Below are 141,935 nucleotides of genomic sequence, written 5' to 3' on the forward strand. Positions count from 1 at the left end.
AAGATGAAATAAGTAAAATCTAAAAATTCGTTGGGTAACATTAAATACTTAAGTAAAAACTAGGTTTTTGTGAGTGTCATAAATTGGATATTAAACCTGTAAAGCAGAGTAATCTTGCACCATAAACCATCGTCACAGATGGTAAAAGATGTCAGAGGAGGCTTCCTGCAGGGGGCTGGCCAGAGGCAGCCAGAGTGATCCCAAAGCCATGATTAAAACAGGGGAAGTCTAGTCAAGAAAAGACCTGATTTCTCCCCCAGAGTCACAATTTTTATCTATTGCTCTTCAGTTGTCATTATGAAGGCTCTCATTTCAAAATCCATCATGGATCTTGTTATTTAATAAATCTACTCTTCGGTTATTTGTATGGTTGGATAAGGCCTCTAGCAAGAGTGGGGGAGGATTTGCCACGAAGCAGGGAGGCCTCAGCTTCCAGGCCCTTCCGTGGCCCTGGGAGGGAGCCCTGGCCATAAGCATAGCTATGTGTTGTGTACGTTTTTCAAACTGCGAGTGTACAAATAATCATTTTAAATTTGCACTACTGAGACTCAGAGACCACTTTGCCAGTTTGTGGCAGAATCTAGCTTTGTGGTTAAGACAGGGGCCCGGGAGCTCCAAAGAACCGGGTGCAAATTCCAGTTCTGCCACTTTCTGAGTTTAATGTCATCTCCTGTGCCTCTGATTCTTATGCTGACAGTGGGCATTCCAGCAACTCTTCTGTGACAGAGCCGCTGTGGGCTAACCTACAAGTTTCAACCCAGGGGCTCCTGGCTGTTGTACAGCCAAGTTAAAGGGTGGAGGTCCTGCCCTTGCCTATGAATCAGCTTGGGCCGCTAACCAAACACGAGAGACAGTGTGGCGTAACCAGCATTTATGTCTCACAGCTCTGGAGGCTGGGAAGGCTAAGATCAAGGTGTTGGCAGTTTTGGTCCTTGGAGAGGGCTCTCTTCCTGGCTGTAGACAGCTGCCTTCTCTGTCCCCACATGGCAGAGAGAGAGGGAGCTCCGGGCTCTCTTCTTTTCTTCTAAGGATACGAAGCCCATCTTGGGGCCACGCCCTCATGACCTCAGCTAAACCTCGTTACTCCCAAAGCGCCCACTCCAAATGCCATCGCAGTGAGGGTTAGGTCTTCAACATACAAATTTTGGGAAAACACAATCCGTCAATGGCCCCTCGGCAGCTGAAGGCCTCATGGAGGGTGAGCATGGGGTGAAGGGACGTGGTAAGGGGCGAGATCTTTGCTGAGCAAAGGCAGGAAGAAGAGAAGGCGGAAGCAGGCCCGGAAGACACCCAAGCCATGAGAGAGACGCCACACGAGGCCTCCTTCAATCAGAAAATAGTCCTCTGTGACCCCACCCTGCTGCGTTTGGCTCCCACTGTGGGCAAAATAATGTCGCAAATAAGTGTGTCCAGGCTGTGCCCTGTGGCTCCTGCGGGCTAGAAGCTTCTTGCAGGAGCCGGCAGGAGCAGCAGGGTTTGGGGAGTGGAGAGGAAGCTGTCCTGGGCCTGGGGAAGGCAGGCTGTGCAGATTATAGAAAGCGGGGGGAGACGGGAAGTCTCTCCGGATCATAGCTAGGGCCCGAGGCTCTCCTTTAGTAGCCATTCATCTGAGATGGGCACAAGCCAGGAAAGACTTGTCCAATCCCTCAGCAACTCCGAGGGGAGGTACCGCGAGCCTACTTCACAGGTGAGGGGTCTGAGGCTTAGCAGAGTGCCATGACTTGCCACAGCTTCCAGGCCACAGCGTGGACTTGAACTCATGCTATGTGACCTCACAGTGCCCACTGAGGGCCAATTCTTAGCCCCCCAAGTCCCTGCCCCACAACCACCGCACACACTATCCAGTCCGGAGGCTGGCAGCTAGATCAGGCCTCATGAGCACTGCCTCTGGTGCTGCTAGAGTCTGGGGAGCTGCCAGGGTGGGGAGCCCGCCCTCCCCTGAGTCAGTCAGTCCTGCCGTGGGTTCCCTGGGCCCCGGGCCAACCAGTCTGGTGCAGACCGAGTATTAAATGCACCCGGTGACCAGCGGCCCGGCGCGGCATGGACCGGTGATGGCCAGTTCTGCTCCAGCTGAGGAGTGATGGAAACCCAGATCACATTCCAGGGTCTGTCGCCAGGCTACAAATGCTGGAGGCTGTGGGCAGCCCCACCCCTGTGTGTACACAGTTGCTCCAGCTGTCAGCATATCGGCGGCGGCGAGGCCAGAGGCCTTCTGCTTGGGCCTCGCGGTGGGGGAAACTAGATGTTGGAGTCATCTGTGATCGGCCGGAAGGCCTTGGGCCTGACTCCATGATGCCATCACCAGCTCGGCCTCCTCTTCTTCTTCTGATAAATGGAATGTTCAAAGAGGAAGTCTACCAGGAGGCAGGTCATGCAGTGGTCAAGGGCTGCCCTGTGTCAGACACCAGACACGTCCGTCTCAATTCCTATGAGCTGCACCACCCCCACTCTACAGATAGGGAGACTGAGGCTCAGGAGCCAGGTAATGATCCAGCCTGCCCTTGTCCCATGCTGGCCACTGCGACCACTGCCCAAGGCTTTGGGCACCAGGATGGTGGCCATGGGGCAAAGGGAGGTGGAGAGGGGGCTCTGCATTCTGGGTCAAACATAGACTTCAACCAGGCTCCACCACTTCCCTGGTGTGTGGACTTAGGGAGTCACTGGCCTCTCTGAACATCACTTTCTTTGTTTATAGGATGGTTGTGAAGATCAGTGATCATGGGTAGAAAGCCCTTGTGTCCCTAATATGTGCTCAATAAAGATCCACTTCCACCTTGTAATTCTCAGAAGGGGAGGTGGGAGATGGCTCTCGACACCAACTTCTTGTACCAACAACCTTGCCTCGAAGTCATGGGCCTCGAGGGAGTGCCCCACCACCAACCAGTACACAGGTGAGTTTTCTCTGGCCCTAGGAGAGGTTGCCAGGGCCTCACCTCTTATAAAACTCCCCTACTTCCTGGGTGCAGTGCCCCCTTGTGGCCCAGGGGTCAAGTCATTGGTGCTCAGGGCTTAGACCTTCTTGGGTCTTCAGGTCTCTACTGACAACAGAGAGGACATTCCCCTCTTCTATAGTTTCCTCTTGTCTGGTTAAGTGTGGGGACCGAGGCTGAGCTCCCCCACTGCTAGGATGGCCTGTGACCCACCTTAGTGCTGCTGACCTCCAAGTCCTGTCAGACAGGGGACATCCTTCCTAGAGGACCATGCCCGGGTTCTCCAGGGCTGGGTAGCCCCCCAATGGATTTCTTCCCCCCAGTACCCTCCAGTAAGACATTGGGGTTTGTTGGATTTTTTTTTTTTTTTTGTATAAATGACACCACAGACATACACAGAGACAGAGCGACCCACAACTGCTCTAAGTTCCTTGGTGTTGTAGAGTCAGGGCCCCTGAAATGCATAGAATCAAGCAGCATGAACACTGAATCAGGCTGCTTCTGAGTGCAAGGAATAGAATCCCCACCCCAAAATGGTTTATATTATAAGAAATTTAGTGCCATAGCTCACATAATAAAAAAACTGGAGCACCTCAGGGTTGATTAATTCTGTAGCTCAACCACAGCTGGGTCCTAGGTCAGCCTCGCTGTTGTTTCCATGGTTTTTCCCTTATTATCTCAGGGAGGCTGCCATAGCTCCAAGCATCGTATCTTCAATAATAAGGTCTGAAGACATAAAAAAGTCACACCATAGGAGCATCCCGTGTGGTGTAAGGCCTGAAACTAAGGCCTAATATCATGTGCCACCTCGGCATCTGGTGAAACTGGGAGGAACGTCAATGGCCTAACTGCTCACTCCCCCCTCTAGGTCCCTGCTAACCAAAAATCCCTCCCGAGGAAGACCCAGCTCCTGCTCACCCCCAGGGACCGGGTGTCAGTTCCAACAGAATGAATGGAGGGCCTCAAACACTCTCCCCCACCACGGGAGACCTCTCCCACTAGAGAGTGAGCTCCGTGAGGAAGGGACTTTGATCTGTCCAGTGCAAACTTCCCAGTGCCCACAATCAGGCCCGGGAAAGAGTAGGGGCTCAATAGTTGTTAGTGGCATAAATGCACGAATGAACTGAACAAATGAATTTTATAATTGACTTGGGTTGTGGCACCTGCCCAGGCCTGAACTAATAACTGGGAATCGCTTTACCATGATGGACCCAGACCAGAGCTTCCCATCCAGTGCGCTTCAGTGAGCAAGACACAGGGGTGCTGAGACAGTCGTCCCCTAGCCCTGGAAGAGGCCCGGGCCACCCGCGCCAGTTGTAACACAGTGTTTTGGGTTTTTTATTTTTTAATGCTGTCTGGAGCCAGTTTTGAGGCCCTGGCTCGAGGCCGGTCAGCTGCCCTCCTTGCCCCCACTTCCCCTCTGGGGCTTTCCCACTCCGGACCCTATGTACCAGCCCCAAACCCAGGGTCCGCATACTGGACAACTGCACACAGCCTCTCAGCGGTCTTTTAGGCTGACTTTCTCAGATCCCTGAGGGATAATTCAAATTAGCCAGTCCATGGGAGCCCGAAAAAGCTAGCTACCCCACCCCACCGGCCACCCACCAACGGCCCCTTCCACTCCAGCCACCGGTTACCTTGGCCCCGGCTACAAGCGCCCGTGCGGGCCTGCCCGGCAGCCTGCTCCTGTTTGAAGCTGTAAGTAACAGAGTCCGCCTTTCATCTGAGTGTCTTTGTGCTGTGTCCACCATCAAAGGAACCTTTACATCTTAGGGAACAATTGGTGCTGTGAGCAGGATGGCGTGGCCGGGACGGCTGGTCCGTGGAGAGTTTTGTCGGGACACTGCTCTCGGTGGATTCTTTGGTTCCAGACCACGGCCAGAGGAGGGGCTTGGGACGGAACTCGAGCTCGGGGGTGAGCCTGGCTGCGAGCTGCTGCGTCTGCCTGTGGCTGTCCCTCCGTCCTTCCCCAGACTTCCTCAGCATGAGAACGCTGCTAATGAGCGGCACTGAGCGACCGGACTCGGGCCCTGCCTCCCCGATCAGGCAATAGGTCACCTGAGCCACGCTTGCTGTTCCGGGCTGGGTGTTCAGTGTGTTTCCAGAAAGCCCGAGTGGAGTGGAGGCCCCTTCCAGGAGCTCGTCACTTACTCAGTGTCATTTTTCTGTATTAATATTTAGCATAGAACCCTGGTTTGTGTGTTTCGGGGACCCTCGTGGAAGAAGGTGTTGGTTGGACACCCAACAAAATGAAAGAGAAATGAGAATCGGTGCCAGGTCTCACTGTCCATGTGTTTCAGGGGTGGGGGTGGGGGTTGTGCAGTCTACCTGTCACCTCGCTGTCACCTGCACACTTCCTGCCCCCAGACCCTCAGGGGCATTGTGGCTCACACCCTCTCCCAACCCCCAACTCCTGCTGAAGTTACCTGATTGTTTAAATAATGCAAGACCACTGGCCAGTGTGCTGGAACCCCAGTAAGTGCCCCGGCCTACTAACATGCAGAGGGACTGAACCTCGCACAGGGGGGCTAACAGTGTTGTCCCCAGGACAGGCTGCTATCAGCTCTCCGAAGTGCAAACCCTGATCTCTGGTCTCCCCTCCTTTTCCTGTAACCTCCTAGAAGGTCCGAACTAGCAGTTATCAGGGACTGAAACTAAAAACCACACTTTAGGCTGCTAGAAATCTCTGCCCAACTCCCCTGCCAAAAAAAAGACAGACAGACAGACAGACAGAGAGAGAAAGAAAGAAAGAAAGAAAGAAAGAAAGAAAGAAAGAAAGAAATCTGGATCCAGGGAGAGGATATATATATATATATATATATATATAATTTTTAATATTTATATAATTTCATTATACATTTATATACACACATATGTATAATTAAGTCGAAACTAAGATCTATAATCTGACTCCATTGAAAATCCAAAGTTTACTTTAAAAATTATGTAACTCCTCTTGGGAACGGAGTACCAAACTGTCTTTTCAATGACTAGTCTGAAAACCTACCCGTGGGCCTCGCCGTAGCTGAATGGTAACAGAATCTACACTGTAAAACACGGCGAAGGGACACGGCGCCCCTTTGCTGGACAGCCCACGGGGAGCCGCAGCGGCTCTGCCATCGAGCACGGTTCAGAAACAAGATCTGAACTGCGTCCACCTTGGTCAGCTGTGACATCATGCGGACAACATCCTCCTCCAAGGAATTCTGTTTTCTTGGAGGACATATGAGTCCAACGGCGCTTAGTCCTTTTTGGGTCTGCAGGTAACATATCCCTCATTTACCAGTTCTACTGAATCTCACTGATGCTGCTACTTACACATCAGCCCCCCTTAAATGGGGCTTTCACCAACCAAAGACTCTAAAAGCTGAAAATCAGCAGGCACTCCTGTTAGTGCCCTCAGAAATCCCTTCATTCTAGATGTTTAGCAACCTCCCCATCTGTCTCCTGGGCTCTCTGGACGGCTCATGCTGTCAGAAGTTGTCCATGGGCTTCTGATGCAAAAAACACCTGCCCTTCTTAGCTCCATGCTCTCTGCCATTAATTGCTATTAGTAGGCCTTCTCCAGGTTGGAGGTGCAAGTAACAAAACATTCCGCTTTTCATCTCTCCAAGTGTGAGTGTTCTGTTTCACCATCAAAATAATCTTTAAATTTTTTTAAGAGACCAATACACCAAACGCTCTCTGACTCAGGAAAGGTTGGGAAGCACTGGCCCTGGGAAGGTGCCATGGAGCTTATGGGGGCCCAGGACCCGACCAAACTCAGTGTCTTGAACAAGGAAGAAGACAAGGTGGGGACGGGTGGGAGTAGGCTGCTGCCAAGGTCAGCCACAAAGGTCAAACGTAGCTGCCCATCCGTATCCATCCCCTGCAAGCCCCGTGTCAGAAGCACCGGGTACTTGCCGAGACAGTCACCTAAAGGCAGATCAGTCCCTCACTCATTCAGAGTCAGGCACTCGCTTGTTTATCAAACATGCATGCTCTACACCTTAAGGATAGAAAAACGACTAAGACTGTTCTTTCCTTGAAAAGTTCCCACGCCCTTTCCATGGGATAATAAATACTTATGGTAGGAGAGATACTGGGTGAATAAAGTGCCACGAGAGGTGTGGGAAGGAGCTGCCCCAGGGAGTACAGGAAGGAGAGATGGTGGGGGCCACACAGGTGTACCTGGAATCGAGGTGCATTAAGCAGAAGTGAGAGCAGAAGGCAAACGCGCCAACAGAGTAGGGCAAGGAAGGTGCTGGTCACTGTGCAAAGGACCTATGGATGTCACATTAGACATCTAGGGCAAAATGGGTGCAGACCGAGGGCATTCTGACTGGTCCTCGAGGGAGAGGAACTGTGTATTGTGCATCGATACAGAAAATGAGGGTGTGGATGGGGGAATGAAGAAAGTAGGGCAGCATCACGTAAGCAGCACAGATCACCAACCAGAGCTTCGACAGTCGGAAAGGCGTGCTTCCTGACCCCCCCACCGCCCTGCCAGTGTCCGTCCCAGGACGCAGCCGCAGTGCTGGCTCCAGCCGCTCAGCGTCAGGAGCCGACTGCAGATTCACTCTCATCCGTGGAAACCCGCAAGGACCAGCGATGCTTGATGACTTAGACCGGCTTCTTGTTTCTCCAAGGATCTCACTATATTACCTCATGGGATCCGTTCACTTGTTCAACAACGATTTTCGAGGACTTTCTCTGTGCCAGCGTTATTCCGGGCTCCGAGAACAAGGCAGGCATTCCAGAGGGCAAGCATTCATTAAACTAGTACGTGTTTGACAATTTTCTATTAAAGAAAGTGCCATGAGAAATGATTGGGGAGATACAATAAATGATGTGGGGAGGAAGAGGCTTCTGGGTTGGGGGGAACCTGTCAGGAAAGGTCTTGCTAAAAAGAGATCACGTGACTGAGCCCTCCAGGTGGAGAGAGTACGATGGCCCTGACATGGGATTGGTGCTTCCTCTGTTTGAGGAGTGGACAGGAGGGGCAGTGAGACCCTAAACTGCCCGAATAAACAAGTGGATGAGGTTGGGGTGGGCAAGGGCCAGCCGGGCGGTGCTTCGGGGGAGAGGCCATCAGATGGCTGTTAGCACAGGCTGGATGTGGTCTCAGCATAGCTCGAGGAGGTTCCCCCAGACCAGCAAGGAGGCTACAGAGTGGCCGTGGAGAAAGAGGCCTCCCGCTTGGACCAGGGTGGTGGGGGGAGGGGGAGAGGATGGGCAGATGGGTGAAATCTTCTGGAGAGTCCACGGGCTTCGGTGTGAGGTTGATGAGAGGAAAATCAAGCTGCCCTTTGGGTGTCTACGGGCCCGGGGCTCAGGCAGGAGAGGACCTCAGCCTTCACTGTTGCTTCTGATTCCTAGGACTCCATCTGCCCTCCTTTCCCACCATTCTTTTCCTTTCAGTCCCACCCACCCTACCCCTGCACAGAGCACAAGTTTCCACCCCCGCTATTCGAAAACTGGACTGTCTTCTCCACTCTGTCAACTCTGTCCATCAGGCCATGGCTGATGAAAACAAACCCAAGTCATTCTTTTCCTCTACCGGGTGCCCTGGCAGGCAGAACTCAGGACCAGGAGCTAAGAATACAGCTTCCCTTCTGGTCCCAACTTGTGGGCTTTTGAGCTAAGGGTTGCAAGGTTTTTGGTGACCAGTCACCTGGTTTGTTCCTGCTTTCCAGTGCAAGAAGAACTCGGTGACCACAAAGACCATAACAAAGTGGAAATATACCCTGACCCAGAAACAAAGCAATCAACAAAAGAAAGCAGTGAAATTGCTCCAAGGCTATAGCAATTAATATGAATGTAAGAGCAGTTAAAATGCATGAGAAACTCAGGACAATACTTGCAACATTGTGACCTTTCCCAAAATTGTAAAAATAGTAACCACTCACATGGTATTCAAATTGGAAAAAAAGAAGTAAAACTATCTCTGTTTGTAGACCACATGATCTTATATGTAGAAAACCCTGAAGATCCCCCCCCAAAAAGCTGTTAGAACTAATAAATGAATTCAGAAAAGCAGAGGAACACAAAGTCAACACACAAAAATCAGTTGCATTTCTACACACAAATAATGAACAATCTGCAAAGGAAATTACAAAGATAATTCCGTTTACAATAGCATCAAGAAGAATAAAATATTTAGATTAACTTGACCAAGGAGGTGAAAGACTTGTACAATGAAAACTATAAAACATTGCTGGGAGAAATGAAAGAAGACATAAATAAATGGAAACACATCCTATGTTTATAAATTGGAAAACTTGATGCTAAAATGTCAGTACTACCCAAAGTGATCTATGGATTCCATGCAATTCCTATCAAAATCCCAATGAGGTTTTTTGCAGATTTAGAAATACCTATCTTAAAATTCATATAGAATCTCAAGGATCCCGAAATAACCAACACACTCTTGAGAAAGAAGAACAAAACTGGAGGACTCATACTCCCTGATTTCAAACCTTATTACAAAGCTACAGTAATCAAAGTCATGTGATATTGGCAAAAATACAGACAGATAGACCAGTGGGATAAGAATAGAATTAAACCCCTGCTTTATGGTCCAATGATTTTTGACAAGGGTGCCAAGACCATTCAATGGGGAAAGGACAGTCTTTTCAATAAAAGGTGCTGGGAGAACTGGATATCCACATGCAAAAGAATTAAAGTGGATGCTTCCCTAATACCATATATAAAAATTAACTCACAATTGATCAAGGGTCTAAACATAAGGCCTGAAACTCTTGAAAGAAAACATAGGACAAAGCTTCACGACCTTGGATTTGGCAGTGATTTCTTGGCTAGAACACTAAAGGCACAGGCAATAAGAGAAAAAAATTGAGAAGTTGAACTTCATGAAAATTTTAAAATTGTGTGCGAGAGGCACTATCCACAGAGTAAAAAGGCAACCCACAAAATGAGACAGAATTTTTGCACGTTACATTTTTGATAAGGGGTTGGCATCCAGAATGTATAGAGAATTCCTAACACCCCAACAACGCTCAACAAACTCAGCAAACAACTCGATTCAAACATGTGCAAAGGACCTGAACAGACGTTTCTCCAAAGACGTACAAATGGTCAATAAGCAAATGAAAAGATGCTCGACATCACTAATCAGTAGGAAAATGCAAATCAAAACACCATGAGATACAATGCCGTCTCACACCTATCAGGATGACTACTATAAAAAAAGACCAAAACATAACAAGTGTTGGCAAGGATGTGGAGAAATTGGCACCCTCTTACACTGTAGGTGGGAATGCAAAATAGTTCAGCCACTATGGAAAATAGTATGGTGGGTTCCTCAAAAAATTAAAATGTAAACTACAGCAATTCCACTTCTGGGTGTATACCTGCAGGAATTAGAGGCAGGGTCTCAAAAATATATTTGCACACCCATGTTCACAGCAGCGTCATTCACAACAGCTAAAACGTGGAAGCAACCCAAGGGTCCATCAAAGGACAAATATAGAAACAAAATAAGGTAGATGCACACGTTGGAATAGTATTCAGCCTTAAATGGGAAGGAAAGTCTGACACATGCGATGACACGGGTGGACCTTAAGGGCATTATGCTCCATGAAATAAGCCGGTCACAAAAAGACAAATACCGCATGATTCCACTATATGAGTAGTCAGCATACAGACAGGCACCAGGGGCTGGGGAAGGAGGGACGGACAGTTGGTGCTTAATTACCCATTAAGTTTTGGTTTCACAAGATGAGAGTTCTGGGGATGGGTGATGGTGGCACCTGCACGGTGATGTGATTGTATTTATTACCATGGAGCTGTATGCTTAAAAACAGTTCAGATAGTAACTTTTATATTAAGTATATTTTACCACAATTGAAAAAATTTTTAAGTAGAATTGTTGGGCAATTATAACATATGTAAAAGAGTGAGCACAGGAAAACACTTGACAAAAGGGAGCCCGTTACTGGTCACAGCAGTAGCAACACACACTTCCACGCTGTATCACCGGTAGAAAGACGTAAACCTATTTTGTAACTACAAGAGATCTCCAGGGGCGCCTGGGTGGCTCAGCCAGTTAAGCAACTGACTCCTGATTTCCGCTCAGGTCAGGATCTCAGGGTGGTGAGATGGAGCCTTGCATCGGCTCTGTGCTCAGTGGGGAGTCTGCTGAAGAGTCTCTCTCCCTCTCCCTCTGTGCCGCCCCCCCCCCCCCAAGAAAAGAGAGAGATCTCCAGAGAAGGAGAGAGGCTTTCTGACTGAGCGGGTCCTAGACTGGCAGTCGAGGCACCTGGGGGCTGGGAGGGGCCCCCGTAGATGGTCATGGAAGGAGTGCAAAGGGCAGGGAAGTTATGAGCAGGATGGGGGAGCGGTGGGGGAGGAGCAGGGGCAGGAGCTGGCAAAGGCGATCACGCTAGTCCTCCACCTCCCGGGCGGGACTCAGAAGCCAGCCAGGTGCAATTGCACGGGGCGTGAGAGGACCCAGCCCCCTGAGCAGGTGGTACTAGAGCGGCAGGTGAGAGCTGCTCATGAAAGCACAATGGAGCCCTCTGGGCTGGGCGGCTGCTCGGGACCCCGAGGGGCTGCTGGAAAGGACCCCAACCACCCCCACAGACCCAAGAGGGTGAACCGTCCAGAGCAGACCAGCCGGGTGACTCAGACCAGGTGAGGCGGGACAGGATGCGTCCCACTGGCTCCCAGTGTCATCTGGTCCGGCAGCAGGTGATGGCGCAGTGGGAGCCATGGGGGCGAGCCACAGCTAGAAAGCAGATTCACCACGGGCTGGGTTTCTACGGGGCTGAGAGATTGCATTTGCTGATGAAAGTTCTGGGACCTTTTCTAATTTGTGGTCCTTCCTGAGCATTGCGAGGCCACGAGGACCCCTTGAAGAGCTCAAAGTCGGGCAGCAGTGACACTCACACGGGGTCATCCGCTGGTTTCGTTCTCACCTGCTGACGGTGGGGTTGGCTCTCAGTTCTGAGTTACAGGAATTCGCAGCTGGTGGCCCTGCAGTGACTAGAACAGAAACTTCCACTTACTGAAAGAATACGGAACAGAAACAGCCTCAGGCTCTGGCGGTGACTACCGAATGAGGCAGTGAGGCAGGTGTGTGAGCGAGAGCCAGAATGTTCTCTAATGGAATCCGCATCTAGGTCAGGGAGAAACGTGTAATAGTGAAGCTACGTGAAAGGCACATGCATGTCGGTGATGAATCCCAGCGGGATTTTTGAGCACCACTGAATACCAGCTCTCCCATCTCGAAGTTTACCTCACGGCAGGCACCGAAAGGGCCCTCGACACACTTTATCTACACTATCTCGTGTGATCCACAAACAGCGCTGTGAGAGAGGGGCTGCTATTGCCATTTTACAGACAAGGAAACCCAGGTACAGAAATCAAGTAATCTGTCTGACGTTATACAGCGGGTCCATAGCAAAAGGGAGAGTTTTAACCCAAGTCTCGAGTTCGCGGTCTGTGATCGAAGGATGCTCCAAGGTCTCTCATTTTATGTTGTATATTCAACATGGGACCATTGGGAGGGTGATGTTTGTGATAAAATTAGGGGCACAGCCCTGACCCTGGCTGTGGCCATCTTTGTGGGAGGCAATATGCAGAAGAGAAAGCCAGAGGTCAAAGTTCAGAAGGTCAGATGGCTGAACGCTCAGTTTCTTCTTGTGGGAAGGAAACCCCAAGGTGAGAGGGCTGTAACCACCGGATGACTTGAGGCAGCCCAAGCAAGCAAAGAACATGGGGTGTTTGTCAACCAGGGGCCTCCAGGGGCCAGGAGGCATGCCGCCCTATCCCTGACCTCGGATGTGCAACCATCTCTGTCCAGCCACACCTCTAGCCTGTTAGAGGTCGGGGCCATTTGGGTATAACAGAAGAAAAATAAAGTTTCTAGAAGTGGGGAGCTTTGAGATCCTGCCCCCCCCCGCCAGCTGGCTCTGTAGCAGACAGGAGTTCCCCACGCGGCAGAACAGAGACCTCCATAGGCCAGCAGGCCGGAGCCCGGATGGGCTTTCCTGGGATGCGCTTTCCAATGACAAGTTCATTTGCTATGTCCACTACTTAAGAAAAAAGTGACATCTCTTTTCTACCCTCAGCCCCACCTCGCCCTTACCCACCAATTCGGCCCCCAGAGGGTACCACTGTGAAAAGTGTGGCTTCTGTCCTTCCAGGTACTTACTTATCTATGCATTTTCAAACTTAAATTTTCTTAAAAGACATGAATTATGCTTCATGAATTGTTCTACAGTGTCCTCTTCTCACCTCCAAAAAATACTCGCCTGGCCATCATCCTCAGTTAGCACACGAATGCCCACTGTTTTCTGGCACTGGCGTGGCCTCCTACGGTAGGAACACAGACCTTGTGTGTCTGGGTGACTTCTCCTACGCGGAGTGGATGTGGTCACAAGGCCTCCTGGAGAATGGATCATCCTTTCCCACAGAGTTGCCCGCTCTGAGCAACTGATCCGGGGTGGGGGTGCGGGGGGGTGGCCGTGAAGAAGAAAACTTGTCTCAGAGAAACTGGTAATGCCTGGATCCTGGTATCTTTGATGTTTGGGGTTTTTTTTCTGTTTTGTTTTTAAGATTTTGTATCTATTTATTTATTTGAGAGAGAGAGAGAGAGAGTGGAGGGGGCGAGGAACAGAGAGAGAGGGACAAGCAGACACTGAGCCAAGCAGGGAGCCCCGTGCAGGGCTCAGTGTCACAACCCCAAGACCATGACCTGAGCCAAAATCAAGAGCTGGCCACTCGACTGATCAAGCCACCCAGGTGCCCCGGTCTCTTGGATGTTTATGGGGTTTAGGAGAGATGATGGATCTGAGAGATGATGGGGTCTGGGAAGTGATGGTTTGGGGAAATGGTGGGGTCTGCAGGGGTGATGGGTTTGTGAGGAGATGAGTCAGGGAGTTGATGCAGAAGTGATGGGGTCTGAACCATCTCCCATGATGCAATGGCCAGCTCTGCACAGCCAGAACTGCTCCCCAAACCAGCCGGGTTCGTGAGAGAGGAGTCCAGCCCTCCTCCCCATAGGCTATGGTTGCTGTCCACCTCTCCAGCCAGGCCCTTTCATGCACACCTCTGTCATGCACCTTTCTGGAGGCTCCTCCTCTGTCATCCAGGTGAGGAAGCAGGGGATCCCCACTCTTTCTTCCAAGGTCTTGGCTGCTCTGAGTCATAGACCAATACCCAAGGCAGTTAAGAGCTGGAAAAACGGGTCTGTTTGTCATGATAGGAATCAGTTTACCCAAAGGACATACATTATGTCACGGCTGGCAAGTTTAGGAAACCAATGGAACAACATAGGAAATTAGAAGAGGTTGGGAACAAACAAAAAAAAGATCAGTGGAGTCTGAGGGTCCATCAGCTTTCCAGAAGCTTTCCTACATACTTAATTTTCCCTCTCCCTTTCCTTCTCTCCCCTTCCCCCAACCCCTCTCCCTGTCTAACAAACACTCATTGCCCCTCCTATGCACCAGGCCCTGTGCTAAGCACTGGGTACCCAGAGATGAATTAGCAAGTTCCTACTCTTCTCCATAAGAATATTCCATTCTTCTTCTGCACCAAGTTTCATATTCTACTTGGTTGAGGTTTTATGGTTTTATTGTGTTTTCTGACCTCATGCTATTCCAGATCTCCAGGGTCCCTAGGCCAGTTCTGAGATCTCTGGGCTGGTCCCTGGACCCGTTTCTTTTGGCTCTGTTCTGAGCAGTGGGTACTAACCAAACATTCCCAAGACCAAAGAAACATGGGCACCTGCTGGATTCCCCTCTCTTCCTCCAGAGGTAAACTCCCACTGACCTTGGCAAAGGCCCTGATGGCTTGCAGGTACGCTGGCCTCACCTCCACTACCGAGGCTCCCACACCTACCTCCCTTTCCAGCCTAGTTACCTGCGCCCAGACTCTAGAACGTTTCACCAGGAAGGTGCATTTAAAGCTGAATGAATGAGTAAGTGACTAAATGAACATAGAAGCTCCAGGAGGTAACAAGTTGGCTCCTTCATGAGTTCTAAGAGATGATATGCAGAGATGAAAAGAGTTGCCTTGATTGGGGAGAATCAAGGGGCACTCATACAATGCTCTTTTTCTATGTTTCCTTATGGGTAAGTGGCTTTTTTGTGTGTGTGACAAAAAACAGAAATCCTGAGGAGAGATAGTAAGCCCGGGCACCCCAACATGGCCAGTGGGAGCTTAAAGGTTTCCTTCATTCTCTCAATGGCCGGAGGGTAAGGGCTTCTCTAGAAGGTGGGCTCCTGGTCATCCGTGAGGGGTCAGTTCCCATGGGGAGGCCTGTGGAGGAAGCCCCAGGTTACAGTGAGTTTGAGAGCGAAAGGCCCAAGGAACAAGGTGGCTCTGGGACGCATCTGCTAAATCCAGTATTTACTCCACAACGGCTTCCGAGTCTAAGAAACACGTTGTGTGGCAAAGGCTATCTGATGGGTGTTGTAAGCAGAACCTTGAAGGAAAGAGCTAAGCTGGGAGCAGGCCAGCCCCAAACCTGCTGAGACTACATTCCGAGGAGCCACTGGCCCAGCCCTGCTCTGTGCATCTGACATTTGCGATGTTTCAGGCAACTTGGGCCGAATTCCTGGTGCAGCTCCAGGTCAGGGGCTGAGCTCTCTGCAGACGGACAGAGTCCAGCCCCACTAAGGGGCAGAGACAATGAGCCCGATGACTCTCTAGGCTGAACAGGGGGAAAGGACTAAGCTTGATGTATGCTTTCTGCCTTTGAATTTTGCCTCTTTTCTCCTAAGCCCAGCCTGCCCTTGGCTTTCCAGATGGCCCCAAGAGCCACCTTGAGCCCCCACAGAGATCAAAGGACTCACCGGGCCTCACAAGACTCATCCATGCTGTTCCCTTCGCCTGCTTCCCCTTCTCCCTCTTGTCTGCACGGGCCCTCCTCTCACTCCCTGTCCGCAAAAGTCCTGCCTTCTTCTTCCAGAACTTGCTGCCCGTGCTGACTTCCTTCTCTCCTGGACTCCTATGGCTGTTCACCCTCTAACTTCTGCCCCTATCTGAGTGCCTCGGACCTGTGATGTGGATGTCCTTCTTTATACCTGCAGCCCTCTCCTTGTGCGGAACAGTGCCTGCCTCCTCCCAGAGAGGGCCAGGGGCCTGGCACATGCCCTTCCTCTGGAGAGCAGCTCTCTTCCCTCCCCCTGGGCAACCACTGCTCACTGCCTCCTTCACGAGCTCCCCTGACCCCTAGGCCATGCCAGGCTGCATTGGTACCTGCTCCTGGGGCTCCCTGCACTCTCCTTCCAGCACCAAACTTCATTACACATTTATTAGGCAGTGTCTGATGGACCTGTCTCCTGGGCCACATAAGCTTCAAAAAGGCAGGAGCGTGGCTGGCCTGCTCCCAGGCTGTCCCTGTCGCCCAGCGCTTACTGAAGTGATGGGACGATTGAGGGCAGGGGCCTTTATTCACTTGACCGCCACATCTTCAGTGCACCCAAGAGGCGCTCAGAAATAGGAGACTGTGCCCACCCCCTCCCCCCAGTCGCAGAGCAGCTGGCCAGGTACCATCTCTCCGAGGCCAGTCTGCAGAGACAGGGAAAGTGCCCAGGGCAGGCCCGGTCCCCGTGTCTATTGACTTTGAATAAAGCCCCTTTTGGATGGAACTCACCTAGAGAGCAGGAACTCTGTCTTCCTCTTTAAAGACCCTCCACCCTCCGTCCCCATGCTCGTGACACCCCTGTTCTGTGCCGAGAATCTCAAAACCTGGCGATGACTCTGTCTGGGAGTGGGGGATGGCCATGTCTCCCTGGCACCAGGAAACATGAATCTAGAAGTTGAGAACAAGGGAAAGAGATCACAGGCAGTGGTTTGTGGCCACTGGAGGCAACAGGGAGCAGGTGCCCATCTGTCCATGTCTCCACCTCTAGTTTCTAAATGTGTGGATTTGACGCAGCAGGCATGGAGGCAATGGGGGTAGTCTGCCTTCTAGAGTCAGGAGGCCCAGCTGCCTTTCATGGGGTCTGGGCACAGTTCCTCTCCACTCTGAGCCTGTGCAGCAGGGTGATACCTCCAGGAAGGGCTCTGTGCGGTTCAACTGAGGTCCTGTGGGCCAGGTGCTTATGGTGGTGCTGGGCACTTAGTAGGCCATCAGCAATGCTAACTCCCCTCTGCCGTCCTGGGGCCAAGGCAGCTGAGACTGTCATTAATCCATCCACCCAGCAGGTGCCCTCATGGCTTCATGCCATGCACGAAAATCTGGGGCTGTGGGGTGACTATGAAAGTAAAATCTCTTGAGATAAGTGCTGACCCAGGGTAGCTCTCTGAACTCGGGCCTCCATCCAGCTTCCCTGTCCATAAACAGGAATGATGACTTCCAACCTTGTGCACTCAGTCAGGGGAGGAAAAGTCCAGAGCCCTATCAGACAGGCAGAGATCCCTCAGAGGACGGGTGCCCACCGCCACGTTCAAGAGGACCGCTAAGACCGGATCGGGGCGGCTGCATGGAGCATGGTGTTTGGTTGGCAACTGCCCGTCTTCAGCATTGTCTCAACCAAGTGCTTGCAGCTTTGGAGACACGGCGTTATTCAGGTTCAAGGCTGAGTTCCACCACTCACCAGCTGTGTGGCCTTGAGAAGTTACTTAACCTCTCGGAGCCTCCATACCTCATGAGTAAAATGGGAATCATTCTACAGACCTCAAAAGCAAATCACATTATTTACTGGCCATTCCTGTTCTGTGAATCCTTCCCTGCAAACGTCCCTCTCCACCTTCCTGATTCCTTCCCCTAGCGTAAAAGCTGGAAGTGACCTCCTGTACCCTCAGGATGGCATAGCAATAGTCATTTTCCACTTTCTAGAAACTGCCCTAGGCCATTTTATTATTTTGACAAAAGCCCCAGATCTACCCAGACCGACCCTCACATTCATACGCACTGTGGTGCTAGGAAGACCAAGGACATTGTGATGAGTGATTATTGGCTAAGGTTATTTTTTCATATCCTGCTGGAAACCAAAGTATGGTCCTGGGCTTCTTATAAATATGAACCAAATAATCATCAGCAAGTAGCTCAGAGCACCCTCCAGAAGCTCTGCTGTGAAATCAAGACAGACCTGTCTCTACTGACTAATACTTTTTACGTTCACAGTCATTTAATTTTCTCCTTGGGCAGCCAGCTCAGACAAGGTTGGGTCCATCCTGGCATTGGATACACATTCTTTGGGCATTTACCATGAGCTGGGTTCTTAGCTAGACACCCAAGACGTGATATACAGAGACGATGACAGGCAGACAGAGGACGGACATGGAAGATGCCCTTGCAGGAGGGAGAGTATGGTGAGGAAAATGAACAAGAAGCAAAGGCCTGCAGGTGAGACAGGTGTTCACAGAGCAAGGGACAAGCCATCCCTTGACCTTGGCCAGGAGAGGTCCAGGCCCTGGGGACCTGGTAGGGGCCAATAGGCCTCGGCACAATGGCACCCTAGGTCTCAGGCCACCACAGCCAGCAGCGCCAAGAAGGCTCACAGAGGCATAGTGGGATTTTCTCATTTCAGTTGCCTGGTCCCTCTCCGTAAGTGGTCAGAACGGACAGCTAACGGGTGATGTACGAAAGATGTTACGGTTCGAACTCTACAGCCAAGAAGGAATTCTTGAGACATCTTTGGCTCAAAAAAGTGGTTTTATTAAAGCACGGGGACAGGACCTGTGAGTAGAAAGATCTGCACTGGGGTCGTGAGGAGCGACCGATCATACAGTGTCAAGTTTCTGAAACTGATTTATATAGTTTCAAGGAGGGGGTTAAGGAGAGCACAAGCTTCCCGGGTATTTTGGAAACCAGGTTCCAGGATCTGAATGGGGGCTAGCTATTGTTAGGAAAAGGTCATTTATTACTATTTGGTAAAAACTCAGTCATGAGGCTCTTCAGATGTATGTCAGTGGGCCATGTGCTTGGAGGATGATTGCCAACATGTATCTTGAAGGGTAGAGATAAAGGAAGTTGCCAAAGCAATTTTTGTATGTTAAAGTAGACTTACAGGAATCTGGGGGGTCAGGCTAAAATTGCCTTTTGCCCCCCCGGCAAAGCATTAACATCGAGGCAGCTGGGTTCTTTAGAGGAAGGTCACTCTGCCTGGTTCAAGGACATGTCAGGGGGTTATAGGTAGTAAGGAAATTTAAGCTTTCTTTTGCCTTTGTTTCCCACATTAATGGGCATGGATTTTTGCTTTGGGAAATGTGTCCAGGAATTTACTTCTCTTCATAGGGACTAGGAGAAAAAGAGCTGTGTAGAGGGGAAAGACTGAAGGTCCCACTGGAGGGAGGGGAACCCTATGTCCTGCTGCTTGCTGTGGGTGAAGCCAGCAGAAGCACTGGGGAGGGGCCTGGTGATTCAGTGGGTTAAGCGTCTGCCTTCTGCTCAGGTCATGATCCCAGTGTCCTAGGAGGGAATCCCACATCGGGCCTCCCTGCTCAGCAGGGAGCCTGCTTCTCCCTCTCCCTCTGCTGCTCCCCCTGCTTGTGCTCTCTCCCTCTCTGTCAAATAAATAAATAAATAAATAAATAAATAAATAAATAAAATCTTTGGGGAGGGGGGAGAAAAGCAGCACTGAGGAGTCTGAGTTGGGGGCATGTCCTGAACTGCCAGCAGATTTTAGGCTTTAGGATTTGTAGAAGAAAACTCAGTACTGTAATAGTATCTAAAAATAAATGGGCAACTACTGGAGTCTGATACTTATCTTAAAATAAAGGCAAAAAAGAATAAATAAATCGTGGTCCAGAAAAAAACAAACAAAACCAAAACAGGATCCAGGCAGTCAGAGCACATGGGGAGGAGTCATCCTACCTGCGGAGGCCCCAGGGTACCCCCTCTGAGAGGAGATAATTCTGCTCTAAAAGTGCCCCTCCCTGACCCTTGAATTCAACGCAGACTTGCCCCAGCACCGCCACCAGCAGCTCTCCTCCGGGGGTCACAGGGCTGAGAGCAAGCTCCTACCCTCAGACAGATTGGCAGCTCCAACGCACAGCGGAGTGGACCACGCGCTGGGCTCCGAAGGCGCTGGGAGAAGGGGTGGGGGCGCCAGAGCTGGTCTCAGCGCTGCCCCCGCAGACGCCCAGCCGAGCGCAGAACTCGTCCCACCTGCAGCCTGAACGCGGAGGTCGCATGTATCAGCGCACCCAGCGGAAAGATGAAGGAGAACCAACTTAAGAACAGTTAAAGCAATGGTGACCCTAGGGGTGTCACGGTGGGTAGTTTGGGGGGATCTAGTTATTGATGATTATTCTTAAGGGTTGGTGATCACGTGCAAAGCGTGCGAAGCGCCTCGCCGAAGGGGCTTGGTGCCGTTCCAGGTGGGAGGTGGCGTCGGAGGCGGGACCCAGGAGCCCATCTCCCGCCCGCAGCGCCCCAAGCCCGCAGCGCGCCCTCCGGGTGAGTCCGGGCGGCACCCGCGGCGCTCGGGCCGGATCCCCGGTGGCGCTCCTCTTGGACTTGGGCGGGGACAGGGCGGGCGGTGACCGCGGCTCCTCCCTCTTCGGCCCGGGGCTCCCCTACTCTTAACCCGCGCGCGGGGGCGCCCGGGCCACTGGGCTCCGCAGAGCAAGCGAGCGGTCAGCGCCAAGCCGGAGCCGCGCGCATCCAGTCCCGAGGCCGACGCCTGCACGCCGGCATGGCCCCCGCAGCGGCGTCGGGGGGCAGCACCCTGCCCAGCGGCTTCGCGGTCTTCACCACTTTCCCAGACCTGCTCTTCATCTTCGAGTTTGTGAGTGGCCGGCGCGTCGGTGCTGGGGAAGGGGCGGGATGGATGGTGGCGGCCGGATCCGCCTGCTGCACAGGTCCCCGGAGCATCGCGGTAGCAGGGCCAGACTGAGGAAAGTCTCTCTCCTCCTACCCACCCCCCGGTCGTTTGGCCCGCTTTAGACAAGGGCAACGGGGTAAACAGTCTCCAGGACCGAGGTGGAAAAACCAAATTCGCAGCGTGGGTCAAACGTTGGAAGCAGGCCTGAGTCCACTTGCTGTGAGCTGGTTTCAAAGCCGCGCTCCCAACTCGCTTCCCAGGAGCCGCGCAGAGTATGCCCTTGCAGGAGAGCGACGTCCTTGTAGAAGTGGCCAGCTTTTCCCAGGGTTAGGATTTCGTTTAAAAAAAAAAAAAAATCAGAAGAAACCTGAGTACGTATTGCCAACCGACGTCTGGAGATTGGGTTGATGTCGTAGGAGGAGCTGAATCTGGATTATTCTCTCTGGCCTTTGGAAGTTTCTGGCGAGTGAACGTACTTGCCACAACTTTGATCTGGAAATAGTAAATTAGGCCATCGTTTGCTGGCCACGGTCGTTTTGCCCTGTGCTGCGGGTGGGGGTAAGGGAGAGGGGCTGGCCTGAGCGGTCCTGCGCCCTGGCTGACCTTGAGCGGCAGGAACTCCACTGGTCCCTTCTCCAGCTGGAGCCGCGCTGTCTCCGCCGCGGGTGGCTACAGAAAGGGCTTCCCACGCCAGGCTCCTAGTAAGGGGACCACCGTGTAGGGACGGGTTCAGACCGCCCCCAGCCTAAACTCCGCAGGGGCCACAGACCCTTACCTGGGAGAGGGCGTGGTGTATTTACTCTGTGGGTGTGGTGCGTGCTGGCCACAGGGACTCCTTCCTGTCACCCCCGCTGCAGAAGTGGCTGCCTGGAGGGTTGGTTGGAAAAGAAACTGTCCAAACCTGACTGTTTAAAAACGGGACCCTGCTTCTTATTGTCTGACTGGAGGCAGGAGGGTGTGAACCGCAAAGCAAGCAGGTTCTGTTCTCCCTGGAGGGCTTGGGGGAAAAGGCTAAGAGGGCTGAGGCTGCGTGGGGGCACCCTGTCACTGAAGTTGTGTGAGTTGAATTGAGCCCAAACCTGGATGTATCCAGAGTGACTTCAAATCCTGGAGCTAGCCAGAATCAAGGAAGTGACATCTAGAAGAAACCCTGGACACCACTAAGCCCAGCCCCATCATTTGTGGATAGGGACACCCAGGTACAGAGGGGAGGGGCGTGCATTCACTGGAACGTTCTTTTCCCAAATGGCTCATCTGAGGTTCCATTCAGCAGTTAGCGTGTGCTTGCCCAAGGCTGGATTTCTGAAAAGAGCATAGAGACCCTATGACTTGGGAATGAGTACTCGGTGGTTCCTCCAGAGGCTGGAGCATTTACAAAAGCAGAGTTTCATAACCAAAAGAAATGATGGCTGATGGTGAGGTGTGATGGGGCAAGAGAGATTTTTAAGCAACAAAAGTCTTCCTCGTGTCTCTTAAATTGCCCTTGTGAGTGGCTTACTCTGCCTTTGTGGCTGTTTGAGGAGCACTAAAACAAGAATCAGGAGAGTGTGTTACTTGAGCTCCAGGCAGAAGATTCTGGCACACCATCTTCCTCTTGCTCTGATAAGAATGGGCTCAGGTGGCAGCAGGTGGTGGCAGGTGGTAGAGGTGGGGGGGAGGGGTGGCTTCACAGAAGGGATAAGCTCCTAGCACCCTCTGGTATCACAGCTTAGGGGGAGTGCCCCGGGGGGAGGAATAGCCCAACCAAGCAGGGCCATCTGCTGGGTGGGGACGATAGGATACATAGGATACCACCCCCAAAACCCAATAAATGAAAGTGGAAAGCTGGGTGTGGGAAATCTCAGAACCGTGGATTAGTGGAAATTTACTCCTCTGGGGGCACTTTTGTGACCTGAGATGGTAGGGGCTTCTAGAAGAAATCATTCTTTCTTGCTTGAAACACCTTCTCAGCTGTGTTAGAAGTGATTTTTTTTTCTCCTTAATGGCGCCTGGGTGGCTCAATTGGTTAAGCATCTGACTCTTGGTTTTGGCTTAGGTCATGATCTCTGTGTCCTGGGATCGAGCCCCGCCTGCGTTGGGCTCTGAGCTCAGCAGGGAGTCTGCTTGAGATTCTCTCTCTTTCTCTCCCTCTCCCTCTACTGCTCCCCTGCTCATGCCCTTGCATATGCATTCTCTCTCTCTCTCTCTCTCTCTCTCTCTTTCTCTCTCTCTCTCTCTCTCCCTCCCCGAGATGAATAAATAAATCTTTTTAAAAAGGGCGGGGCACCTGGGTGACTCAGTCTGTTAAGCATCTGACTCTTGATTTCGGCTCAGGTCATGATCTCAGGGTCATGAGATCAAGGCCGTGTCAGGCTCTGTGCTCAGCAGGGAGTCTGCTGGAGATTCTCTCTCCCTCTCCCTTTGCCTCTGCCCGGACTTCCGCTCCCTCTCTTAAAAATAAATAAATAAATCTTTAAAAAAAAAAGTGGTTTTTTTTTCTCCTTAACCTCGGCCCTACTCCCCGACCCCCCTTCCTTCCTCCCAACTTTCCAAGAGACCCCAGGTCTCTGAATCTCTTTCTTCCTCTCCAGAGTAGGGGTGCGCCGGCAGGGTGCCTGGGAGAGCAGAAAAGAAAGCAGACACTCCACATGGGTTGTAACATTGTAGAGAGTTAGGGGCATGTGTCTTGATGTGTGGAAAGAATAGTGAGTTAACGGACTCTGGGAGGGTTTTTTAAAATTACGCACTATTACAACTCAACAACAAAAAGACGCAACCCTGTTAGAAAATGTGCAGCAAACTTGAGTAGACATTTCTCCAAAGGAGCTGTACAAATGGCCCGTAAGCCATGAAAGAGACCCAGCGTCACTTGTCATTGGGAAAATGGAATAAAAACCGCAATGACGTACGATTTCACGTGAAATTACAGTGATTACTATTGAAAAAAAAAAAAACACAACAGAAAATAGCAAGTGTTGGCCAGGATGAAATTAGAAGCCTCATACACTGCTGGTGGAAACGTAACACGGTTCCTCTGCTTCTGGAAAACAGTTTGATGGTCCCTGAAAAAAGGAATTACCATACGACCCAGCAATTGCCTGGCTAGATTTTTAACCAAGAGAATTAAAAGCAGGGGCCTGAATAGGTGCGTGCACGTGCATGTTTGCAGCGGCGCTGTGCACAATAACAGGTGCAACAGCCCCAGTGCCGTGGGTGGACAGACGAACCGTGATCTCTCCGTACTGTGGAATATTCTGCAGCCACGGAAAGGAATACAGTACCGGTACGCGCTGCAGAGCTGATAAACGCTGAAAACACGGTGCTGAGTAAAAGAAGCCAGACACCAAAGGTCACGTATGGTACGATCCCATTCATGTAAAATACCCAGAACAGGCAAATCCATAGAGACAGGACACAACCCGGTGCTCTTCCAGGGACCGAGATGAGAGGGGGAACGGGGAGCAAGTGCTTCGTGGGAACGGGGTCTCCTTTTGGGGTGGTGAAAATGTTTTGAAGTTAGAGGGGGTGGTGCACAACATCGTGAATGTGTTAGATGCCATTGAAATGTCCATTTAGGATGGTTCGTTTTATGTAGACTTCCCTTAAGGTTTTTAAAGAACAGAAATTAAGAGATACTTCATAGTACAGAAACGTCACCCACATAATTGTCACTTCACTTTGTCAAATCTTAATATTTGTCCTGATTTACTTTTAGCATTTGGGAAATAAAGCTTTTCAGATGGCCTCTAAACCCTCTGGCCAGTCCACGATGATCTTGTCTTCCGCCCGTCCCCAAGACAATCCCTAGGCTGGCCGTGGTGTTCCTTACTCCCAAGCCGAGACTGCACACCTCCCCACGCGTGGGCTGTACGTGGCATTGTTTTATATGTTTTCACTTTATGAAAATACTAACGTCCCACAGGTTGACGCTGTTTCTCTGTTCTTCTCTGGATGGACATTTTGGTTGTTCTCAAGTGGTTGCTTTCTGCTAGTGGGGATAGCATGGCCAAGAACATTCTTGTATGTGCCCTGTTAGTTAGATGTGGGGAAGTCCTTCCCAGAACACACAGGGAAACTTCTGGTTCATAGGGAAGGCACATCTTCCTTTTCCCAGCTGATCCCACATCACTGTGCAAAAGGATGATTCCAGTGTATGTACTCCGGAAGCAGTTACCCAGAAGCTGATGAAGGATACTTAAGCTCAGGCCCCTTCCAAGACCCTGCCTTACTTTGTATTCTTTAATAAAAAAGGTCCCCAAATGGCACACGTTTCAAGCTAAACCTGGACCTTGCCAGCTCCCACTAGCAGGGTGTGAAAGTCCCCATTGTTCCTCATCCTTGCCACACGGGGTGGCATCAGAATTTGCAATTTTCTGCTAACCCAATGGGTGTGAAATGCTTGGTATGTTTTAAATCTGTAGTCCATTGAGTCGATTACTCACAATTCATACTCCCATTCCTGACCTCCCAATGGCCTGGGAGTCACAGATGCCAGCGTCCAAGGCCAACAGGGTGGAGCTCCCCTCCGCTCTCAAGGCAAGGAAACTGCTCACAGGGGCAGGGAAGGGTGGTGGCTCAGGGCAGGGGTGGGGGGGGCTGTATGGCAACCTCACCCTGGCCCAGCACCCCTATCGCAGACCTCTGAAACCTATAGGGCTGTGGCAGGAAGCGGAAGGCTGGCCCAGCCAGGTGCTGTGAGCCGCACAGGCGTATAGCTGTTGCAGGCAGTGCGGTCACAGGGGCACCCCATGTGGGCAGGCTCGCGGTGGAATGTCCTCTCCCAACAACTCCACCAGGGCCTTTGCTTCTGGCCTGTTCCCTTGTCCCCACCCAAGGAGGACTTCTCCTTTGGGGATCACAGTCTCTGCTTCCTCTTCCTCCTCTTCCCTTCTAAGCCAGGGGCTCTGTGACCCTTGGTCCACCATTCACAGAACAAGATGTGAACATAGGATGCTTTTTGTCTCAGCTCTGCCCAGGGCCAGAGGAAACATCTCTCACAAAGTGAGAGATGACCGAGGACTTTCAGAACTTGTGAAGGAAATGCCTGAAAACAGGTTATGAAACCATTAACTCAGCCCCCTCCTCCCCAGCCTGTCAGAGAGGAAAAGCCGCTGACAGAATGGCTGGGAGTGAAGAGAGACCCGGGGAATGCAGACAAGGAGAGGAAGAGCCAAGGCTCCTAGGGTGCACTTTTCGGGGTGCAAGTGGGGTGGGGGAGCCACCTGGGTGGGTTTGCATTCTCACAGTGAACTGGACACAGTAGTTACTCCCATGAGACTGTTTCTCTGACCCAAAGTGACTGGGGACTTTTATTATTTGAGAGTGACCAGACGAGTCCTGAGACCTGCCCTAGATTCTCACCAGCCTGGGGAACAGCCGCCCTACAGAGCCGGCACCAGGCGGAGAGGGTGGGGTGGGGGCAGGATGATGCAGCAGTTTTCTGGTGGGTGGTCCGCCTTCTGGTTACACTGAGAAGACAGCATGAGGACTCAGAGGAAAGTAATTTTTCAGAGCTGGGAGGGGGCAGGTGGTGGGGACTGGGAGGGGGAGGGAAGGGAGGTGGAGCGCAGCTTGCCCAGATAATTTGGTCTGAAGAGTGGCACTTCCTGCAGTGACAGCAAGTCCTGTCCAGGTTTTTTGCCTTTACCTAAACACCCACGATGAAGTTTTGCCCACAGCAGTAAGGATCGTGAACGGCCCTGTCCACTGAGCAGCCCTGGGCAAGGCCTGGTTCCCTTCTTCCCTTCTCTCCCCCAGGAAGTCAAGGGGCAGCTCAGAGCCACTGGGGAACTCCCAGCCCCTGGGTCTGCTTGTCAAAAACACACCCTGAGGGATCTGAGTCCCTAGGTTGAGGCTGGGCCCAAGAATCTGCATTTGCTAAGCCATTGATTCAGCAAGGTTTGGCGTGGCCATCAGTAGACCAGCCCACCTCCTTGACGTTTCCACTGGGGACAGGGTAGTGGAGATGGTTTTCAGTGAGAGGCTGGGGGAGAGAGCCAGATGCCCTAAAGGTTCTCCTGGGTTCAAGGCAGGCACCCTCTGTGCTCCTGACAAAATTTCCCTGCTGCCCCAGTCAGGGACCTCTTCTGTAGTCCCCAGGGAGTGCGGGCTGGCCCGGCTGGCTGGCCAGTGCAGGACGGTGGCTGAGCTTGGCCTTCACTGGCTGTGCCCGCTGACGGCTGTGCCCGCTGACTCCTGGCCCTGTGTCCTTGTCTTGTGTTGGGGGCCCCCCTCTGTAGCTGTTTAGAAGGGGGTAAAGACCCTGCCTGGCTTTTCTTCTTTCCTCCTCTCTAAAGGGGGGGGGGTGGGAAGAATTATACAGAGAGGTCTCTCAGGGGTTTGTTCTTGGAGTTGAGAAATGACTTTTCCGGTTTTTCAAGAACCAGAGGGCTGCTTTGATCAGGAGTCAGTGACTTGGAGCTGTTCTCTGGAAACTGCTGAGTGCGACGATGGGGCTCAACTCCCACGCGGTCACCCGGTCACCCGTATGTCATCACCACCACGCTACATCGAAAAAGGTTGCTTTTAAGCTTCCCATAGGTCACTCCCTGGCTTGATGCAGATGGGCTCATACCTAGGGCAGTAGGAGGCGTCCTCTCTGCCTGAGCCTGAGCCTTCGGGAGACAGGAGGAGGATTCCCTGGTGCCGCTACAGGGGAGGGGAGCGCTCACACTGGGCTAGGGGCCGAATTCATGGTTAAGCCCTGACCTCCACCCCCCACGCAAGCCTGTCGAGAGCTTCCTTTTTGAACTCTCAAGTATCAGTCCCCGGACAGACGTAGTGTTTTGGACCAAAGGCCACCAGGGGCAGACATAAGATCCTCCAGCAGGTGTTCTCGTCAGGGGCTGATGGACACGAGGACAGTGAGTGAGTGGCACCCCTTCCTCCAGAAGCACTAATGCCATGGGCAAGTGTAGGCTGACTCCTCACAGGCTTCAGACGGTTTCTGGGGGCCTAGAGTGGGTGCCTCGTACTCTCTGCATGCGCCCCCCCCCCACCTGCCTTCTACATCCTAGTGGAAAGGTCTAGCCCCTGGCTAGCTCCTGCTGGGCACCAGCAGCATGATTATTTCCCAGGGTAATGTCCTGGCGCTGACTTTGTGCCACGCCGAGCTCCAGGCTCTCTACCACTCCCACCTCATTAATAGCTAATGTTCTGCCCACACTGGGGCAAAACAACTCCCTAAGGCTCGAGAAAAATATGTAGGCACTAAAAGAAAAGCCTTGTCACCAGCCATCACACATTGATATGCACGGGCCCGGGCTGGGGAAGAGGCACAGCCAGTCTCAGCTGACCTGAAATTCCACACCAAAGCCCCGGATTCTTGTGAGAATCCAGTTGGGCTAGGAGGGAGGGGGCAGGAAGAGGAGGAGGGGGGAGAGGGCAGGAGGAGTACCCCCGAAACTCCTAGATCCAAGTTTGAAGAAGGCCCTCAGAAAACCAAGGGTGCAGGCTTTAAGGGGGTGGGGGAGTCCAGAAACCAAGCAGACAGGGAAGGACAGAAAGTGAAGCTGGCATCCTCACACCTGTTAGTAGGGGTCAGGGGTGGGGTGCAGCTCATGACAGATGTCCTGTTGATGGACCCAGGGATGAAAACCGCAGGCCTGTGCCTACAGAAGAGGGAGGGATGTCCTTCAGTGTTCTGATCTTTTGCTTGGTTTTTGGTCTTAAGCACAAACCTTGGTATTCTTTTCCTCTGAAAGAACAGAGCCTATTGAACAAGCGGAGGAGTGGGGGAGGGGAAGCCTGCTCCGGAAGCCACCTCCCTTGCAGTTCTCTTTAGACCCTGGGCGGCTGGGAGTTGGGGGAAGGGGGGTGCAGCTAATGGACTAGTCTCCTGTCATTCCACGTTGCTGTTGTCCTGGCCGTTTCCAAGGCGACCCTAGACAGGGGGCAGATTTCATGGTGAGCTGCTTGGGGGTTGCCTCGGGTAACTGCCTGACGCACGAGGATCTGGCCGAGGCTCCGCAACAAGCCTACGGGGCTGCTGCTCAGCGGCTGTGGGCATGGGAGCGGGCGACTGCGCCTCAGTTTCTGCATCAGTAAAATGGGGCTATAATAGCACCTACCTCAAGGATTGCTGTGAGGAAGAAGTGAATGAGTGTCGTATGCACAAAGCTCTTCAAACGACATGATGCATATAGTCACTTCTCACAGCTATTAAGTACAACTGTTATTAATTTACTAATGACTCAAACCCCTGCTCTGAGATCAACCGGCCAAGCCCTGCTGAAAGGGGGCAACTGCAGGATGGGGGCCGTAAGACCCCTCCTGTACCACCTTTTGCCTTAGATGCCCTTCTCAGGCAGGGGGTGAGGGAGATTTGGGAGTGGGTGGGGCTGTTGAGGGCACACTTGACTTGTCTCTGAGGTTGCCAAGTGCGGCACAGACACCAGCGTCTGCAGGGCCTCCCCAGAGCTGCTGGCCAGGGGCAGGGGATGTCTTCAGCCTCTCTCATGCACCACCCCGCCAGCTTGGTGCCGGGGTGGGTGGGGAGAGCTTTGTGAATTCTCAGTGCCCTGCAAACGGTTGTGTCTGCCCCAAGGGGAAGGAACCAGTTACCCGTGGACCTGGGAGTAAGCTTTCCAAAACTGGTTTGTCTTCGGTGTCAGTGTATTGCCATCTGGGAAGAGCATTGGTTCAGGAAGAGAGTGGCCTCTGGCACAAAAGAGTGCCCCCACCCCTCCCAGCCTCCATCCTGCCCTGTGGCCGGTGATAAGCCAAACAGGGCTGTATTGAGGGGCCTGACAGGAAGGGTTCCACCTCGCTTTTGTGTCTTAGGACTCTTTCCAGAACCAGCCCATAGTCCTCCGCTGGTCTCTATGTGAGGTGTTCCTTCAGTGCAGGTGGCATGGTGGGACTAAGTCCTCTCTCCTTGAGGCCTAGACTTCCCCAGTGCCTCCACCAGGAAGCCCACCCTGAGAGCACCCCTTTCCTGGCACTTGGCACCTGTACGGCAGGCCCTTGCTCGGCTTTGCCTCTTGCCTGGACCCTAAGTCTGTCTGTGTTCCTGGCACAGACCGTGCCCTCTGAAGCATTTTCTTAGCATGCCTCGGTGGGACAGGGGCTAACTGCTCTCCTCCCACCTGGCTGACATGAATCTCAAGAGGAGTCCCTGACTCCAGGGGCAGATGGAGGATGAAGCTGAGAGGCACCAGCGGCTCCCAAGAAAGAACCCCTAGGACCCTGGAAAGAAGCCCCGGACCTGTATGGCCTTCTCACTGCAGAGGGCACACACCTGTTTGTCTGTTCGCTCACCACGTTGTCACCATCGTGGTGACTCCCGTTAGTACCTCTTGTTTTTCTGGCACTGCAGCCACGCCCATCGGGTCTAACATTTCCCCGGATTTGCCCTCTTTCACAGGTGGCTTACTGGTATTCTTCATGGAACCTCCCGGTTTCTGTTTATCCTGCTGGGTAAAGCCCGTGGGTATAGGCGTGGTTAGGAAACTTTTCCAGCCAGACGAGGACACGCTTGTCTGAATGCCCCTCGCTCTGTGGACCCGAGAGAACTCTTCATACATTCAGGGTGGGTGACCGTCCTCTGCACAGGGAGGGAGTGATCGGTGGCCGGAGCTTAAAGCCAAGGTCTAGTGCGTACTGTGGGAGAGGTTTCCCCGGGACTTGGGGGAAGTGAGACCACAGGCTTGGACAGGGACCTCTTCTCAGTCCACCCCAACCCTGTTAATGTCTACTGCAGACCTGAACTCACCCCCTATCCCTTTGAATCTCAAGTCTCTATACTCCTCTTCACAAACAGACTCAAGGACCCCCGAGTCCTGGCCTTAGCTCCAGAGTAGATAAAGGGACACTATCTAAGCCTGCTTTGGGAGGAATAATGGCATGATGGGTCCCCCTGGAAGGATGAATCTGTTGATGAAGGGGCAGGGAAGGCAGAGCAACTTGCATAGGTAAACTGAGTCAGGTAACCTCAACACCACTCCTGGTGTTTGCCTTAAGAGTAACCTCAGAGGTCAGGCTCCCAATCGGCTGCCTTGTCAGTTAACAGAAGGGGCGGGGGTCTACACACGGAGAATCTTCAGACCCCTCCCCGCCCCAGACACCTCCTTAGGGCGTCTGTGCAAAGTGCTGGGCTCTGTCCCTGTCCTGGGCAGAGGTATTTAGCTGGTCACCCTCACTGGGGTCCCGACACTTTTACCAGGACCTGGTTCTGCCCTTAGTGGAGCCATGCTGCTCCAGTGGGGCCTGGCAGCAGGCCTGAAAGAGAGAGATGGACTCCCTACGTTAGTGGATGTCTTTGGATGAGGTCTGCCCCTGTGGGTGCACCTGCCTCAGTGCCGGCCATGGTCAGGAGCTCTCTCAGCGTCTGCTAAATGCGCGGATGACCAAATAAATGAGGGAGGGGGTGAGCAAGGGAGCAAGTGGAGGAAGCCTCTCCTTTGACTCACGGGGGGCTGATCTCCTCCACGCCAGGGAGGTGGGGCTCACACAAGAACCAGAGACGTTGGTGTAAATCCCACATCACCATCCCTCAGAACAGAAAGAGTCCTCAGCCTCCCTCTCAGACCTGTTTTCTGAAGAGAAGAGCCAAGGGATGTTTGGAGAAGGCTCCCACGTTGGGGGTCTTGTCTTGGTCTTTCCCTCCGAGCTCCCTCTGCACCTTCTCCTACCGCCTGGTGCTTATGTCCTCTTGACTTGACTTTGGTGCATTTCCCTCGTCTGCAATAGCACATCCAGAACCAGCCTCTACACACACACACACACACACACACACACACGCTCTCTAACTCACAGAATGATGAATCTGTTTAGCCACCCAGCACCTAGAGCTGGTCAAGCTTCTCGTAGAGCACACAGTTACTATGCTGGTCAGATCCCTACACAACTTGTCTTTCTGGCATTGCAATAACCCCTGACTGCTAAAATAGTCCAGCGAGTATAGACATTTCCCTCAACACAAATTGAGGTTGCCATTCCTGGTGGCCTCAAGAGAGCACCAAAGGGCTTGGAGCTCACAGCAGCTGGGACCCGTCTCATCGGGGGCGGCCATCTTTCCTTTTCCTTCCTAGGGAGATGATCTGCGGCCTGTCACCAAAGCGGCAGGACAGCGTAGCGTTGGGTGCACTGTCTACGTTCTGTAACCAGTTTCCTTTGCTTCTCGAGAGTTCAGATTGCAGACTCCTGTTCACACGTGCCCTCAGGAAACCCACGCCGTGCCCGAGAGCCGTTGGGAATTCTGACGCTGGACTCCCAAGGCGCCACACTACCGAGTGTGTATGTGGAAAGGCCTGCATTGGAAATCCTCTTTAGTTGACACCTTGACTTGTGACTGGGAAAATATCTGCTTGTGAAGACCCTGACAGAGTAAAATGGAGCCCCAGAAAAATATGCAGAGAATTCGAGCGATTCTCCTGCATTGACCTCAGTTATCCCAGCCGCGCAGGAAAACACTGGGCGATTGTGGATGTAGAGCTCTTTCAGTCCAGCACAAGCAGTGGAACCACCGTACGAATCTCAAGAATGTGCTGGAGGATTCCTTTTCCCCCTTTTGTAACCAAGGCTCATTGTTTGAAGGGGAGGCTCGCTCCTTTATGTCCTTTGTGTTTCCTTCCACAGTGGTAGCCACATTTTCCTCCACTTTTGATTTCTGCGAGATCATCTGTTTTTCTCCTTTTTGATGTTTTGGAAGTTATTTTTAAATTCTAGGTCCCAATATGGTTTGGAGTGGATAACTGTGCCTGTGGAGATCCTTAGACCTGCTGGAATTTTCACACGGTTACGGATGAGGCTTTGCCTCATCATAGGGCAGTTGAGACAGCAAGCACTCTGGCGCTCACCACGTGTCAGGCACTCCACAGACATAACCGCATTTCACCCCAACCCCATGGGGTGTGCACTGTTGTTATCACTGTTTTGCCGATAGGAAACAGAGAGGTTAACCGGCCACCCACCTGGTAAGTGGCAGAGCTGAGATTGAAACTTGGGAGCTCAGGCTCCAAAGTCTACACCCTTCCCCATGCTAGCCTGCCTCCTGTGGATTAATTCAGAAAGAAAAATTGGGAACCTTCTCTAAGTTTACACAAGAGCTCCCTCAAAGACTATCCCCTGAGGAATTTTATTTATTTTATTTTATTTTTTTACAAAAATCATTTGATTGGGCAGGCACACATATAAACTCTTCAAAGTCTTTGGAATTTTTTGGTCTGGTTTTGTGTATTACCCCTAGTTCTTAGGGAACCTCAACTCTGCTCAGCATCCCGAACTGGCCTGAATTAAAGATGGCTGGTTTCCTGTCCTGAAACACCAGGGATAGGGGCCTCAGATCACCAGCTCATTCCCATTCACAGACACCGAGGCTACACCCCTGCATCTGGAGGACACTGCAGGACAAGCTAACCTCACATTCAAGGCAAGACGGGGATTGAAGCTTAAGGAGAGGAGAGGAAAGGAGCTTTGCACTGAGAGCCCAGTCGGGACCCAGAGAGGTTGCCTCAGCTGGCATCGCTGGACCGCTGAGCGGGGCATCAGAGACAAGATCCACTTCTTATTCTATTTGACAGGAATGACCAGGACATAATCCAAGGGCTTGTGTTATGGAAACACCTTCTAAGGCTTTTGGCAAACAGCCTGGGATGTCTGTTCCATGAGCTCTAACTCTACTTCTCTCCACTTGAGCCAGACCCCGGGCGTTGGTGTCCCAGGCAATTCTAGCATAGAATGAGGGCTGCAAATGGTGTTAGTCCAGACCCACCACCATTTTCCAGCTTGGGATTCTGGGCCCCACCGAGAGAGTTCGATGCAGATAGATTCTCAGGCCACCCGACTTAGAGACTGTTTTCGGCAATCACCCTAGCCAGCTACAGTGTCTCTGTTATGGAGGACGGTGACCTGGTGTAGGCAGGGGGTGGTGGGAAGTCCCGCCTGCTGACAGAGATGAACAGAAATGGGGGCATGCCTCCACTTGGATGACTGTTTCCAAATGATCGCCTCTGAGTGCTTGCTGCCGGGGAGCTGGGAGCCACTTGGAGTTTTCTTTACAAAGGGAAATGCTTGAACCCTCACCTACCCCCTTCTCTTGACAAATATTTGGCCAGTGGGGTCCTGAGGTCAGGATGGGGTGGACTGCTCCCTGCCCGGGATGCCTTATCTCCCCAGGTGTGGGTGCTATGCTGCTCTCTCTGTTTGCTCTCTGCACACGTAGTAGGTGGAGTGGGGCGGGCACAGGCTTTGTCCCATGATTCACACTGAACCCCAGCTTTCCATGCAGCGGGGCCTTAAAGGCCTTCATGCCGGCCCAGAGATCAGTTCTGTCTCGAGTGTTGCCCCGTTGAGCCCCATCTTCAGCCACCCCTCCCCCCCAGTGACTAACTTATGCCCAGCTCCCTGGTTTTCTGAAGCCCTCACTGCTGCTTCTGCATCCTCTGGACTCGACTATACTATACTCTGTGATATTATATTATTATATTATGCACTCCTTCCTCCCCCTGGAAAGCACTCCTTGACCTTTGGGCCCGGTAAACCAGTTAGTCCAACTCTGCCTTCAAGTCTTGATCGGGGCCCTGCCCCAGCCCAGGCTGCTTTGCCCACTCAGGGCGGCTTATCACCCTGCCTTGTAAACTGGCAGCCACTGCTTCTGTCTCGGAGGGCTGTTGGCCTCGTGCGTGAACAGCATCTCACCCCCACGGTGGGGTGGCACTGGGCACAGCTCCACTCACATCCATAGTGTCACCCAGCGTGCGCCAGCCTGCAACGTGGAGACACAGCTGCACACTGCCGTTGGTAGACCAGGGAGCCGAGGCCCAAGAGCCTGACCCACGCTCCAGCCTCCTCCAGCCGCTTGGGTGGAGGGCCCTTCGCGGGGCTCCAGAGCCGCGGTGGGGCGCGGGGGAGCTGGCACGGGCCTGGAGGAGCGGAGCCTTCCCGCGTGCACAGCTGGTACAATGCGCATCGTGCCCTGGGCTTCGAACAGCAGCAGTGCCTGTTTCCAGGGCGTGGCTCACAGACCTCTGCTGGGAATCGACTCCTCGGCTGGTCAGCCCCGGCTTTTTTCACTCACCCCTCCTGTCCTCAGGGTTGCTCCGCCCCCACCCCAGCACCCCTCCCAGGCCATGCTCCCCGGAGGACCTGTCGGGCAGGGCTGGGAGGGCTAGAGGACAGGCCCCTGCCAGGGGCAAAACCCCCGGGGATTTAATCAGTTCATCTGTGCTGAGGACATGACCTTCACACGATGTGTAACTTTAAATACATTCCAGGGACAGACTGGGCTGGTCGTGTGCTTCCTTCGGGAACGTTCCTGGGAACCAGCGGCTCCTCCTCGATTTACAGCTTGGAGGCTCCGGAGAAATGTGTCCAGAGACACATTCACTCGGGGTCCCCCAAATGACAGGGGTCAGAATGGTTCGGTGGGGTGTGCTGGGATGGTAGAGATACTTTGTAAAAGTCCCCTTGAGAGAGAATTTCTCACCTTGAAAGACATTATGCTAAAGGAAAGAAGCCAGTCATAAAAGCCCATCTTTTATTATATGACTCAACTCCTGTGAAAGTTCCGAATAGGGAAATCTATAGAGACAGGAAGTAGGTTGATTAGTGGTCACTTAGGGATGGGAGGGAGGGAAGCGGGCGGTAGCTAAAGGGTACGGGGCTTCTTTTGAGTGATGAAAAGGTCCTAAAGTTGGTCTGGAGAGGATGATTGCACATACCTGTAAATATCCTCAAACCACTGAATTTTACAATTTAAACAGGCGAGTTGTCTAGTACATGAATTGTATCTCATTAAAGCTGTGTGTGAGAGAATTGCTTCCCACCATCTTACTATGAAACTTGCCCCTATAGACCAACCGTGCAAAGAAATAAAAAGCACAACTGTTAAAAGGACCTTCGCAAGGTCATATACCCAAAGGCAGGATAGGGTCCTGAGGTCTGCCAGGGGGCAGGGGGCTGGATTGAGCCCAGGGTGGGCTTTGCTCCTATGGACAGGTATTCTTACCACGGGCTCCAGGCATCTGAGAGAGAGAGAGAGAGAGAGACAGAGGATGCATTTTCCAGGGAGCTGGAACACAGCTTCATCAGACGTAAAAGCACACACCCGAAGCAGGTCAAGTGTCGGGATGAATCTCCAAGAGTCCCTCTGCACTGGACGCCAGAAGCTCAGCATCAGACCCGGGGCCACATCTAGCTAGCACACGCTCCGGACTCTATGGCAGGCGCTCCGGTCGGGGGCTCCACTCTGACCTCACCTTATTTTTCCTGCCTCTGATTCCCGACCAAGCCACACAGGGAGAAACCTAGCTGACAGAACAGCCTGAGAGCCGTCCTCTCAGATTTTGCCATTTCCTGGTGCCATCTGTGCATTAACTTACCTCATATGGTTTTTAGTTAATTTTGCCCAAAATAACCGTATCACTATCTTAAAAATAAAATCAAAACCAAGTTGGGCCTGGGAGCCCGTGCTCTAAGGGAGCTCCAGACCCCTGGCTCCACCCTGAGCCCTTCTTGCCTTAGAAAACCCAAAGAATTAAAAAAGAGAATTGTTTTCCCTGGTGTGGCATTCAGTGTTCATCAATGCCATGTCCACTGGACGCCTATGAGCACCTCCGGCCCCCTGGGTCCCTCGCAGGATTCCCTAACACAGTGCTCTCCCCTCCACACACAACGCATAAATCGTTCCAGTTTACCCATACCCACCTGACAGGAGGCCCTGAAGGCTGGTTAACTCAGACACTGGCGCACAGCTGGGACAGCTGTCCCACACCCAGGAGTGAGCCGTGGGCAAGCAGGACCTCACCCCCTCCCTCACATGGGCAGGGATAGTACCATTTTGTACCCAACCAAGTACACTGATTTTGTGCTGGGTGCTGCCAAGGAGAAGGAAGGGCAGGGCTCCCTGAGAGCATATGAGCAGGGGACCTGAGATCGGTCCTCCTTGCATGGTCACCTGGCGCCCAGGTACCGGCGCTCTGGAGAGGAGCGTCCCAGACCCTTGCCTCTGCCCTCCAGACAGGCATGCCCGCTTCTCCCGCTTCTCAAGGCCATGCTCGGCCAAGGTCTCAGCCGCCAGCACGTTCGTGTCCCTTTGCCAGGGCCCGTTATGGAAAATGTCGAATATTCTGTGTGATCTTAGGGACAGCTATGGATGAAATGCACACACACAGATCCTATGCTACGGTGGCCTAAGGATTTTTCTTTAACTGGTTTATTTAACTGTTTGCTGCAATGACTGCAAGTTGTAAAATGTGTCCCCCACCTCTGCCAGTGCCTTCACGGGCCCTCAGAGTCAACAGTAGAGGAAGTGTTCTGGTCAGAGATGCCCAGATCGGAGACATTAGGCCCAACTTGGATTTGATCACCCCAGTTTCTTCATTGCTCTGATTTTTCTACTCAAACGGGATTCTATCCTGATGCTTCTCAGCTGAGCAGCTCAGAGAGCACCTGTGAGGAGGGCGGGCTCTTACCCAGCAGGTGCAGGAGATGGAGCCCAGGCACCGCGTGAGCTCACAGGGGACGTAGGGCTGGGAGGGCAGCCCGTCCTCAGCCCCTAGATGCTCCGAAGGACCTTGGAGACCTTTGACCACAGAGCCCTCTCCACCTGTGTCCCAGCCTCTCCAAGCCACAGTCCTTACCGAGGCGGGGGACGGTGCAGGAGGCTGAGCTGCCTTCCCAGGGTTGAAGAGGGAGAGGGGAAGAGAAGACAATCCCAGCTTCGGCATGTGTGCCTTCGTCCTCGGGGAGCCAGGACTGTGGCCTCGGGGGGGGGGGGGGGCGCTGTTATGACTCCTATGCTGTCCTGTGCTCCTCTGAAAACATGGGGCTCCCTGAGACTTTGGACACCAACAGGGGTGTCTTCTGGATAACAACGGGGAAATGCTGCTCTCATGCCAGTCCTAGGCCATCCGAGGAGGTGGGCTGACCTCTCCACTCCAGCCCGGACCTCAGTAGTCAGAGCACTTCCTGGACTTGGGGATTTAAGGGGCGAAATGTTTTTAAAAATTATGCTTATGACATAGTGTGGTCAATTATTTTGCCAAGTAAAGAACAAAAGAAACTGCTAGTCACTAACCTTTCATAAAAGGAAATATTTTAATGTCAAAGTATTTGGATTTGATCTAGACTAAAACCTCAGAATAATGATAATACTAGAGGAGATAAGGCCTTTCTTGGGATGACAAATTACTTAGCACCCATGTGCCTCAGTTTCCCCATCTGACAAATGGGTCGGTACCATTGTTGGGGTTGTTGTGAGAATTAACTGAGTTAATATTTGTTGTGAGAATTAACTGAGTTAATATTTACAAAGTGCTTAGGACGGTGCCTGGCATGTAAGTGTGATAACGTTTTTGTTAAATAAAAAATTAAAATTGTATTTAAAACGTGAACAAAGGCAAGCAAGCCCGCGATTGGACTGAGACTGGCACTGCAGGCTAGAGCCTGGAGGGGGCAGAAAGAGTCGTTTTCGGTGAGGAAAATGCCCACCGCCGTTCTCTGCCTCCTTCCTGTTTTTCTGCCCCTAAGGCCCCAGCGTGACTCTAGGTCTGGCTCTTCCTGGGTGTGGGCTCTCCTGCTCTGATGCTCACCCCGCCCCCCCCTCCGCAGGTGTTCGGGGGCCTGGTGTGGATCCTGATTGCCTCGTCCCTGGTGCCCATCCCCCTGATCCAGGGCTGGGTGATGTTTGTGTCCGTGTTCTGCTTCCTGGCCACCACAACTCTGCTTGTCCTGTACATAACTGGTGCCCACGGCGGGGAGACTTCCTGGGTCACCCTGGTGAGTCACAGCCTGGAATGTCTGAGGCGGGCAGGTGGGTATTGGACCCTCTCCCCTGGCAGGCTGGTTTTTTGAGTGCTGGCTGAGGCTGTCCGTCGCTGCCTCCTAGGCCCGTTCCCAGGCTGAGTGGGCCAGGCCTTGGGCTCTGAGCTCTCCCCACAGCAGCCCAGGGCTCCCCACAGTGAGGTCAGGAGAAGGTGAAGGCAGAGGTTGACTGTCGCTGCCTGATTCCCATTGGGCCTGCTCTGCTTTCTCCTGCATGACTGCCTTTTTCATGGATAACCAGCAGCCCAACCACCCCTCCCCAGCCCGCCTGCACCTGTGCCTGCTCGCGTCTCCCAACGTCCAGGAGAGCTGGTTTCCATCTTAGGAGGGGGCAGGGACCTGGCTGCCTTGGCTGCCCAGTGTGAGGCCGGGCTTCCTGGCCAGTGCCCAGGGATGGCCTTCTAAAGCAGGGTCCCCAGAGAAGGACTTGGAGGTGGCAGACAGATGGCCTGTGGTCTTGATTCTACATAAGTTCTGCCTTGAGGCCCTTGAGGGGGTAAAACTTACGCATGGGAAACCTACCTTTTATCAACAGTGGAAGGGGGCAGGGCCATTTGCCCAGGCCTCTACTCTCAAAAGGCCTCCTACTTAGACTTTTTTTTTTTTTAAGATTTTATTTATTTATTTGAAAGAGAGTAAGAGAACTCAAGCAGGGCGAGCAGCAGAGAAAGTAGCAGAGGGGAAGAGAGAAGCAAACTCCCCACTGAGCAGGGAGCCCAACTCGGGGCTCCATCCCGGAACCCCGGGATCATGACCTGAGCCAAAGGCAGACGCTTAACCGACTGAGCCACCCAAGCGCCTCCTACTTAGACTTTCAAAATCACCTCCAAATTGCAGCTACTTAAAACCCCATTCTAGGACCTTTTTGCTTTTAAACACAGCTGGAGTTCCCCCACCCACGAAAAATTTAATACTAACAAGACAAAACCACAGTGGAAGTGGCCTGGGCCTTCTCACCCTGCACTGGCCACTGAGGCCACATCTGAACTGGGACTGTGACCACCTAGGGTGCTTCTCAGGGCCAGAGCTGATCTCCGCCTGTTTGATCCCAGGCTGCTCTTCCTGACCCCCACCTCTTCCTTGATCCCGCCTCAAGGGAAAGCAGCGTGCCTCCTCCCTGAAGTCCTGACTGCGGCCCCCACACCAGTGAGACAGAACCCGCTGGGCAGTGCTGGTTACACACCTTCTGTGAGGAGGGGGCTGGGGGGTGACGTTGGGCGGACAGGGCAGGGGTCAGGGCAGGAAGGCCCTTCTTTCCCAAAGGAAGCAGCAGAAGATGAGGGCAGGACCTGAGCCTTGTCAGGAGGGGACCAGGGGGAGACAGGCCAAGACCACAGCCGCCCACCTCTCTGACGGCCCTCTTTGACCCTGCAGGATGCAGCCTACCACTGTGTCGCTGCCCTGTTTTACCTCAGCGCCTCTGTCCTGGAAGCTCTGGCCACCATCGGGACGCAGGAGGGTTACACCTACAAGCAGTACCACGAGAACATCTCTGCCGTGGTGAGTGTTCGTCCACTTGCCCCTGGGCCCGGCTCCCCGCGCCCCTGATTGACGGAGGGTCAGCAGAAGGCTGCTTGGGCCTCCCCTCTCTTTTTACGTCACTGACTTCTGAAGAAACAAAGCCTGGAGAAGGGAGCGGATGTGCCCCAGCCTCCCTTAGCCCTCTGGTCGGTGCCGCGCTGCGCAGGCCTGGGCTGGCCCAGGGGTCGGCGCCTGGGTGGGCTTTGCAAAAGGGAAATGACCGCGAGTGTCAGGCAGTGTCTGAGCTCTCCACGAATGATCTTATTTAACTCTCCCAGTAGCACCAGGATGTAGGCACTCTTATCGTACCCATTTCACAGATGCAGAACCAGGACGCTGAGAACGTGGGTAACTTGCTCCAAGAGGGCCAGGAGTTGTTGGTGTCCAGAGCAGGTGCTCTGTCACCCATACTCTCTCAGCCCCTGTTTAGAGCAGTGAGTGAGTCCTGGCTCTCCTGGAGTGGCCTCCCCTCCAAGCACACAGCCAGGCTCGGGGAAGCACTGAGGCCGCCGATGTAAAACCGAGTGGCCAGTGTCTCACCAAGCCCCGGCTGCGGAGTGGGGCTGTGGAGAAGCTTTTCTGGGCCCAGCGTGGCCAGACCCCTCAGCTGGGGGTGTTTGCTGCTGCGGTTAGGTCTTCAGCTGTTCTGGGAACCTGCTGGAGCAGGAGGGGCCAGAGCTCACAAATGAGCCCATAGTTCCCGTCCGACTCCCTCAGAACTACAGAGATGTTAAATATCTTTCTCCGAGCCCTCACGGTGAGCAATGCGGGGGCCCCAGGGGCTTGAGCCTCATTCACTCCGTCAGCGGAACAAATGGGGGTGCCCACTGCATGTGGCCAGCGTGCCTGGTGGGTGCGAGCCCCTGGACCCTGCAAGAAGGGTTCTCCAACTGTGAGCCAGACCCGTTGTGGACTTTGAGGTCATAAACTGGATTTTCTTTTTAATGGAATGAATCAGAATGACAGAGAGTAGGAGAATGTTTTAACTCATAAAACCTTTTTCCAGAACTCTGCACGTGTGGGCTCCCGCCCGTAGGCAAACTCGCAATATCAGATGTGTTTCTAACCATGGGCATAAAAATATGGAAAAGGTTCAGGAAGTAGCACTCCTCAGGATTCTAAAGGTCGGCCTGTGAATTATACAAATCCTGAGGTCAACTGGGATGATCGATCGATCACAAGATCCCCGTCCCAGGTGCCAAAACTGTGCCGTCCCCACTTTTTGGGAAGAGTAGAGCAGAGGCTGAGAGAAAACCCACAGGGAGGGGCACTGTTGGGCTCTTGGAAAGGATTTGGCAGGGGTGTTCTTCCTGCTTCCAGAGAGAAGGGTCTGGAGGAAAGTTCCTGAAAGCCTTGCCTGCTGGCCCCTATGGGCCCATCCCCTGCCCCAAAGAAGCCACATGTTCCCCTTAAGTTCCCAGCCTACTCTCCAGTTCCATAAATATGGCCACTTCTAGTCCCTGGCACCCCCTCAAATGTCCCACAACGTGGGAATGTCTCCTGTATTGGCTCATCTCCCAAGATGGCTGGTTTCTAAATAGGAACACAGCCAGGAGGCACCTTCGTTCTTCTTCCTTCCCTTGGGAGCCAGGTAACCCGCCTCGTCTGTCACCCTTCAGATGACTCCCTTTGAGGGCCTCACACCTCACCCTCTCCCAACCCCAGAAGTCTTCTCTCTGAACAGACATCAGCAGCAAGGCATTTGACAACAGCTTCCATGAAATTATTGCAGATGACAGTCGTGAAATGCACGTGGAATGAGGCTAGCGGGGAGCAAGCCCGTTAGGGTGAATGACTGCCTCGGCCCACGGGACAGATCTCTAGTTGAGAACCACTGTCATCTACTGTGTTCCAACTGTCTTCTTTTTCTTCTTACCAAAATGCAACATACACCCAGAGAAGTGAGTAGGTTGCAAGGGTACAGATGGGCAAATTCCTATGAAGTGAACTCCTCTGTGTAAGAAGCATCCAGATTGAGAAATAGAACAAAAGAAATGGCTCCCAGGGACCTTTGTCCTTCCGCTATCACCGTGCACCCAAAGGAAGGATACCGGCCTCCTGATTTCTAGCCGCCTAGTTCAGCGGTGCCTGCTTTTGAGCTTGTGTAAATGGAGTCATGCAGTGTGCATTCGTCTAAGTCTGGCTCCTTTCTCTCAACCTTAGGTTTGGGGCTCATCCACATTTCCGGGTGGATGTAGTGTTTATTCTCATTGCTGTCTAGCATTCCACCGATGACTACACCAGCGTCTATTTATCCACTCCCCAATTGCTCGTGTCCCCCCATTTTTGTTAGTTGAATTAGACCTAATGGTCTAATGCCCAGGCCAAGTCAGGAGCGCCAGAATCCAGAGTCAAAATGTGGCCAGTAGGCCAATGCACTGGGCTAACGGTGATACATGAGCATGGTTCAACGTAAAGTCACGCTTTTCTAGTCAAAATAGCAGCTGTATCCGTGAGCAGGGGAGCCCCTGCCCAACCACAGCGTGCCTTTCCCACGTCCTGGGGGTAGCCAGCCGGGGAATGGGGAGGCACGTCAACACCTTCTCCCACGCATTCCTGGCCTTTGGAAGCATCTGGCCTGCCTCTCCTCTCTCTGTGTTGCTTCGTTGGAGCGGCCTCAAAAGCTAAGCTTCTCCCTTTCTCCCCTCTCCTTTGTTGGCCGCAGAGAGTCTGTGCCAGAAGGATCCCTGGAATTGGTGGGAATAGACTGAGAGCAGCTGGAAATTGCTGCAGAAATCTGGAATAACAGTAACAGCAGCCATTTAGGGAGAGGGGTTTCTGAAGGCCCAAGTATATGCATTCATGTCCCTGGCTCCTAGGGTCCCCAGTGTGCCATGGCTTGACCTCACTTGGAAAAAAGTGTCTGTTTCCTGTTACTGCTGGGGACATCGGAGGTGCTCCTGCCAAGGGTTCTCATTGGGTCTGGAATTCCCCAGACAATAAACTGCTCCCATCTGACAGGGAGAGGTGTTTTTGGGGGGGCGAGGGTTCTGCTCACTCACGTACAACTTCTCCTTTTCAACGGTATTCCCGGATGAGTTCTCTTAAATTTGTTATTAAATAACTCGGCTTACTCATCGCCTCTGGCCAATGAGGTGAAGGGTTCGCCCATGTGTGGAGGCAGGGAGAGAGCAGGCATGATGACCGCTGGTGTTTATGGGCATTTTCAAGAGTCATGGAACCGTAGCTGCCCTAACGTCGTGCCTGGGTTGGAAACTCTTGACCCCCACACCCAAGGTCACAAATCCAGGTGCAGATATTTGACTTGGGGGCAGGCAAGCCTTCAGAGAGGCCAGCCACGCAGAGCAGGTGACAGGAATAGATGATGCCCGCGTGAACACAAGTCAGGGCCTTGACAGGGACAAAGGGACCATTTGCCGCATTTCCAGGGCCTTTGTTCCCAGTGTCGAAACGCTGACTGGATCTTTCCGACAGCTTTCTCAGTAAGCCCCCCTCCTTTTTGCCAAAGCCCCAATCCCTCCTCCTCGTCCCAGTCCCTCACTTCCCATGACCCTGGCACCCTTGCCCATGCTTGTGAAATTAAGATTCCTAGAATAAAATTCTGGTAGGGGTCTGAGGATGACCAGACAGCATCAAGACCTTAACCAGAGCCAGCATACCTACGTGTTCGTATGCTCTTAGCCAAGGCCAGTGGAATCTCTGCTGGTGGACCCTGGCCTTACTGGTGTGGGGGAAGGATGTTTTCCACGGAGAGCAGTATCATTGGAGGGGTCTCTGAGGGCCTCCATTTCCAGCTGGGTCGCACCAGCACGGTGATGTGTGATGGCAAATAGTTGACCTTGCACACCAAGTCCTGTGATTGGTGGGTCACCTGGAGCTCTGTGCTGAGAGCATTCTGGGGCCACATCTGGGCTCAGCAGGAAAAGACGTCTGCGGGAATGATGGGAATCTGCGGTGGCCCACACCCTTTGGGGCCATCGTCCCCGAGCACCATGTGAGTGGCCGGATCAGTATGGACAGGCCACGCGTTGCCCTCCCCCCACGCACCCCCATTAATCGTTGTTTATCTTGGTTTCAGGTGTTTTCATACGTGGCCACTCTCCTGTACGTGGTTCACGCAGTGTTTTCTTTAATCAGATGGAAGTCTGCATAAAGCAGCAGAACGTTTGCTGAAAACTCAGACGGTGTTCACGGATCAGCCCGCCTTCCAACATAACATTTTAGAATGCAAAAATACTCCCGATGGTGGAAAAAAGAAAACAAACAAAAAGCAACGCTCTGTTTCTTGTGGGTGTTATGTTTACTCTCCCCTATACCTTCATGTCAGGGTTGGGGGCTTGCTGCTTTTAACCTCCAACGGCTGAGCTGTCTTTCTAGAGTCATTTTCTGTTTGTGAAAGAGGGCTGTGGGGGTGGGAAATGGAAACCGTGACCACGAAACCAAGACCCCCTGCTGACCTCTGGACCGGATCTTGAGAACTATCTGTTGGAATTTCCCACAAGCTCTTTTGAGTACCCATCCTGGGGCCCGTTTCCCAGTCTTCATGGATCGTCCACCTGTCCTGGGGAGTAAGGCTCACCCAGCAAGTATCTGCAGATGTCCCAGTGGAAGATGATAAAACTTTGAAATACTTTATAAAGTGCCTTTATGCTCAGTACTTTTGTGGGGTGTTTGGGGGGTTTTGTTTTTAATTTCCCGGTATCAGGGACTCCATCATTGCAGCTTTCTTTCTGAGGAATCTTTTGGCTTAGATGGAACCTCTCGAGGCAGCATCAAATGGCAGTTCAGATGACAGCTGCATGTGCTCGGCCACCGCGCCGCCTGAGAGCCCGTCCCTGGGTATCCCACCCTCCCTAGCTACCAGGCGTGTCCGATGGCTTCGCCCTCTCTGGAAACTCACCAAGTACCCGCCCGGGGGACCCCTTCTTTCTAATGGAACATAGACCCTCCCCCCCAAGACAAAGGGGCCTGTACTCCATTAGAAAGTCCTTAAGCCAGGGGGTACCTGGGTGGCTCAGTCGGTTGAGCAACCGACCCTTGATCACTGCTCAGGTCTTGGTCTCAGGGTCATGAGTTCAAGCCCCCCATTGGGCTCCACACTGGGTGTGGCACCTACTTAAAAAAAAAAAAAAAAGAACAAGTCCTTAAGCCAAAAGAAAGCAAGGTGCAAAAGTATCTTCTCACATCCCGTGAAGCTGATCAGAAATTCTCTGGGCAGTGTGCTTTGTGTTCTGTTCCAATTAGGGATGTGGGTAATAAACTGTTCCTTAGAATTTCCTTGGGCCACTCCCAAGGAGAGCAAGAGGACCAGATTACTGAGGGAAAGGAAGTAAGAGGACAAGTGGTGAGTACCATGTTTTAGGTGTGGGCTGTCTGGATTGAAAGGAGAGGGGGCAGTTAGGAAGGAGGGCGCTCAGTTAGGAATCAATCCTGAAAGCCCAGTCGCCATGTTAAAATCCTGCTTTGTCCCTTTGCTCAGAGAACTTAATGATATCCCACAGCAGGGCACCAAATAGATGCCTCAAAAACTGGTCACCTCCCAGCTGTGGAGATATCCAGGCGGAGGCTAGCGGCCTCGTAGAACGAAGATTCAAGGCTCAGGCAGAGGGTTAACAAGCTGACATTTTACTCCCCTTCCAGCTTGGGGATGTCTTGACTAAATGGGGTCTCAGTGGTATTTTCAGGAGATCCTTTGTGATCCCAGGGAAATCGTACTGGAAAAAGGCCACTTTTAGTGAACCCACTTAAAGGAAAATTTAAGTAAAAATTTGATAGTCCATTAGGAGCAAAAGTTTAGATTGAGGCTTTATCCTGAAAAGGTACACATTAAAAATCATGAAGAAATGATAGGAAGTTTGTCATGTAACAAAATCTGCAATCAAGTGCTGATTGAGGAAAGTGGCTTTTTTTTTCCCAACAAAACTGCCTGATTGCTTGCTGCTGAGCCAGAAACATGATGCCCACGGAGGAGCATTTTTGGCCCCCATCAAAAAAGAGAAACCAAAGGCTTGCTTGAATTTCCTGAAGGTTCCTCAGTGTTTGGGAATTTTAATCATTCTCTTTAAAGGAATCTTGATTTGCTCTTTCTCTTTTCTCATTTTCATTTGCAAATTGGTCTAATGGTAAAATGGGTAAAATCCATATTCGTCCAAGGCTTTGCAGGTGATTCTCTGACAGGACTTCCTCATTCTTCCCACCCGGAGTCCTTTTTTTTTTTTTAATTTAATTTGCAGTTTCATCTGGCATTTGACTTGCATCCTGTTCCCATTGGATGTTAATGGATGGCCAGCCTCCAAAAATGCCCTCTCCTGGTCTTGCTCTTTCCATTCCCCCAACCGTCCTCCCCGCCCCCGCCCCGAACAGAGTCTAATTTCCTTGCTCAGGCATCTCCTCGCTCAGCTCTTCTGCACCCCACTGTTAAGGAGGTGTTTGCAGGGCAAGGGCTGACTGTGGGGCAGGACTTCCTGCTAAAGGCACTGACCCTCTGGAACCCCGAGATGCCTGGGGAGGGGGCATTTAAGAAATCTGCAGGGCAACAGCCAAATGGTCCTCGGACCCCACGGAATGGGCATGGACTGAGCACCTGCTCTGCTGGGACCGTCGGTCCCTTGAGGTGTGGGATGCTGTCTGCCCCCCGAAGCTTCTTGGGGCTGGCATGCCTCACTTGTTTGCGTCTGAGTCTTGAACAGGAGGGGTCCTTCTCTGGGGCGTATCTTGGTTCCAGCCCACATTCCTTAGATACTGCCTGCTTGGTGTCCCTGATGGACCAAAGTTCCAAACGTGACCTCCCAGAGGACACACACGTGCACCTGTGTGGCCATTTGCCTTTCATTTTTGGAGCTCTTGCCTTGGGCCCGGCACTGTGGAAGCACCTTCCATTGTATGTACGGAGCCTCCTGTCCTCCCCGAAGTGGCCACAGGAAAGAGCGAATCCTGTCCTGTCAATTCAGGGAGGAGGGAACAGGCTCACTCAGCTGGTGAGAACCGGAGCTGGGTTTCTGGCCGGCTCCTCCTGCTTCCTGCCCTAGGCTGCCCACACCTGTCCTCACGCGAGTCTGTAGCCCCCCCCCCCCCGCCTCTCAGAAAGGGACAGCGAGACAAGCCCTTGGAGCACCCCTGCTGCCAGCGGGCAGGGGTCTCCCCAGCGGGAGGCCAGCAGCTGGGACAGCCCAGACTGCCCGCAGTGTCTGCAGGAGGCCACGTGGGGCCGTATTGAAAGGGGCTGGTGGCGCCGAGCCGCAAAGTCACGACAGCTCCCGCCCAGGCAGGTACCCAGTCCCGCTCTGCAGCCTCCAGGGAGCCGAAGGCCCACCCACTCCAGCGGATCCTTTGCTGAGAAGGCGAGTAACTGGATGTTTTTAGGATCACGGAACAAAGAGCAGAATCCCGCCATGGATCCGAGAGAGGATTAAGAAGCTGATACCTGTGACGTGACCAAGAGCCGCGTGCAGAACAGACCACGGTCACCACAAATACGGGGTGAGGGCCTGCGTCCCGGGAGGGCAAACGGCGACAGACAGCTGTGGAGCAAATCCGACCAGGATATTGTGGAGACTCTCGCCTGTGACTTCAGTGGCCGTGCCCCCCCTTGCTTTGTTTTGGCTCTGGGGGCATTCTCCTGGTGGCCTTCCCCGCGCAGGGCACGGTGGCCTGATAGGGGCCTCATCCGCGGACGGTCCTGCTCTGTGAACCACCCCCTGACCCCCCCATTCTGCTCCCAGTGGTCCCCACTGGCTCTGCCCTTCTCCTAGAGAGGACAGTGGGTAGGAGCTGAGCCTCAGCAGCGTTTAGAAGCAAACTCGAGCAAGCGCTGCGTATCAGAGCCCTGGCAGCAGCCCACGCGGGGTCTTGAGGCCTCCGATGCTGACCTGAAAGACACAGCAAAGGGCTCGCACTGCCCGCCCAGGGCGCGAGCGAGCAGGCCTTCGGGGCCCACACAAGGGCCTGTTGTTCCGGGAATCACTCGGGGCTGGTTCGGGGGTCACAATGGGGCCTTTCAAGGGACAAAGAGCCTCTGGGCCAGCGGAGTGTCCCTGCACACATGGGCATCTGCCCAGGGCATTTAAAATAACATGATTTGGAAAAACAGATTTAAAGTGATGTTGACCACTCTTTGCGTGATTCAAGGCCTTTGTTCTGTCTCCGTCAGGTGTGGCCATGGCAGCCATGGTGCGTGCTGGAGGCGGATGCCAGGGCTCCCTCTCAGGTACCACAGGGACAGTCACTGTGCCAGCCTCAGGGATTTGATACACACAGCGTGTTCAGTTCCCAGGGCTTCTCTCGGCCAATGCACGGTCAGTGAAAGCTCACTAGGACAGACATCCAGGGACACGAAGGGGGAGAAGACTTGCCAACGACACCATGTGCCCAGTGCTGCATGACGTGCTGACTTCTTCACATAATCCGCATGACAACTCTGTGTGATGGATGCCATTTAGATGAGGAATCTGGGGCACAGAGAGGTGAAGTGACTTACCCAAGGTCACACAGCAAGTCAATGTGATTCCAGTTCCAGGGGGTCTAGCTTCAAAGCCCCAAAGATACCTGTCAGGTAGCACATCTCACCATGACAGGGTCTCTGTCCCTCTGGGAGCGGGGAGCACGCACACGCCAAGCATGTTCTTCACACCCACAACGCTGACAGACAACATAAGAAGGTTCCAACCTACACACAAGTAGTGTGGGCGAAACCCAGCCAGAAGCCCGGCCCTCCTGGGAGGTGTGTCTGAGATGAGCAAAGAGGGCAAGGAGGGCTTTCCTGGGCAGAGCCAAGGTGGGGATCCAACCCAGGTATGGTGGGGAAGGAGAGGTCTCAGGAGGTTATGGGGGCCTGGGATGCCCCCGAAGGTGAGGCTGCAGACTGGCTTTTACCCAAGGAGCACCGGGGGCGGAATACCTGTTGGACGGTGGCAGCTGTCCAAGCGAGAGGTGGCTGTGGGTCTAGACAGCAGCAGTGGGGGAGGGGGCAGGCTGGGCTGGGGAGGTGGGATAGACTTGACCAGACTGCAGTGGACTGAGAGCCAGTAGAAGGGAGTGGCCGAGGGCGTGGATCCCTGAGCTTGCCCAAGTGTGTGGCCTCTCTCTCAACCTCAGCTCCCTTGCCTGAGGAAGTGCCAGCTGCGGTCACCATTATGGGAATGGAAGGAAAGGTCTAGAATGATCCTGAAGTTTCTCACCTGGGCACATGATGGTTACTGGCTTTGTCTTTATTCATTAACCATGTTCCTAACATCAGAGGGGCGCCTGGGAGGCACAGCGGTTAAGCGTCTGCCTTCGGCTCAGGGCATGATCCCGGCGTTGTGGGATCGAGCCCCACATCAGGCTCCTCCACTGGGAGCCTGCTTCTTCCTCTCCCACTCCCCCTGCTTGTGTTCCCTCTCTCGCTGGCTGTCTCTATCCCTGTCGAATAAATAAATAAAATCTTTAAAAAAAAAAAAAGAAACTTGGATATTTTGCTTTTCCCCACAGAACTGAACGTTTAATTGGCCATGACATAGTTTAAAATAGCCCCATTTAAAATAGCCTGAGTGGCTCAGTTGGTTAAGCGTCCAAATCTGGATTTCTGCTCAGGACATGATCTCGAGGTTGTGAGATCAAGCCCCACACCAGACTCCACACTGGGGGTAGGGCCTGCTTGGGATTCTCTCTCCCCCCCTCTGCCCTCCCCCATGCTCACGCACACTCTATCTCTCTCTCTAAAAAAAAAAAAAAAAAAAAAAAAAGTCTCATTTAGCAAACCAAACTTCAGTCCCTTGGAAGGAGGCCCCTTCCTCCAGAGCCCTCCTGACCACTACGTGAAGTGCACTGTGAGGGCCCGAGAGGGTCAGGGTCATCCAACCAGACCCTTGGCTCCTCTCGGTTTCCTGGGCATGAATAGCCAGGCCTGAGCAGCCTGAAGCCCCAGCCCCTGGGGACAGGCGGGACAGCTGGGAGGGATCACCGAAGTTGCAGAGGAAGAACAGGAGACCCAAAAGGCCAAGAGACCCACCAGCACCCAGCAAGGTAGCGCTGGAACTGGCGTTCGGGCCCCCGGGTGCCCTCCTCTGCCAGCTTCCCCCTCGTCTTCCTGCCCCTGCTGCCCTCCTCTTTCCCCCAGTTTTATTAAGATGTAATTGTCATGTAACATTGTACAAGTTCCAGGTGTCCAACATAATGATTTAATGTGTGTCTATTGTGAAATGCTAACCACAATGAGTTTAATTAATATCCATTATCTCGTGTCGTTACCAAATTTTTTCCTTGTGCTGAGATCTTTTAAGACTTGCTCTCTAAGCCACTTTCAAATATACAGAAGTGTCGTTAGCTGTAGTCATCCCGTTATACACCACATCCCTGAACCTACTCAGCCTGTAACTGCAAGCGTGTGTTTTTGGACCCCCATCAACCAATTCTCCCGCCCCCACCCCCCACCTCTCGCAACCACTAATCTCATCTGTCTCTATACACCTGCTGTGGGTTTTTTCAGATGCCACACATACGTGATCACACAGTCTTTGTCTTTCTCTGACTTATTCACTTAGCAAAAGGAAGTCACTATCCCAAACAGGTACATGCCTTACTTACAACAGTCAAGACATGGAAACAACCTAGGTGCCCGTCTGCAGACGAATGGGTTAAAAATGTGATATATAAAGGAAAATTATTCAGCCATAAAAAAAAAAGAAGGAAATCCCACCATTTGCGACAACATGGATGGACCTCGAGGGCATTATGCCCTGCTCTTTTAAGATATCCCACTGCTTTCTGCCACGTGCCCTGAGGTGAACAGAGCGGAGCCGAATTAGCCAACTGTGCTCGGTCACCCAGAAAGGGCGTGGGGAGAAGAGCCATCTCTGTGCGCGGGGGAGCGGGATAAAGACCCAGGCTCGGTGGTCCACTGGGAGACCCTGTGGCCTTCAGCTTTGGGGTCGGAACCGATGACCATCTTGAACATCCCACAGGACACGCGTCCAGCAATGGCTTGAGTGAGGGGCGTGGCTGTCCCCAAACATGGCCCACAAAGCACCCAGCACGCTCTGTGCACATTGTACCGTGCATGTCAGTGAGGGTGATGATGGCGATGATGGTGGCAACCATGTCATCTCCAGCCTGACCCCTGCCTGGCTGGCATGCCACATCCTCCAGGGCACTGTCCCCATACCCAGCAGGCTCCTGCTCCTGGGTATCTTGGCTCTCCACACCCCTGCCTCTGCTCCTTAAGCCTGCAAGCACCCCACTTCCCCACCACTTCCCAGCGGATGGCCTGGCAGGTTTCTCTGCAGAAACCCGTGGCCAACCCCCCAAAGGGATAGAGTGAGGCCAGAGGGACCGATGGCCTCTACGCAGCTCCCAGGATGGAAAGTGGAGAGGAAAGAGGAAGTGAACTGGCTCTGAGGGCCCCTCCATTCCTCCCATCCAGGCCAGGAAGTGAGGGCTGGCAGGGGACGTGCAGGAGGACAGACAGCATATTTCCATGGACCTCTCACATCTCAAAGCGGGGCTCGGGCCCCCAGCCTTGGCCCGGGCCCTGCTTGGCCTGAACAATACCCAGAAGGCAGGCCGAGACCGCGTGCCCAGTGAGCAGGCCGCTGCAGCCAGCTGCTCCGACAGGGCTCCCCTGCCCTCCACCCCACTTACCCGAGGCAGGCAGTGTCCGGCCCCTGCTGCTACCAGGCAAGCGATGGTGACCCTCTCAGGGGCTCCACAGGCTGTCCTCCCTGCTCTGGCACAGCCCCCGCTATAATGGAAGGGGCGGGGGTGTCTGGCCTCACTCAGCAGGACGGTGGGGGGAGAGGAGTGATGGAGGGACCGAGAAAGCTGCCATGTGGTCCCCATGGGCTCCCTGCCCCTCACCCTGCTCAGCTCTGTTCCCTCCTGTGCTGCCTATGTGGGTCCCCAATGGCGGGAGGGCATTCTCAGTGGGACTGAAGTCAACAGTTCCCCAAAGTTCTTTGCGGTCCCCTCACGACTAGGAGATGCTATGGTCATTTCCACCGTGCAGGTGAGGAAGCAGGCTTTCTGACACTGAATAGTGACCATCTGAGTAACACCCAGGGGAGCCCAGCCTTGAACTGGGGCCCACCGCTGAGCCCGGGCAGAGACGGAGCCAGCGCTGCAGAGGGTGTCACATGGACTGGTGCGTCCCCAACGTCGCCCTGCCTCCGTCTGGTGCTTGTCTCACCCCCTGCCCCGCACCCCAGCCCCTGGGTCTGGCGGGACACAGGTTCTCGGCTGCCCCTGTTCATCTTCGGAGCTCAAAGGGGCTCTTGCTTCCAAAGCTGCTTGCATTTTAGCAAGAGACCCTTGCAAATCTGAGAGGAAGGCTTTCCTGGTGTTGTTTCAGACACACAATCCCACTCTTGCACGTCCCGAGCCTTTTCTAACAACGAGAATGTTCTTCCTGCTGGAGTGGGACGACACCCCCGCCCCCCGGCCTCGAGGAGCAGTAAGCAGGCCCCGCTTGCCTAAGCAGGCTCCGTCGGCTTCAGGCCCAGATAAGCCATCTCCCGGACAGCCGGAGAAGGAGCAGATGGCGCCGCAGAAGCCGGCAAGGCCGGCGAGCCATCCGGTGGCCGGGAGAGGCGCCCGGGACAAGGCTGGGTAAGAGGACCCCTTTCTTTCTTGGACGTGACCACATGGCGGATGTGGGTTTGGCGTGTTGATTCCTACGTGGACTTCATTCCCTCCAGGTCTCTGCTTCAGCACTAAGACCAAAGCCACCCGCCAGATCACTCTCCTGCCACCTGCCCAGAAGGTGGGTGTCAGGGACTCTTCCTCCTCCCTGGTCAAGGAGAAATGGCTCTGTGTCTTCTGTCCTCCCCTCCTCCCAGGGTGCTGAGAACACTCTGTGGCTCTCAGAGCCAGTGCATCTGGCCACTACTCTCCCTGCCCCCAGCCTCAGCAGGACCTCCACCAGCAACGGAGGCCCATCCACAGCCCGAAACAATGTGAAAGTCACATCTGTCCTCAAGCCCTGATTGGTCACTCCTTTCCAGCACCGCAAGAGACCTCATCTCCTACTTCCAAAAATTTAAAAGGAGGGAAAAGAAAAAGCCCATCAGAGGAATTTCTCCAGTGCCTTGTCCTTTCTGAGCTCCTTCTTCCCGCCCTGTCTACACACCGAACCCCATCCTTCCGGCCACATCCAGCCCCTTCACCTGCCCAAAGCCAGTCTGTCCCGCACTCCCAGACCCCACGCCTCCTGCCAGCTCTCCCCCTCCTAACCTTCACTGGCCGCTCAGCCTCCCTGCTGGGGGTCCACACTGCACACACGCACATACCTGCCTCTTCCCAGACACCGCCAACACCACCAGGAAGCAAAAACAGATCAATAAACAAGCAAAACTAAAATACAAGAAAGTAAAAACAACCCAAGTGAAACCAAACCAAATAAAACCTGTCCATCAACCCTTTCTTCACTTCGCAGCCAGACTTGTGAAAGAGGTGCCCCCTTGTGCTTTCAGAGAGGACAGGCGAAATTATTTCCCCAACTTTATTGAGGGATAGTTTGGATATAATGAAACGTATCCATTTTACACATACATTTTAATAAGTTTGACCAACACACACGCCCATGTAACAGTTACCTTGATCAAAATATAGAACATTTTCATCACATAGAAAAGTTCCCTTTTGTCCCTTTCAATCAATATCCCTACAGCTCCCACCCCTTGGGCCCAGACAACCACTCATCTGCTTTCTGTCTTTATGGATGGATTTGTTATTTCTAGAGTTTCATATAAATAGAAACTTACAGAATATACTCTTTTATACCTAGCTTCTTTTGCTCATTGTGATGTCTATGAAATTCATCCATGTTATTGAGTTTTAAGCAATTCATTCTTTTTTACGGTTGTTTCTTCTGGAATTCTATTGTATGAATATGTCATAATTTGTTTATCCATTCGTCAACGGACATTCGGGTTGGTGCAGCTTGAGATATTATGAATAAAGCTTTGTCTTTGCGGGAACACGTTTTCTTTATTCTTGGTAAAAACCTAGTTGTTGGCTAGCTGGGTCATGTGGTCAGTGAATATTTAGATTTATAGGAAAATCATTTTGCTTTTCAAAATGGTTGTACTACTTTGCACCCCACAGAAATGCATGAGTCCCAGTTCCTCCCCCTACCAATATTTGATATTATCAGTCTTTTTACATTTTAGTCATTCTGGTGGGTGAGATTCTAATATGCATTTTCCTAATAACTACTGATGTCAGACAACATTTCATGTGCTTACTGGCCATTTGTATATCTTCTTTCATGAAGTGTGTGTGGAAATCTTTTTCACATTTTCTATTGGGCTGTGTGTGTGTGTGTGTGGCAGACATATATTTGATTTTCACTTGACGTAGTTATGTTCTGTAAAGTCACCACAAACACTGAGCAAATACGCTCCTAGGGTAAATACAGGACTAGGATCTATGAGCCTCTGGTCACAACATTTTCGTCATCTGACAAATACGGAAACTTGTTTTATGTGTGTTTCTGTTTAAAGATACCTTCTTTTATCTATTTTGTCAATTCATTAACATGGAACTCATAGCCAACAGCATTTTAATTTCTTCCTGAAAGTTATGTAACACAGGGGCCCCTGGGTGACACAGTCAGTTAAGCATCCGACTCTTGGTTTTGGCTCAGGTAGTGATCTCGGGATCAAGCTCCAGGCCGGCTGCACCCCGAGTGGAGTCCGCTTGAGATTCTCTTACCCTGTCCCCTTGTCTCTCCCAACCCCCCCCCCCCGCCGTGCACTCTCTCACACGCACGCACTCTCTCTCTAAAATAAATAAATAGATCTTAAAAAAAAAAAAAAAAGGAAAGGGGTGCCTGGGTGGCTCAGTTGTTAAGCATCTGCCTTCGGCTCAGGGTGTGATCCCAGGGCCCTGGGATTGAGCCCCGCATCGGGCTCCCTACTCAGCGGGAAGCCTGCTCCTCCCTCTCCCACTCCCCCTGCTTGTGTTCCCTCTCTCGCTGTCTCTCTCTGTCAAATAAATAAATAAAATCTTAAAAAAAAAAAAAAAGGAAAGAAAGACAGAAAGCTAACTAACACATGTATTTTCCCCATAAGGCACATAACAGCTTTTTTCTACCAGCCAGCACTGCTGTTAGGCACCATTTTAAAAAGCAAAATCACTAACAAAACACACAAAACTGCAAGACACGTGGCATGACAGAGACCATAGAAGGACGTTTGGTTACAGCACGAGGGCTGAAACCCAAAGCAGAGTGCCAGCCTGTCAATCCCAGCCAGAATGTGCACATCCAGAAACTCACTTTTTTTTTTTTTTTTTTTTTTTGCCACAAGTGACTGCAGAAGTGCCACAAGTATTGAATTTGGGGTCACAAATAAGTGTTAGCGAGTAGATAAATCCACACTTAATGAGACAGAACCGTAAATATTCAGAGGAATACAAAGACCCAAGTTGGATGTAAGAACTTTGTCAGATGTACGTAGCGTGAGTATTTGCTCCCAGCCGATAGCATGTCTTTTGAAAAGCAGATTTTAGTTTTATGAAGACTAGTTTCTCAACGTTTCTTTTTATGATTTGTGCTTTTTGTGTTTCTCAGACACCTCAGTCTTTGCCTAACCCAAGGTCTTGAAGATTTTTTCCTACATTACCTTCTAGAAATTTCATTGAGCTAACTTTTATATTTAGGTTTATGATCCATTTTGAGTTAATGTCTGTGTTTAGCCTAAAGTAAGGTCAAGATGGATTTTTTTCCCAAATGAATATCCACGGGGCCCATCACTGCATGTTGAAAAGACCATCCTCTTCCGCATTGGATTACCTTGGAGGCTTTGTCAAGTTGCCCCTCTATACGTAGGTCTATTTCTGGATTCTCTTTGGTGTGCCATTGATCCATGTGTCTATCCTTTCGCCAATACCACAGTTTTTGTCTTTGTACCTCTGTAATAAGTCTTGAAATCAGGTTTTGTGGGGCGCCTGGGTGGCACAGCGGTTAAGCATCTGCCTTCGGCTCAGGGCGTGATCCCGGTGTTCTGGGATCGAGCCCCACATCAGGCTCCTCCGCTATGAGCCTGCTTCTTCCTCTCCCACTCCCCCTGCTTGTGTTCCCTCTCTCGCTGGCTGTCTCTATCTCTGTCGAATAAATAAATAAAATCTTTAAAAAAAAAATCAGGTTTTGTAAGCCCCCTTTTTCCTTCTTTTTCAAAATTGTTTGACTCTTCTGTATCCTTCGCATTTTCATATACATTCTTTGACAATTTCATCAAAAAAAGCCTGAAGGGTCTATGATGGGATTTCATTGACTCTACGGCTCCACTTGGGAAGGACTGATACCTTCACATTGTCGAGTCTTCTAATCTTTAAACGCAGTCTATCTTTCCATTTATTTAATCTCTTTCATTTCTCTCGGCGATGTTTTGTTTTCTAGATACATATCTTGCACATACTATTATTCATTTTCTTCCTTTTTAATGCTGTTGAAAATAATGGCAGTTCTAATTTTAAAATATTTGGTGCCATATGTAAAAATACATTTGATTTTTATATATTGATCTTGTATGATCCTGAGAAAAACTTATTAGTTCTAGAACTTTTTCACAGATTCCTTAGGATTCTATACCCATACAATCATATCATCTGCAAATAAAGACAGTTTTACTTTTTCCTTTTCAATCTGGATGTCTTTTATTTCTTTTTCTCATCTTATTATACTAGCTATGAACTCTAGTACGATGTTGAATAGATGTGATAAGACTGGACATTTTTGTTTTGTTTCCAATCAGAGAGAGAACATTCTGTGTTTCACCATTAAACATGATATTTGTGGCAGGTTTTTCACAGATGGTCTTTATCAGATTGAAGACATTTCTTTCTACTCCTAATTCTCTGAGAGATTTTATCATGAAAGTTGTTGAATTTTGCCAAATTTCATCAAATGCTTTTTCTGTATCTGCTGAGATAATCATATAGATTTTCTTCATTCTGCTAATGTGGTGGTTTATATCACTTGATTTTCAAATGTTAAACCAACCTTGCATTCCTAGGATGAACTCTACTTGGTCATGGTGTATTTTTAATGTTTTTATATAACAATACATGTTAGTGGATTCAACTTTGTAATATTTTACCAAACATTTTCATGTCTTTATTCATAAGGGCTACTGGTCTTTAGTTTTCTTGCTTTGTAATGTATTTGTCTGGTTTTCGTATTAGGGCAATTCTGGCCCCATAGAATGAGTTGGGAAGTTGTCCCTCCTTTTCCATTTTCTGAGTTTGTGTAGGATTGGCATTGTTTTATCCTTTAAATAGTTTGATTGAATTAATCTGCAGTTTTCTTTGAGTGACAGCTCATATTAAAAATGGGGTCTAGGGGCGCCTGGGTGGCGCAGTCATTGGGTGTCTGCCTTTGGCTCAGGGCGTGATCCCAGCGTTGTGGGATCGAGCCCCACATCAGGCTCCTCAGCTGGAAGCCTGTTTCTCCCTCTCCCATTCCCCCTGCTTGTGTTCCCTCTCTCGCTGGCTGTCTCCCTCTGTCAAATAAATAAATAAAATCTTTTTAAAAATTTAAATAAATAAATAAATAAATAAATAAATAAATAAAAATGGGGTCTAAAAGCTGCTTGGAGTTCTGAGTACAAGGGTGGGCTTTCCTGGAGTATCGCTGCAGGGGGATCTGGATGAACCGTTTAGTAAAGGAATCTCTAATACCACTAGCTGTTAGTCTTTCCTCTTGCCAGGTCGGATCCCCCCAGAGCAGCCTGAAGGGGATAGGCTGGCAGCCTTCCCTGTGGGAGGCCAGAGGGGGACATTTTTATTTTAGACTCCTTCTCCAGTCCAACTCTAGAGTTCCATGGCATCAACAGTCCCCAAACCTTTTGAGGATTCCGTGTTACAGATGGGTTGGTTCTAGGCTTTCCCTACTGCCTCCCCAGGATTCAGGGGGGTTTTTAGTCTGAAAAGCTAGTTACAGTCTATCTGTTTTCCAGCTTCTAAACTTTTTTTCTCCCATTAGTCCTGTCCTTGTAGTTTTATGCCTTTCAAAAACAACCTTTACTATCATTTGAGTATAGTTTCAAGAAGGCACTAAAGTAGACATGCATGTTTCATCTGCCATATTTACCCCCCAAAGAACTTCTTATTTCCTTTTTTTTTTTAAGATTTATTTATTTATTTGAGAGAGAGAGTGCATGCAGGGGGAAAGACAGAGGGAGAGAGAGAGAGGAAGCAGACTCCCTCCTGAGTGGGAAGCCCCACGCAAGGCTTGGTCTCACAATCCTGAGATCACCACCTGAGCCAAAACCAAGAGTCGGGTGCTTAACCAACTGAGCCACCCAGGCGCCCATTTTTATTTTCAATCCATTGCAATCCGGCTTCTGTTCCCACTGCTCCACAGAAAGCTGCTCCTTCCTAGCTTACTAATTAACTTCTCCTTACCAAGTACAATGGGCCCCAATCAACCCTTATCTTCCCCAACCTCTCCCCAGCATTTGATATCACTGGGCCCCCCTGCTTGACACTGCTTCCTTCCTAGGCTTCAGTGACCTCACTGTCCTGGTCTCCCACCTATTTCTCTGGCTTGGTGACCTTCAACACTCCAACTGGAGTCATCTTCTCTTCCCCGCTCCCCCATGTCCATATTCTTCCTTGGAGAAATCACTCAGATCCATGCCAATGACTCCCAAGTCCATTTATCACCTGCCTCTCACCCAAGTTCCAGATCCATGTACACAACTGCTTACCAAGTCTTCTCATCCATGAACATCACATGTTTCCATTTGATCAAGATGTTTGTGTCCTTCAGTAGAGATGTGCTGTCTTCTTAAAAATCTTGCATATTTTCTGTTACCTGTGTTCCTGCGTTCTTTGTAGTTGTGTTGCTATCATGGCTGGAACCTCTTTGATGTTACTTTTCCTAACTGGCCATTCTGGGGCACTGGCCTCCTGATGATTTCCTGTGGGGTCACCTGTATCTGGCCACCTTGGGCCTCACTTGTATTCGCTCTAAGAGTCTATCCATTGATCATCTTGGATAATATAGGTGGACAATCATGTCCCCTGTAAATGAAGACTGCTTTGTTCCTTCTTGTCCCTTTTCTTGTCTTACTATGCTGGGTAAACTTCCAGGACAAAACCGAATGGTAGAGGAGTAGGCATGCATATCCTGTCCCATCTTTGAATGGAAGGAGTGTTTCTAAGTTTTCACCACTAAGTTCCAGGTTTCCTCTGGTTAGGACCCCTTATCACATTCAGGGCGTTTCCTTGTACTTGCAGTTTGCCAAGAGATTTTATCAAGAGTGGGTATGACTTTGATCAGTTCTCTTTGGTCTCTCTTAGAGACATCACAAAGCTTTTCCCTTTTAAGCTGTTATTCTACTAAATTACACTGGTGGACTATTGTTGAATTAACCCTGGAGCCATTGTTCTGGCAGCCTTCTCAACACCTTAACCCCATCGTGTGACAATTTCTCTTTCTTAGGGGAGTAGACAGAGAGAATAAACCAGGGCCCGTATGCTCAGGCAAGTTTCATCAGTATCCGTTAGTCCCCTTACTGGAAGATAGCCTCGGGTGGCAACATCGTGGAGGTCTGCACACTTGCCTTGTCTGACCAGTCTTTGGTGCTTGGGCTTGCTTATTGTTTAGTGAAGAGTTGCATACTTTGGGTCCTGAAGGAGGATGGAGCCAAGCCAGGCTATGATCCAGACCTGTGATTTCTGCTTTAAGGGATATAAGCAACCATTAGAACACCACCACACCCACCTGCTCATGCCCTCAGTGCCTGGTTATGGATGGAAGCCAAACCCTTCTGTGTCCACCTGGAGGACAAGTGAGCCACCAGCTCCAGAGTCCAGGACATTTAGGCTCAGGAGAAATTGTACCCTTGATAGAAAGATGGCTGGGGGTGAGCAACAATTTCACTAGTCTCCATCTCTTGGTGTCTTGAAAGCTCATCTCTCTGAGATCAAAGGAATCAAAGTAAAGATTCGTGCAGAAGGGGGATTAATTGCCAATTTCAGCAGGGCCCACCACAGTGATGGTGTAATGTTCTTTATATGCACCATAATTTATTGGGGATTTTGGTTTGAGGATGAATGTGTGGGATTGACAGAGTTTTCTTTTCATTCACTGCATGGACTTGGGGAGCTCTAAAAAAAAATACAGGACAGGGTCCAAGCCCTGGAGATTGTGATCCAGTTGCCCGAGGATGGAAACAGGCATCTGTATTTTTTAATGATTTATTTATTTATTTGAGAGAGAGGAAGAGAGAACAGGGGGAAGTGGCAGAGGGAGAGGGAGAGAAAATCCCAAGCAGACTCACGCTGATCGTAGAGGCCGACGTGGGCCTCTATCTCACAACCCCAAGATCACAACCTCAGCCGAAACCAAGAGCCACATGGTAACGGGCTATGCCACCCAGGCACCCCAGAAACCTGTATTTTTAAGAAGTTGTTTAGAGGGTTCTTAAGGAAAGCCGGGTTTGGGAACCACTGACCAGGAAGATACTGGAAGCTCCTGGCTTCAGCCTTATCACCACTGAGATCTAGGGATTCCTGGAGGGTCTTAGAGATCACATGGATACCTCAGACATTATAGCCTGATCCAGCCAAAGCGAAGCAGGAGAGTGTGTGTCTGTGTGCACACTGCTGGGTCCGGCTCTCTCTGGGAAATGGGGGAACTCTGATTTCATAAACCTGTGGTCTCTGCCCTGAAAATCCTGGGGATTGTATCTGAGTGTCCATCTGTGGTACAAACACCTATATACTCTTTAGTGCTATTTTTCAAATACGTGTAGGTGTGTCTGTGATACCTACAATACAATCATTTAAAAACACTGCTGAACTCAGAGCAGCCTTTTATAGGTTTTATTTTTCTCTATCAACAGTTACTAGAAGTGCACCTACTATTATAAGTGTCTCAGATAGAGAGTCAATCTGTGATTTTTATTTTTTGCTTTTTAAATTTTAAGTAGGGATCTTCATCCATAGAAAGGCTGGGAAGTCCTAGGGAGAGGCCCCCTGGGAGCCAGCAGTGTCCTCTGAGTTAACAGCAGCTGGGAGGCTGCTGCCCTGTCCACTGGGCGGGCAGTCACCACTCCCCCCGCCCCCCACCGCCCACTCGGGTGACCAGCTGGCCCGGGTGCTCTCCAGGACTTGAGTCATCCCAGTCTATGACAGTGAGGGCTCCGTTAGAAAGGACACTCAGGACCCAGGGCTGGAGTGGGTCATTTGACTATAGAACTGTAGTAGAGGGTGAGGGGAAGGGCACTATGGCTGCCATCCAAATGGATGCCTTCCCTCTCCCTCCCCCACTTCAGGCTGACTCCTAGATCCTTAGGGGATTTCTCAGTCCTCCCAACTTTGAGTGGAATAGTCTATGTGTTCATGGCCTCAAAAGCTTCTGTAAGGGCCACGAAGAAACCATGTAAAAGCTCTCATTACCTAACCAACCTCATGGCCCCTCCCTGGGTGTGAAAATCTATAAATCTGGTGACCTGGTGAGTATCTGACTCACAGCCTCACATCAGATGGTCACTGAAACTCCCCCATGGCTCCCTACTTGAGAGGACATCAGACTTTGTTCCTGCAAACCTCAAGGACACAAAAGCCCTTCCAATGCCACCATCTTGAGGACACACAGGACATCTGAGGGGTGTGTGTGTGTGTGTGTGTGTGTGTGTGTGTGTGTGTCATAAAAGACTTCATTTTCCTGAGCTATCTTGAAAACCCTGTCCTCACAGAATTTCCCAAACCCGGTTTACCCCAGCTGGGGAATTCTGTTTGGCCCTGAGTTGAGAAATAAGTACTCCTACCTTCTCAAGGAAACTTAAGGGGTCCTTTTGTTCTTACTCTGGCCAACCAAGACAGGTACACCCTCTTTTTGAAAGTTCGCATTAGGCCACTTCGCTTTTACGAAAAACCTACCTCAGGACCTATTTTCGCGAACTGTAAGAAATCCAAAGAGGATTTTGTTCTTCTGAAAAAAGTCAAAAGGCCAAAATAGCCGTTCAGCGTTTACTGCTCAGCGAGCTGTCACAGAGGCGGCATGTGCCCAGAGCGAGAGTGGCGCCACTCAGCTCCTTCCCCGGGAACTACACTCAGCCTCAGCCTCCAGCCGCCAGAGCTTTGAATCTGTACTTTATCTCGATTTCTTTTGTGCATACATTAGCAAGATATGTCCTAAGGTAGCAGAAAAGCCTAAGAGTGGTTATTTTGGGGGTCTGGGAATGCTCAAAGTTTTCCCCGTGTAAATTAATGGTAATCACTTCAATTTATGCCGTTTTGGCTTACGAACGGTTTCATAGAAATGCTCTACTTTCTGATCGCGGAGAAACATGTCATCTTATTTTGCTAAAACTTTCATGACAGAATGCTTAGAACTTTGCTCTTGTTTCCACTGTTAGAAGTGTTGCCATTTGTTCTCAGTGCCTTTACTCTCTGCCCGACCCCAGCAAAATCCTTTCCTGCCCTAGCGCTTTGAAGCAGCGGTCTTCCTCTGGCACAACATAATAAGGAACTCCTGGGGCGCCTGGATGGCTCAGTCGGTTAGGCATCTGCCTTCGGCTCAGGTCATGATCTCGGGGGTCCTGGGATGGAGCCCGTCGTTAGGCTCCCTGCTCAGTGGGGAGTCTGTTTCTCCCTCTCCCTCTGCCCCTCCCCCACTTGTGCGCACTCATGCTCTCAAATAAACAAATAAAATCTTAAAAAAACAAACAAACAAACAAAAAAAAAAACCCAAGGAACTCCTCCAGTTTTTATTTCAACACAGGGTAAGAGGGGCCGGATGGGCCTGGCGGTGGGAGCGGTTTCTTGCTGTTGAAGGCTACCGGTTATGGGGTGGGGGCTGCCAGTCTGAGGGCTTCCAGGATGGCTCTGGGTAGGAGAGAAGTCCTACCCAACCCTGGGAGCAGAGGGCAAGGGCTACTGGAGGCCTGGTCACAGCTTACAGGCGTGGGGTAAACAGGGATAAAGTCCCCCAGGCAGCAGGTAAGGACAGCTGGCAGTTGGAGGGGAAGACTTGCTCCCCAGGAGAAGGCTGGAACCCAAAAGGATATTGCCACCACCATCTCTGTGGGGGCCTCTAGAAAGGGCAGGTCAGCATCCAGACAGAAAGAGACTGCAGGTGGCAGGATCGCTGCTCACCAACGGGACATCCCTAAGGGGTACAACTGTGGGGTCTCCTCTGAAGACAGCTGTGATGGCAGCATTAGCAAAGGGACTGAGAGAGGTCAAACTCTCCTTTTAAAAGATCAAGGTGTGGGGCGCATGGGTGGCTCAGTTGGTTAAGCTTCGGACTGGATCTCAACTCAAGTCATGATCTCAGGATCATGAGTTCAACCCCCTCATTGGGCTCCATGCTGGGTGTGGAGCCTACTTACAAAAAAAAAAAAAAAAAGAGTCATCAAGAGGTTTCCTGAGGTCCACAGAGACCATGATTCATGGGCTTGTGCTTGCCTTGGAAGAATGCCCTTGGCCATGCTGATGGCAATGCCACCGACCCTCGATGCATCCCCTGGCATCTGCCCCCAGAGACTTCCAGGCCTGGCCTCAGGAGGCAGAGAAAACATATGCGGGACCTCTGTCCTGGGCCCCAGGAATGACATACTTTGAAGAGAGTTTAACATCAGTTTTGGTGAGTTGAATCCCCATGGAACTCGGGTCCACACTTCCACAACAGCAGCTGCGTTTGTAAGATGAAAATCTTACTCTGATATTTTTGTTGTATCTGCAATGTCCTTAAAGAGAGAATCTCCTGGTTGATGTTTATTAGACATGAACTGAGCTGTTCTCCAGGGACATGATGAGACAAAAATAACACAGCCCTGCTGCGCTGTGTGGGCCCTCACGGACACCCAGGATGCAGGGGGCAGCTCTCTTCCCAAGGAGTCACCACTGCCAACCATGAACCTTAAGCTCAGGGCTTATAGCTATTCGCTCAGGCATGTACCACCAATGACTGTCCTATGGATAGGTCCATCTCCTGTGCGGGCTGGGGGGCTGTGACCTCACATTGTGCCCCAGCATCCAGATCTGTCTCCAGTGAGAGGTCGTGGTGTCAGCCCCAGTTAATGATCACTTGGTCCATCCCTTGTTTTATAGATGTGGAAACTGAGGCGGGAGGAAGCTAGAGCAGCCCCAGGTTGCTGTCCTTTTATTATTAGAAATTGGTGCCCCCTACCTGTGGGTGCCTCCGCTTCAATCTCTCTTGAAATCCTGGTATCTAACCGGTTCAGGAAAGCGGGTGGTGTTCCCAAAGGAAACCGCCAGCGCTTCCTGACACTCCTCCCTTCAGAAAGCCTGGTGTCCGGCGGGCGGGGGCGTCTAGATCCGCACAGAGCACTCCCCGAACCACCAGCAGCTCAGCCTTGCAGGGTCGGGGGGGACGGGACAGGGGCCTTCCTGCTGAAAAAGAACAAAGTCTCCTTCCTGCGCTCTGTGGCGTCCCGGAGCCCAGCCCGAGGGGAAGTAGCGGGCCCGCTGCCCGGGAGGGGGCGGGGACACTCCCGAGGCCGGAGCCGGTGCCAACGGTGACCCAAACACAAGCGCGCCCGCGCCCTCGGCAACTCCCACGAGGGGACGGCCGGGTTTTCCCACGGCCCCGGGAGCCGAGAACGGACGTCCTCTGGGCGCCGCCCGCCTGCAGCGGCCTCGCGGCTGGGAGCTGGGGTCTCCACGCTGCTCCCGGGCTGCAGCGGCCCGGCTGCGCCCAGGTCGGGCGAGGGGCGCGGGGGAGGGAGAGCGAGGCTGGCCGGGAGCCGGGGCCCCGCCGCCGACCCACCCCACGCCCCTGAAACATGACAATGTTTCAGGTTACGGCGGAAGGACAGCCCCTGCTCCCGAGTATGCCCGAGTGAGGCACCTTCTGCCTTGTGTCTGGGTCTCATTTGCCAACAAGCGTTGCTTTTTTCTGAAAAGCTGAGCCCTTAGAAGCGGCGGCGCTGAACTGTGAGAGGAGCCGGCCCCACCTTATCCAGGTCCGGGAGGGCCCAAAATAGAGCGCTCCCCTCCCAGGACGGCCACTTGTCTGTTGTAGCCCACCAGCCACCACTCTCCTCCATGGACCTGGCTCACTTGCTCCCCCCCCTCCCCGCCCCCGTGATTCGGACCCTGGGCTGAACCACTGGCAGCCAGTGTCGACTTTATAAGCACGATTCATGTCATTCCTCATTTTTAGAAAGCTGAGACTGGGGGCTGGAGGTGCATAAAGTGATGAAGCAGCGTGACTCACAACACGCGGTAAGTTGGTAGCCTCTGAGATATGGTCCCCAGATCCCACGTGCTTCCTGCAGCTGCCCCCCAACCCTGACTTAGGCTTTGGGTTTGTGAACCTGAGTTTGAAGGCAGGGATCTGCATCTGAAAGAAATTTGAATATCCTCACGAGAGGAAGAGGAGCAAGTGCGATTCTTTCAAGACAGTATTTGTAACACAAATCTGAAAGCTTAACCTGAATCTTGTTGCTAGTAGGGGTTTATAGTCCCTCTCCCCCAGGGATCCCACCTCTAGCATTGCAAATTGGAATGATTTATCAGGGAGTAAGCAAGCACTCCTAACTACAAAATATTTCTTTGAGAGAGCAGAGATGCGTTTCTACTGGAATCATCAATTTTCTACATTCTAGTAGGTACGGCCTCGTTGGATAAACAGAACAGGGACCATTTGGAGACGCTCTCCCTGCCCCCTGGTGGTTGTAAGCATAACTCTAAAGAGTTTCAGTGAGGTTTAAATAACGCGAACTGCACGTTTAAACTTACCAAAACTTTAGTAAGTTTTGACATATGCACCGGAAACCACTATGAAATCCTCACCACAACCAAAATAATGAACATATCTATTACCCCCAAAACTTTCCTTATGCCCCTTTGTCATCCCTCCCTCCCACCGCTCCCCACCCGCTCTTAGTAGTGTTGGTTTACACTTAAACAATAGAAATTACCCAATGTGAACAGCAGAGAGTAAGCAGACTACAAAAAAATAAACAGAGCCTCAGAGACATGTGGGAGTACAACAAAAGATCTAACGCTTATGTCATCAACGTCCCAGTGGGATGTGGGTGAAGCTGAAAAAATAGCCAAAGAAGTAAGAAAATAGTAATACAGAATGGGAGAAAACTTTTGCAAGTCATATATCTGATAGGGGACTTGTATCTAGACTCTAGACAGTCTAGAACTATTCCCCTCAATAAAAACATAAATAACCCAATTTTTTAAATGCAAAAGGATCTAAATAGACATCGGTCCAAAGAATATAAACAAATGGCCAACAAGCCATGAAAAGACGCCCAACATCCTTAGCCGTCAGGATATGACTCAGCAATTCCACTCCTAGGTATATACCCCGAAGAGAAAACTGGTCTACACAAAAACTTATACAAAAATGTTCATAGCAGGGACATCTGGCTGGCCTCAGTCAGAAGAAAGTGTGACTGTTGATCTCGGGGTTGTAGGTTCAAGCCCCATGCTGGGTGTAGAGATTACTTAAAAATAAAATCTTAAAGAAAATGTTCATAGCAGCATTACTCATGATAGTTAAAAGGTAGAAACAACTCAGATGTCTATCAGCTGATGAATGGATAAATAACAATGTAGTATATCTACACAATGAAGTATTTTGGCAATAAAACAAAATGAAGTACTGACGCGTGTACACGAATGAAGCTTGAAAACATTACGCTCATTCAAAAACGCCGGTTACCAACGACCACAGATTGTGCGATTGCACCTATGAGAAATGTCCAGGAGAGGCAAATCCATAGAGAGTAGTTCAGTGGTTACCGCGAGCTGGAGAGAGGGGGTCCTGGGAAGGTACTGCTAATGGGTATAAAGTATCTGTCTGGGGCGATAAAAAGTTCTTAAATTGATTGTGGTAATGGTTGCACAGCTCTGTGAATAAACTAAAAACTACTAACCTGTGAAGAGAAAACTTAAAAAGAAGAAACTTTAGGAGAAAACTTTCCAAGTTTGGCAAAAGACAGATAAACCTATAGATTCAAGGTGAGCAAACCCCCCCAAAATAAACTGAAAGAAATCTACACCATGACATATCATAATCTAACTTCAGAAACCTAAAGACAAAGAAAAGTTCTTGAAAGCAGAGAGAGAAAAACAATACCTTCTAAGGGGAAACCATTCAAAGGAAAGCAAATTCTCATCAGAAACCAAGGAGGCCAGGGGCACCTGGGTGGCTCAGTCGGTTAAGTGTCTGCCTTTGGCTCAAGTTGTGATCCCAGGGTCCTGGGATAGAGCTCCGAGTCAGGCTCCCTGCTCAGCGGGGAGTCTGCTTCTCCCTCTCCCTCTGCTGCCCCCCCCACTAGTATGCTCGCTTTCTGTCAAATATATATATATATTTTTGTTGTTGTTGTTAAAGAAACCAAGGAGGCCAGAAGTGTCATATTTGTCGAGTGGTGAGAAAGTAACTGTCAGCCTAAGCCTGACACCTGGCTCCGGGACCTACTTTGGAAGCATAAGCAGAACTACAGTTCTATTAGTTGCATTATCAACTTAGCTCCACATTCTGTTCTGCTCCCTAATTAACTTTACCTTTTTCACCCTTACTCCCTGTTTACCCACCGATGAGGACGGGATGGTAACGTTGGTCTTGACATATCTGATCATGCCAGGTCCCAAATAGTGTCTCATTGTCCATAAGAATGCTCACCTCTAGGTTATTTCAAGCCCCCACACCCCCACTCAAGGTTTCAAGAAACACTTTACCCTCCTCTCACGCATGTAAGCTGTCCCTAGGCTCAACAGGGCAAGGCAGCTTCGGGAATGATCCCCTGCCTTTTCATTGGGCTGCCCTTCAGATAATACAACTTTCTTTGCTTCAAAACCAGTGTCTCAGACATTGGCTTACTGTGCACTGGGGACACGGACAAGTTTGAGTATGGTAACAAACCTGGAATTCTCTATCTGGCGAAATTATTCTTTAGGAATGAAAAATAAAGACATTCTCATGGAAGGAACACAAAGAGAATTTGTTAGCTAAAGGAAGTTCTGGAAGCAGGAAGGAAATGTGTGAGATTATTATTATTTATTTACTTATTTATTATAGAAAACATACATATGGTAGAAAATAGGAAATAAAATACCTATTGCTCTCTGCCCCCAGTTCCTGGCACAGAGCTCCTAAAACCACTGTCATTTCTGAAGTGATAAGAGTACCGGCAGCATCTTTTGTGCTATGGTTGGTCTTTGACCCCAGTTCCTGGCAGTTCCTCAATCCCTTAGAATCCCCTAGGTGACGGCAGGGTCTTTTGTTCTAATGAGGTGACTCTCGGTGGGCTCCTGGATGGGGTCTGGTCACCAGAAAGACCAAACTAAGATTAGAAGCTTGGAATTTTCGGCCCCACCTCCCATTCTCCAGAGAGGGGAGAGGGGCTGGCAATGGAGTTTACCATCATGCCTATGTGGTAAAGCCGCCATAAAACCCCCGATAGTACAGGGTTCTGGAAGCTTCTGGGTTGGTGAGCACACGGAGGCGCTGAGACTGGCACATCCTTTCCCACGTACCTTGCCCTAGGCCTCTCCTCCATCTGGATGTTCCTCGGGATCTTTTATCATATCCTTTTATGACAAACCGGTACACAGGAAGTAAAGTGTGAGCTGTTCTAGCAAATTCACCCAGTGAGGGTGCTGTGGGAACCCCTGATTGACAGCTGATCACTCAGAACCGCAGGGGACAACCCACTCGCGATTGGCATCTCAAGTAGGGTGAGGGCGGTCTTGTGGGACTGAGCCCTCAAGTGGCGGGATCGGACCCCACTTTCGGGTAAACAGTGTCAGAACTGTGTTAAATTGCAAGACACGAGAACTGCCTGGGGAAGAAAACCCCCAGAAGTCTGGTGTCAGAAGTGTTGTGAGTTTGGTAATAAAGGGGATATGCTGGAGAACTGGGTGTTTCCCTACTCCGAATGCTAACAGAAAGACTCCTGGAAGGTCAGGAAAGAACTGAAAGAATAAAAATATGGGTAGGCCACGTCTCACTGGCTCAGTGAGTGGAGTGTGGGACTCTTGATCTCAGGGTCGTGAGTTTGAGCCCCACATCGGGGGTAGAGTTTACTTAAATAAATAAATGGGGCGTCTGGGTGTCTCTGTCAGTTAAGAGTCTGACTCTTGATCTCAGGGTCTTGAGTTCAGGGCCTGTGTGGGGCTCCATGCTGGGTGTGGAGACTACTTAGAAAAAAGAAAAGGAAAGTGAAAAAATAAATACAATTTAAAAATATGGGTAAATACAATAGACTTTTTTTTCCTTCTTGAGTTTTCCATATTATGTTTGATGGTTGAAGCAAAAAGTATAATATCTAACATGGTTCTACTTGTAGGTAGAGCACATTTTGAAACAGTTATAGAAACTGGGGAAGGTAAGGGATTTAAAGGGAGGTAAGGTTTCTACACTTCAAATGGGTACAATACCAACACCAGTGGGCAGGGGATGAGTGACGTATGCATAATGTAATACCTAGAGCAACCACGAAAGCAGCATACAAAGGGGTTTCAAAAGAGAATTTCTAGAGTCGAAAGAACAGGGTTTGCCCATTTTCCTCTACTTTCTAGCTGAGTGACTGTAGTCAAGTACTTAACTGCTCTGTAAAATGAAGTTAATAACATTCACTTTGGACAAATCGAAGTTAATATGTATTAGCTATAATTATAGCAATTATTATTTTGCATATTATTTTTTATTGGGTCAGGCTATAAGCCCTGTCTTCCTAATTCATTTACTTTTACTGGTTTAAATTAAAGTAGCCTCGAAGGGGCACCCGGGTGGTGGCTCAGTCAGTTAAGCATCTGCCTTTGACTCAGGTCATGATCCCGGGGTCCTGGGATTGAGTCCCATGTCAGGCTCCTTGCTCAGAGGGGAGCCTGCTTCTCCCTCTGCCTGCCACTCCCCCTGCTTGTGCTCTCTCCCTCTCTGTCAAATAAATAAATAAAATCTTAAAAAATAAATACAAAAAAGTAGTCTTGAAACCATGTATTTACTGTTCCTATCACAATTCCTGGTATAGACCACATGCTCAGAAAGTTAAAGCTATAGTTATTTATTATTTGTCAGTAAAGAAGGTTGGCCTGTTCTTTAGAAAGAAAGTGACATTCCAAAATGTGAGGGGCTGAGCCTCCGCCAGGCGCTGGACAGGACCAGCTGCGGCAGCTGTGCGAGGCCAGAGCCAAGCTCAGGTAGCGGCTCTCTTTAAATTCAACCACACTGAGCGCTTCATTCCCTGTGCGGCCCTCACATCTTCCCAGTCCAGTTTGATGTCTGGAACTTCAACTTCTGGCTCAGGATCCTTTCTCAGGGCTCCCTGCGGGGAGGCCACCACGATGGGCAGAGGGCCACATTCCTCCCGGAATTCTACAACGTGGAGACCCTTCTTATCAGCCAGTTGTTGATGGGTTTCCTGGGCAAGACCAAATTGAGAACGCCAGGTTAGGTCTATGAGATACACCTGTAACTTAAAGACCAGGAACGTCCACATACCGCTTGGGGGACTTCACATTTCAGAGGATTCTGGATAATGTTATCTTGCAGCTAAACCATGGTGACCTGGGGTGGACGGCATCATCTCCCCGTTCCCCAATGAAATGGAGGAAGGGCCTTGGCCTCTGGTCTCTTGCTTCCCAAACCTCCCCAATTACGTGCCATGCTGTGCCCAAAACTGAACTTGAATCTCATCAAGCCCCTGTTCCAGCTACTGTTTTACAGGACAAGCAGGGAGAGAAGACATTAGGAACCCATGGGTGGGGCGCCTGGGTGGCACAGTCGTTAAGCGTCTGTCTTCGGCTCAGGGTGTGATCCCGGCATTCTGGGATCGAGCCCAACATCAGGCTCCTCCGCTGAGAGCCTGCTTCTTCCTCTCGCACCCCCCCTGCTTGTGTTCCCTCTCTCCCTGGCTGTCTCTGTCTCTGTCAAATAAATAAATAAAATCTTAAAAAAAAAAAAAAAAAGAACCCATGGGTGTTTAGCAGCAGACTAGGAAGCTACAGGACAAACAACTCAGTCAAAACAAAACAAAACAAAAAAGCAAGGGAAAAAAAAGAAGGAAACCTACAGATTAGAAGTGACCTAGAAGACATGGCAAGAACTTATAATGTATTGACCTTTTCTGCAATCAAACTCAAATGAATTATGTAAAAAACTTTTTTAAAAATTCAAACGAATGGATACCTTTCTATGACCACTACGTAGGTAACCGATGATACTGCGGTACTGTCAAGTTTTAGGTATAACAGTACTGGGGGGTATTTTTTAATCCTAATCTTTTAGAAATAGATACTGAAATATTTATGAATGCTACAAGGTGATGTCTGAGACCTGGTTCAAAACAACTGGGCTGCATGCAGGAGGTACTGAGAGACAAAGGTCGGCCACAAGCTGCTAACTGCTGACACTGGGTGAGAGGGCCATGGGCAGTCCTTACCGACAGCAGCCCCAGAAGTCTGGAAAAAAGCAAACAAACTTAGGAGATGGCTTATTGATAGTAGATTAAAATACCTGATACGTCCAACCTCATGTTTCCAGACTCTATGGCCACCTTGTACTATTCTATGTAAGCTTGAAATTAGAAAGAAATGAGCTATTTCATAAAAACAAAATTAAATAATTTAAACTGGTGGGTCTTACAATCAATGGCATGTTGCTTAAGTTGGTGACTTTTTTTTCTTTTCGAGTGGCATATGAAATAAAGCAACATTTTATTTATTATTTTTATTATTTTTGAGAGAGCATGCATGTGTGTGAGGGGGTAGGGAAGGGGGGAGGAAGGGGGCAGATCCCAAGCAGGCTCCATGCTCAGCGCAGAGCAACGTGGGGCTCCATCTCATGACCCTGAGATCATGACCTGAGCCAAAATCAAGAGTCAGTCGCTTAACTGAGCCACCCAGGAGCCCCCAACAATGCAACATTTTATAGTTGATGGCATTTTAGAAGAGATGATACATGGTGATATCGGAAAATTTCAAGTACTGACATAAAACAAAAATATTACAGGGGCACCTGGGTGGCTCAGTTTGTTAAGCGGCTGCCTCGGGCTCAGGTTGTGATCCCAGGGTCCTGGGATCAAGTCCCCAATCCGGGCTCCCTGCTCAGCAGGGAGCCTTCTTCTCCCTCTGTCTCTGCTCCTCCCCCCACTCATGCTCCCCCCCCAAATAAATAAAGCGAACAAAAAATATTACATAAAAAAAGAACAAGTCTACCTGATCATAAATATAACCTATCTAAAACTAATACCTCCATCAAACAAACCTCTCATGAGAAGTCTGAATTTAGAAATGCTTTTGAAGCATATTTTATATAGTACCAACACACACACACACACACACACACACACACACACACACACACACGGCTGTTCAAAAAGGATCTTTTAGCCAAAGCTTTTCTTCCAATTAATTTTCCTATTTTACACAGAGATATATATAATTATTCGATGGACCTTGATTCAAAACCAGCTATCACACTTTCTAAGCATCAGGAAGACTGTCAGAGTGGAATCTCTTGAACCTGGCTGTCTTTTCTGCTCATCCAGCTGCTAAGGTCTACCCATCTCTTTGAAGGACAGGCCATCCCCTGGAGCAGGGGAGAGGGCAGCCCAGGGGGAGGGGCTTCGCTGTAGAGTAGAGCGCCTGCGCACCTCGCCCAGGTTGAGAAACAACTTGGCTTATTAAGGTTCATAGCTCCTTCAAGCTCAGGCGTCCATCTGAATGACCTATGTGGGTAACGTGAAAATTGCCTGTGCTTCTCCCGAAGACAGCGCTCGAGCAGAGAGGCTTCACTCTAGTCCCAACTGAAAGGACTAAATCAGGAAACAGCCTTTCTCTTTCTACTGTACATTTCTATACTGTTAGACTTGTAGAACAAGCATAAATTCTTTTCATAATAAAACAGATTATAATTACTGGCTTTTATAAATATTTCATTTCAAAACTTTAAAACACCCATGAAGTATTCTTCAAAGGGGAATTTTCACGAACTAACTGCAGTTGGATTAACTAAACTGATGCAGCCACAGGCAGCAAAGAAAGCCCCAGTCCTCAGGCAGCGCCGGGACAGCAACTCCACGAGGCTCCCAGGACATCACGGTCTAAAAGGCCCACAAGTGAAATACGAACAGTAAGTTCTGTTTCAGAGCCCAGGGAAGGGTTACCTGGCGGGAGAGCCCATGGAAGAGGCCCCGTGTGAGGTTGAGCATGTTGAGGGACCCAGAGACCTTGGCATACATGTCTTTGATGCCAATGAGCCGGCAGATGGTGATGATGGCCCGGTGGCAGCGGAGGCCATAGCCTAGAAAAGGAAAAATGCCATCAGTCACTCTGCCGCCTTTCACACAGCTTTGGGCTCTGAGTTTGGGAGGCCCTGGTTCACATTCTGGCTTCATCATTTCCCTGGAAAACTTACTTCCATAATAACACTGATGTAAGTGAGATGTTATAAAGACTAAAGAATAATATATATAAGTTTCTTAAGCACATGGGCAAAAAAACAGGGATGTTATAAAGATTAAGAGAAATGGGTGAAAGTTCTTGCCCCCCCATGCCTGAGCTGGCTGACTCGAGGGACACACCTGTTTTCACCCTCCTCAATTGCTCAGTTGCACTGAGACCTACTTCCTCTTCCTGGAAAAACTCCTCTCTTGGCTTTGGTAACACAGCCTCTCCCACATTCCCTCCAAACACAGCATCTTAATTGCTGCTTTCAGGCACTTGGTGGAAGTTGCTTATCTGATGTTTCCCCTCTGTAGAATGTGGGCTCTGTGAGGGCTAAAATATTATTTATTTCTACTGTATCCCGAGAGCCTAGATCAGTACCCAGCAAATGCAGGTAGCAGTGAGAGAAAGACACCCCAAGTTTAGACTCTAACATTTTGATTAGCCAGACATGGAACTCAGCACACATCTCCCTGCTTTAAGGCAGAGGACCTACTCTGTGTTACTGGCTTTCTGATTTCCAATTTGTAACGGTAATTCAATATATGTATATAAAAACTCTATTTGGATACAGGCACCTAACATAGAATCATCCCTTCCACTTGTCAATTAAATGTGCAGCCCAGAGCTATGGCGGATCATGTGAAAACTAGGACCTCAGAGGGTAGCTAGGACAGGCAACAACGGGGTGGTTTGTCCTTCTCCGCGGAGTGATATACGCAGAACGAGTGTCCATGTGTGAACAAAGGCATGCGTGCACAGACATGTATAAATGTGTATAAATGCACACACATCTAGAGGCCGGTGCCCATGCAAGACGGTGCAAGGCAGATCGTGGAAGGGTCTGGAAGGCATACTCTAATCTGCTACTGCTCACTGAATGACCCTAGACAAGAGACTCTCTTCTCCTCCACACCTACTTAGCAGAGCTGACGCTGAGCTCCCGAGGGAAGGCGTGTATACCGCACAGCCCCTGGACCGTACACAACACTCCCCAAATGGTAGCCAGTTTTGTACAAACACAAACCTCCGTGTAATAGGGTCACGGTCCTGTGGTAATTATTTGGATGTACTTTGACTGTGAACACTTCCAGGCAGATGTCAAAACCCTTGTTTAATGAAAGTTAAATCTGTGTGCGTGTGGTGTGACCGGGGATGTGCTCTGCACGTAAGGCATTAAACACGGTGCCACAGCCAAGGAAGAAGCGCCCTCTGGTCAAGTAAGTTTGCGAACCCCGCCTTCTCTACCCCCGGCTGGGAGATTCACATCGCAGAGCAGTGCATTAAAGACTGGGACAACCCCAAAGATGTACAAGCATCTTTTTTTACTTTCCATAATCATTTCCCCACATGGCACTCTTTCTGGAGTTCACACCTATTAATATCTCCGCCCAGACATAGCAATACACAGGAACATAGCTTAGGAACTGCTGTCTATAACGTATCCTACTGTTCTAGCTTCAAGATCAGAATATTTAATCCCAATGCACAGGGAATGGGTTCAACTATATAGAAACCTGAAAAACACAGCTTCAGGAGACAGGGAAGATAAAAAAAGCAACTTCAGCAATTAATTCGGCCGTCTTTCAAAAATCCTGCAGATATAAATGGAGCTACACTGTTCAACAGCAATAGGACAGAAGCCATAAACGCAAGCCATTTATGGAATTTTAAATTTTCTCTTCGATGCATTTTAAAAAAAAGAGGTAAAATTAATTTCAGTAATATCTTTTATTAACCTAACATCCCCACAACACGATCATTTCAACATGTAATCAGTAACTTTGAGATATTTCAAATTCTTTGTTTTCATACTGAGCCTTTGAAATGTGGTGTGTGCTCGACACTCGGCAGATCTCAGCAGCCACATTTCAGGTGCTCGATAGCCACTCGGGGTCCCAGCCACCATGGGAACAGCGTAAGTCGAAACCTTGATGTCAAAGTGCTCGACTCAATACTTCTTCTAATAATAAAATAAGTTTTTATTAGGCCTATAAATGATTGTGCTTTTAAAGCAGAAGGCAAGTTCTCTCGGTGCCCGATTAGTACTGAATTTGATGATTTTTCTTCCTGATTTACTTCCACGTACTAGAAGCTTTGACATGAAAAATTTAGATGTTTTATCTTTTTCTGATCCAAACTTTTAAAGATATACCTCGAGTATCATTTTTACTGTAGAACCACAGGCTAAACACAAATCAAAGTGCTCAAGAATTCTATACCCAGAGTCCACTGGGCATGACCGCCCCAGCTCCGTGACCCTGAACTCTGCCTGCCTGCTCTTCCACGGGACAGGAAGGTCCACCTCAGCATCCCCAGAGCTTAGCACAGCACCCAGCTCACGGTGTTCAACTGATACTTGACGATGTGAGCAAATGACTGGACCCGAAGAAGCTGTAAGAATCTGCCATCTAATAGCATCAACAATTCTCGAAGAGGAGCTGATGTTCTCACTCATCCAAACCCAATGACTCACTCAGTTACTCCTTCCCATTCAGTGTGCTCGTCCCACCTAGAATTCCCCTGGAACATGCCTGTGTTCATGGGAGCCGAGCAGGTTGACTACTTTTTATTTCCCTGAGAGCCTCGGGCTGCTTAAATCTAATGTAGGCCTTTCCTTTTTGGTGTTTTCAAAAGGGAGTGCAATACATGTGATCGAAAATAGAGGACAGGATGGATCTGGGATAATTTCTCTGCTTTATCTTTAACAAATTATAAGAGTATTTTTGGTTACCTCTGGGTTGTTTCTTCATCTTGATATGCGTCTTTTTAAATCTTAAAGAAATATCGTGGAATACTGGAGGGTAAAAACATAAACATAAGAAGGATTAGGTGTGTAGCTTTAATGCCCTTGCAAATACCACAGTGCAGCTACTCGCTAGTGAGCAGCCAGCACGCACTGGCCAAGGATGAGTGACAAAACTCTGATTTCACTCGTTACTAACCTTCTCAGGGGAGAAAATTCGCCCCTTTCTGTATTTTATATAATTATTTGGTCCAGAACACGATAACCGGCAGAGAAACACAAAGATAGCCATAGAGCCATACGGCCACACTTAATGAAACAAGAGTCATCCTGCAAATTTTACAAGAGAAGATTCACACTCACTCGTATGGTCTTCGTATCGTTCTATATAATACAAATAGTGAACTGCTCTGTTCTTCGCCTGAAAGAAAGAAGGAAAATAGTTTTCTTAAACCTATTGATGCAATTTACATTTTCTAGGAGATTTAAAAAAAATACCTTCCATAAAATATTTAATTACAGAAAATTTCACGCTTACACAAAAATTTCATTATATACTCCTAAAAGGTGAGGATTTGATTTTAAAAATTTGTAACAGTATCACTATCACAACATAAGAAATGTTAACAGTAATTCCTTGTATCTTTGAACATCCTGTCGGAGTTCCAACCTTCGCAGCTGTCTCACACGTTTGGTAAAAGCAATCACAAGTCTGCTAAAACCGATGCAAAAGAAAACAGGTGCTGCTAAGGCTGCTTTTAGAGAGAGAAGTAACTTCTGACAGGAAGCCTCAGGGGAGAGTTCTTATTTCCATTATTATTTTTTTGTAGTTCTAATGGTGCCTAGCACGCTGATCTTTTACTCTCAACAAAAGAAAAATGTACGTACTTTCCTGAAAGCATCCATCCGATCATCGGCTTTCCCAACGGCAAAACCTTAAAAAAAAAAAAAAAAAAAAAAGTAAAACCATAAAAAGGGGCATAAATCTGGCACATGAGGTCTTTCACCACATTTCAAGTGTCAGTTCCTACAATACTGCACAGCATTTTATTCGTCTTCTACCCACAGAAAACCTGTTATCCAAAACAAATGATAAAGCATGAGGCTACAGGGGGTGCCTGGCTGGCTCAGTTGGAAGACCATGTGACGCTTGATCTCGGGGTTGTGAGTTCGAGCCCCACACTGGGTGGTAGAGATTGCTTAAATAAACAAAAGTTAAAACAAAAGTTAAAACAAAACAAAAACAGACACATGAGGCTACAGAGACTCGCTTATCTATTTTGGGGTGTTTTGGAAAGATTACATTTGAAATTATCTATGAAATCCAAGGTTAGGTATATAACACTACCTTTTATAAATCTCTAGATAAAACTAAATATACTTTAAAAAAAAAAACAACTAACCATGCTCTAAATTAAAAAGATAAATGGTTTTGAACATTTTAAAAAATAGATTAAAATAACCAGAAAGGTTGGGGGAAAACATAACACTGCCATAGAGTAAAACCACGACTTCACTGGAACTTTCAAATGCAATTCAGATTTCAATTAACCAGGAAATAAAATCAACAATTCTAGGTTTGTGAATGCTTAACCCTATGAAATGAGATTTATCACAATTTAACAGAAATGCTGCCATTATTTGCTATCACATTATTTACTTTGAAGAATGTATTTTATTTTTAAATTATACATAGGAAAGTAATATAAAGTGAGACTGCTCCGCGAGATAGAAATGCAAGACATCTGAGAACCTGGGACAAAAGGGACTGTAGATTTTAATCCCTAGTTTAAACAAAACAAATGAAGCCATATAAGTCTTAGAGGAAAATACAAGTGAACTTGTATTGAAGGCTTTCTAAACGACACAAAACTAGAAGTGATAAAAGACTGATAAAGTTGCTATATAGGGACACCTGGGGGCATCGCTGGTTAAGCGTCCGACTCTTGATTTTAACTCAGGTCATGATCTCAGGGTAGTGAGATCCAGCCCTGCATCAGGCTCCACACTGGGCATGAAGCCTGCTTCTGATTCTCTCTCCCCATCTCCCTCTGCCCCTCCCCCGCTCACCCTCCCCCCCCAAAAGCTGCTATAGAAAGGTTTAAAACTTCTGTGGATTTAAAACTTTTGTGCAGAAAAAAATTAAAAGCTAAGTCAAATGTATGATAGACAAAGGGCTAATGTCCTTAACTTACAAACAGCTTATACCAATCAGGAAAGCAAAGAACCATCACCCCATAGCGAAATGGGTAAAACATGTAAACTAACAGACCTCAAAAAGGAAATAATGGCCAATAAACATGTAAAATGGTGTCCAAACTCTCGTAATTAAAGAATGCAGATCAAAACTAAGAGATATGCTAGATAATCAGTAAAGTCTGATAATACCCAGGCTGGCCAGGGTGTGTTGGTACAGAACAACGTAAACTGACGCAACCTTTTGGGAGGGCAATCTGGCAATGCTCACCAACACTTAAAACGCATATAACTTTGAGGCAGCAGTTTCACTGCAAGAAGCTTCCCCTATTGATATACGTGGAAAAGTATGACAAATCACATACACAAGAAGCTTGCTGGTTTTTATAAGTGGTAAAAAATGGAAACAACACAAGCATTCACCAAAAGGGAAAAGGTTACAGTAATTACGTTTCTCCACACAATGGAACACTATGCAGTCAGTACAAAGAAGGAGGGGGAATCTGTTTGTGCTACTCTAGGGAGATCTCTGGGTTTAATACTAAGAAAGGAAAGCAAGGTGCAAAATTATGGATATACTCTTTTTTTTTTTTTTAAAGATTTTATTTATTTATTTGACAGAGATAGAGACAGCCAGCGAGAGAGGGAACACAAGCAGGGGAAGTGGGAGAGGAAGAAGCAGGCTCATAGCAGAAGAGCCTGATGTGGGGCTCGATCCCATAACGCCGGGATCACGCCCTGAGCCGAAGGCAGACGCTTAACCGCTGTGCCACCCAGGCGCCCCTGGATATACTCTTGATCCCTCTGTGTTAAGATTTTTTAAAAGGTAAATGGAGATCTATGAATACAGAATTTCTGAAAGATATAAGAGTGTTAAGAGAGGTTTCTTTTGGCAACGTACTGTCATATAGATAACTTATTTTGACAGTGTCAGGATGGGCAGTTTTCCAATTTTCTTTCCCTAATACATCCATGTATACACTTCAAAACCAGACATTCACTGGGGAAATTTTACAGAAAAGTATAAAGAAGGAATTTTAAATGACTCAAAAACCTATAGATTAAACATTATTAACTTTTCCAACATATAACCTTCTAGTCTTTTCTTTGCATAGAGACATACTTATATAAAAAGCAAAACTGGGATTATATTATGCAGTCGTCTGTGAAGTGTTTTTGGTTGCTTATTTTTACTTAGCATCATTTTGTAAGTAATTTTCCATTATTCTTTAATGGCTACAGAATATCACAATGTGTGACTATATTCTTTTTGTAACTATGTCCCTGTTGTTGGACATTAAGTGGCTTTCCCTCCCTAATTTTTCACTATTATACATAATACAACAGTGTCTTAAACCTTTTCAAACATCCATTGTTCTCCACGGAAAAGGCAGGTAGAGGAAGATCTGTTCTTTCTTTTTCCTCTAAGGGATTTTATGGGTTTGCCACAAGGTTTGTGGACCCAAACCACTTAAAAGGTTTAATCTGCACAAAGAGTCTGGGCAGCAGCAAGAACCCACAGACTCCAGAGGGGAGCCCAGGCCACACCTGTCCTCTGCCTCCACCATCAGCACCATGCATATCACACCCCATTTACCTGCAGCTCCTCTGCCGTTCCCCACCACGACCAGGACACGGACTGATTTCTTTCTTCCCTCTTTTGCTGTCATATTGAAAACATTTCTTACCTAAAAGACAAAAGGTTTCATATGTATTACACCTTTAGAAAATTCTGAGGGAGCCTGGCTGCCTCAGTTAGTAGAGCATGCAACTCTTGATCTCGGGGTTGTTGAGTTCAAGCCCCATCAATTTAAAAATTAAAATAAATTAAAATAAAAATCAATTTAATTTAATTTTTTAAAAAGGTAAAGAAAATTCTCAAGGAACTGGAGTGACCGCCTTACACACACCCCCCCATGGTAAGTAGCTATATCATCCTCCAAGTTATAAGCACCAATAGCAAACTTTCTCGAAAGGAAACCTCTCTCTGCACTATTTCTTCAGTGGTAAAATGGAAATAAGACTTTTCCTTCCTATTTCATAAGGTCGTTACAAGGTTGGACTGAGATCTTCTGAAGGGATTCGAAACTGTACAACTCAATACACACTATCTTAATGAACTTCACAAAGGAAGAGAGTTGCTGATTAAACTGTGAAAGAATTTATAACTGATTATTACTGATTATAACATATTCCAATTATCAGGGATGTTAGAATATAAAAAAATGTGCATCTTAGAAATGAATGAAAATGCAGTACAGAATTAGGCTAGGTCTGGATCTCTATACTAAGGTTGAGGCTTACCTGATAATACAAAATTTGGAAATACCTGCTTATTATGAACTACAGGAAAATCTATGTTTTATTTAGCTTGCTTATTTTGTTTTTTTCGGTGTATTTAAAAGGCCAGGAATTATGAAACTGTTACTTTTAACTGCTTACATGGCAAGTCCTTTCCCATAAAATAAGCTTAAAGGAAAAGGGCCGTCCCGTCCACATCCATGGATAATCTTACAGGAAATCATCCACATATACAAGAATTCTTCAAAGGGATTAACTTCCAAAAGGTATAAACTGGGACCCAAAGACATAAAATGCTTGTAAACGTATTTTAAATTACTGATAATGATGAAAGAATATACATATCTGATCACAAAATCAGTTAAGTGGTTTTCCCATATGGTATTTAACCCTGACCACGTATGTGGTACTAGCTCAAAGGGAAGCTCACTCTTTTAGGAAGTGCCCTGGAAAGTGACTGAAATTTACCTGACACAGGCTTCAGTTTCAAGGACCCACAAACAGCCCAGCAGATTATTTCCTCATCAAGAGCTGGGCACCGACAGCAACTCCAAGCTTTCTTCCCCTGCTCCATGGTTCCTTCCCTCTGCTCCCTGAACCGAGTGCCCAATACAGCTTGTTTAGAATTCAAAGACAGATTGCTAACCTACTTTAGCTTTAGGAGGGAGGATTTTAATAGTAATCTCCAAATTCTGTTCTCAACAATACCACTGAGGCTGCCCTCTCATGAGACTGCAACTGGTAGCCCCCAAAAAGGGCGGCAGTCATGTGAGCCAGGATCAAGTAACTGAAATTAAAATGTCATTATTTTCATATCCAAATCAACTGTGTCTCCAAAAAGACATGCATCAAAGGCTTTTCCTCAAAGGTGCCTGGGTGGAGCAGTCAGTTAAATGTCCAACTCCTGATTTTGGCTTAGGTCATGATCTCAGGGTCGTGAGATCAAGCCCTGTATTGGGCTCTAATGCTGGGCATGGAGCCTCCTTGAGATTCTCTCTCTACCTCTCCCTCTGCCCACCCCCATCCCTGACCCCTCCCCCCATGCACTCTCTGTCAAAAAAAAAAAAAACAAAACGACCTTTTCCTCATGGTTCCTCTTGTGCTATTCCCACTCCACGCACCCCAACTTCTCCAAAGGCTCAACGGAGTATTTAATTCAGCATGCCTACCTCAAGTACCCTGGTATCAAAATCATCATATGTTTCTGTAGAGAGAAAAGAAGCAGGCATACAGATAAATGTGTCTACACAGTTAGTGCATGAAAGCGTTTTTCAACACAGGCACCACCGCCGATTTTGAAGTGAGAAGGAATCTCAGATCTTTTGGTGCCACTCCCAAGGCCACACCCTCATTCTCCATCATCACCAGAGACTGCTCCAGCACTAAATTCATAAAACTCGGCTGCCCTTTCCCTGACTGCATCATCCCACCCCTCCAGTTCTCTCACCAACAACTCCCATGGTGATGGTTCTTGGAGTTCCCTAGCACCTCCAGGCTCCTGACCACTGTCTTCCCTTCCTCTAAGCCCCTCTAAGCCTCTGCCACTCAGCCAAGACACCACAAGCCACTGCTTCGACCAGATCTTGCAAATGTCCTCAACTCCCTCACCCTCTTCTCTCTCCACCACACTATCCAGGCCAGAATAAAATGCAACTGTCTGCACACCTGGCCTGCTGGGTGCGGAAGGAGAAGTCAAAGTGTAGTACACATGTGGGCCACTAAAGACATGGTCTCCAACTCAGTCAAGTCCTCCCTGCTGCCCGTTGGCCTTTTACGTCCGTTTAGGTCTCTCTCCACTCAACACAGCAGCCATTTCAAACACTCTCTGTGTTCTTTTATTTTTATTTACTTTTTCCTATAGAAAATTTCAATCATATAGAAAATAACAGAGAACAGCAAAATGAAATCTTACATGCCCATTAGCTAGCTTCAACACTTATCAACAGAGCCCATCTTCTTTCCTCTAAACTCTAATTCCTACTCCACGGGATAATTTTGAAGCCAGTCCTCGATACCCTGCCTCTTCATCAAAAGATTCCGGTGGCCATGCTCGTCAATGCCCCCACCCTACTTTCAGCAGATGACCCCACCCCCTCCTCACCGACTAACTGAAGCCACCAGACAGACAGCACTCACACACCATGCCCCCAGCACACACACATTCCCACTAGCAACAGCACAGGCTCCCCTGAATCCGCAGTCTCAAGTTAATCCACTCATCCACTCTGGATCTAAGCCCTCATTAGGGATTTAGTTTATGGGTTTTTTCTCTCCAACCCATACCTTCATCCTCCCATCCGCCGTTCTAAGCACGTTCACCTGAATCTCTCCGTCTCTACTTCCCCTCACCTCTTTAAGCCAAACTTGAGAAAGTAGCCACACTCTTTTCTATTTCTTCATCTCCTGCTCATTGACAAGAGGGAATTTTTCAGATGATTTTTACTTCTTTACATATTCGGGATGGGGTTGGGGAGGGAGGACTCTGTTTTCTAATTTGGCCTGATAAGTATTATCAATTTTTATTTCATGTATGCTTTTATAAAGTTGAACGACAACTATCTGGTTTATCTTCTGTTATCAAAAGAGCACTCCCAAGCCACGCTGCTCCACAGGTACCCCATGGGCAATTGTGTTTGGGGAACTGCATCCTACTTGGGCTTGTATAGATCCCAAATGCATGCTACCACATTCAAGGCTTTGAGAAGCCACACGTAAGGATGCCAAAAGCCAGTACTTTGCTTCCTGTGTGTGGAATACTTCTTGGTTATGGGCCTCTAATGTTCCATAAAATACAACTGAATAATAATGTGAAGTTATCTCAATAATGCTCAAATCCTTTTTTCGAAAAGGCAGTCTAAACAGACAATAAATAAAATTAAGGAATTCTAGAACTATAGGTACTCTCTCTGTCACAAAGGGAAGCAACACTGGGACTCTGCTACCTCCACTGGGATCAGGGTCAGGAGGGCCAAGACTGACGCCTCCCCACGTGTTTCCACTCCATCCTCGCTCCCGTTTAACCTTCGTCTTCCGCTTCCGGTCCCACTCTTCCCTCTGCTGGACCATATCAGCCTCTACCTTCTCCTGATCTTCCTTGCTTCTTTGCGCAATGGGCTGCACAGCTCCCTCTCTCATAAGAGGGACATTCAGACCAGGCCAGAGGAAGCCACGACGCCCTGAAGGTTTAAAAACGTATGTTAATAAGAATTTTTAAAAATCATTCATTTCTTCAATGTTAAAACAGCAGGCAACGGGTGTACAGACCATGACACTGCTGGACGGAGCTTAAACTAATGATCACCTGGCAGGCCACCCGGCACTGTCTATTAAAATTTTAAGTGTACCTACCCCATAACTAGTAATTCCACTTCATGACATTACCTAGAGAACATTCCCATACAAGTACGAGGCATAAGTGTGCTTGGACAAGGAGGTCCACTGAAGTGTTATTCGTAAAAGCGAAGAGGGGAAACAATCTACGTGTATAGCAATATTGGACTGATTAAATGACCTGTGGCAACTTCAACCCATGAAATACTCTGCACTGAACCGAAAGAATAAGGTAGCTCTACAGATTCTGATAAGGAACAATTTCCAAGACCTATTATTGAGTGAAAAAAGTAAACTATAAGACAGTACATACCATCATATAATTTAATTTTTTTAAGAAAACATGTTTAAGGTATTTATGTATATGAAAACATTAAAATACACCAGAAGGAAACATCAAAATGCAATCAATACCTTGCTTGGGGGCAGCAACCGGGATTGGAAGAGATAGAAAGGGCATCAAGGGGAATTTAGATTTCTCTGTAATCTTTGAATTTTTTACTGAGAAGGTATACTTAATATGATTGTCGTACCTTTTAAAAACGTTAAAAAATAAGATACAAGGTGAGTCATTAGAGAAAAACATTCAAATAGACAAGCAAGTGCAGTGAACAGTGTTTTTATGCCTGGAAGCCTATCACAATAAAGGATAACTTGTCAGCCACCACAGCACAAAATGCCGATTCGAGTACACTGTACTATTTTTACTCTTCGAAAAACCTAAAGTAAAAACGATCATGTGTTTCAGGGGTTGGCAAATTAAGGCCCAGGGGCCAAACCCTGCCCACCACTTGTTTTTGTAAAGTTTGACAGGAACACAGCTATCCTGGTTTGATCATGTATTATCTAGGACTGTTTGTGCTCCCATGGCAGAGCTGAATAGTTGGAACAACGTCCGTGTGGCTCACTAAAGTTAAAAATATTTTCTAATTGGGGGCGCCTGGGTAGCGCAGTCGTTAGGCGTCTGCCTTCGGCTCAGGGTGTGATCCCGGCGTTCCGGGATCGAGTCCCACATCGGGCTCCTTGGCTGGGAGCCTGCTTCTTCCTCTCCCTCTCCCCCTGCTGTGTTCCCTCTCTTGCTGGCTGTCTCTCTGTCACATAAATAAATAAAATCTTTAAAAAAAAAAAAATTTTCTAATTGGCCCTTTACAGAGCAAGTTTGCCAGCTCTCACAATGAATCGTAAGCACAATGAGGGGAGTGACTATCGCAGAAGATGCAACACAAGGGCACTTAAAGCTTGTTGAATGAAAAACTGAATGAATTGCATTCTATGGGATTTTCTTCCCCCAGAATCATGGGGCATTAAGTGAGCCATCTGGGTGAACTCTAAAACTACAGACCCTAATGCCCTTCATGAGAAATAGATGAGGCTTCTAGACTATAAAACTCTCTATAAAACTAGGAGGGAAACCTTAAAAGCACATTAGCTTTTTTATAAATAAGCTTACCTTCACCAATGATCTGACCCCTGTTCAAATCTTTTTTTCTCTTTTTCTTAGTTCTTTTGCCTCTTCCTTTTCTTGCTCCTGCTCCAGTCTCTGCTAAAGCACCTTTCCAAAGCTCATCTGCTGTCACTGTAATGAAAACAGGTTTTTTGGTTTTTTTAATTACCAAGCAATGATCTATGGTCCCCCATTGAATAAAAAAGGCCAGAAGAGGCCAGCTTCACTTGTATCACTATAGAATTATAGGTGATTTTCTTCTTTTTGATTTTCTGTATTTACCAAATAATCTAAAATGAACTGGCTTTATAATCCTAATTTTCTTGTAAACAGAAACTCTATTCTCTTTTAAGTAATCTCTATACCCAATGTGGGGCTCAAACTCACAACCCCAAAATCAAGACTTGCATGCTCCACCAAATGAGCCAACCAGATACCCCAATTCTAATTTCTTTTAATTTGCCTAATGCTGAGTTCTGAAATCAGTCTCCATTTATTACAAGCTAATTTCAGTTCAGATTGGACTATTTCAAATACCACTGCAAGTAGGAGTAGTGTTAGCAAAACAATGCCTACTTAAAATTAATTTTTCCTGGCGCACCTGGGTGGCTCAGTCAGTTAAGTATCTGCCTTTGGCTCAAGTCGTGGTCCTGGGATCGAGCCCCGCATCAGGCTCCCTGCTCAGCTGGGAGCCTGCTTCTCCTTCTCCCTCTGCCTGCGCTCTCTCCCTCTCTCTCTCTGTCAAATAAATAAATAAATAAAATCTTTAAAAAAAAAATTAACTTTTCCTGATTTTACTATCTCCTCAACTAAAATGCAACTAAAAACAGCCTTTGAATATATTCTTGTTGTGAATCTAAATCAGCAGGGATTTGGGCCACAATTCAATACTCTGTAGGTCTCCGGTGCCCCAAACAAGGGGATTAAAGTAAACTAGTGCTCCCCCAAAGTACAGTACAAATAGTTGGTAGTATGTGAGATAATTCTAGGAGGTATACTAAAGAATATTTTTATTTTAGTAGCACACCATATACTAACTTCTAAAGTGTTAATTCAGGAAAAATTAAGGAAAAGAAGAAAAATTAAGATACAAAAGCACCTTTTAGTTCCCTGTTTCATAAAATGGGAAGTTTGTGGCCAGTCTACGTACATTTAGTGAAGAAACTATAGGATCTATACTGTTGACCCATTGAATTACTGGGAGACGAAATACAGCATTGTGTCTGTAGCGCATGGGTCAAGCTGGTGAAATGATGGTTGTCTCTGGTTCCTAGCGACGACGAAGGACCTGTAGGTAAATGGAAAAAAACTCCGAGTTAGATGCTCCATGTCTGTGGAAAAATACTGCCAGCACCAAATAATTAATCATTACTGATGCAATTAAGTAACTAAAATCCTGAACTTTGTAGTCATATTTTGAGGACAGCCTTTCTTTAAAAAATAAATCAAAACTTAGACTGCTGAGCTAACTGCCCATCCTAGTTAGAGAAGTGAGAGTTCATCCACACAATGGACACAGCTGTCTAAAGAAAGAAGTGCATCTGTCCTTACTGGGGTCCCCGTGGTGCTATGTTGCCCTGACAACCCCATGATCAGCATTATCTACTCTGGGCACGTGATGACCTCTGCTGTCTTCAGCAGGCAATGTACCCGTGTGGAAAGACCTGTAAAAGGCCTGGTTAGAAGAGCGAGGTGCTGAACAGTAAAGCACCCTACCCTCCATGTTGAAGAAACAAGGAGGGGACATGAATATACTTTATAGACTAATTTCAGAAGCATATGTAAGAAACTGGTCACAGCGGTTGCCTCTGAGGAAGAAAACTGATGCGTTTGTGGTTAGTAGGAGAGATTTGTGCTTTTTTGCGTTTTTTGGAATTTTTGGAACCATATGCATGCGTCGCACAAGAAAACATTTTCAAACAGCTATGTCTCGGGGCAGCTGTTTAACCAATCCCATGGATAGTAGTGTCCTGTGAGGGAGGCAGGGGTGACAGGAATCAGGGACTCAAAGAAATGGGACTATTGATCACAAAAACAGTACACACACTCCAGCTCTGTATTTTAATGGAGAACGTAGTCACCATGAGAAAAGTGAGGAGGGAGATTAAAACAGCTCTTGAAAGAATAAAGTTTATTTAAGGGCACTGGGCTTGAACAGAAAGCCAAAGAGTAATAGCAGCTATTTTCACGTCTTTGAGAAGTGAGGCCAGTCAGTGGCCCTCCTCACACAAGCCTTCTGCAGGCCCTCCATCAGCTCAGGTTGGGGACACCACCTGACTTACAGCAGAGGGCAGAGTTAGTAGTTTATGAATGAATGAGTCACCCAACTAGTAAGTGAACAAATAAAGGGAAGAGCTGAGGTAAGCACACTCTTCTGGACCCTCAAGCAAGGCATGAAGGCATCTCAACAAGCAGGGTTAACAAGATAAAAGGGAGTTAAGACTAAAAGTAAAGCTCAGCGCAGAGAGTTCCAGAAGGTCCAGGACACAGTGAGATTTCATATTCCGCCCTAACCATAGGAAAAGGCATTTCAATGACCACAAGCACAACATGGGCTCAGCAAAGCCTGGCTTCCTTTCTTTCTGGAGAGTGACTGAAGAGAGGGCCCTGCACTCTGTCAGTGTGGGAGCAAAGGCCTCTGCAAAGACACGGCTTTACTAGGAGGCATCACAATATCCAGACAGCTCTGGACCCAGCCCTGCCATTTACTGGCTGTGCGATCCTGAGCGAGTCACTTCGTCTCTCAGAGACTCACTCCATCATCCGCCAAATGGAAATGAAACCCCCTCATAAAAACCGGTGAGAATTAGCCAATATAACATGTTACAAGCCTGACACACAGTAATTACTCCAAAAATCATAGCTATTATTTTTTAAAGCCTTGAACTATAACAACTGTAGTCATAAAAAACTTGAAAACTACTCTAGACCTTATGCACTTCCATTATAAAGAATGTGCTTTGTTCATTTACATTTATGCCTACTTAAAGTACTCTGGCATTAGAGCTTGTGAAAAAGGCAGCTGGATAAACGAATCTCACCGTTGCTACGAACAGTCTTCAATGCCAAAATGGAAGCTGTCGGAAAGGTGTTTCGGTAAAGCTGTCTGGACCATATGTGGCCTGTAAATTTAAAAAAATTCTTTTAAGATACATTTCTACATTAAAAGGAACATTTTTAACACCCAAAGAATATTACTATCTACAGAATAAAAGAACCAAGAGAAACAAATGAGTAATTTCCGGGTCCCACGACCACTTGAAGTAGGTAACATCACATCACATCTTCTCCTTCATGCTCCCATCTAACCAGTTACCAAGCCCTACAAATTCTCCTCAAAAATCTATCAGCTGCACCTTCTCCTACAGTCTCACTGCCCCTTCTTTGCTCAGGCACCATCCCTCAGTCACAAGGTAACAAGAGTCCCTTAGCAGGTCTTGCTGCTCCCCCTCCAATTCCCCATCTGTTGTCAGTCAGGCCTTTCTAAAATAACACGCCTGGTCACTTCCCAGGCCCGATTTATCATTCTTTGGCTCCCTACTGCCTGCAGAACAAAGTCAAAACTCCTCAACATGGTCTATAGGACTGCAACGTGGCCCCAACCTTCCACATCGGTCTCATCTGTCACCACTGTCCCCTTCACCCTCTTCGACTACACCAGACTTGTAGTCATTCTTGAACACACTCTGCTCTTCAATCCCTTTGTGTCTCTGACACATTCTCCTAAACATCACCTCTGGGTGAAGGCTCCTGATTCCCACAGTGCCCCCCAAGCACTCTGCTCTCCTCGCTCCTCTGAAGCCCCGGTGGCACCAGGCTGTAACTGTATTGGGAGCCACTTCACACGGAACAGTGCTTCCAAACAGGCTCTGACAGCACTTACTGGTACCTAATTTTTGAAAAGGGTACCAAGACAAATCAGTGGGGAAAGAACAGTCTTTTCAAGAAATGGTACTGGGACAACTGAATATCCACATGCAAAAGAATGAAGTTAGAGCCCTACTTCATACCATATATAAAAATCAACTCAAAATGGATCAAAGACCCAAAGGTAGGAGGAAAAACTAAAAAACTCTTAGGAAAAACCCTAAGGGTAAATTATCAAGACCTTGAATTTGGCTTTGGTTTCTTAGATATATTAAAAGCATAAGCAACCAAAATTAAATAGGTAAATCAGACTTCATCAAAATTTTTGGGATTCAACGGACACTATATTCAGAGAGTGAAAAGACAACACACAGACTGGGAGGAAATTTTTGCAAATCATATATCTGACAAAGAAGTTGTACCTAGAATATATAAAGAACTCTAACAATTCACTAATAAAAAGACAACTGTAGAAATGGGTAAAGATTTGAATAGACATTTCTCCAAAGAATATTTATAAATGGCCAAATAAACACACAAAAAAAGATGTTCATAAGCCATCAGGGAAATGCAAATCAAAACCACAAACTGATACCACTTCATACCCACTAGGACAGCTATAATAAAAAAGATAATAACAAATGTTGACAAGAATGTAGAGAAATAATCCTCGTGTACTGCTGGTGGGAATGTAAAATGGCGCAGCTATGTTAAAAACAGTTTAGTCATTCCTCAAAAAGTTAAACATGGAATTACCATTTGATCCAGCAATTCTACTCCCAGGTCTGCATACAAGAGAAACTAAAATATTTCACACAAATATTTATAGCAACATCAGACATAAGGGCCAAAAGGTGGAAACATGTCAAATATTTGCCAACTGATAAACGGATACACAAAATGTGGTATGTACATGCAACAGAAATTCAGCCATAAAAAGGAATGCAGTACTGATACATGCTACAACATGAATGAATCTTGACAACCTTACGCTAAGTGAAAGAAGCCAATCACAAAAGACCACATAAGTATACGAAATACCCAGCACATGTAAACTATATGGAGAGAAAGATAAGTGGTTGCCCAGAGTTGGGGGCAATGAGGAACTAAGGGGATGACAGCCAAAGGGTATACTTTTGGGGTGATGAAAATGTTCTAAAAGTTGATTATATGGTGATAGTTGTATAGTTTCATGAATATACTAAAAACCACTGAATTGTACACTTTAAGAGGATAATTGTATGGTGTGTAAATTACATCTCAATAAAGCTGCTACCAAAAGAAAAGTTTATACCAGAAAACGGGGTGTATTAAAAAAACAAAACAAAACAAAACAAAAACAGGCTCTGGAGCCAAGTGGTATGGATACAAAAACCTGACCCCCTCCCAATGTAACCTTGAACAATTTCTCAACCTCCGTGTCTTGATTCCCTCATCTGTATAATGGGAATAATAAAGGCATCTATCTCACAAAGACACTGTGAAGATAAAGTGAGGAAGAGCATAAAGAGCTTAACACAGTCCCTGGAACACAGTAAGAGCTCATGAAGGAAAGCTACGAATGCCATAGGTGCTATTTGAATGGAGCCTTGAAAAAGGAGGAGGTGGTCACAACATGGACAGAAGTAAAGAATGTCCACAACATGCACAGATTTTCTGCCAAATGATTTCAGGTTAAGTTTCCCAAATGGGTTACAAAAAAATCTTCGGTTTTTAGAGGTCTTTGGGCTTCGGAATCATGCTGGGTTGTGGATTTACAATAAAACAGACGGAAGAAAAAAGGCCAAGACGATCATGAATCACAGAGACAGACCTTATGCTAAAGGATACAGCAGATTGCCTCTCCTCAGGCTGCAAACCAACAAACGTGGGAGAGGACAATTTAACAGCAAAACCACAGACATTCAAAACATCCTTCTTTTCACTAATGACACTGATCCAGCCGGAATCTAAAATGACTGATACTAAGCTTATCCTACTCAAGCTGGAGGACTGCCTCCACCTGCCTCGAACCCCACATCGACATCTCCAAATGAACCCATCACCAAATGAATCACCATCACGCCCCCCGGGAAGGCGATGCTTGCCTCCCAGTTCCCCGCGCCTCTTAGCCAAGCACGCACGAGCAGTTTGGTGAACTGGAAGGAGCCTTGGACAGCGTCCAGTCCACCCTCACTTTACAGACAGGAGCCCTGCGATTCAGAGAAGGCGCGGAAGCGCTCAAGGTCACACAGCGGCTCTGGAAGGGACCGGAGCCGAGCATGATGGGCCCATCGGGTCGCTTCTTTCCGCCCGTGCACCTGCAGTCCGCGGGCGAGCCGCCGCCCCCGTCCCCGCTCAAAGCCCCTCTCCCAGCATCCGCGCTCTCACCCGCCGGCACGCCACACAGCGCAGGGAGGTAGCCCGCGGCGCGCACCGCCACCGCCATGGTGGAGCCCTGAGAGCGCCTCGGTCAGGACCGCCTTCTCCACCGCCTGCCGCGACTGCAACTCCCGAAAGGCTGGCCACAGCCTGCGGCTGAATTCCCGAGGCCAGAGGACCGCGCCGCAGCGCAGACCGGGGTGGGGGATTGTCTGTACCGGCAGCAGTTTAGAGAGAGTCCGGCGCAGCTGCGGACAGCCCCCTCTGGGGTCCTCGCGTTAGGACCCGGGGGCGAGGCTTGGGCTAGCTGCCGGTGTGGGCGGAGCTGACTCCTAGTGTACTCTCCCGGGAGGAGACAACCGTGACCAGACGGAAAAAGCGGCGGACGCCTCGGTACCGTGAAGACCTCTTAGGGCTGACAGGAGCTGGGGCTGCGGATCGTTCTCAACAAGAAGTGCGAGGTACAGACGAGCACGAAAAGGGTCTAAGTGAAGGTGCAAGGGGTGATGTCTCGAGGAGGTTTAGAATAGGTAAGACAGGGAGTATGAAATTGTTCATGCCCAACTCCAATAAAGCTCTGAAGTTTTTAGATTCATTAAGCACGTCAGGTACCTTGGATTTCACACGCATTTATGTATTCTTCTGAGTTTAACGTTTGGTCACACACTCATATCCCACCTACGCTACGGTGTTTTCACCAACCCCGTTCATGGCTTCATAGCATCTGGGCCTGCCCGGATTGCCCAAGTATGTGGACGGAGAGAAGGTATGGACGGCTTGTCAGAAGCTTGTATTCCTGCTCAGCCAAACCTCCGATTTTCAACTCTAGTTTAAAAATTTTCAAACATACAGAAAAACAAAAATAGTGACAGGTTAGATTCCAAAAATTAAAATTGACACGGTCGCTTCATCTACTCTTTTTCCTTTTTCTTTGCTGAATTAGACAACCTATTTCACCCCTATTTTATGATGCATCCCATTTTTATTTATTTGGGGTTTTTTAAGATTTTATTCATTTATTAGAGCGCACAACAAAGGGGAGCGGCAGGCAGAGGGAGAAGAATAAACAGGTTCCCCTACTAAGCAGGGAGCCCCATTTGGGGCTCAATCCCAGGACCCTGGGATCATGACATGAGACGAAGGCAGAGGCTTAACTGACTGAGCCACCCAGGGGCCCCCATACATCCCATTTTTAGTAGACTTTTAACATATCAACTTGGCTAAATTAAAAGAGATTAATCACACTTAGCGCTGGCAGGGATTTGGATAAGAGGCACTCAAACAGTGGATTGAAGAGGGAAAGTTACTACTCAGTCAAAAAATTCATAGATGGTAGGATTTCTGCAAAGGTGGTCCCAACAATTCCTTCTCTGCCTCTAACTTACATATTATTCCTCCCATCAAGAAGTGAAGTTTATGGGGCTCCTGGGTGACATAGTTAAGCATCTGACTCTTGATTTCAGCTCAGATCACGATTTCAGGATTTTGAGATCAAGTCCCTTGTCCTACTCCACACTCAGTGTGGACTCTGCTTAAGACTCTCTCTCCCTCTGCCCTTGCCCCCTTTAAAAATAAGTAAATAAATCTTTAAAAAAAGAAAAGTGACGTTTGTTTCCCCTTCCTTGAATCTGGACTGGCCTTATCACTTGCTTTGATCAACAGAAAGTGGTGGAAGGCCTCATCAGATTTGAGAAGGCAGAAGAGAGCATCAGTGAACTAGAACATAGATCAGTGAAAATTATACAGTTCAAAGAACAGAGAGAAAAAAGAATTTGAAGGAAAGGTAACAGAGCTTCATAAACATTCCAGTACACGTGTAATGGGAGTCTCAGAATGCAGGAGAAAAATATTTGAAGACTGCATTGGAAAGTTAGTGGTCTGGGACTTCCAGCAAGGCTCAGAGAGGACTGGCAGTTTCCACTTTCATCCCCTACATATCCAGCTACCATGTAAAGAAATGTCGTTCAGCCTAGCCAAGTTGACATTTTAAAGCCATCACAGTCCATCCCGTGTCAACTTGACACCCACACACTTTACAGGAACTATTATAAAAGAACTCCATAAGGCATTACCCCTTACTCAAAAACTATGTTGTCCTTACCATGCATAATGTTCTGGAAAGGTTGTAAGAACCTATGGCATCTTTAACTTAAAATTAGTAAAACTTTTAGAAACCCTTTAGCAACCTGGCCAAAGGTAGCCCTTATGGCCAGAAGCCCCTTTGGCTATATGGGTCACTCCTTTGGGGATACAACAATTATCCCCCTAAAAACTGATAACTGGTAGGCCCATTTATTTAGAGATTCCCTTTCAATACTAGACTCTATCCTGCTGCATGCAGACATGACAAAATAGAGCAGGAGATTCTTGTATACACCCAGTCCTAGCATCAACAGGTTAAGGCCACCTTCCCACACCATCTTCCTAAATAGCTTCTTTATGATCTTCAACCATGAGATTTTATTTATAGGAAGAGACATCAGGGAAAACTGCTCTTGAACCTCATTGTATGGGACTTTATCAGATACTATTAACAAAAAATACAGCAGTGAAACTCCAGAGAGTCAATTCTCCAGTATATATTTCACAACTAAGGAAGAAATTCTTCAGAAAGTAGATGCGATACAACTAGAAGCCTACTGCGATAGAGGACTTCAGACAGGATTCTCCAAGATACTCTAGAAGCAGCTGATCTTCAGAAGTATATAGCTGATGAAATACTTCTGGAATAAATAGATGACCTCAGATAATGAATAGCTTCTGCCCAAGATGTCAGACCAAGACTTCTGTCAAAGTCCTGTTTTGTTTTTCTTCTGCTTGCTTATATTATTGTTCTCATTCCTATAGGTCCCTGGTTGTTTTCCACCCATAATGGTCCTTTTTTCTCTTTTCTCTCTTCTTCAATATAATTGTTAGGTCAGAACATATTCATTCTAATGCCATTTTTAAATTACCCCAAACAGTAAGCACTACTCTCAGTCTTACCAGTTGCTAAATTTGACATCCATTGCCAGACCACCATGATATATCACGTATATGAACAATTCTGGTCTCATCAAATGAGACTATAGGGAATTGTAGCCAGTGGTTTTTCCACTTGTACCTACAGGGACCAATGACATTAAACAAATCAGCCTGTGACTGCTAGTGTCCCTGTCTCCCATAAAAGGCTAGTTATTACCATCTAATGATCAGACTGGTAACTGTAAATTTGAATTTGACAACCTTTCTAGTGTAATGGGTCAGTTACTTATCACTTAGATATAGGAATCAAAATAGGTAACAAAACTAATGTAAGGCTTTGGTCTCAATCTCATGTCATGAACAACTTTTTTCCCCTTGATTTCTATGTGCCCCTATTGGATTCTGCTTCCTTTGCAGCTAGGACAACGATCTTGTTTTTCTCACACTAAAACCTAATGCAGTTTGGGAATAGTATCCTAAGATCTGAGTGTGTACAGAAATCCCTTGTACAGAAATCCTGTTAGTCGCCAATGCTGGAAATTCTAACACAGATAGGAGCTCCAAAATGAGGAGCCTGATATTCAGGCACTCTGGCAAATTGCTAACTCATTGTTTATGTGAACAATCAGAGCAGTATTTCCAATGGAGGGAAATAAAAAGACTTTAAAAGACCTATCACTGACTCTGGCAGAAGTTATTAATGGTATCACCTCTTCCCTACATGGAAGATCTGTAAATCTGCCTCATTTCATTGGCACAAGTAGTTATGGGCAATTGCACTACTCTAAACGTCTAGTTGACGAACGATGGTGGTATCTGTGCCATGGCTATAATTTCTTGTTCTTAGATACATGAGACAGACATGGTAGCACTGGCTATATATTGCCTTAAAGAAAATACTACTTGGCGCAAGGCTTCTGACAACTGTTCTCTTACTAGATGATCGCTGTGATGATACAGCAACAAAAATATCTTCTGATACAGTTTGTATGGGGAAAACTGAACAGTCCCTAAGTTGTAAAGATCTGGAGGTCTAGTATGTCTGAATTGGCCAACCTCTCTCAAGCAAGAGAATGACCAAAGAGGGGGAACTGAGGAACTAAATATACCAATGGACAATGGACATACCATATATGACAATAGAACTCTGACACACACCTCTGCAGCAACCAGCCTGGAAGCCAAACCACAGCCTCTACAGCAATCAGCTCAGAACAGTCAGAACTTGGTCAAGGACTGCCAGTTCCCCTATTTTGTTTGCCCTCACTTTCAACTTAGGATTAACCATAGGGAGCCAGATAAGCTCCCCAAACCAATCATGTAAGGTGTCCTACCCCTAGTTAACCCATCTCCAGCTTTCCCATGCCAACAACCTCCAATCGGGGCATACCTGAAGCTTCATTCTTTTTCTTCTCATTATAAAGCATTCTTAACTTTCTGCATGCCTCTGGATCTCTGCCAAATGCAGGTCATAGTAGCTGATCCTTTGCTATAGCGAGCTCTGAATAAATAGCCTTTGTGTTCTCATTTGAGTGGGCTTCACTTACTTTCACAAGTACAGAGCCCTTCATCTTATAGAGAAGGCTGAGACCCAGAGAGTTATGGATGTGACCTCACACCCAAATGGCTTTGCAGTATTGGGTCTTGAGAAACAGATTCCTGGTCGTCTGTCAATATCCATCGTCCTCTTTGTCCTTAATAACAGAATCCCCCAAAGTTTAACTGGGCTCTTTGCTGCCCAGGACAAAGACCAATTTCTGGCTTCCCTTGCTATCAGCTGTGGTCCTTTGTCTAAGTTCTTGCCAGTGATCTGTAAGCAGAAGTGGTATATAGCAGTTATTTGTTGAGGAATATCTAAAGTACAGTCTTCATGTTTATGCTTTGTCTATTTGAATAATAATTGAAGAATTGAGGATGTGGGGAAAAGGAACCCTCATACTATTGGTGGGAATGCAAACTGGTGCAGCTGATGTGGAGAACAAAGGCAAAAGAATGTAAATAAAATTCAGTCTCCTTACAACTTACAGCCCATTGACAAATACTTGGATGAAAAAAATAATAATAATTGAAGAAGCATTTTCACATTGACTTGAGTGTGTGCTTCTGTCATAAAGAACTTGGCTGGTCTTTGTCCTTGATTCCTGAGAGGTAACCCCTAAATCAGTGGAACTTCCTGAGTGATGAGTGTCTTTGTTATACATAGTGGGTCTCTGGGACCACACCTGATAGTTCATGCTAATGAGATGACTTTTGGGGTACCTGGGTGGCTCAGTCAGTTAGGCATCTGCCTTCAGCTCAGGCCATGATCCCAGGGTCCTGGGATCGAGTCCCGCATCAGGTTCCTTGCTTAGCAGGGAGCCTGCTCCTCCTCTGCCTGCCCCTCCCCTTGCTGTGCTCTCTCTCTGACAAATAAATGAATAAAATCTTTAAAAAAAAAAAGAAGAAGAAGAAGAAGACTCTTGGTTGCCCCTGGTTTATGCTAAGTAGATGATTCAGGATAGGGGCTGGCCAAGTCAGAAAGACCAATCTTGTGATCAGAGGGTTGGGACTTCGAGCCATCTGGAGATTTGAGTTCAATTCTGTGGTCAACCAACCATGACAACATAATGAGACCCCAGTGAAAACTTTGGACTGTGAAGCTCAGGTGAGCTTCCCTAGTTGACAGTACTCTGCATAGTTACACATTGATATGCCAGCAGGTGATGTGTTCCTGGGGAAGATGAAAGCCTCACATTTGAGATGCTCTCGGACCTCAACCTATGTGCCTCTTCTTAGGCTGATTTTGATTTGTATCTTTTTGCTATAATAAAGTTATCATAATAAATATAGCCCTTTCCTGAGTTCTGAGATTTGCTCTAGAGAATTATCAAACCTGAAGGAGTAGAGGGAACTCTCAAATTTTTAGCCAGCTGGTCAGAAGAGTAGTCTAGGGACCGCCAAATTTGTGGCTGGTGTCTGAAATGAGAGCAGTCTCGTAAGGTACTGTATCTTTAACCTGTGGAGTTCGGCCCAATTCTGTGTCGTTGATATAAGAAGTCATTGTAGTGCTACAAAGTAAAATAGCAATGAGGTTTTCTGTACACACATACCAACCCACCCTCAAAAGATGGAACAGTGCCAATCTATATTTGAATTTGAAAAATAATTACATGAAGCAACATTATATTTTTCTAAGAAAATATTTAATTGGTAGTTTTCTAGAAGGAAAGTTTTTCATCTAGTACAGAAGTGTGAAGTTGGGGGCGCCTGGCTGGCTCAGTCGGAAGAAAGAGCATGCAACTCTTGATCTTGGGGTCGTGAGTTCAGGCTCCATGCTGGGTTACAGAGATTACTTAAATAAATATTATTTTTTAAAAATGTGGTATATCTGTACAGTAAAATATTTTTTAAAAAAGTGTGAAGTCAGAAGCAGTGAGAAAATGAGGGCAATACAAGTTTTTCAAATTAAGACATGGTTAGTAAGCACCTACAGTCTGCTCATTTCTGAGAGGAAGTATGAGAAATTATCTGAAGCAGCTGATAATCTGGTTCAGGAGACAACAAAGTGGCAAGCTGATAAACAAATGATTTATAGAGATCAAGACAGTAATAAGAACCATCCCAAGACAGCTTTCATTATTAAAAACCTTAAGCAGGGGCGCCTGGGTGGCACAGCAGTTGGGCGTCTGCCTTCGGCTCAGGGCGTGATCCCGGTGTTAAGGGATCGAGCCCCACATCAGGCTCCTCCGCTATGAGCCTGCTTCTTCCTCTCCCACTTACCCTGCTTGTGTTCCCTCTCTCGCTGGCTGTCTCTGTCTGTGTCAAATAAATAAATAAAATCTTAAAAAAAAAAAACACCTTAAGCAAACACAAATGCTTTTACAATTGCAAATCAGTAAGATATGACTTCACATCAGTGTTCAAGAGAATTCTTCCCTGATGACAGGGTATTTGAACAGGGTTCTAATTATTAGGCTTTAGAGAAGTGGAGAGGGCACTCCAGGCTGGTGGAACAGGCAGGGGAGTGTGAAGGTTGCCTGCAAATTAGTATGTCTATAATAGAAATTCTTGTCAGGAGCAGCAGGAGGTTAAGGCAGAGTGGAGAGGGCATTAAATGCCAAACTGAGGAGTGAGGATTTATTTTGTAGGCAGTACAAAGGCTTTCAGACAGGGCAGTGGGTACAGACTGATAAGAATGGTTACCATGGCAAAGATACACCAGAGAGACAGATGTTAAGCAAAGACCAGCTACAAAGTTGCAGGTATCCAGGTATATAAAGTGACTTAGGCTGGGGGTTAGAAAAGGACACTGGGGGGAAAGGTAAGACAGAACAAACTATGCTATTACTAATGTAATAAATTTGCTGTTTCTCTCCTGTGCACTTTGGCTTTCTGGAAAGAAATTCCCATGATTTCTAGGTTCGTAAACTGGCATTCTGATCTCAATTGTCCAGATGCCTCCTGTTCATCCTGTCTGCCTGCACCCCTCTGCCTTAGCCAATCTGTTGGACCCCTAGATTCTGCCTGTCTGCATGGACCCACTTTGAACTGATTCCCTAAAATCTAGGCTCAGCTTCTCATCTGGACTTAAAATGCTTGAAGGACTGTCTTTAATATAAGACAATATTTTTAGTCAAGACTCTTCTCTCTGCCATCTCCTACTCCTGGCTTCTTCACGTAAATTTCAGATGCATCATGACATGAACTTGAGATCCAGTAAGCTTAGGGTTAGCTATTACAGAAAATAGGGACGCCTGGGTGGCACAGCGGTTAAGCGTCTGCCTTTAGCTCAGGGCGTGATCCCAGCGTTATGAGATCGAGCCCCACATCAGGCTCCCTGCTCGTTGGTAGCCTGCTTCTTCCTCTCCCACTCCCTGCTGTGTTCCCTCTCTCACTGGCTGTCTCTCTCTCTGTCAAATAAATAAAAAATAAAATCTTAAAAAAAAAACTATTACAGAAAATAAAGACACACAGATGGCTTGAAGTAACAGACAAGATAGGAAGAGTAGTTTAGCAATAGTTGGTATATCTGTATATTTGATATTTTTTAAAAACAACTTTACTGAGGTATGATTTATGTACTATAAATTTCACCCACTTTGTGTGCACAATTCAATAATTTTTAGTAAATTTACCAAATTGTTCAACCATCACCATAACCCAGTTTTAGGACATTTATGTCACCCCAATAAGCTTCCTTGTAACATTTGCATTTACTCCCATTGCCTCTCCTGGTACCAGGCAACAACTGATCTACTTTGCCTCTGAGGATTTGCCATTTCTGGACATTCCCTATAAATGGAATAGTGCCTGACATCTGGCTTTCACTTAGAATAATGTTTTTGAAGTTTTGATTTTTTTTACACAGTACCCACACTTTAATGATTTTAATGTTTAAAAAGATTTTATTTCAAAAATCCCAAATCTTGTAGCATAAAGATCTAATAAAATTTGCTTTTTGCTCAAACTTTAAAAATACCACTCCATTGCCTCTTAGAGAGAGGTAACATGCAGTGCATGGGGATTTTGTACAGGAAGACCTTCAGTCTCTCAATCTCAAAACCACAGCTGTGAACCAGAAGGAAAAGAGGCCCAGCCCAGCGCATGGCATTTTCAGATTAGCTTCCTTAGCCCTAAGGTAGGGTCCGGCTAAATCAGTAGTGGCTCTCCACCTCACTCAGCTTCCATTCTCTTCACCCACGCAGTAACACTTCTGCTTCCATCAGTAACAGGAGAGGGAGGCAAAGCACAGTGCAGTTATAGAGAGCCCCCACTAGGTAGAAAATCACCAGACTTGTTGATTTCTCAGATTCCTTTCAGCTCTTGTTTTATGAATCTCAAATCTGAAAGGAACTTTCCCCATGTTCGTTAAGTTCCCATGGTTTCTCTTTGGAGTGAAGCCTTAATGTCTGCTGAGGCCTGAACTATACTATGGGTTTTCCCAGTTTCACCAAATTCAAAAAGTCACTATACTACATATTCTCTGATGTGCAGAATGGGTGGAACATCGGCCAGAGGCTTTTCCATATGCATTACATTCCCAGGGTTTCTAACTGGCAGGGTGAGTTCACTGATGTTTATAAAGGAAAGAGGTTTGGCTGAAGGCTCTCCCACATTCACTATTTCCATAGTGTTTTTCTCAAGAATAAATTCTCTGATGTTTATTAAGAGATGAGCTCTAATAGAAGGCCTTCCCACATTTACTGCTTTCAAAGGGCTTCTCTTTTATATGTGTTCTTGGTGCTTAGTAAGGGAAGAAGTATTACAGATGGCTTTTACCACACTTGAGTTATCTGCGATTTACTTATTTATTTATTTATTTATTTATTTATTTATTATTTATTACTTACTGAACAGTATGTGACTGAAGGCTGTGTCATACTCATTGCATTGATTAGGCTTTTTGCCAGTAGGAACTGTCTGATGTTGAATACTGTGTGTCCTCTGACAAAAGCCTTTCCAAATCAATCACATTTACTTGGTTTCTCACTAATATGGATTTTCTGGTGTTTGATAAGGGGCGAGGTGTGACTGAAAGCCTACCTTCTTTCTTGACATCGATAGAGCTTCCCTTTAGTATGTACTGTCTGGTGTTGAATTAAGATAGAGGTCTTCCAACCAAAAGTCTTCCCACACACATTACACATGACACACAGGATCTCTCTCCAGTGTGTGTCATGTGAATACTGTGTGTACTCCAACTGAAAGCCTTCCACCAGTCACTGAATTCATACAGCTTTCTTCCCAGCATGACTTTTCTGATGTTTAATAAGGGATGCAGTATGAGCAAAGGCTCTCCCACATTCATTACACTTGTAGGGCTTCTCTCCAGTATGAAATCTATAATGTTGAGTGAGAGATGAACTCTGGCTGAAGGCTCTCCCACATTTATTACATTTGTAAGGTTTCTCTCCAGTATGAAATCTATAATGTACGATGAGAGACGAACTCTGGCTGAAGGTTCTCCCACATTCCCTGCATTCATAGGGCTTTTCTCCAGTATGAGTTCTCTGATGTTTAATAAGAGACGAAGTATGACCAAAGGCTCTTCCACATTCATTACATTTGTAGGGTTTCTCTCCAGTATGAAATCTATAATGTAAAACAAGAGATGAACTCTGGCTGAAGGCTCTCCCACATTCGCTGCATTCATAGGGCTTTTCTCCAGTATGAGTTCTCTGATGTTTAATAAGGGATGAAATATGACCAAAGGCTCTTCCACATTCAGTGCATTCATAGGGCTTTTCTCCAGTGTGACATCTCTGATGGCGCCTAAGTTCTGACTGGAAATGGAAAGACTTCCCACATTCATTACATTTACAAGTTTTCTTCCCTGGATGGGTTCTCTGGGAGTTATTTCTCCCTGAAGTCTGTCTGAATTCTGTATCACATTTATGGGATCCTTCTCCTGTAGGAACACTGTGTTGGTTAACAAGAACTGATGTTAAGCCTAAACTTCTCCCAAAGTCACTCTGTTTATGATCTGTCTTAAGGGTGGTGCATTTATGAGTGATTGACATTTCGTTCAGGTATCTCTCCTGGTTTTTTGGATGTATCTCTAATTCGTCATCACAACCACAGGTTGCTTTCAATTTGCAGAAGCAGAGTTCATCTCTGATGTGTTTTTCCACTGATACTATCTGGAGTAATTCTTCTTTGGAAATTCCCTGATTTAGTATTGATTCCTTGGCTTTAGGCCTTTTCTCCCAGTCTGAGGGGGAAAAAAAAAGTTATTCTAGTATTAACTGTTCCATGTGCCCAGAAGAAGTAAAGTCTTATAATGGATGTAAGATAATGAAGCTTTAAAATAATATCTGAGATGTGTACAGTTTCTTTCAAGTATAGTGTATATCCGAAGAAGGTTTTGGAGTTATCAAGAAGTGATAAGCAAGTGAATGGAGATTAGGAAAACCTGAAAAAATAGTATTTGGATTCCAGTACACAAGGTGAGTCCAAAGATCACAAAGATGAGAAGAGGGTAGGAAGATGTCCTCCACAAAGTCCCCTCAGCACCTCAGTAATATATTACTGTATATAATTATGATAGGCAGAATAATTCTCCCCCAAAGACATCCATGCCCTAATCCCAAGAACTTGTAAATATGTTACCTTATATGGCAAAAGGGACTTTGCGGATATGATTAAGGGCCCAGACCTTTAGATGGGGAGATTATCTTGGATTATTCAAATGGGCCCAATCTAATCATGTAAGTCCTTAAAATCAGAGAACATTTCCTGGCTGGGTCAGAGAGATGTGGTGTGAGAAGGACTCAACCCACCATTTCTGGCTCTGAAGGTGGAGGAAGGGCACAATGAGCCAAGGAATGTAGCAGTCTCTAGAAGCTGGAAACATTCCTCAGTTGATAGCCAGCAAGAAAACAAGGATCTCGGTTTCACAACTGCAAGAATTGGTTCTGCCAACAATTCAAAGATTCTCCCCTAGCCACTCCAGAAAGGAACACACCTCTCCTGACATCTTTTGTGAGACCCATGCCAGACTTCTGACCTATGAACTATTAATAGACTTGTGTTGTTTAAAGTCATTAAGCTTGTATTAGTTTGCTTCAGCAACAATAGATAACTAACACAATAATAATAACAGTTCTGAAGAGGTAAACGATTAGTGATGCCAGTATTCCCAAAAGCCAGATTCTGAGTCAGTAGGTCTTATGTGACCCCTGGAGATCTGGATGTTTAACAAGCTCCCTGAGAGATCCTGAAACACAGCCATGTTTGTAGAGCACTGTCAACAGACATTTATCTTAATACTAGATCCAGAGGTCACACCCTTCCTCCATTCTAGAAGGAAAAAGATCAAGAAAATATAGCTGAGATCAGCAACTTCCCTCTTTGTCCTCTATTCTAGTCTCCTTTAATGAGGCCCAGCCTGTGCTGTCAGGATTGGAGCACTGATTTCCTGAGATTCACCTATGACCCAGGGCTATGATTCTTCCTCAGAGATGGACATTGGCACAGACTGTCACCTTCCTCCACTGTGCCTGGGCTACACGTGGTAGGCAGGAGAGCTTTGAGTCCAGAACTCTGCTCCAAGAGTTGAGGCCTGTTAGGTACTCTCCAGTTACCTAGGAATACGTGGTCTCAAAGAGATGACATCAACAGACAGCAAGGACTAATCTTTGTCCCTGGAACCACCTCTGCTGAAGCTCAGCTTAATCAAGCTTGAAGTGTCTTCACCTTGACCTTCTTGACATCCATCTGTCTGTCCTTGCCTGTAACCCTTTAATTTCGAGGCTAGTCTACTGTTTGATCTCTCACTAACTCTCTTAACGGTGCTGATGTAGGATAGCCTGGCCATTTACAACTGTCAATCCTTAGATTCCATCCAACATTAACCATATGACATCTAGTGATGCTGAGTGGCACCAAGAACCCAGAAGGGGTGGGCAGAGATGGGTACCAAAGAAAGCATAAATGCTAGAGAAGAAATGAGCATCTCTTCTTCTGACACCAGATATAATTACAAAAGCCTAAAAGTATTCAAATACTACAGTGGAGGACTCCTGACAAGTGGCCTCACGTTCTCAAAGGAGAGCCCTGTGACCAAGGGTTCAGGGCAATTTCTCACCCATGGCTGGTCCTTATTACATGTGATCCTGCTTAGGTCTCACTCACTCACCTGTTGAGATTTCTCCATCTAACACACAGGGCTCTTTCCCTTCCTCCAGCTGGGTGATCACATATGGTTTAGATACTGGAAGCCCTGATGGCAGAGAAAGAAAAGGATCATGTCTGTGTATGTTAGAGGCCAAGGCTTTGGCCCTAGGTCTTTCTGGGGGAGACCAGACTGTAGGTGTGGAGAGTCTCCAAAGAACAGGCATTGTAAAATATCAGAAGCAGAATCATGAAACTTCTTATTACAATTTCATATGGAGCAGGACTTTTCCTAGGAATGAGAACCTCAAAGACAATGTAACTGTCTGATTCCATAATCCCAGGGCAAAACTCAGTGAACAGGCCTAGAAACCCCAAGCTTTTAAACACCAATGAAATAAAGATGGCAGGCCTGACAGGCAGGCTTTGGGATTTGGAGGAGCTGAGCTCACCCAGAGAGGCCAGGTTCTTGAAGTTCTCCAGCATCACTTCCCTGTATAGGTCCTGCTGAGCAGGGTCCAGCTGCCCCCACTCCCACTGGGTGAGTTCCACAGCTACATCCTCGAATGTCATCAGATCCTGAAACACAGAAGACACTCTTGTACCGTTAGGGAGCACACTCTTGTACCCTTAGGGAGCACACTAACAGCCCTGAGGAGAAGAGTCGGTGGATCTCTTAGTAGAACCTTAGGATACAGAAGGGATTCCAAGAGTTCCTAGCTATCCCAATGCCCAGTTTGGGGTTGTGTCATCCCCAAAATATCTTAAGCTGCTCCAGGGATTGTATTATCCTTACTACTTGGTATCCTACCCAAAGCCCACTTCTGTCAGTATCACACTGCTTGTTAATATAAGGATCTCAAGAGAATCAGGCCGACAGAGACATTCTGGTTAGGTAAGGGTGATAAGTGCAATCCATTTCCTCCATTTTCAACAGGTTTTACTCTCAGTTTAGTTGCATTTAATTAGAATCAACCAGAAGTAACAGACTAATATGTTTTACAGTCTTTTTTTTTTTTAAGATTTACTTACTTATTAGAGAGCGAGGAGTGTGAGTGAATTGGGGGGGGGCAAGGAGGGAGACAGAAACTCCAGCAGACTCCTCACTGAGCATGGAGCCTGACATAGGGCTCAATCCCCAGACCGAGATCATGACCTGAGCCCAAACCAAGAGTCAGACGCTTAACCAGCTATGCCACCCAGAGGCCCCTGTTTTGCATTCTCAAATTCACTAGTATCAACAGTCTCCAACTGTTTTTGAAACTTGTGGCCTATGATTTTAAAGAAAGTTTTAACTAAGTCCAAATCAAATAATTTGGGATTTATAATAATTTATCACCACAACCACACAGTTCAGTGAAAGTATATCAAGTGGCCTTATAATAAATCAGTAAGTCTTTTGTGAGTTTGATTACCAAGAATCCTCTCCCCCATACCCTAATCAGTTTTCAGTTCCTACTCACTCAGTTCCCGAATGTGCAAAACTGACAGTGAGACCCTGAATCCCAGGTCCCCACAAGGTACAACAATTCTGTGGGTCCCAGCCAGGACTATGCTGTCATCCTCTATAACAGCAATTAGAACACCACCCATTTGACTTACACTGTACAATAATCCACGTACCATGAACTAAAATGCAGATAAATGAAGACAGTATAAACTGTTACTTTTCCCAAAATATGTTTAGAAATCAAATCCATTTAGGCACTGATTCCATAAAATAAGTCAAAATAAAATTTTACACTAACATGAACGTCAGTCCAAAATAATCAAATATGGAAAACTCACTACTATAGTAACCTCTCATAATAGATTACATTATTTGTTCAGAATATTCACTGGCTCCCCCTACAGGATTGAGTTCCCTGCCCCACTGACCCAGGTGTAGTCAAATAATCTGCTTTTGCAAATAGAATGTAAAACCTGTAATGCAGGCAAGATGTAAACCTTTGTTAATATAAGTCTTTGAGGGTTTGCTGTTGTCATTACAGCATAACTAGCCTAAACTAACTCATTAAAAAACTGGTACTTAATGTAGGGTTCTGCCATAACAAAAAGCCTAAAGTATGTGACTTTGGCCTCAGGGCTGGGTAGTAAAGAAACTTATTGGTGAGATGGCAACCCACATAATTTGGTGGTGAACTGTGTGCTAAAACTGTTGTCTGCAATAACTGGAAAGATGAACAATGTAAGCATGAACTTGTGATGTTATGAGAAGAGGCTAGAACATCAGTAGTGTGAGTTGGTTGTTATTGGCAGAATTTGACAACATATTACAAGAAAAAAAATGAACCTAAGAGTTTACCAGTTTGCAAAATAAAAATGGAAGGCAAAAGAAAGTGTCCAGAAATTCCAGGACTTGCTGAGTTAGTGATTTAACCAATTCTCGTTTCTAGTTGGTCAAAGACAATATAGATAAGTCTTCTGCATGATAAAGGATGATTAAAACTCAACCTAAGGGAAGGACCAAATCATGTGTGATCATCAAACCTTTTGTTTAAACCTCTGAATAATTTCAGATGGCTCCCCGTAAATCTTTCAGGGCAACTGAATTGCTTAGTGACTAAAAGAATGGCTGTCCTGAGAAAACCCCCAAAGCTCCACAATTAAGCCTAAAGAGAGGGGCATATTTAAAAGAGAACTGTGGGCAGAACTGTTGACACATGAAGTGACAGAAAACAAATATTTTACATTTTGAGAGTTACATTGAACGTCCAACGCTTGAAAAAAATCCTCGAGCCATCAACCTACTCAGGATGAAAAAGCTGCTTAGCCCTCAAGTGAGTTTATTCTCCAGTGTCATTTCCTATGTGACCAAGGAGGATACTGCAAAAGGAACTTGGGGGGAAGAGCCAAGAGCTAAGGAAAATGAGGGACTGAAGAGCTCCACCCAGGGAGCAGAACCAGGACATAACCAAAAGACTTCCCAGTCCCAAAATCAGTGGTTCTCACCAAGTCTGCCAAGTGGAATTTCATAGCTGTTAGGGACCTGAGACTGCTGGGCTCCTCTCATGCTTCCCTGTTCTGAATAGGGGTGCTTATTGTGGTCATCCTGTCTCCACTGTTCCACTGTACATAGGATATATGGATTCAGGCAATTTGTCCTTTTAGTTCATAGGTCTCTAGATCCAGAGGAGAAACATCCAGACCTGATGCTGAGGTCATCACCCCATCCAGGACTTTGACCTTGTTGTTCCTACTAGGTAACTAAACAGAGTTTTTGGTTTATCTCTTGGGAAATTTGTGTGGAGGGAGGGAAGCGAATATTTCTAAGAAAACGGTAGACTTAAATATTCACTGCCCCTCCCCTAGCACCCCTCACTATGGGAGGCTTCTGTTTCCCACCTCACTGACATTAGGCTTGGCCACATGACTTCCTTTGGCCAATGGATTGTGGGCAGAAGCAACACATGTCCTTTCTGAGCAGAAGCCAGAATAACTATCTCCTGGTTCTGACACTGCACTTTTCCTTGCCACATAACACATCCCAGAGCAGGACTATCTTTCAGCCTGAATCCCAGAGCAAAGAGGGTGTGGACCAGTCACAGCCAGTCCACCACTGCTGTGTAACAGAGAAGAAATACACCTTTGTTACTATGAGCCACTGAGATCTACAGGCCATTGTTACCACAGCATAACTACATTAAGCTCTCTGATGCACCTCTGAATGTGTACATAAAGGCCAAAGAGGTTTAAACTCTATTTATTACTCTACTAGTTATTTGTGAGACTTTCCTACTGGTGGGGGTTTTCCTTAGTGGCTAGAAAATTAAACACAATGTCTATCATTAAGCTAGAATAAATGAAACTATCGTCTAGGTAGTATCAAGATGCTACCATCTTGGCATCCATGCTAGGAAACAATGCAGGCTGGCACCCACAGCCCTCCACTTGGTTCTCCAGCCTACTACAGCCAAACTTGAATCCACTTCTGGAGTCAGTCACCATTACCCCCTCTACCCCCATTACAACTGAAGCTGACAAGGACTAAGCAGTTACCATTTGCCAGAAGACTCCAGCAACGATATGAGGTAGTTGCATTATTGAGTGGTTAAGATCTTAGAGCCAGACAACCCGGATCTGAAACTAGGATGCCCTCCTTATGAGCTAGATAACCATGAACAAGTTACTTTATCTCTCTGTGCCTTGGCTTTCTCAGTTGCCTCTCTGTGCCTCAGCTGCCATCCTTCAAAATGAGAATGTTTGAAAGATGAAAGAGTTAGTTTAGGTAAATGGTGTGCAATAGTTCCTGATACATATTTGGTTCTCAGTACATAATGGCTATTACTACTTTCATCATTATCATTAACATGATTACCATCCTCATTTTACAGTTGGCAAAACCAATGCACAGAGAAGTTAGGTGAGTCTTCCAGCCAGGAAGTAATGAGTTAAGTCTGTCTCCTCACTACTCCAGGAAGATAACGTTTGAATAGGGACATAGCCTCAAATGGCCTCCCCACCTGTCCATACCCTCAGAACCTCCTTGCCCCCTCTTCTCCATGAGCCTTACCCAACCTCTCCAGCACAGGCTGATTTTCCTTTTACGAAACCTTGAAGGAAAGGCCTATCTGTGCCACTCCCATCGTCATTAAATTATGCACATCCTCACTGTGACTGGGCTGCATCCTGGGTACCACAATCCTCTCCCTTCTGTGGTAGTGACACTCTTTCAAGGCCAGGGCTCTCTCACATTACTTGGTACTCACTGCAGGGCTCATGACAAAAATAAACCAGAGGATCTGAGTGAGTACATACGGAGCAGAGAGGAGAGGGCCCTGGAAAGGGGCAAGGAGGCCAGCATCCACTTGATGGGCTCAGCCTCCTGCAGAGCAGGAACTGGGGTCAGTTCCCTTTGGCGTTGAACAGAGGCTCCAGAGAAGAGGGGGCAAAGACATCCGTAGTTCAGTCATTTGAGGAAAAACGAAGAGAACCTCAACTCACCTGGGGCCTGGCTTTCAGGAATAAACTGGCTGTTCCCTTTTCTCCTGGGTATCTCTCTGGAGGAAGAGCAGGGTCCTGAGAAGGGAGAACTAGGAAGGTAAAAGGAGCCATAAGGAAGGCTAACCCCATGCCTTTGCCACTCCCAGACTCCCCACGCTGGAGATCCCTGAAGAGTCAGTGTGTCACTTCCATGGTTCTGGGGACAGAGCTGGATCAAAGGGAGCTGAGCGGCAGCCTCTAGCTATCCCACAGAAGAGAGAAGTGCACAACCCCCTCCCTTCCTGTCCAAAGGCCACAGCAGTTTGCAGGTAACTTAAGTACCACCATAGCCTGGTCACTCCACTGAACAGTTATTTACTGGGCATCCAATATATAGGTCTTTCGAGGCCTTTTAAAAATATAAACATGGAAAAGACTTTCAAGGAACTTTAAATCTAGCCTGAAGTATAAGACATGTGAAGAATATAAAACAAAGCCCAGGGCAAGGCCACAGAGGGATATAGACTTTAAGGGAAAGAAGTCACACCTTTCCTCTCATCCTTGGGAAGCCAGCTCAAAGGTCAGTTCTTCCTGAGAAGTTCCCAAGCATCGTTAGGTCTCTGCAAGCATACTTTGCAAGTCCCTCTATGATAGGGTTTTGTACCTTACTGTTTTTAAAGTTTGTTTTAAAAACAAAAAACTAACCCTAACCATACCAGAGGAGTGGTTATAGCTAACAACAACAACAAAAGCATGGAAGTGGCAAGCAGCGTGGTTTAGTGTATGTCAGAACTTCTCAAACTTTAATATGTGTATGGATTCCTGAGGATCTAGTTAAACAGACTCTGATTCAGTGGATGTAGGGTAGGGCGTGAGAGCCTGCATTTCTAAAGAGTTTCGAGGTGATACCTGTGCCGATGGTCTATAGAACACAAGGCATAAAGGAATACAGAGGGGGTGGTAGTCCCAGAGATTTGGCCCAGTTCTGCCATTGGCCAGTCTTGTGACCTTGAGCATTTGTACTGAAGAGTGAAAAGTCAAATTAAAATGCCTACTGGGGAAGGGCAGGAGATTCTAAATTTACAAAGGAATGGCTTAAAACCTCCTGGGTCACCTGGATTGCCTCCTTCCAAACGCTAGTGAAAGGGTGGCTACAGGAGATGCCCCCATGTCCAGTTGAGCTAGACGAGCTAGAGGAAATTTTATTAGTTACTGAAGCAATAAAAGAATTGGTGGCAAGGCTCTAAATGGCCCCGGCGCCCTCTGATCTCTGGCCAGGGGCCACTCCCCCCACAGACTTGTTTATTGTTTACCCTCTCCCTCCCACACAGGAAGAGATCATTTCTGGCCCACCCCGCTCTCCTCTGGCCTTTGGGAAGTCTTCCGTGGCCATCCCGTCCACTTCTACCACGGTGTCTGGACACTGATACTTCATGCTCCTGGGCCTGGCAAATTAGGAAATGCCACAGGGAAGACGGTTGTAAGCTCTCCCCCATCAGTGGATTCCCCAGCTTCTTCCTAGGGTCGTCCTCCTCCTCGGCCCACTACTAACTCCCCAGAAGGGCTTCTGGCCCTCTGCACCCTCGAGAGCCAAACCTGATGCTGTGGAGTCCATAGCTGGGACTAAGGGGCGACGTCCTTTCACTAGGTCCAAATCTCTGTCCTGCGGCCGCAGCCCTGCGATCCTCCCTACGGTTCAGGGAGCAGGGAGTAAGCTGGGTGACATCGGTCATCCCACTCCTCGCGGTGACGCCCAGCCAACCCGCAGGGCTCAGAGCAGGGCTATCGAACCCGGCCTCCCGGCCTCCGGCCCCGCGCTGCCGCCCCGGGCGGGGCGGTTCCCCCGCTTTCAGGCGCGCTTTCAGACCCCACACGAGCCCGGCCTGGGCGCACTGGCTCCGCTCCGCCGCCCTTCTCGGGACCAGGCTCTGGAACCCAGTTCCCACGCAGACCCACACCCACAGTGACGACTACACCACCAGAAGGTACGGTCGTAGCCACGCCTGCGACCTCGGTGGCCAGTGCGCCTCCGCGGCCCTAAGACAGCAAGGATTCGGGAGAAAGCCTCACAGGGACACGGGCCGGCCCTGCAACTCTGTCCCCTAGCTCCAGACCCCACTAACCCCTCGCAGGCGAGCAGGCAGAGGAACACTTCCAATTCTGTCACAGGCTGGGGCGCGATGCTCGGGAAATGCCTGCGCACCCGAAGTCTCCGAACCCACAAAGAGTAAAGCCCACCCCTGCCCCAACCCCTGAGCCAAGACCCGTCCCGAGCCTGCGCAGACGGGCCGCTGCGCGGGGGTCAAACAAGCGAGCGTCCGGGGCGGGTCCGCGGGGCGGGGCGGATCCGCGGGGCGGGGCGAGTGGCGCCTGCGCCTTGGGGGCTGGAGCGAGCGATCTTGGGCGTGCGGGCCGGTAGTGCCCTGGTAATGGCACTGTACCCCACTGACCAGGGTTGAGGGTTTCCCATGCTCTCACCACCGTCTGGGAACTGGGAGCAACTTCCATCTTAGGCTCGATAGCCCGGTTTGGGGATGTCCAACCAGAAGCCACTGGAAATTTGTTAAAAAGAAAAGCCTGGGCCCTACCCTGAATCTGCTGAATAAGGTTTTCCAGGGGACTCTCTGGGCATATCTCTTACAGAGTGCCCAGGAGATACAGATGGCTCATTGCTAGCTACTAACTGCTATTCTACAGGCCGTCCCGTGCCTGTGCCTCTCCGCCTTCCTCCCACTGCTCCAAGTTCTGAGTTCTGCAAAGGGTCAACGAAGAAACGACTATGGATTCCTTCTCCAGAAACGAATATCATTAAGGACCTAAAAGAAATATACAAATGGTCTGAATATTAAATCGATGGCTCTCAGGAAGCAGTCCTCAGCCAGAGAGGGGACTTGTGAGGACTGGGGGAGGGGGGTATAGACCCTATCTAGGGGTTCAGGGACAACCCATTAAGTCGGGCAAAAAAACCCGCCATTTTCCTCTCTTGCTTTTTCAGTCTCTGTGTCACTTTTTGCCAGCACTCACGGTGGCACACATGGCCAGGATGGCACAGCAAGTGTCCAGCAAGCAAGCCCTCTTCCTCTAGGGTGGGGATGGGGCCGGCAGGGGTCCGGGGTGCTGCCAGGGAACCGTGGTTGGCCCAGGAATTTCTGTTCTCTTCTGTGCTCTGGAACCAAGAGGGTGAAGGGATGGACAAATGAGAAAAAAAAATGTCATCTCATTTGTGACTTGGCACAACAAGATAGAAATGGAACTGCTTCAGATTATCTTGAGGGGCGCCATCTGTCCCTGATGTGCCTTTTGGCATTGCCCTGCTACAGTGTCTGAAATTTCGGTCCTCTTAAATTCAGGACAGAGCGTGATCCAGAGGCCCATGTCACAATGCACATTTGTTACCCACGAGAGTTAATCAATAGCTTAACATGGATGTCCCCTTTTCCAGAGTGCTCTCATGTGCTACTTGATGTCAACTACTGTTAGGGTAGCTCTGGTTCCCAGCAACCTGATAAGTTTGTGCATTACCCCCAACATTCCCTCTTGCTGCTCCTTTGTAGTCAAACATTTCTCCCATTCCAACCCAGTGTGGCCACTGTTCTGTCCCCATAGTTTTGCCTTTTCCAGAATGTCATATAAACAGGATTATATAGTATGTAGCCTTTTGAGAGTGGCTCCTATCACTCAGCATAAAACCCTTGAGGTTCATCTGTGTCGTCATGGGGATCAATAGTTCATTCCTTTGTACTCCTGACTCCAGCTGTCCTGTAAGGAAGGCTGTTCTAAGGAGCTATACAGCACATCCATTTACATCCTATTTACCGGAACACTTGACCATATCTAGCTGCAGAGAAATGTACTCTTTAAACATATGCCCAGCTAAAATTCTATTACCATGGAAGATGGAGAGAAAAAAACGGGAAACATCAGATTTTAGGAACAATATTTAAAAACTTAGTTTACCCAGAGGAAGAGCAGGTAACAAGAGCATCTTTAAATCAAATTAGCCTGAAGGAGATGGCTTACCCTATTTTAAGCTAATTATAAAAAACAAAAATGTGAAGGTGCTTTTGAAAGGCAGAACTGAAGCACAGATTTTTCTACAGGTCCCCTATGTGCTCAGGCATCCATCATCACACAACCTCCAACTTTCCTGGGTTGAGAGCCCCACAGTACAGCACAAACGGAAACCTGTTCACAATTAGGGCTCAGGAATATGCAGTCATTGAGGGTGGACTAAAGATGCCCCGACGGTGGTCGTTTTGAAAGAAGGTATTACAAAAAAATGTAGAAGTAGAAAGCCATTCTAATCTGGAATCAGACCTGGGTATTAAAAGCAGCAGTTTTTTCAGGTAGTGTGAAGTTGTGCCTGAATAATTTCCCTCCCACCCCATCACCAGCTTCTGATCATATGCAGTTTCCACCCTCAGTATAAGGCTAAATAAATTAACAACAACATCACACAGGAGGGAACAGCAAGAAAATATTTGTCTTATACATCATGACTTCAATCAAGTCCTAATCCTGGAAGGTCCAAACCATTACTACAGTACAAAACTGTCCCCAGTCCAGCCCCACATTATGGTTGTCAGCCCCTGAATACCTACTGGCCACTCATCTTGCTACTAATTTTTTGCACTTTTACCTCCTAGTCTATATCTTTGCAGGTGCTATTCACTCTGCATAGATTGCACTTTTTGAAAAGATTTTCTTTATTTATTTGGGGGCAGCAGAGGGAGAGAATCCCAAGCAGATTCTCTGATCACAGAGCCCAACTTGGGGTTTGATCTCAGGACCCTGAGATCATGACCTGAGCCCAGATCAAGAGTCCAAAGCTTAACCAACTGAGCCACCCAGGCGCCCCTTCTTTCTTCTTAATAAAGTAAGTATTCTTTTTCAAATGGACCAGTTATAGGACTGTAACTTTTATAGGCCTTTCCTAACTTTCTCAGCCATAGTTAATTGCTTCCTGGTTGTACCCGCGCCCCCCCCCCCCCCCAGTGTCTCCAATGTGACATATAGAACATACTGCACTGTGTTGTAATGCTTTTACATTCTGGTTTTTCTTTTGGACCGTGAGATCGTCTGGGGAAGTAACTGTGTCTTATTTATATTTGTAGCAATGCCTTGCCTATGGTAGGCATTCTAGGTTTTTTGAGTGGAAGTGTAGACTTGTTCCCGAAGTAGTATTTTATCATATTCTTGTAATCTACAGCGTTCTCTGAAGCTCTAGCTCGGGGGTTCTTAGCTTTAGCAGCACATTAGAATCACCTGAAGATCTTTGTAAACTCTCTCTCCTCAGAGTGGACCCCACGTATCAATGTGTCCAAAGCTCTTCAGGTGATTCCGACATGCAGCCAAGGATGCGAATCCCTACGATGTCTCCAACTAGCGCCCTTCCAGCAGTACCAAGGCAGGCAGGCTGGTGTGCGCTCAAACCGTCGAAGTCTGCCGGCTGCCCAGTTAAACAGACGTGTATCCTGGGCTCTCCTCTTCCGGCGCAAAATGTGCACATACACTGCCTCAGGCCCAGCCTCGTCCTAGAACAAAATTCTGCGTTTCTCCGACCCAAATTTCGGAACCAAATCCCTGAAAGTGGACAAGCTGAAGCAGAAAAAAGCCTCTTCCAAGCGCCGGGAGACTCGTCGCTCTCGGTCTTCCGGCGGTGAAAACCAAGGGTAGGGACCGGCCCCAAAGATCAGACACATTTCCTTCCGAGGGCCCTTCCATCGGAGGACTGGAGGGACGCGACATCACACGTAGGCAGTACTTCCAGGGCCCTCCTATAAGTCTCCCCTACATCCACAAACGTTCCCTCACCAGGCCACAGCAACCGGAACGCTGTGACCGACTCACTTTAGAGCCGTCAGCCCCTTTCCCAGAAGCATGCGCTTGCGCAGAATTTCATATTGGAGCGCGCCGACCACTGAGACTTCTGGGGGTTGGAGTCTGTGAGAAGCCCGAGCGTTGGAAGCGCAGACGTCAGAGCCTTTGCGCAGGCGCATTGCTTTCCCGACTTGAAGAGGCGCCGTCTTCCTGGGTTCCGAGCACTCTGTGCGGGAGGTGAGGGCTGCGGGTGTTTGATTTCGAGATGCGGAGTGAGCGCAGCGGCCGAGAGAAGGGGACACTGAGAACTTAGGGGAGGTGCTGTGGGAGTCGAAAGGGGTGATGCGGGCGGAGCCAGCCTGCAGAGAGAGACTGCAGAGAGAGTGTATGAGTGTGTGTGTACGTGTGTGTACGTCCCAGCTCGGAGAGGTGCGGACGGAAGGTTGCTCCTCGTCCCCGGTGTGTGTGTGTGTTCCGTGGAGTATGGGCACTGTCAAGAGTGATCTTTCAGCATACACCCACTATATACCAGATCCCAACTTTCAGGTTGGAAGTTTGGAACCTTTCTCCGCTCCTCTCGTCCTCCTTCCCGCAATGGGTGTTTAATAAATAGGGGTGGAATTGACACTAAATCTGTGGGGACGCCGACTCCGCCCCCTCCCTCTTTCTCAGAAAAAGTCTCAGATTGTATCGGTTAGTTCCCAGTCTTGGGCCTCCGTACGAGGCCCTCATTTAAGGATAGATACATCATTTTTTAGACTACATCATTGAACCTTTTAAAAATTTTAACCATGGCAGTTTAACTTTTAAGCTGGTTGGAATCCATTGTTGAAACCGATGGTTACGATTTAGCTTATTGACAAGTTTAATTCTAAGAGTAACTACATCTCTAAGATATCTATGATTTTATGTTTTTAAAAAGGATATTCGCGAATTGAGTCTGAGATGCAGTCCTTAAAGCACTTGGCTTGACATATATGGTTATCCATTAAACCAGTAATTAAAGCTACCTATATGCCTAATGTGTCTGTTTCAGCTGTCAACGTCATGCACAATCTTTTCTTAGTTCAGAGGAATGAATGGTAAAACGAATGTTTTAATATCATTCTTTAGTTGCTAGGAGCCTTGATGAGGCGGGGCCTTGATGAGGCGGGGCCTTTCATGGAGGAGGTAGGATTTGAGGTGGAAGAAAAGACAGGAAGGAGGTAGCAAAGCATTAGGCAAATTTGAGAGGGAGCTGATTTTAACTGGAGTGAATTGTCAAGGAGTAGTGGGAGACAAGGGTGGAGAAAAGTACGCTGGCATAAGGACCCAGAGGATCAGAACAAAACACAGGAGGCAGAGTGGATTGCTTAGTTCTGATCTGAAGACTGACGGGAATAAAACTATTTGGGAACAGTAATTCTAGAGGTAACGTGCAGGACTAGAGAGAGAAAGGGACTAGTGGCAGGGAGCCAGTTAAGAATGCATAGTAATCCTGATACAAGTTGTTACAGACCTGAACTAACGGTGTCAGTGATGGGAAAGGATAAAAATGACAGTGCAGAAGAAGGGTCAGAAGGACCTGGTGGCTAACTAGATTTGGGGAGAAAGAGAGCAAGGTAAAAGTTTGAATTGGGGGCATCTGGGAAAATAATAGAAATGTCAAGCTAGGGAGAGGGGTTAATTGGGGAGTTGCATAGAGGAAGATGTTTTGAGGTGCTGGCAGAATGCCTAAATCAAAATTTGCAGTCACTTAGAGCAGATTCTGAGAGGCAACAGTAGTGGAAAAGGAAGTAGGACACAGACAGAGGACGGTCAAGTAAAGACCCCAAGACGGAGACATTTCTGTTTTGACGTCCTCACACCCTATGCTACCAACCACAGAGCAGGTACTTGGACGTATTTGTTGAATAGCAGGATGAATGAGTGGGTGAATGGGTTGGTGTTGCGCAGTAGAAAGGAAAGCAATTTTCATTTATTGAACAGACTGTAAGATAAATGCTTTACATTAACTGTTCATTTACTATTTATAACTCTGTGAAGTAGGTATTAAACAACTGGAGGTCAACGTTTAGCTTAAGTAATCTGCCCAAGCCTTCACAGTTAATAATTAAATGCCGGTGGAATGCTTTTTACCACACAAACTGTCTCCTTTGGAACTCACTCTTGTGAGTGTGTTCTGAAATTGAATGGTAGCCATGGAGTTTTGGAACAGCTGTGGAGCAAGGTTGTTAACAGTAAAAGGTTTCTAAGCAAGGGTTCATTTGAAGATCTAGAATAAGAATTTGAAGAGGTTTTTTTCTCCAGAAATACTCAGAATCAGGAATAGGACAAGAGAAAACAGAAGTGACTCCATGTGGATTTGGTGGATCTGGGGAGCCTTGAGTATCACAGAGCCTACCGAAGCACTGCCAGGGGAGGGAAGTCAGCCTGGCAGGGATCCCACGGATAATGAGCACCTTGAGCACTGGTTACTTAATGGCTGGGGAGCTTTTATGCTCAGCATCATTTGTAATGTGTTCAGTGGTCACTTTATGAAGTCATAATCCAATAAACAAAACTTTGAAAATTGTCGTTAGGGATAAACATTGAGCAGTTTCAACTATAATTTTAGAGGTAGTTCCACTGATTTGTGCGAAAAGCTCAAATGCTTTAGACAACATATTCAAATACTTTGATTCCAAAGTTATTACTAACACTCAAACGTACTCTAAAACAGCAACAACACATTGTGTTAATCGTAATTAATATTTTGTAATTAATATTTTCATTGTAATTAATATTTTCATTATTTCTACTTTCCTAAGATTATAACAGGACTTTCAGCTAATGCTAACATGTAGCATGTTATTCTGTATGCTTTATGTGTATTCTACTTAAGTATCACAATAACTATGAGATAGGTGCTTCCGTTATTCTAATTTTACAGATGGGTAAACCGAGACAGAGGTTGAGAACCTTGCCTGAGATCATACAGGTAGTAAGAGGCAGAGCTGGAATTTTATTTCAGGCAGTCTGCCAGAGTCTGTACGTCTAATAACGATACTCTCCTGTATCTCTAAATACTAATTTGGACTACTTACTAGGGCCCAAGAGTAATGTTTGAAGACCCTCCTGGGAATGGAGGAATCTTGACAAGCAAGGGAAAGAATACTGTCTTAAACAACACAGCTTGCAGGCTACTGATGATGTCTTTTTTGTTTCCATTTGTGTATATATCACTCTCCCTCCTTCCAACAAGATTCAGATCCCAATCTCTCCACTAAACATGTTTTTCCAGGAAGTTTGTTTTTTAAGTTTTTACCTTTTGCATAGGTTTTAAACATTTTTGCAAACTGGTGTTCACCCTCAAGGTAGTATTCTTTTAAAGCTTTGCTTGGCCAGTGTTCAGTAACCCATTGTCTACTAAATATATATTGAGCTGGTCTTTTGGTGTTTTTGAAAACTTAACCTTATTAGTATCTCATAATTAATAAGACAAAATAGTTGGTTCATCTCCTAAGGGAGGAAGGATTAAGTCTGCATGGTTACTTTCCCTCTTTAGAAGCTGAAGTTGAGGGGCACCTGGGTGGCTCAGTTGGTTAAGCATCTGACTTCAGCTCAGGTCATGATCTCGGGGTCCTGGGATCCAGTCCCATGTCGGGCTCCACATTCAGCAGGGAGTCTGCTTGTCCCTCTGCCCTTCTTCCCCCTACTTGTGCGCTCTCGCTCGCACTCTCTCTCAAATAAATAAATAAAATCTTAAAAAGAAAAAAGAAAGAATCCGAAGTTGATTAATTATTAGGAGCTCATGCTCTTTCTTCCTCTGCCCGGTACTGATTAGTCTGTTTGGGGTTTGTAGTTCCTGATTCTGGGATTCCTTGGTTTATCCCCATTCTCTAGGTTTCTTTTTTCATGCTTACGTGAATGGACACAAGTATATATCCTAAGGATACAACTATACTTTGTGAATCGTCATACAATTAATAGAAAAAAACAAAGCATTTGTTTATATTACTAAAGGCATAAACATTTCCCTCTTTGTATTACAACCATTTTTAAAATATATAAATTTTTCTATTTTGAGTATGGAACTCATGGTCTTTCAAAATTCAAACTATTTCATTTAGCAATAATAATTTTTGTAACTTAGCCAGTGGAAGCCAGAATCATCTGATCTTTCCTAATCCAAAGATGTGGGAACAGCTCAAACTCTAAATATTCCAAACTGTACTCATTAGCTTTCCCTCCAGACCTCCTTCTCTGTTGCTCATGTCCAGGAATGGTACCATTGTGCACACCATTGTTCAGATGAGTGACCTGGAAGTCATCCTTGCTTCTTCCATCACCCTCAGCCTCCACTTGCAGTCAGTCTGTTGTCTGTTCTTCATATCTTTTTTTTTTTTTTTAAGATTTTATTTATTTGCCACAGAGAAAGAGCACAAGCAGGGGGAGCTGCAGGCAGAGGAAGAAGAAGGCTCCCTGAGGAGCAAGGAGCCTGATGTGGGACTGGATGCCAGGACCCCAGGTCATGACCTGAGCCAAAAACAGATGCTTAACCCGCTGAGCCACCCAGGCATCCCTGTTCTTCATTTCTTTACAGTAGTTCCCCTTCTGTCCATTTCTGCTGCCACTACTTCTGTTCACTTTTTCATCATTTTTCCTTATTTAATTGTGAGATTCTTCACTGGTCTCCTCACCTCCATTCTTGCCCTTCTCTAGTCCCATTCTGCTCTAGCTACCCAGAATGGCATGGCTACCTGTGTCAGAGGTCCCCAAGATCACCCCACATTCAGGGATTTGCTGGAAGGACATGGGGCTCAACCTGTAGTTGCATTCATGGCTAAGATTATGACCATGATCTTACAAGGATGTACAGCTAGGTCATACAGGGAAGACATAGGTAGAGTCTGGAGGAATCCATATGCAGGCTTTCTTGTGCTCTCTCCCTGCCATGAAGGGTCACACTAAACACATCCTCTCCAGCAATGAAAATGCAACAACATGCATGTGATGTTCCAATTCACAAAAGCTCGTTAGAGACTCAGAGCCCAAGTTTTTTTTATTGAGGCCTAGTCAGGTAGGCACCCTCTGCCTAACACGTACCAAAATTCCAGACCCTCTAGCAGGAAAGCAAGTGTTCAGCATAAACCACTATGCTTGCTCAAATAGTTTAGGCCTAATGGACCACCCTTCTCTCTTAGGGAACCCTCCCAAAATTGAAGTTCCCAGACCCCAGCCAAGGGCTAACCTTGCAAGTAGACCTTTCTAAGAATAGCTCTCACGGGTCTGCTGTAACTTTTCTGTATACCCCCATTCTTTCCTCTTATTTTTCTTGTGCACCAAAGTAAATACATACTCATAAAAACAAAAATCAGAATATAAAGAATTATTAGAAATAGAATAAAACCACTTGTAATGCCACCACTCAAATTCCACTTACATTTTAGTATATATTCTCTCAGTCTTTTTTCTATACATATGTGCATACACAAATAAGTAATTTTAAATGTGCATTCTTCACTTAATATTTGTGAATTTGTTTAACAACAAATTTTAACACAACATTACAAAGTTGAACTCTCCTGATTATCTGTCCCAATTCCATATCCCTCCCTTCCCAGAGATAACTCATGATTTGGTACTTATTGTCCCATATAGATTTTTGTAGATTTTATTTACCTGTTTTTAAGTGGTTTTTTTTTTAAGATAAATTTATTTGAGGGAGAGAAAGTGTGAGCTTGGTGGGGAGGAGCAGAGGGAGAGGGAGGGAGAGAATCTCAAGCAGACTCCCCACTGAGCTTGGAGCCTGACACAGGGCTCAACCTCATGACCCTGAGATCATGGCCATAAGATCATGACCTGAGCCAAAATCAAGAGTCGGAGGCTTACCCGACTGAGCCATCCAGGTGCCCTGACCTGTTTTTAAATTTTATATAGACATTACACAGTAATTCTAAAACTTCCTTATTTTTTGCTCAGTAATTATATTTTTGTGATTTATTATTAGCACAAGACTCTACTTCATTCATCATAATGTGTAATATTCCAATACATGTAAGTTCACACACATAAAATAACAATTTATCCTTCTGATGAACATGTAAGCCGTTTGCAGTTTATCACTAATGATCTTTTCCTCAGTGATTTGTAATACCAGCTCAGTTGTATATCAAGTTTCCCTACATGTTTGGATATGTTGGGGGATTTTTTATTCTAGTCCATTGGTCTGTTATCCGTGTGGCTATTTTTTCATGAAAATAAAAATCACATTATAGCATAGAGGTTTAAAACTGGCAGACCTGGGTTCAAGTTCTACCTCAGCTTCTTATAAACCTTAACTTTCCTAATGCGTAAAATTGTACCTACCTTATTGATTTATGAATATGGAATTAAGTTATCCTGAGAAAGAGTGCTTAGTTGGGGCGCCTAGTTGACTCAGTCAGTTAAGCGTCTGACTCTTGATTTCAGCTCAGGTCATGATCTCAGGGTTGTGGGATTGAGCCCCACATTAGGCTCCCTGCTCAGCAGAGAATCTGCTTGTCCTTCTCCCTCTGCTCTTCCCCCTGCTTGTGTGCTCTCTGTCTCAAATAAATAAATTCTTAAAAAAATAAAAAAAGAGTCCTTAGTACAGTGCCTGGTAAATAGCAAATAATAAATGCTGGTTATTATTAATATGATATTAAATGGTATTATGGTGTATGAAGGGGCTAGATCACAAATCATTTAATCATATCTCCTGTTTTAGAAACTTAGGGTATTTCAAATTTTTCCTGTACTATAAGGATTAAATGAGATAATACAGGGAAAGTGCTTATAATAAAGTTAGCCCATGTAGCGCCTGAGTGGCTCAGATGGTTAAGTGTCTGCCTTCGGCTCAAGTCATGATCCCAGAGTCCTGGGATCGAGCCCCGAGTCAGGCTCCCTGCTTGGCAGGGAGCCTGTTTCTCCCTCTCCTTCTGCTGCTCTGCCTGCTTGTGCTGTCTCACTCTCTGCCAAATAAATAAATAAAATCTTTAATAAAAAAAAAAGTTAGCCCATGTAGCACTCAATAAAGCTTAGTGTTAATGATAACTAAGGATATTCTCACTTATTACTTAGGACAACCTCCTAAGAGAGATTTGGTGAACCAAAGAGTATGTATATTCCAAGGCCCTATATAGAGATTGCCGTGATCTTTCTAAAACACAAATCTGATGATAACACTTCCATGTTTAAATTCTTCAGTGATCTCCACGCCTGTGGTCCCTCTTCCATGTATGGGACCATACAAAGCTGTCCTTGATCTAGCTGGTCTCTGTCTACTTCCCCACAGCACTGCTCACAGCCTAGACCTCTGCCATTCTAAAGTAGTTACAGTTGTTAGTCTTTTCCATGAAAGACCCACCTCCTCGTTTTTTAAAAACTTGGTATTTTTCCTGCCTAGAATGTTCCACTTCCCCCAAATCAAAACTTACCTTATATCCCGTTTCTGCCAAGGAGCCTACAGCCTCCTGAGTGAGGCAAGCCTCTGATGGACTCTCATAGTTTGTTGTGGGTATCTCTTTATGGTACATATCCATCCTGTAATGACATGTTATTTGGGTTACTTGTTTTTCCTATGTTCTTTTTTTTTTTTTTAAGACTTTATTTATTTATTTGACAAAGAGAGACAGCCAGCGAGAGAGGGAACACAAGCAGGGGGAGTGGGAGAGGAAGAAGCAGGCTCCCAGCGGAGGAGCCTGATGTGGGGCTCGATCCCAGAACTCCGGGATCACGCCCTGAGCTGAAGGCAGACGCTTAACAACTGAGCCACCCAGGCGCCTCTGTTTTTCCTATGTTCTAAGCTATAAGCTTTTGGAGGACAAGGACAGTGTCCTAAAGCTTTTGTGTTTGGTGTAAATAGTTGGTGCTGAATAAATGTTGGGGGGATGGATGGATGAGTGAATAGTAAGGATCAATACACTTACGCTCTTGACTGCAGGAGAGTAATCGGCCACCTCTTTGCCTCATTTTTCCCAGGACCACACTTCCCATCCCACTCATGAATCCTGGAAATGCTTGACTTAACTGTGTTTAATTAGACTCTTGACTGTGGGAAACTGAGACCTAATCAGCTAACTCAAGTAAAGGGGTGATAGGATTTAGTGATAGGATTCACACCAAATCTAAGAAGGCTAGAGTGTTATGTCAATCCAAGAATAAATAAGGCTGGTCTAAATGCGAATGGGAGCCCAGGGGTGGTACTGCATGAATTGAGGGACTTCAAAGCCAGTAAAAAACTCTTAGGTCTTTGCTCCAATGCTTCACCACTAAAGCGACCAGGCTGTTCTTCCCCCAGCCCATGTCTGGTCTTACCAGGTCACGCCTCCCACAGACTCATGAGTTCTGCTTCCTGCGAACTTTGGCTCCCCTGATCCTTGTGGCTACTTCCATCTCTCATGATAGCCTTTTAGCTCATCGCCCACCTGTTGTCCTGACATTTCTTAGTTCACTTTCACCTTTTCGAGCTTGATCACATCTCAGTCTGCTGGCCAGCCCGTGCATTGCCTCCTTGAGGCCTACGTCATCCTGGCTCCAGGAATGAGACACAGCGTCATGTGGAACAAAACGTGGCTGCCCAAGGGCTGCTCCTTTAGCACAGGGTTGCAAATGGGGTATTTTCCCCTTAAAGCATATATAAAACGTCTCAGACTTTTTATCTGGTCACCATCAGGGCAATATTGAATGTGAACTTATAAATACAGCAGAAGCTTCATATGTTCTTGATTCCCAGGAACAAAACTCTTTCTCTGGGATCACGGTCAAACCACCCCCTTGTGTCCTGAATAGCAATATCAGTGGCCTTTCACTCCAATTCTGGGTTGGGGTGGGGTTGTTCCTGCCCTTGCTTTGTTTTGCCTTCACTTTTTGTAGGGCATTAAGGAAGAGAATGGGTATATAACTCACTGGTGTTTGGAGATTTCTTGCTTTATGGGTCAGAAAACTACAAACCAAGACTGGTCTTTCTCATACTGTCTTTCTCATCCCCTACCTCTTCCTTATTAGGACTCTACCCTTTTCTACAAGGAGAGCACACAGGAGGGAATGGCTGCTGTGTCTCCAATTGCCAGATGCCAGGTGAGGTGGACTTTGTATGTCTGAAATACTCTGTGAGTCCCCAGAGTGTAACCACTTTTCTCTCTCTGTCCCTGAGCTTCATCAGTCAAACCTCGCCAGGTGAATGAATGGCTCTGGAGGGAATGCATCTTTCCCATTTGACTTGTGGTATCCTTCAGTGACCTTTTCTTGCTTTGAACATATGCCCATTAGCTTGTCACCAGGCACAAGGCCACCATGGCCTTGGCTCTGAGAGCTTTTGCCTAAAAAATGATGGTACATGTCGGCTTGGATGGTTTGGGGAACAGTTCTAGTCCTGACTTCCCTTCAGTTCATCCATCTGAGAGCAGACCCCAAGTATTCCAGGAAGTGTTGGGTTAGGCTGGGGAATATGACACTTGCTGAAGAGGCCCTCAGTGAGGTGAAGAGTCCCGAAGAGAGAGAGTGGGTAGAGATACGGGGCTTGCCCCATCTGCCCATGGACCCAGAGTTTTGAATTCTATGCTCTGGCTTAGAGCTACAGCAGGCACACTGGAGACTCATCTGGGGTTTTAGGATTGGGGTTAAAGATGCAGTCTTGGGGCGTCTGGGTGGCTCAGTCGTTAAGCATCTGCGTTCAGCTCAGGGCATGATCCGGTGTTCTGGGATCGAGCCCCACATCAGGTTCCTCCTCTGGGAGCCTGCTTCTTCCTCTCCCACTCCCCCTGCTTGTGTTCCCTCTCTTGCTGTCTCTCTGTCAAATAAATGAATAAAAAAAATCTTAAAAAAAAAAAGATGCAGTCTTATATAGTCACAGAGCATTAGCATGAAATGAGGGGATCCGAAGGACAACCTAATCAACACCATCATTTAAATGATTTGTTAAATAAAAACACACACAGGTAATTGGCGGAATTTGAATAAGGTTGTAGATTATAGTATGATATCAATGATATTTATTTGACTTTCATAATTATACTGTGATTATATAAGAGAATATCCTTGTTTTTACAAAATATGAACAAAATATGAGTAAAGAGGCATCGTGTTTGTAAGTTACTCTCAAGGAGTTCAGGAAAAAGATAGGAGAATGTGTATATACTGAGAGAGACAGAAGGATAAAGCAAATACGGAAAATGTTAACATTTGGGGAAGCTGGGTGAAGGGTACATAGGCATTCTTTGTTCTGTTCTTGGAAATTATCTGTAAGTATGAAAAAAGAGCCCCTAAAATTCACAGGCTTAGCTGTGAATATAAGAAGTATGACCAAGAACTTCATGCCTCAGGGAATTATGCCAATTTCCCCCAAGTGCTTCAAAGCCCTACTTTCTCAGAACCATTTCACTTATCCTCCTTCCACAACCTCAGGGCTGTCATCTTTATAACTGTTTTGTCTGGTCCATATAAAGAGAAGGGTTATGAGTAAGGGACAATGTGATTGTGTTTCCAGGAATCAGTAACATTCGAAGATGTGGCCGTGATTTTCACAGATGAAGAGTGGAGGCATCTAGTCCCTATTCAGAGGGACCTCTACAAGGAGGTGATGCTGGAAAACTATAAGATCATTGTCTCATTGGGTAAGGAGAGCTTCCCATAAGAAGTTAGACTCTGTACTGTGTTAATGGGGGTTTGAGGGGCCAATAAATGATACTTCTCCCTCCTGAGTTCTGAAGCACTGAGAGACTAGGTAGAGGAGTAGAAGGTATGGCGTAGGTGTATAGCAACAGTGGGCTTCTTAATCTGGAACCTCAGCATGGGTCAGAATTGCTTTCTGAGCCATTGGCAGGTTGTACAGCCCCAGCCTCCCTTGCTCAGCAGCCTGTCCCTACAATACAGAGGAGCCCCTCTCCAGAGGGGGGAGGGCAAACAGAAGAAGCTGAGTTACGTATGTCCAATTCCTCCCCCAGCTCATCAGTCAGCTCCATCCAGAGGACTGAGGGCGCCATCTTGTTGAGAGAAAATTTCTCCTCAGACAAGCAGAGGAGGGGAGAGAGAAGTGTTTCCAGTGTGGGTGTAGAAATACAAGGCTGTGCCTCAGAGTAGGTCACTAGAAAGGTGTTTGATTTTGAATATTTATCTTAAGTGCAGTCTTAGAGAGAGGCCCACAGAAGGCACTTTGCAGTTATAGAGACTTGTGTGACAAAGGGAAAATCAAGAATGACTGCTGATAGAGGCGCCCGGCTGGCTCAGTCGGTAGAGCATGCGATCTTGGTCTCTGGGTTGTGAGTTTAAGCCCCACATTGGGTGTAGAGCTTACTTAAAAAAAAAAAAAAAAAAAAAAAAAGAATGCTGGTGTGAGATATTCGTGAGAAGTAAAGGTTGGGCTTCTCTACGTCATGACAAACTCTCAGGAGCTTCCAGAATAAGAGACTGAGAGAGCATGCAGATTCAGAAACAGGTGTAAAACAAGCAGCAGGTGGGAGTCAAAGGAGTCACACTGCAGATTTTATATGAGGCAGGTCAAGAATTTAAATAGGCCAAAGAGGAAAAACAGGATAGAATGTTCAGGGAGCACTAAGGGAGACTGCTGAGTCTTTGTCACAGACTTTGGTGGGATAAAATATTGGGGAAAATAAAATTCCTAAGATCGGAAACAGGAAGCCACAGGGAGGCAATGGATGTGGCCAATGGGTCAGCAGATGATCAGCATACAACCACATAGGTGATCCTTGGACCCAATAAGAAAGTGTTTCTCTTTCCCAAGTTGGGGGCCCCCATACAAGGGAAGTTTAGACTTCAAGACCACTTCTAGGATGGATTCTATTTCCTTAAATAACCAAAAATGGATAGATTGACTTGTGGAAATTCATCCCAAGCAAATAATAGGATCAGCAGCCCCAGGGACACAAAAATGTTCATCACATCATTGTCTGTTAATAGCAAAACAGTAAAAACAGCCTGAATGTCTGTCAGCAGGAGATAAAGTAAATTAGATTATTCCATACAATTAACATTATGTAGCCATTAAAGTTGTGACGTAGATCTGTGCTAATTGAAATAAAATGATATTTTAGGTTTATTATGTGACAAAAATCAAGTGTATAAATCAGCATTATTTTATAACCCAGTTTTTAACAGAATGTATGTATAGGTATCTTTCAGTTTCAAAATGAATAGAAGGAAAAAATGAATACAAAGTACAAAAGGTGATTTTTCTTTTTGTTTCTCCTTACCTCTAGTTTTCCTACAACGAACATGACCCACTGTGTAAATAAAAGCTTAACACTAAAGGGTAAACCAACAAACAAAATTACACGTTTTTACTCAAGATGATCTGTTTTCATTCTTTTTTTTTTTTTTTTTTTTTTTTTTTTTAAAGATTTTATTATTTATGTGACAGAGAGACAGCCAGCGAGAGAGGGAACACAGCAGGGGAGTGGGAGAGGAAGAAGCAGGCCCCCAGCAGAGGAGCCCGATGTGGGACTCGATCCCAGCACGCCAGGATCACGCCCTGAGCCGAAGGCAGACGCTTTAACGACTGCGCCACCCAGGCGCCCCGATCTGTTTTCATTCTTATCTTCCCTGAGCCCGGGACTCTTTCCCAGCATCCTACCAGTGCTAAAGCTATGACATCCCATTCACTTCAGCGGGGAGAATAAACACATTAATTCAAATGGATTTGATCAACTTTTTGACCAAGTGCTACTTGTTCCTTTTTAGAACCTCAGTCTTCACCTCCATTCTGAGCTTCCCACATCCTTGTGCTTTACTTTGTATTCTGCGTTCCTGGCGTGCACCTTCTGCCTTTCCATTTTCTCTCAGAAAGACTTAGAGTTTGGGTTTAAGCTTTGGAATAGTTGCGTATTTTCATCACATACGTGGCTTGTCTCCTTCTCCCTGAGCAGGACTTCCAGTTCCTCGACCTGATGTCATTTTTCAGTTGAAGAGAGGGGATGAGCCTTGGATAGTTGATCTTCACAGATCTGAGGAGAGAGAATGTCCAGAGAATGTCTCTCTAGGTAACTGTGTATGAAGAGGGCAGGGCAGAGTTCTGTTTTGTGGTTGTTATTTGGGTGTGTGGGAAGGAGGCTTGGGTACCACGTTTTTCTCACATTCACATCTTCTGCTTTAGTGTTTATTCTCTGTCACCCACCAGCTTTCATCTTTTTCTCCACACCTGAAAGTGTTACTCATCTCTATCCACCAAACGTTATTATTCTGTCAGATCTGTCATGTTGCCCATTCACACTTTGCTATTCCTGTTGTTCACCATCCCCCCAACCTCTCACTTCACATACTCTCCTAATTATCCTGGCCACACTCCCAGTGGAAAGTCTTCTCTCTTCTGAGCTGTCCACTGTCAGTTCTGTTCCCTTTCCAAGTCTCAGGCTTTTCCCAGCGCGAACAACTGTGTGTGGGAGCCAGCAGGCCGGTCACCGTGCACTACTGTTCAGATTTACTGTACCATCTCTTCTTTGTGCTGTAGTATTTCCTAGCCCAGGAAAGAAACTGCAGCTGTATTTTCTGTCCGTTCCAGACTGGGGGACTAAGCCTGAGATTCATGGTGCTTCAGAAGAAGAATCAGAAGGAACAGCGAGGGGAAAGCTTGGAGGAGAAGTTCCTGTGTGTCCTAAATTTGAAGCCCATGCACTGGAGGGTGAGCCGGAAGCAGGGAAGGAGAGCCCTGCCGTCCAGGCCTGTAAGAAGTCCCTTTGCCGGAAGGAAAGCTTGCAGCAAGGGTCTACTCCTCTCAAGAAAATTCTCACTAAAGAGAGAGACCAGGAATGCAGCCACTGTGGGAAGACCTTTTTTGACCACTCATCCCTTATCCGGCACCAGAGGACTCACACTGGAGAGAAGCCCTATGACTGTCACGAATGTGGGAAGGCCTTCAGTCACAGGAGCAGTCTCAGTAGACACCTGATGTCTCACACTGGGGAGAGCCCCTACGAATGCAACGCGTGTGGGAAGGCCTTTTTCGACCGGTCGTCCCTAACTGTGCATCAGCGAATTCATACTGGAGAGAAGCCCTTTAAATGCAGTGAGTGTGGAAAAGCCTTCTTTGACCGTTCATCCCTTACGCGACACCAGAGAATCCATACCGGAGAAAGCCCGTATGAATGTACTCAGTGTGGGAAAGCCTTTAGCCAGAAAAGTATTCTTACTCGACATCAGCTCATCCACACTGGCAGGAAGCCTTATGAATGTAATGAGTGTGGGAAAGCCTTCTACGGTGTCTCATCACTGAACAGACATCAGAAGGCTCACACTGGAGAGCCTCACTATCAGTGCAGCGAGTGTGGGAAAGCTTTCTTTGACCGCTCATCTCTTACACAGCATCAGAAGATTCACACTGGAGACAAGCCATACGAGTGCACCGAATGTGGGAAAGCCTTTAGCCAGAGATGCCGGCTTACCAGACATCAGAGGGTGCATACAGGAGAGAAACCCTTTGAATGCAGCGTGTGTGGGAAAGTGTTCAGTTCTAAATCGTCCGTTATTCAACATCAACGGCGTTATGCCAAACAAGGAATAGACTGAGTTGGGTAAAAGCTTTAGTCAAAGGACCTCCACGGAAACTCAAGACAGGTCTTCCCCATCATAAGCAAATCCATTCTTTGAGCATTCTACCTATTCTGGCTACTACAGTGTGAATAAACATTCTCTACCTACCGGGTCATAGAACTGATGAGGGATGCCGGAAGTTAAGATGTGACTCTAGAGGGTCAACATTGTGCGGAAGTTTGTCAGACAACAGGATAAATGTTAGGAGGTGATCCTCAGACACACCTCTTGTCTGAGGCCCCAGGTATCACTGCACTTTAATAACTGGAGGCTCGAACAGGAGGGAAGGCAAAATTGGAGCAGCACTGTTGTTTCCTGAACAGTTCTTTCTGTAGCTGCGTCCCTTTCTCTGGGAGCTATTTTGGGCACCGACCTTGTTCTTTGTGTCCCAGCTTTTAGGTTCCTTCCTACTACTACTGCTACTACTACGAGTACTACTACTACTACTAGCTAGCACTTATTGAGCGCTTATTATGGGGTAAGCACTCAGCGGAGAGTTTGACAAAGAGTAGATTATTGGTCCTCTCACCAGCCCTATGAAGTAGAAGTAGGTACTGTTACTATCTTCATTTTACAGATGAGAAAGCTAAAGTTGAGAGGTTTTAAATAATTTGCCCAAAGTGACACAGCTAGTGAAAGGTGAAGCTAATCCTTGAGTACAAGTCTACCTTCAAAGTCTCTTCTCTTAAGCATTATGCTATATGGTTTGTTTAATAATTTCTGTACATCTATTATCTCCTCAACTAGATTGTAAGCACTTGGAGGCATGACTTATGTGTCTTTGCATCTCACACAGTGCCTTGCACATAATAGGTGCTCAATAAATATTTATCTGAATTAATGACTTCTCTACTTACCAAGTTCTCTCTATTTAAAACACCTCTTGGATGTACATCCTTTCTCTGAATTTTCTGTCTAGCCTACACCTTTATCCTCTCAGGCTCCCATTACTGTGGTAGTCATTTCCTAATTTGAATTCTTCCCTCTTCATTGTTGAACTGGGGTGTGCTAAGTGCCATAATAAGTAAGTCCCCAGCTGAAGATTCCTGTCTCACATAAAATCTGATGTGAGGCAGTCCGTCTTCCTCGATCTTCGTCATTTAGAACATGTTACCTCTAAGGTTATCACGAAAGTGATAGGTATTTTAGGATATTTTTAAGGGCCATCACTCGTGTCCACATCTCATAAACCAGAACCCAGCACCAGAGGCTAGGAAAGTAAACAAGCACCTCAATATTTGGGTAACATCACAAGCTTCTGTCATAAATTACATTTTGCACATTACTGACATTTTGCACATTACTCTTAGACCAGTCTTTTTTTTTTTTTTTTTTTAAAGATTTTTTATTTATTTATGTGACAGAGAGACAGCCAGCGAGAGAGGGAACACAGCAGGGGAGTGAGAGAGAGGAAGAAGCAGGCTCCCAGCGGAGGAGCCCGATGTGGGACTCGATCCCGGAACGCCGGGATCACGCCCTGAGCCGAAGGCAGACGCTTTTAACGACTGCGCTACCCAGGCGCCCCTAGACCAGTCTTTCTAAATGACCCCTTCCTGCTCATCATTGCCTTACTCAAGACCTAAAATAGCTCCCTGTTTAATGAAAGCTTCTCTGAATATTTAAGGACTGCCTTGATGTGATTCCACATCACTGAACTTGAAGTTCTGACTCCTAAAACTCTTCTATGCCCTGGGCCAAGCCCTATATTTTTATTTTATTAAAGGTCAGGCACGAGGCAGCTTTGACTCTAGGCATCTGCATTCCCTCCCTAGTTGCTTGAGGTGAAGCCCGGAAGACGACTTGATTCTAAAGGCTGTCTGGAATTTAGCTTACCTGCGTGAATCCCAGCGGACCAAGATGCATTTCTTCTGAGAGGTAAAGTCAGATTTAAGAAAATGGATTGCCAAACAGACCCCCCCCCCAAACTACTAACAACCCTATTTGTCCACCTTTCTTAAAGCAGATAAGTGACAGGAAAGACTTTTCACGTGTGGACTCTTGAAGCAACTTGAAAAACACTTCAGAGAGTGCAGAATCTGATATATCAGAGTGGATAATATCTGGTGTTATTTAATAATGTCAAGTAGAAAATAAAAGGGACTGTTGACAAACTTTTGACCGATGACTGTATCTGAGGGTTCTGAATCTTTAATTTATTCCCTTGTTAAAAGTAAATTGAGAATCAAGTACTCCCCCAAGATATTCTGCCATTGCCAGCCAGATGAGAGTGCGGCAATTTCAGAATACTAATGGAGTTTTGAGGACGGTGACAAGTGAAAGTGAAACAGAATGGGGACATAAATTGGATAGTTTCCCTTTATTCCCTTTTTAAATTTGGCGAGCAATTTTAGAAACGTGAAGTACTAATCTGCCTCCTACTAAAAATTCTGAGGGAAGGCTCATTTTCCCTTTTAACTGATACCTTCCAAGAGGGCATGCAGTACTGGAGGCCTTAAATTTTGAGGTTTTAGCTTAGTAAATGATCATTAGTAGTATCAAATCTTGGAATAAAAAATTGGTCAAATTGGTAGTATGCCATATTTTTTAAATTGAAAATGAAACTGGTGGAATTAATTTTAATATTTCATTCAATATTTGAATTTAATTCAAATATTTAAAATGTTCATGCAGGGTTATTTCAACATATGATCAATATAAAAATTATTGAGATACCCTACATCCTTTTTTAAAAAACTAAATCTTTACTTTGTATTTAGGGCACATTTCAAATTCAAACTAACCACATTTCAAGTGCTCAGTAGCCACCTGTGGCTAGCAGCTAGGGTATTGAACAGCACAGTTTTGGATAGCCATCAGGAGCTTTCAGAGGGAAGAGATAAAGGGATTATTTCGATCATTGGAGATGTTGGAGGGACGCTTGCTTCTGGCCATGTGGCAAGCACTCTGCACCTGTGGAAGGCAGTCTTCTGCTTCCAGTAGGTCAAGTGGGGCCCAAGCCTGGGAAGCCTGTTGTTAGCATCCCTCAGACACATTTTTAACAGATCTCAAAACAGCTGCTTTGATCTCTGTGTGCCTGACTCCTTTGTGCTCTTTGGATCTTTTGTTATCTCAGGTGGGGAAGAGATGTCATTTATGAACCTTTAACAACCCAACCAGGATAGGAGGAGGAAGTATCTAAGGTTGCCAGTTAGTGAAAGATAAAAGATACTTTGTGTGATCATTTCACCTTTTTCTGAGCAGGATATTAGAATCCATTTATTATGATTCTGGAGGGAGGAGGATATTCTATTAGAATGGGCAAAGCATGAGTGGGTGCTGGCAATGGATGTGCCCAGTAGAAGCCACTAAAGCTCCCCCACCACTCCACAATTGTCAACATAAAACAGTGAGGAAAATTACAGCCGTGATGATGAAGTTGGAGGACGTGGAAGTGATTTGTTCCACCATTTCCTTTCTGATTCCTTGATTTGTCTGGTCAAAAAGCTAGATCCTGGAAGTTAACTATCTCTGATACTACAGAAAAGCTAATGAAGTGGAGTCAGCTGTAGCTAGTTCCATACTTCACCTTGTTTCTGTATTGGAAGGTAGCTGTAAGTTGCCCTTTGACTGTTAATGTAGCCACTGATCTAGTTAACACATTCTTTTCTATACCCATCCCCCAACAGCAGTATAAATTTAACTTCACCTACCATGCTAGCAATTTACTTTTATTGGCCTGCCCCTGAGATATTTTTTTGCATACCATAATTTGATAAAGCAAAATTTAAATAAAATAATGAAGTTATTAATTACACTAATGACAGTATCTGTTAAAAAGAGAAGGACAAGAAGCCAATAAACAGTTTGTAATTAAGTTGGTCACTGCTATGGGCAACTGAGGCTCAGTCCCACCGGGACCTGGGGAGTCATGTTGAATGAACCTCAGAATTGTCTGCCCTTGAAGTGGGGAGCATTTATCTACTGGCTCCCATCCCCCATTGGTTAAGTGTTGCTGCATGAACACCCGGGGTTTCTGTAGTCATCCCCCATGGCATAGTCAGAGACTAATTCCAGGGAGGAAAGTGACAAGAGTGGGGTACAACTGAAGCAAAGGTTTATCTGATGATGTTTGTGCAAAAGTGATTGCTGCAACATGGTTGGGGTAAAATTTGGGCCAAGGGAATATGAGGTAGTGCACCCAAGGTTTGGAATGAGGGTAGAGAGTGAGCTCATTTGAATATACTGAGCTTGAGATGCTCGTGAAATATCCAGATATATGTGGGAATGTTCTGTAGGCAAGACTGAAGCTGAAAAGAGTGATCTCAGATATATGGATATCTGAAACCATATGAGTGGTGGGAAATAGCTTATGAAAGTGTGCTGTAGGAAGAGACTAGGATCTAGGATAGGTCCTTGAAGAACACTGAGATTTAACAGGCATGAAGAGAGGAAGAGCCCATAAAAGGAGAGGGAATAGAAGGGAATAGAGAGGTAAGAGAAACAGTGGTGAGAGCAGGGTCACAGGAAATAGTTTCAAGAAAGAGAATCGTGAAAAAGTATTCAGTGTTGCCAAGTGATCAAGAAAGACAAAGCGTTAGCCTTTTCACAAAGATGGCACCAAAGGCAAAGAAGGAAAACCCTGACCCACCCAAAGCAGAAGCCAAAGCAAAGGCTTTGAAGGCCAAGAAAGCGGTGCTGAATAGGCGTCCACAGTCACAAAGAAAAAAGATCCGCATGTCACCTACATTCCCACAGCCCAAGACACTGTGTCTCCGAAGGCAACCCAAATATCCTCCAAAGAGTGCCCCCAGGAGAAACAAGGTTAACCACAATGCCATCATCAAGTTCCCCCTGACTATGGAGTCAGTCATGAAAATAGAAGACAACACACTTGTGTTCATTGTGGATGTCAAGGCCAACAAGCACCAGATCAAATAGGCCGGGGAGAAGCTCTGTAACATTGACGGGGACAAGGTCAACACCCTGATCAGGCCTGATGGAGAGAAGAAGGCATACGTTCAACTGGCTCCTGACTATGATGCTTTGGATGTTGCCAACAAAATTGGGACCTTCTAAACTGAGTCTAGCTGGCTAAATCTAAATACAAATTTTTTTCATCATGGGTGGAGGGCGAGAGAAAGCTTTAACACTTCCTCCCCCGGTGTTTGTCAGTAACCTGGATGGTGGCGCCAAAGCCATATTGGAATGAATTTGGTTAAGGAATGAGTGGGGAGTGGAAGATAAAAATAGCAAATATCCTCAGTGCTGAGTAGTTTGCTTTGAGAAGGAGAGGTCAAGGTTGGTAGTTGGAAGGGGATGTAAGACTAAGTGAATACTTCTTTTAAAATGTGAGAGATGCGAACACGTATCAGGATGCCTTCAGGTACAGGGGACAGAAAATTCTTCTTCAATTTGCTTAAGCCTAAAGGGACTTTATTAACTGATATAATTAATTGCAAAGCCCAGGTGTAGCTCTTGTTTATTTTTATAATTGGAGAGGGCAGTGGAATGGACGTAAGGCAAGGCAAATTTGCATATCTGATTACAGCAAATATGGGAATTCTGTCTGATGCTTCCTCCACTCCACCCCATTCCGAAAGTGGGGGAGAAGATGAAGTAGCAGGTGCCTGAGGAGCTCAGAGGTTACAAATATCCTCCTGGAGAACTGGATAGAAAGCTGCCTATAAACAGAGGCATCCGCGGTAGGGGTTCGCCCGGGGCAGGAGAACAGGGCCAGGGGACAGCTTTGGTTCTTCATTCCTCTGCCTCCCTTCATTTTTACTCCAAATGTCTCCTTCCACCTTTTGAAGGACGCATTCGAGTACCCCTTTGGTATCTAAGGGGGCGGGGCCTCCGAAAACGGGCTGGGCCTCGGGTTTTCCGCTACGCCCGCGGCCTTCTGGGAATCGTAGTTTTCTGAGGGCACTGTGCGCAGGCGCTCCGTGGTACTTGGTCCTTGCGGGGCCGCCGCGAGCCGGTTGGCACCCAAGGTGAGGAACAGGGGTCGGGTGTGGTGGGAGCGGCGGCCGGGGGAGGGAAGGACCGGGAAGGAAGGAGGGATGCGAGGCGCGGTGACGTGAGCGTGGAACCGAAATGGGGTGTTTCGAACTATCCCTGGCCCCTACCCCCAGGCTGACCTTGATCGGACCTGCTGCGGGGCAGGGGAGGAGGCGCCAGGGGCAGGCCCCGCGCAACTCAGGATGAAGAAGTGTTTGAGGTGAAGTGAGATGTCGCTAGCCTGGGCCCGGAGTGTGCGATGACGTACTCTGGGGCGCGCAGGGCTGCGCTCCGCGGTGCGTATCTCCCGGGTTGAATGGCGCATTTCCTCCCCTGGCCTTCCTTTCCGAAGCTCGCCTTGCGGTCCTTCCCGTGCTTACCCGTGGTAAGGGTTCAGTGCACCAGGATTGAACTGACTCCGCGGAAACCTGCTGGCCCATCTTTCCCGGAAAGCACCTCAGTTGCTCATTTCTCTCTGTTCCCTGGGCCAGGGCCAGGCGTTTCAACCTCTTACACCCGGCTTGTTGGAGCTGCCCAGTGGCGCTCTCTCTTCTGAGTGCTGCCTTACAACGCCATCCAGACTTTCGTGCAAAACTTGGTATTTCAGTTAGTCTGCAAATAGTTTTTGAGTACTAACTGTGTTGAAGTAGCTTTCTTAGTGGGAGGAAAGCAAGATGTGGCTCCCAAGATTTACCACCTACTTGGAAAGATAAAGATACAAAGATACGTATATACTGGGTGATTGAATCAGAAATCTGAGAGTTCCAAAGATAAAGACCCTGACTCTTTGTTTGGTGATGTTGATCCATTTGGTTGTAGATTGGAAAAGAGTTTATAGGCTTGACTGGAAATGCCCATAGCTTATTTTAATGACACTGGTGGGCATCTTAAGATTAATATCACCTTTTGGTTCTGTGAGGCACGATGGATGCTGTGTCCTCTGTGTGCCTGCAGGACTCCAAAGAGCTCTTCAGAGGAGAGGTCTGGTGGCAGAAAATGAAAAATGAAACCTCAGGTGAGGAAGGTAGAAGCTTGCCTTTGCTACCTGTCTTAGGTAGCAAATTACAGAAACCTAGCTCAAACTAGTATGAGGGGGATTCATTTTGAGGATACTTGGTTAGCTCATGGAGCCCCAAAGAAAAGACTACAGGTGTGTAAACTGGAACTGGGGACAAAATAAATTCAGGACTCTGTCTTAACCCCTTGCCTCTGCTTCTGTATGTACTTATGTTTCATATTTCCCAGTCACTGCTGGCTGGCTTTTTCTGCTCTCAGATGGCTTGACAACATGTGACTGTCGAGGGCTCCCAAGTTTTCATGCTCTCAAGTGGAGCCTCATGAGAAGAGACTGACCTCTTTTGCTTGGTTCCACTTGCAAAATTCCATGGGAAAGACTAATTGGTTCAGATGTCAATCAGCTTTAGCCAGGAAATAGAGTCAGTTTTTATTATTGTATGGATGTGGGTAAAGCTATTTCCTTGAAAAGCGTAAAGTGTTGGCAGAGCTGAAGAGACAGAATAATAGCCGCTGCTTGGTGCCTGTCACTCACCTTGAAATAGGACTACTAAGAAAATTACTTTATGTAGAGTAGTAGGCCTGTCCTGGCTATAGTCCCTTTCTCTGAGAACTGCTCTTTGTGCTCCTTGGGAATGGTGGAGTGGACAAGAGGTAGAAACATGATCTAAGGTCAGTAGTCTCTCAATGGCTAACAACCAATAGGGCCTTGAAAATTCTAAGTAGGAGACAAAGAGACCATGGCCAGTTAATTGTGGGTGTTAGATCAGTAAGCCCAGGAGGGCTGGGAGTTAAAGACCTCATTGAAACTTATCTGTATAGAGGACAATTTTCTGAGAACATTCCTCTGAGAACTCTGAGAACATTCTCCTGGGGACTGAAGAGATGCAAGACCCATTTAGCCCTTGATGGCTTGCACCCTTTGTTTCAGCACCATTCTCATTTGTCACCTCCAAGCACATGTCAGATGGCCTGCATACACAGAAATTATAAATATAATCTTGCTATTGGCCATCCTCAATGTCCAAGATGGCATACCCAGGTTCTCTATGTAGAGATCTTAAGAGCAAGAGATAAAGATGTGCAGCACCATTATCCTTCAGTGTCCAGCGGGGTACACAAGTCTGTTCATGAAAAAAATAAAATCTGATTGGTAGTAGTTCACAACCATAATTGGAATCCAGAAGATGGTGCCAAAAAGGATTTATCCCACTGGATCGTCTGGATTGTATTACATAGGATCAGCCTCAGATGAGCACTAATGGATCTCTTTACCCTCTTTCTTTTTCTACTCTTCTGTCCTCCCTACTGGTGCTGACTCCATCTTGCAACAGCCTTTGTAATAAAACCCTGACAGAATATTGTTCTAGCATTCTCTGTGGGCAACTTGGAGAGACCATTGTTCCTGACTCCACTCCTGGAAGGGTTTTTCAGATTCCCTGAATAAAACTTCTGTCAGGTGAATGAATCTTTCTCTTGAGAATATTATTATCTCTCATGTCTTCCAGGTACTGTTATGTCACAGGTTGTCTCCATATCAGGCCCAGAGATGAGTAGGATTAGAGAGAAGAAGACAGATTTTCTTCATCCTGTTCCAGATGTATAGTTACTCTGTGTAGTCTGCCTTCGCTTTTTGATATTTGACTGCTGAGAGCTTTTAAGACTCACCCTTTCTTCCCCTTGTGTTCCACACCTGGACAAGCTGATAAGGACGCCTGAATGCTCTCTCCCTGGGCATTGGCAAGAAATCCAGATCGCAGAAGCCCCTTCCTGTGGGCACGTGGGAACACTCACCCTGGCCCTAACCACAGTAAAAACCCAGGCCAGTCTCCTTCCCTCACTCTCTCAAGCCATTTTGGACCTGCTTGAGAGCGCTGCCCTGGTCTCTCCCAGAGACCTCAGTTACGTAAGTAATAAACCTTTTCATACCCTCAGTCTGTGTTTGTGTGTGTGGTATCATCATTCTCAATATTGGAACCAAACTGGGTGGGGCCTATCTGCCTCTGCAGGTAACCATTACACTCTGGATACCCTAGCTCTCTCGCTAATCCTTTATTTCCCATGGTCTTCTGTGACGCCAGCCAATGCTGTAGTGGCAGTGGTCAGTCAGTCCATCCTGGCTGGTCCTACTGCCCTGCTTCTCCTGCTGGAGAAGCAATTGTATTTAGTCCTGGACTCACCATTGAATAGCTGGGTGTCATTTTGCATATAGCCTCCTAGTTCTGTGGAAACTTTAAAAATGACTAACAGAGGTGCCTGGCTGGCTCAGTTGGAGGAGTGTGCAACTCTCCATCTCAGGGTTGTGAGTTCAAGCCCAATGTTATGTGTAGAAATAATAAACTAAAAAATAAACAAACTTTTAAAAAATGACTCGAACAACAACAACAAAATGACCCTAAAGAAACTGGCTGGAATTTCTAGAATCTGGTGTCTGACTCCATTTCTTGGTTGGGTGAGACCCAGTCACTTTCTTGAACCCGTACTTAGGGACCTTTGGCAACCAGGAAGGAATTAGGACAGGAGGCCAGTGCTCTTGAGATCCCAGTAGGGGCCACAGATGTCATGAGGCCTAGATGCTATTTAATTACAATATCCTTATAATGCCCACTGTACCCTAAAAATAACACCTGAGCTGGCTTGAACGTATTTCTGGTCCTTTAGAACTAAATAAAACTTGACTAATACACTAATTCACTTTTACTTTTTTTTTTTATTCTTGATCATATAGGCTTCACATTTGCTTTTTAAAAAATGTTAGTATAAACATTTCTCCTAGTCATCTTGAATTTGAAAATCAAATTGATTATTAAATTGCTTATTAATGTCAAATACTACAGACTACAATGCTTATTATAGATTTATAAAATGGGGTAAAAATTAAGTTCATTGTAAACTTTTTGATTTTTTAATAGTTTTCTGATTTGGGTTCTGTTCCCAGGAAGCTGCTGACTCAGGAACAGCATTGTGGCAATATCCATAATTTCCATCTCCTGGGAAAGGGTGAATTTACTCCTAGGCTTGCTTTGCTCTTTGTAGAGTATGAGAGTAAGGGCTGTTTCATATCTAATTGATACATAGAGATTTTTAGCCTGGGTCAGAGAACTACAAAATGGGATTGGTCTCTTCCATGTTTCCTTCTCTAGCTCTGCCAACTCTGGCCTGGGCCTTTTCCAAGAGAACATAGAAGAGGAGAGAATGGCAGCTGTGCCTCTAACAGCCAGACGGCAGGTGAGTTGGACTTTCTTCAGTCAGGAGCTTCTTTGCAAGCCTTGGAGATTCATCCCATTATGGTAGAAGTTGGGCTCTGTAGAGAAGACTATTACGTTTGCTGGCTTCAGATTCTCTTCTTTCTCACCATACAACACAGCTGTAGGGATCTTCCTTCTGAATGGCCCTTCGTAATGTCTTGGCGACTGGCCCCATCATGTGTTTTGTAATGGTTGGGGGGCAGAGGATTGAGGCAGCTCTGCCCTTAGCAGTGAGCTCGGGGAGTGCTTAGAGAACTTTCATGAGAATGTAAAAATTCTGAATCTTCTAGTCTGGAATGTTATATTCCTTTCAGAGGGTCACCGTATTTTTTATCTTTTTTTCCCCAGTTTTAGTTCTAAAAAGTATCTTCTGTTCCTCGTATACTTATCGCGGATCTTCCCTTGATTTGAGAATCAGTTGTTCAGGCTGAGACCTCATGGATCCATGAATGTTAGAGCTGAAAGGGAATTTAAAGATCATCTCATCTAATTCTTTTATACTTTAAAAAAATTGAGGCTAATAACAGTGTCCCTGAAGTTTGGAGGCTCTGCCATGGATGTGAGGACATGAGGCCATCACCAAGAGTTTCATCCCTCAGGTCACAACGTGTACCTCTTTTTTTTTTTTTTTAAGATTTTATTTATATATTTGAGAGAGAGAAATCCAGCATGAGAAGGAGGGAGGGCAGAGGGAGAGGGAGAAGCAGGCTCCCCGCTGAGCAGGGAGCCCAACGTGGGGCTCGATCCTAGGACCTGGAGATCATGACCTGAGCAAAAGGCAGACGCTTACCTGACTGAGCCACCCAGGTGCCCCATCTTCTACTTTTTTTTTTTCCTAAGTAGTCTCCAGTGTGGAGCCCAACGCAGGGCTTGAACTCACAACCGTGAGATCAAGAGTCACTTAACTGACTGAGCCACCCAGGTGCCCTTCAGACCTGTACCTCTTACGTCAAATATTCAGTGCCCTTACGTCATTAAAACCATGTCTTTTCTATTCCATATGTCTTCTGGTGCTGTATTCTTTTCTCTTCCTCATTGAGACATAAAAGAAGACACATAGGTAAGAACGTGTTTGTCTTTTCAGAAGTCACTCAAGTTTAAGGATGTGGCTGTGAAGTTCTCAAAGGATGAATGGAAGCGACTGGTCCCTACTCAGAGGGCTCTTTACAGGGAGGTGATGCTGGAGAACTATCAGGGTTTTATTTCTTTGGGTAAGCATGACTTTCCTCGGTGACTCAGAATCTGCCTTTGGGTGTGTGTGTAAAGAAGGTGGCCCTTCTTTTCTTACTGGGGCAGAATTGTACATCTTTGGATAGATCCCCAGCAAGGGTGTAAATGGATTGTGAGTTTACCTTTTGTTGTTTGTGTTTAACTAATGGCTGTCAGTACTGTCAGTAAATGGCCTTTTTGATCTGGGTAGAATCTGTAGGATAAGTGAAGTTTGGTCTGAGACCCTAGCTTTAAGTAAAAAATTGTATTATATAAAATGGAAAATGGGTACCCCCTTTCCTGGGAATTTTCATAAGCGGGGAACATCAGATAAATGTTTATCTCTGTTTTGCCTAAAATTGTGGAACAATGGAAACAACGCAGGCACTTGAGAATAGGGATTTGGGTAAATGAATCATTGTACGTCCATAATGGACTGCAGTATAGTATGGGCCTTGACCATGAATGATATTTATAGAGTTAGAAATTGGGGCGCCTGAGTGGCACAGCGGTTAAGCGTCTGCCTTTGGCTCAGGGCGTGATCCCGGCGTGGGATTGAGCCCCACATCGGGCTCCTCCGCTGTGAGCCTGCTTCTTCCTCTCCCACTCCCCCTGCTTGTGTTCCCTCTCTCACTGGCTGTCTCTCTCTCTGTCAAATAAATAAATAAAATCTTAAAAAAAAAAAAGAAATAATTTATGATATATTGTTAGATGATAAAAGCAGTATACGAAATGATTGGAACCTGAGTACATTTATAACATATATCTATATGCATAGAAAAAGTCTGGAAGGGGCACCTGGGTGGCTCAGTAGGTTGAGCTGGCTCAGGTCAGGATTTCAGGGTCGTGGGATCGAGCCCCGTGTCAGGCTCAGCTCAGGGTCTGTTTATCTCTCTCCCTCTGCTCCTCCCCCTGACTCGTGCTCTCTCCCTCTCTAAAAAGTAAATAAAATCTTAAAAAAAAAAAAAAAGAAAAAAGTCTGGAAGAATCTACACCAAAATTTTACCCCTAATTATCTTTGACTAGTAGGCTTACAGGTAACTTTTTCTCTTTTTTATATTTCTTATTGTCTACAATGAACATGAAATATTTTTTTTAATTAAAAAAAATTTTTTTAGAGAGAGAGTGCGCGTGTGTGAGGAGGGCTGGGGGGGGGGGTGCGGTGCAGAGGGAGAGGGAGAGGGAAAGAATCCAAGCAGGCTCCATGCTCAGTGCAGAGCCTGA

General features: G+C 47.2%; 5 protein-coding genes and 1 pseudogene across 20 annotated transcripts in view; 4 read left to right on the forward strand and 2 right to left on the reverse strand.

Moving 5' to 3' along the window:
- The first annotated feature begins 20,420 nt into the window (after nt 1-20,420).
- Nucleotides 20,421-49,275, forward strand: MALL (mal, T cell differentiation protein like). Of its 2 annotated transcripts, XM_026480170.4 has the most exons (4): nt 20,429-20,617; nt 38,183-38,350; nt 39,770-39,895; nt 43,956-49,275. In XM_026480170.4, the coding sequence occupies exons 1-4, from the start codon at nt 20,525-20,527 to the stop codon at nt 44,028-44,030; spliced, it is 462 nt and encodes a 153-aa protein (XP_026335955.1). In that variant the 5' UTR covers nt 20,429-20,524; the 3' UTR covers nt 44,031-49,275. The 2 variants fall into 2 exon arrangements, with proteins under 2 accessions (XP_048078710.1, XP_026335955.1); XM_048222753.2 differs by lacking the exon at nt 38,183-38,350 and having other exon boundaries at nt 20,421-20,617.
- A 20,564-nt stretch (nt 49,276-69,839) lies between these two features.
- MRPS5 (mitochondrial ribosomal protein S5) lies at nt 69,840-91,770 on the reverse strand. Its single transcript, XM_026480161.4, has 12 exons — nt 91,492-91,770; nt 88,296-88,376; nt 86,405-86,542; nt 85,261-85,386; nt 83,423-83,656; nt 81,650-81,684; nt 79,777-79,867; nt 76,872-76,918; nt 76,347-76,404; nt 75,972-76,034; nt 72,958-73,094; nt 69,840-70,212 (listed from the first exon to the last, which is right to left on the reverse strand). The coding sequence occupies exons 1-12, from the start codon at nt 91,547-91,549 to the stop codon at nt 69,988-69,990; spliced, it is 1,293 nt and encodes a 430-aa protein (XP_026335946.1). The 5' UTR covers nt 91,550-91,770; the 3' UTR covers nt 69,840-69,987.
- Nucleotides 91,771-99,810: 8,040 nt separating this feature from the next.
- On the reverse strand, nt 99,811-111,272 carry LOC113242122 (zinc finger protein 514). Of its 15 annotated transcripts, XM_048222754.2 has the most exons (7): nt 110,557-111,077; nt 110,314-110,405; nt 109,508-109,551; nt 108,982-109,056; nt 104,490-104,616; nt 104,063-104,146; nt 99,811-102,136 (listed from the first exon to the last, which is right to left on the reverse strand). In XM_048222754.2, exons 3-7 carry the CDS (start codon nt 109,517-109,519, stop codon nt 101,154-101,156), a joined length of 1,281 nt encoding a protein of 426 aa, XP_048078711.1. In that variant the 5' UTR covers nt 109,520-109,551; nt 110,314-110,405; nt 110,557-111,077; the 3' UTR covers nt 99,811-101,153. The 15 variants fall into 15 exon arrangements, with proteins under 15 accessions (XP_048078711.1, XP_026335890.2, XP_044247420.2 ...); XM_026480105.4 differs by lacking the exons at nt 109,508-109,551; nt 110,314-110,405 and adding an exon at nt 111,084-111,272 and having other exon boundaries at nt 108,982-109,070; nt 110,557-110,649; XM_044391485.3 differs by lacking the exon at nt 110,314-110,405.
- Nucleotides 109,206-141,935, forward strand: part of LOC113242036 (zinc finger protein 335) — a 39,143-nt gene continuing 6,413 nt past the window's right edge. The window contains exons 1-10 of the mRNA XM_048222859.2: nt 109,206-109,289; nt 110,292-110,440; nt 114,257-115,017; nt 123,769-123,840; nt 125,249-125,375; nt 127,644-127,757; nt 128,276-129,272; nt 135,054-135,233; nt 139,398-139,482; nt 140,587-140,713. Of these exons, the coding sequence (XP_048078816.1) occupies nt 123,808-123,840; nt 125,249-125,375; nt 127,644-127,757; nt 128,276-129,272; nt 135,054-135,233; nt 139,398-139,482; nt 140,587-140,713 (1,663 nt within the window). The 5' untranslated portion in view covers nt 109,206-109,289; nt 110,292-110,440; nt 114,257-115,017; nt 123,769-123,807. The remainder of the gene's footprint in view (nt 109,290-110,291; nt 110,441-114,256; nt 115,018-123,768; nt 123,841-125,248; nt 125,376-127,643; nt 127,758-128,275; nt 129,273-135,053; nt 135,234-139,397; nt 139,483-140,586; nt 140,714-141,935) is intronic.
- Nucleotides 125,286-138,610, forward strand: LOC123002170 (60S ribosomal protein L23a-like; annotated as a pseudogene).
- The window catches only part of ZNF892 (zinc finger protein 892), a 25,817-nt gene continuing 24,509 nt past the window's right edge, over nt 140,628-141,935 (forward strand). Inside the window, exon 1 of the mRNA XM_057309101.1 lies at nt 140,628-140,713. The gene's annotated coding sequence lies outside the window, so the exon portion shown is untranslated. The remainder of the gene's footprint in view (nt 140,714-141,935) is intronic.

This window comes from Ursus arctos, unplaced genomic scaffold (assembly GCF_023065955.2).
Source record: "Ursus arctos isolate Adak ecotype North America unplaced genomic scaffold, UrsArc2.0 scaffold_8, whole genome shotgun sequence".
NCBI lineage: Eukaryota > Metazoa > Chordata > Mammalia > Carnivora > Ursidae > Ursus > Ursus arctos.

Bases quoted from the DNA above. Each gene is read 5' to 3' on its own strand.
- LOC113242122 (XM_044391473.3), bottom strand. From the start codon at position 109,110: ATGGGGTTAGCCTTCCTTATGGCTCCTTTTACCTTCCTAGTTCTCCCT. The intron at 104,147-104,489 runs GTGAGCTCAGCT...CTCTGCCATCAG, and splicing joins CAAGAACCTGGCCTCTCTGG to GGCTTCCAGTATCTAAACCA. The intron at 102,137-104,062 runs GTGAGTGAGTGA...TTTCCCCCTCAG, and splicing joins AGATGGAGAAATCTCAACAG to ACTGGGAGAAAAGGCCTAAA.
- MRPS5 (XM_026480161.4), bottom strand. From the start codon at position 91,549: ATGGCGGTGGCGGTGCGCGCCGCGGGCTACCTCCCTGCGCTGTGTGGC. The intron at 88,377-91,491 runs GTGAGAGCGCGG...TTAAATTTACAG, and splicing joins GCTGTGTGGCGTGCCGGCGG to GCCACATATGGTCCAGACAG. The intron at 73,095-75,971 runs GTAACCAAAAAT...TTCCTTTTCTAG, and splicing joins GATGAAGAAACAACCCAGAG to GCTATGGCCTCCGCTGCCAC.
- MALL (XM_026480170.4), top strand. From the start codon at position 20,525: ATGGCCCCCGCAGCGGCGTCGGGGGGCAGCACCCTGCCCAGCGGCTTC. The intron at 38,351-39,769 runs GTGAGTCACAGC...TTGACCCTGCAG, and splicing joins AGACTTCCTGGGTCACCCTG to GATGCAGCCTACCACTGTGT. The intron at 39,896-43,955 runs GTGAGTGTTCGT...TCTTGGTTTCAG, and splicing joins ACGAGAACATCTCTGCCGTG to GTGTTTTCATACGTGGCCAC.